The following is a 144,179-nucleotide window of genomic DNA, read 5'->3' on the forward strand; positions in this document are numbered from 1 at the left end:
GTGTGGGGCTCATGCTGTATATAGGGATGCTGTGTAGGGGCTCATGCTGTATATAGGGAGGCTGTGTGGCGCTCATGCTGTATATAGGGATGCTGTGTAGGGGCTCATGCAGTATATAGGGAGGCTGTGTGGCGCTCATGCTGTAGATAGGGAGGCTGTGTGGGGCTCATGCTGTAGATAGGGAGGCTGTGTGGGGCTCATGCTGTAGATAGGGAGGCCGTGTGGTTCTCATGCTGTAGATAGGGAGGCCGTGTGGGGCTCACGTTGTATATAGGGAGGCCGTGTGGGGCTGATGCTGTATATAGGGAGGCCGTGTGGGGCTCATGCTGCATATAGGGAGGCCGTGTGGGGCTCATGCTGCATATAGGGAGGCCGTGTGGGGCTCATGCTGCATATAGGGAGGCCGTGTGGGGCTCATGCTGCATATAGGGAGGCCGTGTGGGGCTCATGCTGCATATAGGGAGGCCGTGTGGGGCTCATGCTGTATATAGGGAGGCCGTGTGGGGCTCATGCTTTATATAGGGAGGCTGTGTGGGGCTCATGCTTTATATAGGGAGGCCGTGTGGGGCTCATGCTGTATATAGGGAGGTTGTGTGGGGCTCATGCCGTATATAGGGAGGCTGTGTGGGGCTCATGCCGTATATAGGGAGGCGGTGTGGGGCTCATGCTGTATATAGGGAGGCTGTGTAGGGGCTCTTACAGTATATAAGGGGCTGTGTGGGGGCTCATATGATGCATAGAAGGGGCTGTAATCTGGTTCAAAAGATATATAGGGAGATGTCAGCAAAATTAATTCTGATCAATACGAAGTGATACAATTAATATCACTAATATATTTAGAATATATTGACATTAATATTGAGCAGAATTTATTTCAGCCTATTGGTTCGGCCCTCCACAACAGTCATGGTCTCTCACGTGGCTCCTCTGGAAAATGTGCCCACCCCTGCCTTAGAACATTAAGCTGGATGTACACTGGCCGATGACTGAATGATAGTAGCGCCGTGTAGACAGGCTGCCAAACACCCTAAAGGCTTGTTCACATGAATGTATTTTCAATACGAGTGATGTCCATTAAAAAAAAAAAAAAAAAAAAACAGGCAGCACCAATGTTATTCAATGGGACAGTGCAGATGAGCGATTTTTTCATTAACTAAGTTTGCACATGAAATAATCGTAGCATGCACTGGTTTTCGTCCGTAAATCATGAAACTCACCCATTTACGTCCTGGGTGCTCATAAAAAGTCGGATACCATATAGAGTCACAGTACTGGCATCCGATAATTACAGATAGATTGCAGTTCTGTAACATAGGAAGCGGTGGAGCAGGATCGCCGCTGTAGGAAGCCGGTGGCGTTGGGAGAGGGGCGATGCTGAATGCCCTGGTCTAGGAGGAGGGGTGTCCCAGCGGTGCGAGGCAGGAGCAGAGTTCCCACTGCGCACATTGAGTTTGGGTGGGCTTCAACAAAATCGTGAAGTTTGTCTGCGCATGCACAGATTTATCTCTCGACTGACGAGCCGAGATCTCAATTGGCACATGTGCCGCCTCCGGCAGCATTTTACTGAGGAACGATGGGGGATCAACGAGTGCAGGGGAGACTCTGCTCCTGCCTCACGCTGCCGAGACACCCCCCTCCGCCTAGCCCCAAGGCTCGCAGCATCGCCCCTCTCCCACCGCCGACTGCTTCCTACAGTGGCGACCCTGTTTTTTCTCTCCTAACCTTGGGGTGCACCTTATGGCCCGATGCGTCATAGTCCGAAAACCGATCGTATACAGATGACAAGCGAGGAGAAAAAAATCCCACTTTTTTGGATGAAACTCTGAACTTGCCCTGAGGATACCTCGGCCTGCCTCAGCATGTCAAACTGACCAATGAGCAAATATGCATCAGTTCATTTAGCAACACAGGTCACTCATGTATGGTACACACGCAGCCCCTTATACATTATTATATACCAACAGAGTTGGTGCTACTCAATTGCACATCCCATTCTATCGGCCACAACAGCAGTCCGTGTCCGCTGCACCGGGGAGGAAGTACGGCTTCTTACCTGTTGACATCCGCCACTCTTCTTCTGATCCGCTGGCCTTGCACGATGTCATGCCAGAATGATGACATCTGACCAGGACGGTTAATGAAAAGAAGAGCAGCAGCCAAGTGGTGGCGTTCCCACTCCCGTACAACAAAATGGTGTGTGAATCAACCAACCCTACATACCAGTCATTGCCAGAAAGTGAACGTCCTTCCAGAAGTCAAATAAATTAGTTTATTGGAAAATTGTACATTTTGAAATGTAACAGATCTAGTGATTAAGATTTGACCAGGCAAAAAAAACAAAACAAAACAAAAACAAGAGAAAAATATGTCGAAGTATTGGCAAAAGGGGAGTAAGACATACATATCTGTAGTAGCAAAAGTATTATTAGTTTAAAAGTGGCATCGTGTATGTTACAACATGTACAAATCTCTTGTAGCAGAGAAACGAAAAAAATAAAATATGCGAGATAAGAGCGATACAGGCCCCCACTGGGGATATTAGTCGTCTGGGCAGTGTGAGAGGTTTATGGCGTACAGGACATTTTAGCAATACCCATGGTGTCAGTTCGGAGCTATGAAAATGCATGTGAGTCTGTAACACTCGGACAACAGGGACCATAAACGTTACTTGTTGTTGGCACATCTGCATGCTAATGTAGTCAGTGGGTCAGCCCGAGATACAGTAATTACCGCCAACATAGTAGAAAGTATAGAAATCCAGTCACCCTTTGCCTGTAAACAATCCTCGGCTTATGGGTTAATAGCACTTAAAGCACCAATCTAAGTGCATTAACCCCTGTAACGATCCACAATCATCGCTTGCATAAAAGATCAAGAGAGCGCCCTCTTGTTATATAATATCTACATGTATCCTACAGCTCGCAGCTCTGTGAAATCACAGTGAAAGCCCTGGAAAAAGAAAGAAAATGTAAGAAAAAAAAAAAAGAAAAATAACAATAAAAACACTCTTTACAGCAGGATGTCAATCTGTAACAGTAAGGATAGGTGAATGTAAGCCTCCCCATACAAAAATGTATGAGTGTCTTCTTCCGGAAACCGTGTCGATTAGAAACTCTAGGCTCTACTTAAAAACCCACTTGAATAAAAGTGAAAACGGACCCTCTTATCTGTCATTTTACAAATCTAACTATTTCACTTGCAAATTTCATTAGTTTTTTTATTCTTTTTTTTTCTTCCTCTAGTCTTGGGAGGAAGAAAAAAAAACCTCAAAACTGTAGTGCAATTAGTTACTTAGTCTTCAAATGTAAAATGTCCTAGCGGTGTGGAAAGATAAGAAGATGCTCCAGTAAACAAGAGAATGGGCGAACCCCAACGTAGGCTGAAGTAGTCTTGTTTAGCGCTGGGAAGTCCAAAGTGGCTTCTTCACAAAAGAAAAAAAAATATGAAGAACTAAAAACTTAAAAGCAGAAATAAATAGACAAAAGTGACTGTAAACAGATCCACTTTCCGTTCAACTTCAGTGATTGGCATTGACCTTCACAGTCGGTAAAATGGTAAGACTATCCTTGGAGCATCACACCCAGAACATCCAAGTCTTGAAAAACTCCACAAGGAGTTACATTCTTAAAACGTTAAGACGCTTCATCCATTGTCTTTAATCCCTTCAAGTCATTTACTTTGAGATTTTCTTCAGCAGGACTTTAATTTTCGATTGATTTTTTTCTCGCTTTCGGTCGATTTTTTTCTCACCGTTCTGAGAAGAAAGGTCATGTGGCGTGGTCTTTAGGACAGGAATACCATGAACTTCTTGAACTGGCTTGCTGTCATTTGAAGTAGGAAATGAAGGATGGGGTGGCTTGGAGATGGGTAAAACACTGGAGAGTTGGTGAAAGCTGCAGGATTTCTCCAAAATACCATTATATACTTTACTGGCTGGGCTAAAGACCATGCTTTGGCTTTCTGTCAACCCTGTGGTGTCAGGGGAGGAAGCTTTAGAAACATCTGGGGTGACAGGAGAGTCTGTAGAAAGAGACTCCTCACCCGAGGTTTCTTCTTTTGAGATCTTCCGTGTAGTTTGCTGCTGAACCTCCAGACTTGATGGAGGCGACTGTCTTCTTCCAATTGAAGAGTTTAATGAATCACACTCTGAGCTGGTATCTTGAGCTTCCCTGAAAATAGAGAAAAAAAAAAGCCTTAAAAAAATTTTCACCAACTTCACAAAAAGTTAACATTTTTAGAGAAAACTGTATAGATGATCCCAACACATCTGCAAACAAGATCTAAACTACAGATGTTAACCCCTAAGCTCTCTCATACTTAGACACCTTTCCATGTGCAGAGGTTCATTCCTGCTCCATGACGGATATATACATCATGCTGATACACGCAGTTGGGCTGCCATGTTTGCACTCCTAGAATATCCTAAGTATAGACCTGTCCTAATTAATGGGACCTGTGCACAATGCTCGCACTAGGCATCAGATGAATGCACGCCTCACACCTGAACTTTGGAATATGGGAGAGTATGGGTGGACACCCTTGTAACAGGAAGCAGCATAGCAAAGTACCACAATTGGATGGCTGGATAAGTTTCTGTAGGACATCAGCAAAGGCACTAATGGTTTCCACTGATCATGTCAAGCCTCTGCTTATTCCTGTAACAGGGAATGCTGCCAGCTTAGAATTATCTTTTTCTTCATATTGGGGGAGGAGGTGATAGAGACCAGGGGAGCATTTCCCACTAGGTGCTGCTTGTTCAGTGTATGTAGTGCATCCCACCTCCATCACCATGCTCACCCCAGCCCTAACAAATCTCTTCAACTCATCACTAAATTCTGGTACTTTCCCTTCTACTTTCAAACGTGCCACAATTACACCTATCCTGAAGAAACCATCCCTAAATCCGACCACTTCATCCAGTTATCGACCCATATCACTGTTCCCGTTCACTTCCAAACTCCTCGAAAAGCATGTCCACACCATACTTTCCTCCCACCTCTCATCTAACCTCCTCTTTGACAACCTTCAATCAGGCTTCCGCTCACACATACCAACGACTTACTGCCAAAGCCAACAGACATTTTTCCACACTATTACTTGTAGAGCTGTCCTCTGCCTTTGACACAGTCAACCACTACCTCCTACTACAGATCCTTTCTTCCCTCGGTATCAAAGACCTTGTCCTCTCCTGGATTTCCTCATACCTCTCTAACCGCACATTTAATGTCTCCCACACCCACACTACCTCTTCATCTTATCCTCTCTCTGTCCCTTAAAGGCTCTATCTTAGGACCCCCAGCTATATTAGTTGTCCCAGGCCAAAGGTAAAGTCCCATGGCTTCAAGTACCAGTTATATGCTGAGGACACTCAGATCAACCACATGGCAGTATTTATAGTGGGGGAATGTAGAGGGGTGTTTTGGCAGAATTACAGAAACACAGTAGGTATGGGCTATTTTAGGGGACCCTGGGTGTATTACAGCAGTATTTGGGGTACTATAGTTATTTGTTGTATAACTTGGCAAAGGTAAGTTGTAAATGGAAGAAGTTGTGGTGGCGTTCTGGGCCAAGATGAGGAAAGTGAATGACTCCAGTAAGAGAAAATATCAGCTGTAAGTTGGATCTAATTGTTCATTTGTAGTCTGGGGGTCCCATGTAAGAGTCGGTGCAGTGGATTTTGTAGGGGCAGGTTGGTCTTCGATCCTAGGGCAGCATAAGCTGTAAATATGGCTCTGATCCTGAAGAACAGATGCAGCAATGTAAGAGTATTGGACCTGATGGCTTCCTTTTCTAAATAGCCACTGCCAAAAACAGACAAATCTGATTTATAGCAGGATGTTGTGAAGCTGTTCTACACTATGCCCCAAATGTTGACCAATGTGTAGCAATATAAATGGTTGTTAGTAGACATATAAGTTAGAGGTTTCGCATTAGGGGTGGTTAGATAAAGAAGCTTGGATACAAATGATAGACCATCAGGAAATGGCGGAGAAGAGGCATGAACATTTGGCAGGACAGTATGATCAAGGAATAGAAAAGGATGTGCATGATCGCCGTTTGATATTGCAGCTCATCTCAATGCCAGAATATAGGACAACTCTGCAGTGCAAAACACAGGCGAAAACAGCAGAGTGTGCCTTTTCTAATGCTTGATGACACCCTTTATGCCTTGGCAAGCAGTTATGCCTGTTCTCTGCTCTCAGGCCGTTGACAATCCTGTCTTATAGGGGTATTCTCAAGTTGTCTCTTGAGCAGCCCAGAGCTATGCAGTCTCCTTACTTCCTTGGTTCTGGAGGGGCAAGCACTCCTAGTTGAAGGGGGCATCTGGGACTTTATAAAAAAATAAAAATGTACCTAAGCACTAACTGGCAGATATTTTCAGCTTACCTGCCTGCTGTGCACCGCGCTCTTCATCCCTGACATAGAGCAGTCACAGGCCACTCCTGACAGATTCAGAAGCCTCTGCGGAGGGTCAGAGCTACAGAGTGAGGCTTCTTTTCCACTCCACTGTGTCGACACGGTGGAGCTTCCAGCGTCATTCTAATTGATAGCTGGATCCCCACTACCTAACTGGGGCCCACTGGGGGAGCCAGCTGTCAGTCAGGACACCATCAGAAATCCCACCCCGTCGCACCAGCAGAGGCGGCCGAATCCCCGGAAGGAGCTGTCTGCAATCGTTCCGTGCCAGGGTAGAAAGGCGCTGGGCACAACAGGCAGGTAAATTGTATTTACCTGCCTGTTAGTGCTTATGTACATTTTGGCATAAAGTCCCAGATATACCCTTTAACTGACCGTTCTGGTGAGAAGCAGAGCTGTAGTATTCGTAGAACTATAAAGCTCAGCACAAGTTCTGCTGTAACACATTCAGCTATCAGTGATTTGGTATGGAATCTACACTGCCACCACTACATTTACACATAAAGAAACAGGACATTTCAAGAAGCACAAAGCTCCAGAAAGTGAGCCCGATTAGGCAACCTGCTCCAAACGCTGCGAGACTGGTGATTTTGCAAGATTTATACCAGCAGCTTGTCAGGAGCTGTGAGTGAGGGGGAGGAAAGTGAACAGCTAAACGCTGTATAGAATTTATTGGAGAAAAAAAAAAAATTGGAGAGAGGTGGATGGTGTATTAGAAGTTAACCGCTCTCCTGGAGTGTGCAGTGCCTTACAAAAGTATTCACCACATTTGGCTTTTTACCTATTTTATTACATTACAATCGGTGCTTAAATATTTTTGTAATCCTATTTGTGTATGATCAATCAGTACTAAATAGTTGGTTAAGTCAAGTAAAAAAAATATATGCAAAAATATAATTTATGGGATCAAATAACTAAAAATTGCCATGTGCATATGTATTCACCCCTTTTGCTGCTTTCTTCCCAAATGTACGGAGTAAGGTGCTGTGGTCAGATGAGACCAAAATTTAACTTTTTGGCCACCAAAGTAAACGCCTAGTCTGGCGCCAAACAAACACAGCTCATCACACCAAGAGCACCATTCCCACAGTGAAACATGTTGGTGGCAGCATCATCCTGTGGGGAGGTTTTTGAGCTGCAGCGACAGTGAAACTGGTCCGAGTCTAGGGAATGATGATTTGAGACTAGGACAGAGGTTCATCTTCCAAAAAGACAATGACCCAAAGCATACTGCTAAAGCAACACTAGGGAGATTTAATGGGAAAAGTGTAAATGTTTTGGAGTGGTCAAATCACAGCCCAGACCTTAATCCAACTGAGCATCTGTGGTCAAACTTGAAGATTGCAATTCACCAGAGGAAACCATATAACGAAGGAGCTGGAGCAGTTTTGCCTTGAGGAATGGGAAAATAATTCCAGTGACAAGATGTGGAAAGCTCATAGAGACTTATCTAAAGCGACTTGTAGCTGTAACTGCCGTAAAAGGAGGCTCTACAAAGTACTGACTTTAGGGGGGGGTGAATTGTTATGCACAATGAAGTTTACAGTTATTTTGTCCTACTTTTATTGTGAAACAAACAACCAAACCAGTTGTAGGCATGTTCTTTTTATGAACCGATGCAAACCCTGAAGAAAAAAAAAACTAAAAACACTGAAATTCCAGGCTGTGATGTAGCAACACACAAAAAATGCAAAAGGGTGAACACTTTCGCAAGCCACAGTAACTACTGTGCAGTTTCCTCCAGGGTCGGGGCAGGTTCTAGTGGCAGAGCGCCATGGAAACCATCTGTACACTATGTAAGACAAAAGCTCTCACTGGAAGAGAATGAGATAGAAAAAGCATGTCAACTGTAAACTTGTTTATTTTCATGCTGCCTAACTACAGTAATTTAATAACTTGAGAATACCCCTTTAAGTAAAAGGCCCATGTGTTCTGAAACTTAGAAACTTGTACGCACATGCTGCAAAAACTGTCCGTAGTAGATCTTGCTGCAATTCTGCATGTGTACATTTTGCTTCAGAATCACCAAAAAATGTTATCCTGCCAGACTGAAAAAAAATGAAATTTGTAGAGAAAAAAAATCCGCAACAGAATGTTACATGCTGCAAAATTGTAAAATGTTCAGGGCAGGTCTGCACCAAAAAGCAGGTTACAGTACAGACGGGTGATTGAGATTTTTCAGGCCTCATCCACAAGCGGTGGACTTTTCCTGTACATTTGGCTGTGGATTTGTACATAGAGTGGTGGCTGAAAACATGGCTAGATAGGTATCAGGAAAATGACAAAACTCGCGTAAATGTAGGAATTATTAGCAGTGAGTCCACACAAAAGCAAGCAACCCATCATAAAGAATCATTTTTAAAAAATTGCTGCATGTAAAGAAAAAAAACAATACAAAACATGCATGTAAGGTCCAAGTACTAAATGAATGGAGCACAATTTTTTCGGTTTCTGCTGGCGCTCGTAACCATTTAGCAGCCTGTGGATGTGTACTTGCTTCTGCGTCGCTGGCGTTCCCATGTAGAGGGTTACTACTCTAATCTAGGATTTCGGAATACAATCTACCTGTTCGGCACATTAGCGCGACTTAATTTCTCATACCACTGCTTCTCGGCAATGAAATAGATGGCGGCATCCTCCTCCTCCTCGGTGCGGTACAGAGCCGGGCAGCTCGATACGGACAGAATGTCTGGGTCAGGCGACTGCAGGACGTGCTGAGACTGGGGGGAAGGAGGAATTACACTGCGTCGAGGACGACACATGCTGCTGCTCCGTGCCAATGTTCCATGGGTTTTCAGAATGGAACCTACAGACAGGAAGGAGATTTTAATCAAACAAAAGAAAAAAAACAACTCTTCAATAAACATTAGATCATATGATGAAAACAACCAGGAAAGTAATACACCGGCGTCCATAAAAAGAATGACACAATGTAGATATTAACAAAAAAAACCACCTTAATTCTTTACTGGATAATCTCCATTACATGTCCAGTGCAGTTTGCTTATGTGGACACTAGAGGGCCCTCTAAGCAAGGTAAACTTAGCTTTGTTCTCACTATAAACCTGTGTCGGCATCATAGTGTAACAGGTGTCAGAGCAGAGCGGAAAACTGCAACTAAAAAGGAAGCTGCTCGCAAAACTTTTAGAAAATTAATTCCAAAACAAAAATAAATATTAAACATCTATAGTTGAAAAATGAAAATGAAATGATATTAAAGACCCAAACATCTACACAATGCCTGCAGCAAGGATCAGGAATGGGCGGAAAGATTATGAAAAATATTATAATAAAATATATATTTTTTAAATCACCAAATTATGTTACCGTACTTTCCCAGAGTCTTAGAATATTAGGAGACCCCCCCCAATGATGGCAAGAATGGAGCAGATATAAAACTTAGTAACGCGCCCCCTTATACTCCAGCCTTTTTACATTTAAAGGTTTCTGCGGTGAAAAATAAGTTAACAACTACCCATGGGAACGGTGATCCCTTACTGACCGGTGGGTGTCTGACCGCTGAGACAGTGATGGGCAGGAGGTTGGACACCAGAGCGCCGCTCTATTCCTTCTATATGGAAAGTGTCGAGTACAGCCCTTGGCCGCCCCATAGGGAATGTCTGGGATGCGTCACTCCATGCCAGCAAGGATAAAAGCTCCCGCTCTGTGTTATCAGCGGCCGGACCCCACTCATCATCAAGCACCTAGAAGGGGATTCCTGTTGAAAACCAGTTAAGTCTTAGCAAGTAGAGGTGTGCGAAGGGATAAGATGTGACCTTCTCATCACAAGCTCTGCTCAGGCTCCAACTGACCATATCTAAATGCCGGGATTTGGATGTTTCGCCCCCAGCAGTTCGCCCCCGTTTGTCCTTATGGTTCATGAATTCCCGTCTGTCATCAATCCACATGTCACAAAGTACTGTACAGAGTGCTGCACTTTTGTGACCTGTTAAATCAACTGGTTCCATCTGACGTCACGGGGAACCGCTAGACTGCACTCCGTGACACAAGGAGCTGCAGCTGGGACAGGAAAGTATCATCCCAGGGACGAAAAAAATACAGGGGTGAAATGTACCCGGGGCGAACTGCTGGGAGCGAAACATCCTATAACCCTAAATGCCAGACTGTACCAGCCTCCTATACCCATTCTGGGCATACAGTCTGTGCATGCAGCAGGTGCCAATCACTTGTTGTAATAGGGTTTTCATTAAATATATTGGACCATTTGGCTCATAAAGGTTCTATGTATTACAGTTCATAGCTGACAGCAGAATAAGTTACCAGTCCTCATAGTCCTCCATACAGTATTATAGGCACCACATAGTCCTCCATACAGTATTATGGGCTCCACAAAGTCCTCCATAGAGTATTATAGGCACCACATAGTCCTCCATACAGTATTATGGGCTCCACAAAGTCCTCCATAGAGTATTATAGGCACCACATAGTCCTCCATACAGTATTATGGGCTCCACAAAGTCCTCCATAGAGTATTATAGGCACCACATAGTCCTCCATACAGTATTATGGGCTCCACAAAGTCCTCCATAGAGTATTATAGGCACCACATAGTCCTCCATACAGTATTATGGGCTCCACAAAGTCCTCCATACAGTATTATAGGCACCACATAGTCCTCCATACAGTATTATGGGCTCCACAAAGTCCTCCATAGAGTATTATAGGCACCACATAGTCCTCCATACAGTATTATGGGCTCCACAAAGTCCTCCATAGAGTATTATAGGCACCACATAGTCCTCCATACAGTATTATGGGCTCCACAAAGTCCTCCATACAGTATTATAGGCACCACATAGTCCTCCATACAGTATTATGGGCTCCACAAAGTCCTCCATAGAGTATTATAGGCACCACATAGTCCTCTATACAGTATTATAGGCATCACATATTCCTCCATACAGTATTATAGGCACCACATAGTCCTCCATACAGTATTATGGGCACCACATAGTCCTCCATACATTATTATGGGCTCCACAAAGTCCTCCATAGAGTATTATAGGCACCACATAGTCCTCTATACAGTATTATAGGCACCACATATTCCTCCATACAGTATTATGGGCACCACATAGTCCTCCATACAGTATTATAGGCACCACATATTCCTTCATACAGTATTATGGGCTCTACATAGTCCTCCATACAGTATTATGGGCTCTACATAGTCCTCCATACAGTAATATAGGCACCACATAGTCCTCCATACAGTATTATGGGCTCCACAAAGTCCTCCATAGAGTATTATAGGCACCACATAGTGCTCCATACAGTATTATAGGCACCAGATAGTCCTCTATACAGTATTATAGGCACCACATATTCCTCCATACAGTATTATAGGCACCACATAGTCCTCTATACAGTATTATGGGCACCACATAGTCCTCCATACAGTATTATAGGCACCACATAATCCTCCATACAGTATTATGGGCTCTACATAGCCCTCCATACAGTATTATGGGCTCTACATAGTCCTCCATACAGTAATATAGGCATCACACAGTCCTTCATACAGTATTATAGGCACCACATGGTCCTCCATGCAGTATTATAGGCAACACATGGTCCTCCATACAGTATTATGGGCTCCACATAGTCCTCTATACAGTATAATGGGCACCACAGTCTTACATACAGTATTATAGGCACTACATAGTCATCCATACAGTATTATGGGCACCACATAGCCCTCCATACAGTATTATAGACACCACATAGTCCACAGTACATGAAAAATACTCATCTCTTCCTGTTCCCCCGCTGCTCTAGTCTCTGCAGCGTGTATACTGACCCTCTGCACAGAGGGCACGCTGTAGTGATGTAATTGTGCCCTTTGGCTGAGGTGTCACAAAGCTCAGATGCAGAGGGGGATGATGTAAGAGGGAGTGTCAGCTAACGGCTCCCTCTACCATCATTATTGTCAATTCTATGAGCATCCAGGATGCTGAAACAGTTGAAAATAGGATGCTGGGGGGGCCAGTGCTTGCACCGGGCCCCTTCTGACTCATGAGCCCTATAGCGGCTGGGTGGTCTGCCACTATTGGCGGTACGCCACAGCGTAGAGGATGAAGTAGATAAAAACTATACCCCTGGAAAAGCAACAATGATAGTGTTCTTTAGAGCTCTGTATTATGCCATGCCCCAGATATTCCTCTTGAAACTTATAACTTGACAAATGGGTGTATCCTATTCCTTGTCAATAAAACATGTCCTTACCCTACACACTGTCCCATCAGGGTAGACCAGATTGGTGTGGAAGAGCACCTTAATGACATGCTAAATGGTTATCCCTAGTGACGTGAAGGATCAGCACAATGCACAAGAAAGGATGCTCTAGAATTCTTACATTATGGCGCATATAACATATATATATATATACACATACATATATACACACACACACACACGTATATACCGGTATTATATATATATATATATATATATATATATATATATATATATATATATATATATATATATATATAGCTAAAAAGTTCTTTTTTAAATGACGTAGCCCCATTATAAAATAAAAACAAGATACTCCCGGCCCGTACCATGGCTGTTAAGCGTTGTAAGTGCAGGTCTCTCGAGGCTAGCGTAGCATTGTGTGCCAAGTGAGCGCTGCAGCTAATCAGTGACCATTATTGGGCTGCTGCGCTCTCACTTTCTTCAGGTGAACCTCAGACAAGAAAGACGTGAGACGCAGGAGCATCTGATGATTGTCTGCAGGGGTCACAGCGTTATGCCAGCCTCGGGAGACCAGGTGCAGACATCGATGGAACTACACTAGTATGGGAAGTAATCGGGGGGGATTTTTATTCTACAAGGGGCACTACTTCATTTAATAAAGGGCATTGCTCAGGTAATGGATAACCCCTTTCACATAGAACAAAAATGAAACCTTTCTGGAGCGCTGAGTAACTGGATACTTAAAGTCCCAAACACAACCTTAATATGTGATCTGGTCACAGCGAAATCTTGTGTGTGCAAGTCTGACGACAAGTAGGAAACTGTATTAATAATAATCCCTTTGTCTACAGATGACAGCGATCCATCTCCCCAGCCCTCCCAGTGTGTACGTGACTAACCAGCTTTTCTCAGGAGAATATTAGGATTGTTAATTCCCATTAACCCCTGCTGTAGGACCGCTGAGAAAAAAGAAAAACTTGGGTAAAAAGAAAATTTTTCTTAAACAAAAAAAAAAAAATGCTTTTATTGCACATTAAAAATGTGACTTGTCAGACGAAAAGCCTGAAGCTGCGGCGCTACAGAGATGCGGATGTCTGGTCTGTGTACGCAAACAGCCTGGGGAAATAATATCGCTCCGCACGCTGTCCGCGTGACGTCAGCTCTGTACACCGAAAATACTGAGGTGTGAACGCATCCCGACAAGGAGAATCTCTCATCTGCAGCCTCAGGCTTGGGCTGGTAATAGAAAATCATTATCTCTCTACACAGGAAGGAAAGAAAAAGATCACATTTCTAATATATACTAATTACAGGCTGTTTAATGACCAACTTATTGGAGTAAATGCTAGAAATGTGAGTAGAGCGAGACTGGACCTGTAGCAGATACAACATGCCCTGCCACAAATGACGTCACCGGGTTAAGTGGAATGACATCACTTCCTGTCTGTGATCGCGCTCCAATGTCACCTGACCTGTAGCGGGCCATATACACCAGATAGCACTAGTGACAAGCGAACGTGCACGGATAAGGAGTTATCTGAACATGCTCGGGTGCTAACAGGGTGTCTTCGTAATGCTCGAAAAACATGTTCGAGTCCCCGAGGCTATTCGACAGCCGCGAGACATGTAGGCGTTCGGCCTGCTCGAATACTTCGGCTTGGTTTGCACAGTCTGATAACGCCTTATCTGAGCACATCCGCTCAGTCCAGGGAATAAAGGATCTTCGTGTGCTCGTCTGCACTTTTGGACGCGTGCAGGAGCCGCTCTGCCATTTACTTCACCTAGTCTTGTCTGTAAATTGGACCAGACCAATACATGCTCTGAAGCTTTCTATGTGGAATTACTGTGAGCCACAAGACTAACTGCTAACCAGCTGGTAACTACCCGCCTGTTCTATCCATTGCTGACCCAGCCGCGCGCCTGTCCACGATTCAGCAGCCCCACGTCAGACTCAGAGCAGCTCTTCCTCTTCAGTCGACGGCATGTGACTGCCATCATGCTGATTGACAGATGGCTCCCGAATGCAAACTTCAGGTGAATGTACCCATAAGCTGCATTATTTGATAATTCTTGGCGCTAACATAAGGGTAACGCTATATACATCAATACAGTATACTGTAGAAGAGGAGTCTTAGAATCCCAGGGCAAGGCAAAGTATCTACAGTGCGTGACATCACCACTGGATAAAGGGGCTAACTGATCACATACAGAAAATAGAAGTAGATGATTAAATTAATAAAAAAATTAAAATTCTAAAATCCCTGGACTTTAAATTATCAGATATACAAAATATTTCTAAACATGTAAAACATCCCGTGAAAAAGTTGTAGGCAGGTGTGAAAAAAAACTCTGAGAAAGTAAGAATACTTTCAAAATTAGAAGTGTTCATCGTTTATTTTCAGCAACTGAAATGGAAAGCGAAAGAACAAAGAGAAACCTAAATCAAAGCCCAAAAGCTTCCATTCTTCAAGGTACACTAGTAAAGCGGAGCAAGGCAAGGAGGTTGCTCCAAACATCTCGGGGAACCAACCACACATCTTCTAAGGATGCCGCTTGTGCAAACCCTTCAAATCCAAACTGAAGAAAAGGACAGCGCCACACCGGATAGTGAAAAGCAGCTCACATATTTATTCTGCCTCCTGCGGCAACGTTTCGGTCCAAAGACCTTTGTCAAGCTTGACAAAGGTCTTTGGACCGAAACGTTGCCGCAGGAGGCAGAATAAATATGTGAGCTGCTTTTCACTATCCGGTGTGGCGCTGTCCTTTTCTTCAGTTTGGATTTGGATGTTCTATCTGGGATGGACCCCCTAGTGAGGACGTGCGCCCCGAGGTCCATAGAGACTATATAATTATAGGGTGCGGCTTTACTGCTTTTTTTGAAACTTGCACTGTGCAAACCCTTCTGTCTCTTGATTTAATCCCAGACAGACACTTTGCATTTTGTTAAAATAATTGATGAATGCTTTTTTTAAGCATTATTTATTTGTGGCATTTTTTCTACACCTGCTTAAAACTTATGCAGAACTTTGCATACACTGTCCTGATGGGTAGTGACTTTGCTGATGGATGGAGGGATCGTTTACTTACCGTGGAACTGGGAAATAATTGGAGGCGTATCTTCATCCAAATCATCCACCCCCCCAGCTATGGGGTAAGGAGGAATGGAGACTCTGGGCATGACCACCCAGCTGTGCTCAGAGTAGAGTGTAGATGTCAGGTTCGGCAAACCAGAATTGTGCACGATCTGAAAACCGCACATTTTCTCGATCTGTTGCCAACGATAAAGTCGCTCCCGCAGACACGTGGTTAACTCAGAAAGCGCTTTCCTGTGGGATGAAGATTACATTGTTATTGTAGCAGACGAATATTGAAATGTAGTAGAGCAGAGTTTGTGATCTAGCCCAACTCATCAGGACAAGGCAGGGCTCCAGGTACACGGAAACATCTCGGCGGCGGGAATGACCAGGAACAAAAAGGAAACATGATGGATACAGCGTTTAGCAGAGGATGGAATTCATTCATGGACACTCATGGGATTGGTCATACATGTCTAATAAATGGGGGGCTACCACGGTCTCCACTATTCACAGAATAGGAACCCATGTCTGTTCCTTAGAACAAGTCTGCAGAAGGTAAGAGAAAAGGGGCGAGTCAGGTGCAATAAGACCCCCAAACTTATTCTACAGAACATTAAATAGAGAGATATGAAGAAAGTGAGGCAGCAGTCCTCAAATCAATATGGACGGTCATTGTCAGAATGACCAGCACTGTAGTAGTTGGTGCAATCATCAGCTGGAACATGGATGGTCAGCAGCTTTCTAGTGATGGTGGCCACATTCCGCTGTCAACAGAAAGAAAAGCTAAGGATGCCATAACAATGAAGGCTTTCCACTACACACAATTTAAAGGGGCTGTCCACTACTAGGACAAAACCTTCTCGATCTAAGTGTTTGGCCCCAATACAAATAAAAGAGCATATCCTCCCCCTCTCTTGTGCCGGCGGTGAAAATGCAGTGTCAGCACTCGCGGTCCTGGGGCTCTCGTGCGGTTGCATGACAAGTAGTGCATGGCACCCCGATCAGCACCGGCATCCCCGTCTCCACAATGCTCTGCTGAATCCACTGTAATAGCGAATGTCAGCCAATAAACTTCATTAACATATAATGATAGAGGGGATCGAGCAGTTTCGTTCCTTAGAGTCACAGGAGCAGAGTGCCATCAGATCTTGGTCACAAACAGCATAGCCAGCTGTTTAAAGGGGTTACACAGACTTTACAGCAACAAAAAGGTAGGAAATGTTGAATTTTTCCCCTAGCTATGTTTGCTTTGGATAGCCCATGAATATTACATCAGTGACTGTTCAGAATCTTAGTCAGGCAACCAGATGTATGAAGGGGTCAGTCCCTTTCATTGTTAACCAGGCAAAATAGAATACTTTTAATAGCAGTATTACTGCTTCATGCCATGTAAATGACTGGGACTGCAAATACCGCTATGAAGCAGTTTATACAATCCAACACCAACCTAATATTAAATCCCCATCCTAATGACAGGCTGGAAACTGAATTAAAGTGAACCTGTCAGCAGGATTGTGCTCAGTAACCTACAGACACTGTCATGTTGGCACAGTTATACTGATTATAATGACACCTGCGGTGAATAAATCCGTCTTGTGGTTGTTGTTTAATCTTTATTTGTAGTTTCCAGTTAATGATATGCTCGTGCTCCGGGGCGGCCTGTGGGGGTCTTAATGTGGGGCTCTGGCGTCACCATCATCATTGTGGCCTAAATGACTGGTCTCACTGAACCTTCAGCTACCTGCCTCCTATTGTAAATACTGCACTTGCGCAGTTAATAGTGGTTTTTTTTTTTTTTTTTAAATTAACTACAGCAAAATGGCGCCTGCGCAGTAGCATCTATCGCTTGCCAACAGATATTACGCCATTTTTTTTTTGCTCCAACAAAATGGCGCAGGCATGTGCAGTAGCATCAATCAGCAAGCGATAGATGTTACTGCGCCGGCACTGACGCTATTTTGCTGTAGTTACTTTTTTTTGTAAAGACCACAATTTTAACTGCACAAGCACAGTATTTAACTATTTAACCCCTTTACCCCCAAGGGTGGTTTGCACGTTAATGACCGGGCCAATTTTTACAATCCTGACCACTTGTCCCTTTATGAGGTTATAACTCTGGAACGCTTCAGCGGATCCTGATGATTCTGACAATGTTTTCTCATGACATATTGTACTTCATGATAGTGGTAAAATTTCTTTCATATTACCTGCGTTTATTTGTGAAAAAAAAAACAATTTTGGCGAAAATTTTGAAAATTTTGCAATTTTCCAACTTTGAATTTTTATGCCCTTAAATCACAGAGATATGTCACACAAACTACTTAATAAGTAACATTTGTAACATTTCCCACATGTCTACTTTACATCAGCACAATTTTGGAACCAAATTTTTTTTTTTGTTAGTGAGTTAAGGGTTAAAAGTTGACCAGCAATTTCTCATTTTTACAACACCATTTTTTTAGGGACCACATCTCATTTGAAGTTATTTTGAGGGGTCTATATGATAGAAAATAACCAAGTGTGACACCATTCTAAAAACTGCACCCTTCAAGGTGCTCAAAACCACATTCAAGAAGTTTATTAACCCTTCAGGTGTTTCACAGGAATTTTTGGAATGTTTAAAAAAAACCTAACATTTAACTTTTTTTTTTATAAAAAATTTACTTCAGCTCCAATTTGTTTTATTCTACCAAGGGTAACAGGAGAAAATTAACCCCAAAAGTTGTTGTACAATTTGTCCTGAGTACGCTGATACCCCACATGTGGGGGTAAACCACTGTTTGGGCGCATGGCAGAGCTTGGAAGGGAAGGAGCGCCATTTGACTTTTCAATGAAAAATTGACTGGAATTGAGATGGGACGCCATATTGCGTTTGGAGAGCCCCTGATGTGCCTAAACATTGAAACCCCCCACAAGTGACACCATTTTGGAAAGCAAAGCCCCTAAGGAACTTATCTAGATGTGTGGTGAGCACTTTGACCCACCAAGTGCTTCACAGAAGTTTATAATGCAGAGAAGTAAAAATAAAAAATCATATTTTTCACAAAAATGATCTTTTAGCCCCCAATTTTTTATTTTCCCAAGGGTAAGAGAAGAAATTGGACCCCAAAAGTTGTTTTGCAAATTGTCCCAAGTACGCTGATACCCCATATGTGGGTGTAAACCACTGTTTGGGCGCATGGCAGAGCTCGGAAGGGAAGGAGCGCAGTTTGGAATGCAGACTTAGATGGATTGGTCTGCAGGCGCCACATTGCATTTGCAGAGCCCTTGATGTACCTAAACAGTAGAAACCCCCCACAAGTGACACCATATTGGAAACTAGACACCCCAAGGATCTTATCTAGATGTGTTGTGAGAACTTTGAACCCCCAAGTGTTTCACTACAGTTTATAACGCAGAGCCGTGAAAATAAAAAATCATTTTTTTCCCACAAAAAGGGTTTTTTAGCCCCCCAAATTTTTATTTTCCCAAGGGTAACAAGAGAAATTGGACGCCAAAAGTTGTTGTCCAATTTGTCCTGAGTACGCCGATACCCCATATGTTGGGGTAAACCCCTGTTTGGGCGCACGGGAGAGTTCGGAAGGGAAGGAGCACTGTTTTACTTTTTCAACGCAGAATTGGCTGGAATTGAGATCGGACGCCATGTCGCATTTGGAGAGCCCTTGATGTGCCTAAACAGTGGAGACCCCCAATTCTAACTGAAACCCAAACCCAAACACACCGCTAAACCTAATCCCAACTCTAACTATAACCCTAACCACACCCCTAACCCGAACATGCCCCCAACCCTAATCCCAACTACACCCCTTAACCCAACACACCCCTAACCCTAATCCCAACCCTAACCACACCCCTAAATCCAACACACCAACACTAATCCCAACCATAACCCTAACCACACCCCTTGCGCTGACACACCCCTAACCCTAATCCCAACCGTAAATGTAATCCAAACCCCAACTTTAGCCCCAACCCTAGCCCTAAATTTAGCCCAAACCCTATCCCTAACTTTAGCCCCAACCCTAACTGTAGCCCTAACCCTAACCCTAGCCCAACCCTAACCCTAACCCTAGCCCCAACCCTAACCCTAACCCCAGCCCTAACCCCAGCCCTAGCCCTAACCCTAATGGGAAAATGGAAATATATACATTTTTTAAATTTTATTATTTTTCCCTAACTAAGGGGGTGATGAAAGGGGGTTTGATTTACTTTTATAGCGGGTTTTTTAGCGGATTTTTATGATTGGCAGCCGTCACACATCAAGAGACGCTTTTTAATGAAAAAAATAGTTTTTGCGTCTCCATATTTTGAGAGCAATATTTTTCCCATAATTTGGTCCAGAGTCATATGAGGTCTTTTATGCGAGACGAGTTGACATTTTTATTGGCAGCATTTTTGGGCACTTGACATTTTTTGATCGCTTTTTCTTCCGATTTTTGTGAGGCAGAATGACCAAAGACCAGCTATTCAAGAATTTTTTTTTTTTTTTTGGGGGGGTGTTATACCATTCTGCGTTTCTTAAAATTGATAAAACAGTTTTATTCTCCGGGTCAGTACGATTACAGCGATAGCTCATTTATATCATTTTTTTATGTTTTCGCGCTTTTATACGATAAAGACTATTTTATAGAAAAAATAATTATTTTTGCATCGCTTTATTCTGAGGACTATGACTTTTTCGCTGATGCTGTGTGGTGGCTCGTTTTTTTGCGGGACAAGATGACGTTTTCAGCGGTACCATGGTTATTTATATCCGTCTTTTTGATCGTGTGTTATTCCACTTTTTGTTTGGCGGTATGATAAAGCGTTGTTTTCTGCCTCTTTTTTTTTTACGGTGTTCACTGAAGGGGTTAACTAGCGGGAGTTTTATAGGTCGGGTCGTTACGGACGCGGCGATACTAAATATGTGTACTTTTATTGTTTTTTTTTTTTTAGATAAAGAAATGTATTTATGGGAACAATTTTTTTTTTCTTTATTTAAGTTTTTTTTCTTCTTTTTTTTACTGTATAACACTGCCCCAGGGGGAGACATCATGTTATAGGGTCAGATCGCTGTTCTGACACTTTGCACAGCACTGTGTCAGATCAGCGATCTGACAGGCGGTGCTCCTGGCTTACCAGCGCCTGCTTTGAGCAGGCGCCGGTAAGCCACCTCCCTGCAGGACCCGGATGTAACCCCGTGGCCATTTTGGAACAGGGCCTGCCGGAAGAAGGTAGGAGACCCTCGGATCACATCGCGTTGCTCTGAGGGTCTCAGGGAAGCACGCAGGGAGCCCCCTCCCTGCGCGATGCTTCCCTATACAGAAGGAACACCGCGATCATGTTTGATCGCGGTGTTCCGGGGGTTAATGTGCCAGGGGCGGTCCGTGATAGCTGCGATAGTCAGCTGACACCCGGCCGCAATCCCGTGAGCGTGGCCGATCGCATATGACGTACTATCCCGTCGGTGGTCATATGGGCCCACCCCACCTTGACGCGATAGTATGTCATGTCAGAAAGGGGTTAAGATAAGCGGCAGATCACTGACGGCTCAGTGACCGGTTATTTAAGCTAGAGTTATGACGATGAGGCTGGAGCACCAAAAAAAGGCCCTACACATAGGTCGTCCCGAAGCACCAGAATCTCATTAACTGTAAACTGCATTGTAATCAGTATAACGGCACCGACCTGACAAGGTCTGTAGTTTACTGAGCAAAATCCTGATGCCAGGTTCCCTATAAGAGAAAGCTACAATCAGCTAATGACCTATTGTTTAGATCAGATTTTTGTGTTAAATGTGTGTTTTCATTTTTGGAGGGCATTTTTTTTTCTCCATATCATAACCTGTATCAAAAACGTTATAATTTTTTTTTTGAGATACAGCAATTTTTACACTGGTCACATGTACATGTATTGTTTTCAAGAAACAGCATGTAACAAGGTGATTGTGAAGGGAGGGGAGCAGGAGAAGGGATGATTGCTGGATCCTGTGCTATCAGCTGTGTATAGAGGTGTTACCAGTCACCGTAATCCTGCATTGTCCTTGCTGAAAACTCTTCCTGAAAGGGCAAACAAAAATTGTCTCAGAAAAGCCCTGGGGCCACTGAAAATTGCAGAAATACCCGCTTATTTTCTCTAAAGATCGTGACATAGAAAAAAAATGTGAAAAAAAAAAAATTTGCAATAGGTCATTTTCTGATCATAGTTTCTTTTGCAAGACAGACAATTAGAAAGCTCTTTGAGTCCTGCACCGATCGGCAGAACAGGGATCTCTTATATGCTCAGATATGAGTGTTCTGCAATCTCTATAGGGCCGCACTCCGCTGTCCTTGACTTTTTCTGGCCGCCCCATAGTGAATGAATGGAGCAGAGGTCGGACGTCCAACCTGCTGCTCCATCTTATAACGAGGGTAAAAACTCCCTTGTCTGATCAATATTGACGCCAGCGATCAGGCCAACACTGATCAGCAAGGCATTACCTATTCTATGGATAAGTGGTAACTTGTGTTAACCGGACAACCCTTTTAATGGTTGAATATTAATTACTCTGGTAGAGGTTCGCATTAACCATCACCATGACTGAACTTACTTTGCCTCAAGAATTTTATGGTCCACCTCATCCAGCGACGAGCTGTGTGCAACATGTAATGTTCCAAAAACTGTGCTCCTCTTCTTCTTTATTTTCTCTGCCTAGAAAATAAACAAAAGGGTTGGAGTATTCAGGAGCTGCCAAGAAACAGAGCACTTTATATAAAAGCCTAAAACCATTGGGGTCGATTCATCAAGACTGGCATGGTGAAAGCTGGCACGACACGTATTCTTATCAGCGTACAAGGCGTCAAGAGGGGCACACCACTTCATGAATTCAGCGCCTCTAGTAAGTGGCATGTACCTGTATGCGCTGCGCCAGAAATGCTACTCCTGTCAGGGACGGGAGTAGTATTTCTGGGGGAAAAAAACGCCAGATGACAAATCAAAAGGCAGAAGCAGTGCTAAGCCACGTCTGTCTTTTCACTGTCCCCCTGCCTGTCTTCAACCGTCCGACTCGCTCCTACTCCAATGATGCTCTGCTAAAAATCTAATGCCTCCTGATGATGATGCATGTAGCCCCCATTACAACTAGTGTCATGGGACAAAGGCAGAAGAACTCAATGTGCCAGTTATTATGACAAGTCCTCCTAGAGACACATATGCAGAATATGTGATAACAGGTCCACCCTCCGAGCCCTTACCTCATCTTTAGCTATCGCCAGCTGCATCTCCGCATTCTGCTTCTTAATGTTGTAGTACTGCACTTCCACCTCATGCGTTAACTGCAGCCATTTCTGGAGCGTGTCGGGCACAGACCAATTACTCCTCAGCTCAAACTCCTTTTCAGCCTTCTTTAGGGCCATGCGAACCTGCAAATACCAAGTATTTATCTCCATTATACAGTGAACCTCAGCAGTGATCTCATCCCGTCCTACCCAGAAGAAGCTCGTTTATTATGCATTTAGGCTCACTAGAGATACCAGCTCCTAGAAGGGTCAAGTTCCACCAACGTCATACTCAAATGTCAGAAAGTATTTTTCCCACTGATGTAGGGCTCTGGTCTACAGTAAATTACCTTTAGAAAGGTTTTACTGGAGTCAAACTCTGCAAAAACCGAACTAGTTGCTATGGTGTATGTAGCCATAAGTAGTCCTCATGGCCATAGGCTTACAGATGGGTGAAGCCCTGCAAATGGAGAGCTACTCTGTAGAGATCCTCTGCTCAGAAGGGCACATAGGGAAAACCTCTTCTAGTACCAGTTGGGATATATAGATAGGTGTCTATATTTTAAAAAAGATATTGAAAAACTGGAGCAAGTTCAGAGAGAAGAGCTACCAGGATGGCGAGCGGACTGCAAAGTATGTCCTATGAGGAAGGATCTGGGAATGTTCAGCTTGCAAAAAAGAAGGCTGAGGGGAGACTTTATAGCTGTCTACAAATATCTGAAGAGTTGTCACAGTGTAGAGGAATAATCATTATTCTCATTTGCACATGGAAACACGAAAAGCAATGGAAAGAAACTGAAATGGAGAAGATACAGATAGGATTTTAGAAAAATCCTTTTGACAGTGAGGGTGATCAATGAGTGGAACAGGCTGCCACGAGAGGTGGCGAGTTCAATGGAAGTCTTCAAACAAAGGCTGGACAGAATCTGTCTCAGATGGTTTAGTGAATCCTGAGATGTACTGAGCAGGGGGGTTGGACATAACGACCCTTGAGGTCCCTAACATGCTATGATATGTGGCAACTCCTTTTTAAGAAGCTTTCCAGTATCAATACGATATCCCAACACTGGGTTTCCCACTGATCCCAAGAACAAGGGAGCCCAGTGCTCCCCTGCCATGGATTAGGGGACTACGTGTGTGTAGCCGTTCTGTATATTACGGACTTATCCCGATGTGGAAGCGTATATACCTGAACCAGCTCCTCTTCTGCATACTTCAGTCTGCTGAGCTCACATTCTGCTCCTTCCCTCAGTTCTCGGAGACGCTGAGCTTCTCGCTTTGCATCACTGATCTCGTCCATTAACTTGCGCTCCAGATTTTGTTTTTCTACAGCTACGGTCCGGTTCTCCTCCTGAGCTTTGTCTAACCTTATAGAGAATGAACAAATGTGAAATAATAATTACACTTTCCGATGCTCTTAGTATGAATATAGTCAGCACCACAAAAAACCCCTCTAAGACCTGCAGAAATCTGTACCGCCAACGATCACAGAAGGCAAAAGTAATGGGCTATGTATGTTACTAAGCGGAAAATTCTTGGAATTAGGACAACTCCTGAGTACATGACACAGGCGTAGGCGAGTCCCTACAAGAGCCCAATAGTGTACATGGCGTACTGCAGTGTCCCAAAGCGGAATGCTGCAAACCTACACCTGCCTCCAGGCTGTGCAGCCGCAAAGTGTGTCACCAGGTACATGAATAGCCAGCACTTTAATAGATTTAGCTACCTATAGAAGATAAATTACCAAAATGTGTAACCCTAGCAAATAAATAATGAGTCCCCAAAAGGCAATCAATATAAAACAACCAAAGAAAAACTATGTCAGGCCAGAAAGAACCAAATCAACATATGAAAATAGCAGAAGATAATCAAATATAACATTAAGAACAATAGGTACGGAAAGTCCCAGAAATACAGACAAAAATGAAAATGAATGGGTGAGCTGGTGTGGGAAACCTCCACAAATACATGTATGTATACACAGGGCAGGGTCAGTGCATAAAAAGTTATAAATCATACAGACAAATGAGAAAAACATATATACATATATGTCAATTTCCACAGTGATAATGATATTGGGATTAGACACTTATACAGACACAAAGGACAGTAAATATACACTCACTGGCCACTTTATTAGGTACACCTGTCCAACTTCTTGTTAACACTTAATTTCTAATCAGCCAATCACATGGCGGCAACTCAGTGCATTTAGGCATGTAGACATGGTCAAGACAATCTCCTGCAGTTCAAACCGAGCATCAGTATGGGGAAGAAAGGTGATTTGAGTGCCTTTGAACGTGGCATGGTTGTTGGTGCCAGAAGGGCTGGTCTGAGTATTTCAGAAACTGCTGATCTACTGGGATTTTCATGCACAACCATCTCTAGGGTTTACAGAGAATGGCCCGAAAAAGAAAAAAAATCCAGTGAGCGGCAGTTCTGTGGGCGGAAATGCCTTGTTGATGCCAGAGGTCAGAGGAGAATGGGCAGACTGGTTCGAGCTGATAGAAAGGCAACAGTGACTCAAATCGCCACCCGTTACAACCAAGGTAGGCCTAAGAGCATCTCTGAACGCACAGTGCGTCGAACTTTGAGGCAGATGGGCTACAGCAGCAGAAGACCACACCGGGTACCACTCCTTTCAGCTAAGAACAGGAAACTGAGGCTACAATTTGCACAAGCTCATCGAAATTGGACAGTAGAAGATTGGAAAAACGTTGCTTGGTCTGATGAGTCTCGATTTCTGCTGCGACATTCGGATGGTAGGGTCAGAATTTGGCGTAAACAACATGAAAGCATGGATCCATCCTGCCTTGTATGGAGCATCTTTGGGATGTGCAGCCGACAAATCTGCGGCAACTGTGTGATGCCATCATGTCAATATGGACCAAAATCTCTGAGGAATGCTTCCAGCACCTTGTTGAATCTATGCCACGAAGAATTGAGGCAGTTCTGAAGGCAAAAGGGGTCCAACCCGTTACTAGCATGGTGTACCTAATAAAGTGGCCGGTGAGTGTAAGTTCTTCTCACAAAAAATAAATATAATAAGGGTTAAATACCATCATGAATAATAAGCTCGCCAAAATATCCGACGTGTGTTTCGCCAATGCTTCATCAGGGGGTCCATTTATATGCGATATCATATTATATAATCTGAGTAATGTTTTCCATCTATCAATACTAATGGCAACAAGAAGAATTAGCTACCCTAAAAAACAAACAGTCCAGTACCAAGGTAGACGCAAAAAACATTCAAACTTACCAAAGAAAATGGAAACATATGTGCAATCACATGGTCACAATGAACATTATCATGAAAAAGTTAAAGGGGATGGGGCAGGTATACGCTCCTGCTTCATCCAAAATCAGGCGTGGAGAGAGGCTGCTGTATACAGGGGAGACATGTGAAGTGGAAAGCAGCGGAGCCTTGGCAAGTACTGTATAATACTGGCTGGGTGTCAGACTATCCTGCCCCTCGTGCAGTGGCCTCTCCTCGCTTTATGCCAGATAGTGCAGGACACTATACACACCACCGTCCGCAGCACATGTGCTGAATTTGCATGTGAATGTAGAGCGGCAGATGATGGACTGATGATTTGCAATAGGATGGATTTGTTTCTTTTAGCCCAATTTCACTTCATGTGCCATTCATGTGTGCTACAGATGGCACACTGATCAATGCTAGTCAACGACAAAGTGCAAAGAGAAAAAATCCTGCCGGTTTTACACATAAAATGGCAGCCTGCTCCGGCGCGCGCAGGACATTTGCCTGAGGACATCTGCCCTTACCTTTCCTGTAGCTCGAGCAGGCTCAGCTCCGCTTTCTGCAGCCCTTCCAAATCTTTCATCATCTGTGCTATATGCTCCTTGGAGGTTTTGTTCTGCGTATAGGCAAACCAGCAGCCGCCAACGCCAATCACTATCGAAATGGTCAGGACAAAATCCTTCACCCAGTTATGAGGGGGGCCTGAAAAAACGAGGATCTCCATAAGCCACGACGATAAAACGCTCACTGCCCAGTCGTTAGCAGCGGAGCCTCAACACTCACGTGTTAACGGTCCGAACAGGACCACATCCAACGCTTTCAGGTGAAGCTTCTGTCTGTGGCTTCGATCGATGACCTTCAGCTGCGAGATCATAAACAGCGGCTCGTTCACAGCTATTCTGTTGGCAAAACAGAGTTAACTTTTCATTTACATTAGAATTTATCAGAAGAACAAGCTAAGTTGTAGTAATCCTGCCCAGCACACCACTATTACACGGGATGGAAATAAAAAGCAACATACACTGCAATTGTGGTACTGAGCGAAAATGCCAGCTCCATCTCTCCCTGCAGACGTGACGCAAGGCTACGTAAAGCAGCACCCACCTGGTCAGTAGAGGGGGCGAGCACATGGAGAAGTTGTACTGTACATCCGGGTGAAGGGGTGGGTAGTCCTGTTGTGACGACACTGCTGGACAGGAGATGACTCAAGATATGCTCAAATAGAGCACAAAATGACTGTTTTCAAACAAAGCAAAGAAGCCTAGTGCTCCCGCAGAGTGGTCAACCAGATGATCGCACCTTCTCGTTTTGAACAACATTCTAGCCACTTCCAGCATCGAGGAACTACAGAGGTCATCAATGGAAAATCCCCAGACAACCTCTTTATAATAGAAAGCCTTTCAGAAAATGTCCCAGAATATTAGTCCACAATGCAAGCGCATGTTCATGGCATCAGGGAACAATGAGGCCACTCAACCATGGTCCAACCAATGTGTTTACCTCCCAAGTGACTACACAGAGCATGATGGCCCTGAGGGCTCACAGTCTCCTCTTCGTGAAGGACAGTCACCTTCACGGCCAGTTGGTCACCTTGAACGTTTTGTTTGCCACCAGCCAGACAGCTACATTAAGGAGGACAAGATTGGTGAATCTGAAGAGAACACTCCCTCCTCCTAAATGTGGCAGGGGGTCAAGTCCACATTTGGTGGATGAGGGAGAAAATGGTTTGAGGTCACTTTCTAAGGTTTGGGATGAAGCCTATTAGTCCCAGCGAATGGAACAGAATGTCATGCAGTTATAGATAATTGCTTTCACCATAATGTGCTTCACCGTAAAGTCAACTTCAATTTCGGAAAGGCAGAGGGTCAGGCGGATCAACTCCACATCATTCACGAAATATAGAGGTGTCCATGTACTTTAGACCAGGATGTGTGGGCCCTTCAGTCCAGTAATTATGTTACTTGGTTGCACTGCATGACATTTACCACCATCCCTAACTAGTAAAGGCTAAGAAACAGACGATAACATATTAGCTAGTGATGAGCGAACGTGCTGGGATAACATGTTATCCGGGCATGCGAGTGTCTCCGGCGTGCTCGAATATGTTTTGAGTCCCCGCAGCTGCATGTATCGCGGCTGTTAGGCAATTCTTGCATGTTTTACAGCTGCCAAAAAGCCGCAAGACATGCAGCCGTGGGGACTCCAACATATTATCCAAGCACACCGAAGACACTCAGTTAGCACCTGACCATGCTCTGATAATACCTTATCCAAGCATGTTCGATCATCACTAATGTTAAATCTCAATTTTTGCAAATATCTCAAGACTTTTCCAATAGATGTTAAATATAAAAAAAAAAAGGTGTAGTAACCAACGATTTTACAGCGACACTCGCAAAAGTCAGTAATTGCCATGGAGCACTATCTGCAGGCACAGTGAAGAAAGTGGGAACAGATGACAGAAAGGATAAAAATTCCCTGGAAAAAAAAAAGAGAACCATTAGTGAGTTGATGCCATAGGCCTCAACTGTATTGTATGTGGTAGTGCATTCCAGAGAACAGGTGCAGCACAAGAAAAGCCTTGGAGACAGGAATCGGAGAGTTGAATTATAAAGGATGTCAGTCTTAGATCATTAAACGCACAGAACTTACAGGTAGGTTGATAGAAATGAAGGAGGAGACGCAAGAGTAGCTCAGAACTATGGAAAACTTTGAGGTTGAGTATGAGAAGTTTATGCTGTATTTTGTAGCGAATGGGCAACCAGAGAAATGACTGGAACAGGGTGCAGGCATCGGTGTTGCAGCTGGACAGAAATCTGAGCTTAGCTGCTGCATTCGTGATGCACTGGTGAGTAGTGATTTTAGTAAATGGGAGACGGACTTGTAGCAATTTGCAGCAGTCCAGACAAGAATGAATGAATCACAGATTCAAAGTGATGATAAATGGTTATACAGCTTAAAAAAAAAAAAAAAAAATTACGGTAAAGAAATAAAAAAAAGGTTGAATTCTGGAGGCGAATGCTTTTGAGGTGCAGATGACATGTGTGATTGATGGGGTACAGGGAGTGAAGAAAAAAAATCTGAGTCAAATATAATCCCAAAAGAGTGAGAGTGGCTCTCTGGAAGCTGTGGTAGATGCTAATAACACACGTAGAAGGAAATATCAAGTGAACGTAGGGTAGTAAGGGGAAGTAACACAAAGCTTAATTTTGGAAAAGTTAAATTTCAGATAAAGGGACAGCAGATCGAATCATTGGTATTTTGTATTTATGGTGAGAACACAGATCAAGTCTTCTGTAAATTATTGATATGCACCAAGTTAGAAGAATATAAAAATATCAAGAAATCAATAAGTAACTGGTACTTATAAAAGGCCTTTAATATACCCAAACACCATTTTACCTTGGTACTGAACAGAAATGTATGTATATTCACACACAAAACAAAAACATAATAATTAGCGTCACAACGAAGACGAAGGACAGGACCTCATGGCCTCATCGAGATCTGGTGGTGGCATATTTTAGGACAGTGTTCCCCAACTCCGGTCCCCAAAAGCCACCAGCAGGTCATGTTTTCAGGATTCCCTTATAATTGGCCCAGATGGTGGAATTGTTGCCTGTGCAGGTGATGCAATTATCACATGAGCCATACTAAAGAAATCCGGAAAACATGACCGGTTGTGGCTCTTGAGGACCGGAGTTGGGGAGCATTGCTTTAGGGTCACCAAAATCAGCATGCACAACTCACAGCCCTGGAGTAGCCAAGTCTAACATGGTAACAAACACTGGAAGTGCTGCCCCCAAACGCATACAGTGGGGCAAAAAAGTATTTAGTCAGTCAGCAATAGTGCAAGTTCCACCACTTAAAAAGATGAGAGGCGTCTGTAATTTACATCATATGTAGACCTCAACTATGGGAGACAAACTGAGACAAAAAAAATCCAGAAAATCACATTGTCTGTTTTTTTATCATTTTATTTGCATATTATGGTGGAAAATAAGTATTTGGTCAGAAACAAACAATCAAGATTTCTGGTTCTCACAGACCTGTAACTTCTTCTTTAAGAGTCTCCTCTTTCCTCCCCTCATTACCTGTAGTAATGGCACCTGTTTAAACTTGTTATCAGTATAAAAAGACACCTGTGCACACCCTCAAAAAGTCTGACTCCAAACTCCACTATGGTGAAGACCAAAGAGCTGTCAAAGGACACCAGAAACAAAATTGTAGCCCTGCACCAGGCTGGGAAGACTGAATCTGCAATAGCCAACCAGCTTGGAGTGAAGAAATCAACAGTGGGAGCAATAATTAGAAAATGGAAGACATTCAAGACCACTGATAATCTCCCTCGATCTGGGGCTCCACGCAAAATCCCACCCCGTGGGGTCAGAATGATCACAAGAACGGTGAGCAAAAATCCCAGAACCACGCAGGGGGACCTAGTGAATGAACTGCAGAGAGCTGGGACCAATGTAACAAGGCCTACCTTAAGTAACACACTACGCCACCATGGACTCAGATCCTGCAGTGCCAGACGTGTCCCACTGCTTAAGCCAGTACATGTCCGGGCCCGTCTGAAGTTTGCTAGAGAGCATTTGGATGATCCAGAGGAGTTTTGGGAGAATGTCCTATGGTCTGATGAAACCAAACTGGAACTGTTTGGTAGAAACACAACTTGTCGTGTTTGGAGGAAAAAGAATACTGAGTTGCATCCATCAAACACCATACCTACTGTAAAGCATGGTGGTGGAAACATCATGCTTTGGGGCGGTTTCTCTGCAAAGGGGCCAGGACGACTGATCCGGGTACATGAAAGAATGAATGGGGCCATGTATCGTGAGATTTTGAGTGCAAACCTCCTTCCATCAGCAAGGGCATTGAAGATGAAACGTGGCTGGGTCTTTCAACATGACAATGATCCAAAGCACACCGCCAGGGCAACGAAGGAGTGGCTTCGTAAGAAGCATTTCAAGGTCCTGGAGTGGCCTAGCCAGTCTCCAGATCTCAACCCTATAGAAAACCTTTGGAGGGAGTTGAAAGTACGTGTTGCCAAGCGAAAAGCCAAAAACATCACTGCTCTAGAGGAGATCTGCATGGAGGAATGGGCCAACATACCAACAACAGTGTGTGGCAACCTTGTGAAGACTTACAGAAAACGTTTGACCTCTGTCATTGCCAACAAAGGATATATTACAAAGTATTGAGATGAAATTTTGTTTCTGACCAAATACTTATTTTCCACCATAATATGCAAATAAAATGATAAAAAAACAGACAATGTGATTTTCTGGATTTTTTTGTCTCAGTTTGTCTCCCATAGTTGAGGTCTACCTATGATGTAAATTACAGACGCCTCTCATCTTTTTAAGTGGTGGAACTTGCACTATTGCTGACTTACTAAATACTTTTTTGCCCCACTGTACATTGAGGGTATGTGCACACGTCAGGATTTCTTGCAGAAATTTCCTGAAGAAAAACGGACATTTTCTGCAAGAAATCCGCATGGTTTTTTTTGCGTTTTTTCCCGTTTTTTTCACGTTTTTTTTTTTTTAGCATTTTGCAAGCGTAATTAGCTTGCAGAATGCTAAAGTTTTCCAAGCGATCTGTAGCATCGCTTGGAAAACTGATTGACAGGTTGGTCACACTTGTCAAACAGTGTTTGACAAGTGTGACCAACTTTTTACTATAGATGCAGCCTATGCAGCATCAATAGTAAAAGATAGAATGTTAAAAATAATAAAAAAAAATGGTTATACTCACCTTCTGCAGACAGCCGATCTCCTCAGCGGCGTCCGTTCCTATAGATGGTGTGTGTGTGCAGGACCTTCGATGACCGTGACGTCATCGCAGGTCCTTCACACACACCAGCTATAGGAACCGAAGCGGCAGCATAGCCACATGCGGAAAGTAAGCAAATCAATGCATTCCTAGTTGTGCGGAATTCCCGCAATTCCGTAAATTTAATGAACATGTTGCTTTTTTTTCCGCGATGTGATTTTTTCGCGGAAAAAAATGCAACATTTGCACAAGATATGCGGAATACATTGAAAATAATGGGAGGCATATGTAAGCGGGTTTTTTTGCGTTTTTTTTTGCGTTTTTATAGCGAAAAAACGCGAAAAAAAACGTGAAAAATACTCAACGTGTGCACATGGCCTGACACTCGGCTCACCTAACCACTTGTTGTCTCCTACGACGATTATGATGACTCCTACCTTGGTAGAGTTGTTCCTTTGACTGAGTTTTCCCGGAAGGTCTTCTCATACTGCGGGAGCTCCACAAACTCAAATAACCACTGCAGAGTCTCTTCTTCTGTCCAGTTGTGAACTGCGTGAAAAAAATAGAGTCAATGTTATAACTAATCCATCTACGGTACTTTTATTGAACTTTTTCATTAGTTACACACATACATTTGTGTCCTCCTACTCCCTTTTCCAAATGGCACAATACAGATATTTGCTTAGTGACAGGGGTGTAGATCCCACCACCCACAAGTTAAATCAACACACAGAAAAGTTAAGGCTGACAAAGGTTACATTTAGAGTTCAGACTTCTGCACGCCTGGGAGACTTTACATATTCTCATATTTCACTACAAGGGGTAGAATACTACTGTCAGCTCCCGTGTTCATTTTACCGTGAAATTCATCTGCACGCTTACGCTCACACAAAAATGAACGGTCGTCTTTAGCTCTTCCATGGTTTTAGAGATCTACTGTGATAAATCGTAAGTGATCATTACTGGTAAGATTTTTTTTCTTGGGGCCAAGTCCTCTTCACAAACCAAATCCAACCATGTCCTTGGCTCGGACAGCACAATAATTCCCCAAAATGTCACGGCCCAGATGACTAGGATTAGTAGCAGGTCATTTGCGCATACAACATAGATATATTTTTTAGGTGTATTCGTAAACTTTCTGCGATTTGTAAGAAAACCCTAACAATTTAAATAACTCGGCACAACTAATATAACAGGTGGTTTCTCCAAACTCCATTTCAGTTTCAGAATTATTCAACTCCTTCCCGAGAAGCGCAATCAGTCCTTCGTAGAGCTGCCTTGGCTGTTATGGCCTGCTGTAGACATGATGCATGGCCGGACACCAGCTACTGAAGGCGTTCGAGGAATCTGGCCCTAAGTTTGTAAATTCTGCTTATATACCTAATTTGCAATGGGGTTGCAAAAAAGTTCATTGCATTTGCATATACGCAAACATACAGTATACATATAAACACCCAAATTCATTACATTTTAGAAAAATAGGGGGGGTGGGGGGGACTTTCAAGAATCTACGGCTTAGCGCATATTCCAGTTTGTTTCACAAGTGTTTCTTTACTCCTTGTTCCTATTTATGTTCCTCTGTGGTTTTGCCGCCTTTAGTCTGAATCTATAACGTGCACATTCCAATAAGAACAAAAGAAAACAGTGAAAATGAACAGGGATGTCCAAACTTTTCACAGATACCTTGTATACAATTCATTTTATTTACTTTTGTTTGTTTGTTTTTTTTACAATGTGAAGTTTATAAAAGTTTTGGAGGTTTATGGGATGTATAGCATCTGACAATTTCTATTTAAAAAGGTACAATCTAAAAAGTCAACATTTACTCCTGATCCTCTAGGAGTTAAAAATCCATATCACCTCGTCCATCAGGAATGTGAGAAGTATAAAGTGAGGCTGGAGCCCTGGCATGGGGACCATATAAGGTAGAAGAGTTTCTCCTCTTATTCAATTAAATGGTCTACATGGGAGATTAGAGCTGGAGCCGTACTGCACGTGGATTAGGATTTTTTAACCTTTTCCCTTTTCCAAACAGTTTTAAAAATATCCATGGATTCCAAAATTGAAGACGATTATATCTATGAGCGAACATTCCATTAGGTCAAAGAAGGGAGACCACAATTTTAGGATAGGTCATAAAGACAATTAAAGAGGAAACCAGAAGATGAAGTCCAAAACACCCGACATCTGTTATTGAGGCGAGCCATGACACCCGAGAACATATTAGGCTGGTTCTTGGCCATGACATACAAACCAGTAGAGATAAAGGCTATTGGGGTGAGTCATGGCACCAGTGAACACATTAAGGTGGTTCTTGGCCGTGACCTACAAACCAGTAGAGATAAAGCCATTGGGACGAGTTGTGGCACCAGTAAACACATTAAGGTGGTTCTTGGCCAGGCAAACAAACCAGTAGAGATAAAGGCCATTGGGGCAAGTCATGGCACCAGTGAACACATTAGGGTGGTTCTTGGCCGTGACGTACAAACCAGTAGAGATAAAGACACCTACCAAATCTAAGCAGAAATACAAACTTGGATACAGTACTGTACCTCTATACAATTAAACTATGGTCACAAACCTAAAAAAAAAGGGGTGGTCAAGAAAATATAAATTATTGAACCTGTCACTAGATTAATGCTGCCCCTACCTCGGGCAATATGAATCAGAGCTCAGTTACATGACAAACAGATTATAAGAACTGAAAAGCCGGACGGGGACTATAGGGAGAGACTTCACTATTGTGGTGTGGTCCCAGCTGACATCTTCCAGCCCAGACTCCAGCTGATTGTCTCTTCCAAGGGTGTACATTGAGAGAGACCTGTCAATGGCCTATTGAGAGGGGAAGAAGCAAGTCAGGGGTCGCATCGGACTAGAGAATGCTATACCTGGCTGCAATCGATCAGCCAGGCTCTAATTAATACCGACTGATATGGGCAGCCCAAATCTAGTGACATGTTCCCTTTAAAAGCAATATAAGACACTCATACACGACAGTTTTCTCCAAACCCAAGAAATATTGCCCGATGAGTTTGCCCATAGTTTGATAACAGTTTGTCTCTGACTGCACTCCGATTCCAATTTTTTTCATGGACCCAGACTTGCATTGCCGATTCTGATCCGAATGTCAGATCAAAATTGGAGATGTCTCCGATTTTTTTTTTTCCACGGACTACTTAGTCCAAGGAAAAAAAACAAACAAAAAAAACAAACATGTGGACAGCCCAATAGAATATCCTTGGTACGAGTTCTATCTATTAAAAACTCGAATAGCACTTGGCTGACAAAATCGGTCATGTGCACCAGCCCTTACCCTCATCTTTCCTCCACAAGAACCATTTCAGCTCTGCACATTCCTAGCTGCTCTGCTTTCTGGTCCCACTCAACCAGTGCCACCAGTGATGACCAACCTCAGGCAGTGATTAGCGAAGTGGGCATTTCTGGCAGTTTAGGCTGTGCACACACAGTGCATTTTTTATGCATTTTCATGGTGTTTTTTCCACGGGTCAAAAACGCTATGGAATCTAGGCTAATTCAATGACAATCCTGAAGTGTTGTGCACATACATGATCGGTAAATTTCCTTTGAGTATTTGCAGTGCGTTTTTTCTGCAGCATGTCAATTCTTTGCCTGTCTCTGCAGCGTTTTTCACCCATTGACTTAAAAACTCGGATTTGCCGAGTTTTTGTTTGCATTTTTACTGGCTTCCTATGGTGTTTCCCACGCTGTCATCTGTGTGACAGCACGGGAAACACCAGCACGGAGGTTCTTATTGGCAGTAACGCTACCGCCAGTAAGACCGTCTGTCAGAGCTCTGCGGGGTCATGCTGTCAGATGTCAGGGTGACCCCGCAGCTGTGACTGTGCCCTGCGGTTAAAATCTTACCACAGGTCAGCAGACATGGTCTGACGAGACTACTGCTCCCATCGGGCTACGTCTGCTGTCACTGATAGCAGTGATGGCAAGAGCCGCTGATGGCAGACGTAGTCTTACCAGCCGGCACCTGTGCTCACAGTTAAAAATAAAAAATAAATAAAATAATTACATACATATTCAAATAAAAAAAAAACATTATACTCACCTAACACCAAATCCCGGACACCGTCGTCTCCTAGAAAAAAAAAAAAAAGGAAAATAATAAACTAAAATATACTCACCTTAACACCAAATCCCCGATACCCATGTCAACTACAAATACCGTAATCAAAAATATTAAGCCACCATATACTCACCTGTCCGCCGTAGTCCACGTAATCCCAAGTGTCCCTTGGCGATCTCACAATCGGGAGATGTGACCACTCTACCCGGCCACTGGCGAAACACTGAAAGGAGGTAATTGATCCCGCAGTGTATTACTGAGCTGTTCTTGCTGCAGGAGACGGTGGCTTTGGTGGATTAGGCGTTCTGTGAATATGGTTTAAATTAAGATTCATTAAAGGAATCTGTGATTATTTCAAATAAAGGACTTTATTCTGGGCGTGTGTTTTTTTTTATACAATATCACTATGGGGTTACTAATGGATGTGTCTTATAGATGCTTCTCTATTACTAACCTGTGGGCTTGATGTCACTTGACAATACAAAGGTGACATCAGCCACAAATATGAACCCCACTTGCCACCGTGGGAAGAGCGAGGCTAAGCGCCAGATTTTGCACATCTCATAGACGCGCCTTTTCTAGGATGGCTGAGAGCTGATATTTTTTGTCTGCGAGGAGGCTAATTTCCATGGTCTCTTCCTAGGCCATTCATATCAGCCCGCAGCTTTCTGCCTAGCCTTTGCTGGTTAGATTTTATAGTGGAACCCCATGTCAATTTTTTTCTGGGGTTCCCTTGTAAACTAGCCAGTAAAGCCTAAGCAAACAGCTGTGAGCTGATATTAACGCTCTGGAAACCTTTATGGCTATTGGCTCCTTCCCAGAATATTAGCATCAGCCGTCAGCTTTCCCTCTGCTGGTTATTAAAATTATGCGGGAGCCCACACAATTTTTTTTCATTTTTTTTTCTTTAAAATTAAGAGTTGCTATTTGGTTAAAGCCTATGTACGTTCGTTCTGCTAAGGCTTCTACATAGGCTTGTGACAATGTGTGTGTGTGTTTACTTATTGGCTTAGTAATGAGGGTGTTGGGATGACACCTTTTCATTACTAAGGGTACCGTCACACTCAGCGACGCTGCAGCGATATAGACAACGAGCCGATCGCTGCAGCGTCGCTGTTTAGGTCGCTGGGGAGCTGTCACACAGACAGCTCTCTCCAGCGACCAACGATCAGGGGAACGACTTCGGCATCGTTGAAACTGTCTTCAACTATGCCGAAGTCCCCCTGCAGCACCCGGGTAACCAGGGTAAACATCGGGTTACTAAGTGCAGGGCCGAACTTAGTAACCCGATATTTACCCTGGTTACCATTGTAAAAGTAAAAAAAAAAAAAAAACACTACATACTCACCTTCTGATGTCTGTCACGTCCCCCGCCGGCGGCTTCCCTGCACTGAATGTGTCAGCGGTGCCGGCAGTAACAGCGGTGATATAATATATATATATATATATATATATATATATATATATATATATATATATATATATATATATATATATATATTAATATAATCCCAGTGTAACGGGCATAGGCGCAAATTGCATGCACTCAGTAAGTTAGAGCATGCATATTAGTGTGGCAGTATTAGCAGCAACCAAAAAATGGACAGAAGGGTAAACCCCCCAGGAAGAAGCCGAACGCGAAACACGCGTCGGGGACACACGCTGCTAAACTAGGTTGTATACCCCTTTATCCTCATGTTTATTTAGATTGATCTCCTTCTGTCCATTTTTTGGTTGCTGCTAATACTGCCACACTATATATGCATGCTGTAACTTACTGAGTGCTTGCAATTTGCGCCTATGCCTGTTACACTGGGATTACCGTATATACTCGAGTATAAGCCGACCCGAGTATAAGCCGACCCCCCTAATTTTGCCACAAAAAACTGGGAAAACTTATTGACTCAAGTATAAGCCTAGGGTGGAAAATGCAGCAGCTACCGGTGAATTTCAAAATTAAAAATAGATGCTCCATACCGTTCATTATGGCCCCATAGATGCTCGACATAAAGCTGTGCCACATATAATGCTCTGCACCGTTCATTATGGCCCCATAGATGCTCCATAGAAAGCTGTGCCATATACAATGCTCTGCACCTTTGATTATGGCCCCATGGATAGCTGTGCTATATATTACCTCTGCACCTTTGATTATGGCCCCATAGATAGCTGTGCCATATATAATGCTCTGCACCTTTGATTATGGCCCCATAGATAGCTGTGCCATATATAATGCTCTGCACCTTTGACCTTTGATTATGGCCCCATAGATGCTCCACATAAAGCTGTGCCTTATATATAGTGCTCTGCACTGTTGCCCCATAGATGCTCCACATAAAGCTGTGCCTTATATATAGTGCTCTGCACTGTTGCCCCATAGATGCTCCACATAAAGCTGTGCCTTATATACAGTGCTCTGCACTGTTGCCCCATAGATGCTCCACATAAAACTGTGCCTTATATATAGTGCTCTGCACCGTTGCCCCATAGATGCTCCACATAAAGCTGTGCCTTATATATAGTGCTCTGCACCGTTGCCCCATAGATGCTCCACATAAAGCTGTGCCTTATATATAGTGCTCTGCACTGTTGCCCCATAGATGCTCCACATAAAACTGTGCCTTATATATAGTGCTCTGCACCGTTGCCCCATAGATACTCCACATAAAGCTGTGCCTTATATATAGTGCTCTGCACCGTTGCCCCATAGATGCTCCACATAAAGCTGTGCCTTATATATAGTGCTCTGCACTGTTGCCCCATAGATGCTCCACATAAAACTGTGCCTTATATATAGTGCTCTGCACCGTTGCCCCAGATGCTCCACATAAAGCTGTGCCTTATATATAGTGCTCTGCACCGTTGCCCCATAGATGCTCCACATAAAGCTGTGCCTTATATATAGTGCTCTGCACTGTTGCCCCATAGATGCTCCACATAAAACTGTGCCTTATATATAGTGCTCTGCACCGTTGCCCCATAGATACTCCACATAAAGCTGTGCCTTATATATAGTGCTCTGCACCGTTGCCCCATAGATGCTCCACATAAAGCTGTGCCTTATATATAGTGCTCTGCACTGTTGCCCCATAGATGCTCCACATAAAACTGTGCCTTATATATAGTGCTCTGCACCGTTGCCCCATAGATACTCCACATAAAGCTGTGCCTTATATATAGTGCTCTGCACCGTTGCCCCATAGATGCTCCACATAAAGCTGTGCCTTATATATAGTGCTCTGCACTGTTGCCCCATAGATGCTCCACATAAATCTGTGCCATTGCTGCTGCTGCTGCTGCAATAAAAAAAAAAAAAAAACACATACTCACCTCTCTTGCTTGCAGCTCCTCAGCGTCCCGTCCCGGCGTCTCTCTGCACTGACTGATCAGGCAGAGGGCGGCGCGCACACTATATGCGTCATCGCGCCCTCTGACCTGAACAGTCAGAACAAGAGGACGTGAAGACAGAGCGGCGCCCGGCGTGTGGAACGAGGGAAGGTAAATATGTAATACTTACCTGCTCCCGGCGTCCCGCTCCTTCCCCCGGACAGCTGGTCTCCGGGTGCCGCAGCCTCTTCCTCTATCAGCGGTCACCGGCACCGCTGATTAGAGAAATGAATTATGCGGCTCCGTCCCTATGGGAGGTGGAGTCCATATTCATTTCTCTAATGAGCGGTCCCATGTGACCGCTGAACAGGGGAAGAGCTGCGGCACCGAAGACCGTGGGACGGGCAGGGGGAGCGCCAGGAGCCCCGGAAGCAGGTAAGTATGCCTCAGCGCCCTCTCCCCCTCACCCGCCGACCGTGACTCGAGTATAAGCCGAGAGGGGCACTTTCAGCCCAAAAATTTGGGCTGAAAATCTCGGCTTATACTCGAGTATATACGGTATATTAATCTTTATATAAAAAAGACTTTATAGATTTGCTTGTGTCTGTCGCACTTAAAACCATATTGAGGTATATTTTTTTGCCCTATTAATCATATATGACTCATGACGGACCATTTATCAGCACTAAGCACCTTTCTATGTGGTATTAGTTTATTAGCAATTATGTATATATATATATATATATTATTGGCGTCATTTATAACGTTTCCCATGGCCTTCTTATTAATATGTAGGCTTGGATAAGCCACTTTGAATAGAAGCAATTTATAGATCGGGGAAACATAATATATAACAGCCCTCAGGATATATGTGATGCTTAGCCAAGTGGGCGTTAACTAATAGGGATATTTAGGATAAATCAGGGGTGCATTACCCAGTTGGGCAGTTATATTGTGCACTAGTATCTTCATTTTTTAACTTTTGTATTTGTATTAAAATTGTTTAACAATAAAGTGTTTACATTTTAGATTGGCGTTGGCTTCCATTTTTTCTCTCATTGTAAAACAGTGCTGGCATCGTTGCTTTTGCTGTCAAACACAACGATACACACCGACCTAACGACGAAATAAGGTGCTGGCCTTCTAGCTTCGACCAACGATATCACAGCGGGATCCAGATCGCTGCTGCGTGTCAAACACAACGATATCGCTATCCAGGACGCTGCAACGTCACGGATCGTTGTCGTTCTCGTTGGAAAGTTGATCAGTGTGAAGGTACCTTAAGCCTAGGGCTAGGTGTCAATGACAGCTGCTGACAACCAAGCCCTAATCCCATTACCCTGATGCCATTGCATCAGCATGAAAAAGGTGGTGTTAAACCAAGAAACCACCTCACAAGACGGTTTTAAAAAAATATCTTCATTTAGCACAAAAAAGCCTTAATTGCTGTAGAAATACGCATGCAAAAAAAAAAAAGGCAAAAACAAAAGTTTTTCCTGCCAAGAGATGCAGAAACCTTGTAGAAATTTCTGCAAGCAAATACTCAACGTGCACACATAGCCTTACAGTATGTCAAGGACAGGAAGTAGAATCCATTAGGGACTAAGCAAGCACCGGCGATAGATAAAAGGCGACCGGGTGGCTTCTTCATTTATAATGTGAGTCTGATCCTTTTTGTGGACCATTTATATTCCCCACACATCGCTCTCACATCAGTAGCAGCTTGGATGCTAGAGAAAGTCAGTGTTTCTCCAGACTGCAGATTTGGAAAAGAGAAGCCCTTTGTAGTGCTCTAGTCTGAAAACACTTGTCTTTCCTGTTTTTGGTGAGGAATTAATCCCACAAGAACACAAGCCACAGCTTGCCCAGATTTAGTCACTGGATAATGACTACAATCATTCATTGTACGCCATTTATCCAGATTAATATTCCGAACATTTTTGTGGATCACACTTACATGCTGTACTTCAGTGCGGGTATGTTTTGCCAGCGTGGATTTCCTTTCATCTTGGACTCCATAGTCTGATTCTTTACTAGAGAAGTGTAATCCCTTGTTTATTTGACCCTACGCTAGGAGGAGCAGAGAGTTAGGAAGTGAGATATCCACTCACGTTTTATGGTGACATTGTGGAATAATATTTTCTGGGGAACTAAACAAACCCTCAGCTCTCGTGGAACATGAGTAAAACGCAAAATAAACCATTAATGGGCTTCTCCCGCTTATAACAATAAGCTTCAAGATCCAGCAAAGCTTACAAATCACAGTACCCGCAAGCTGCAATCAGCGGGGTCCAGTCCCTGCAGATGCACATACCTACAATTAGGGGTGCTGGAGACCTTTTCTTAGGGTATGTGGACATAATGTATTTTAGACACTGAATTTTTCCTGCAAAAAAATTTTCAGAAAAATGTTGGTAGTGTTTTTCCTTTTTACATCATTCAGGCTTTTGAGTCGGCTTTGCTGTGCTAGTTTTTTTTTCTTCTATGTATTTTCGATTGTATGTAGTAGTAGTGAGCGTCAAGTGGACACTGCCAAAAGTGCTCAGGTCAAAGCTTTGAAGAAACTAAAAACAGACAAAGCAAGTTGTTTTTACATCGCAGCGAATTTGTTCATATTCCAAGACACTACAGGAGGGATTTATAAAAGCTTTTATGCCACAAAAAGTTGAAAAGGCGCAAAATTTTTGCGTAACGCAAAGTTGGCAAAAAAAAAATAAAAAAATGAAACATTTGCCATTTCAATCAGCACTGCTGAAATGGGCAGAATTGGGAAGGAGCTAGGACAGTGGCCATGCCCGCTAATCCAGTTCATGAAAACTTTTGGCGTTTTGTAAGGCACAAATGCTACTCCAGTCCCGGAAACGCACGTCGCTCAGAAGCCTCGCCGAACTGAATGAATTTGGAACCGCTCATACTCCATGAACATTTGCGTAGCAAGATTACGACCTACACCAGTCTTACTGAATCAGACTGTATGTTGTAAGAACACCATGGGGAGAGCAGAGACTTCTTATACAAAAAGAAACTAATCAAACATTGCGGCCACACCTGCGATAACACCAAAAATCACACTGACATGCTGACTGACAAGGATTTAATATGGACTGCAACCAAAAGATGGCTTCTACGTGCAATCAATTTTGGCCAAATCATGGGCACATCTTGACCGTAGTGCACCCACAATACATCGCCCAAGTCTTAAAGGGCTGTTCTCATGATTGATCTTCAAAAGCACACCATTCCTTTGCCTCCTGGATTCCTGCTTGCTGAGGATGGTGGGATCTTCATAGTGGCATTATCGTGCAGCGAGCCCAAGACTGTGCACTCTCCGATGCTGCCAGAGGACGCAGATTTGTTTCTGCAGCATTTGAGGATTATGGGGACTCTGAACCTGGCTGGATCCAACAATCTGGACAGATTCAAAGTAGCATTTGCAAGATCCATAACAAAAAGCTTGTAAGTGCTGCACTCTATGCCTAGGAAACCAGCCAACTCTGTTACACTGCAGAAGCGGCCGGTAACCCAGCTGACAAACAAATACAACTGCAAACCCTTCGTTCTTGAGAATGGAGAAGATTTTAATAGGAAAATTACAAAGTTGCTTGTTTAACAAGCATTTCAAAATGTTACCCATGTATTATGCGAAAACCCCTTTTAAGGTTCATTTAGTCAAGATATTCAGGATTGCAGTATTAAAAAGACAGATCTCAGGAGTTTGGAGTGCCAAAATACACAAACATTATTTTAATCAGCTCCTAGGATGATATGTGCATTGGATTAGCATTAAGCAGGAAGATTACATATCTTCATATTTGGAAATTATTTTTAGCTTGTATGCACAAACATAATATGATAAAAGTAATTGCTATTTCTAATGCATCAGGCAGTACGGCCAATAGCCATGATGATAATCATCAACACCAATTATGTAAAGGGGGGGGGGGATCTGGGATTTAACAAAAAATAAAAAAGGACCTAAGCACTACCAGGCAGGTAATTGCCGTTGACCTGCTTGTTGTGCATGGCGCCATTCTTCCCTGGCAGAGAGCAGTCACAGGCCACTCCTGCCGGGGATTCAGAGGTCTCTGCTGATGTCACGTCTACAGAGAGGTTTCTTTTCTGCTCCACTTCGGGACGTCCGGCGTCGCTCTGATTGAAAGACGGATCCCCGCTACCTATCTGGTACTAAGAACCAGGAAATGGGCTCAGCATGTGCTGCTGCTGGATGAGGACAGTGTGTGGGAGCTGGCGAGTGACCAGTCTAGATGTGAGCTGTAGCTGGGAGAGAGACAACTGAGGGGCTTTCTGAATGGAGGAGTGACCGGGGAGTCAGCAGAGGAGCTGAGCAGTCTTTGGGCCTAGAGTGCAATGAACAATTTAATAACGGACACTACCAGAGTGTGGGAGCTGGCGAGATCTCATACAGATCTGTGTGACATGAGTACTGACCTGCCGGATGAACTGTCCTTTTCTGCTGTGTTTTCTTTTGTACTGGAGCATGGCTGTTTGTCTATAGAGCGAATACACCTCGCCTTGCTGGCCAACGTTCACACAAGCAATGTCTTATTCCAACGTCCACCTCAAACACTACCCAAGTGAAACACTACAATATAATATGCACGTTGTGTATATATATATATATATATATATATATATATATATATATATATATATATATATATATATATATATATATATATATATATATATATATATATAACTTGAAAAAAAGTGTATATTACTTTTCAAAAGTGTGAGTGCGGGTAATGTAGGCCTTGTTCAATCACACCATAAATGCACCCTTGTTAGCGAAGTCTTCCCCCGGACAGCACCGCCATCGCTGATGGAGGGGGAGCATGCAACGGGACGCAAACCATCGCCCACTTCCCACTAAATGCACGGTGCCGATTATACCAGACTTTCATTACTTTAATAACTAGGAAACCGGCACAGGTGCAGCAAGTTTCACTAAGACGGCGCTTTATGTCAGAGAGCCATTACACGTCCCTCCATCATTGGCCATTGTTAGGATGGGATCAGTGGTGCTGTCCGGGGAAACAGAAGTTAATAAGCAAGAACATGTATTAGGTTGCCTTTATTCTTTTGTATGTAGAAAGCGGCCAACCCCTTTAACCTAATGTAGGTGCACAAAGCACACTAGGCATCATGTTGCACATTGCTCATCACCTTCAGATGTTTTCCAGCTCTTCCACAGGTCCTCCACGGTGATGTGTTTGTCCTCTCTGTGCAAGTGGTTGTGCTTGTGAGAAGCGTCCTTGTAATTCATGTCTTCACGTAAGAACTAGAAAAAAAGGTAATATACGTTAGACAAAATGGTCATGTAGCGTGATAGCCAAGACAATGTAAGATCAGGAAGCACAGCTACACAGCATAGTGCACTTACAGATGCAATTTTACAATTTACACCACACTGTTCTCAAAGGGAATCTGTCAGTAGACCAACATCCTAAGCAGTCTATGTGGGTATGTAGGTCATATGGAGGCGAATACAGTGATACCTTTGGTATCTGCGATCTGATTCCTTATTCCACAGACATCTACGTGTTTGTGAATATGCAAACGAGCTGCTATGATCTATGGGTCGGACATAGATCTCCACGAGAATCTGCCTCTGGAGGTTATTTTACGTGAACGTGGGAGTTACCAGTGTGCTGTGTAATGGCTGACAGTCTGCTCTACTTATTGATATGTCGCACACTGGTAACGCCTGCTTTCATGTAAAGTAACCTCTGGAGGCAGATTCCCGGGGAGATCTATGTCCAGCCCATAGATCTTTACAGCTCATTTAATAATTAAGAAAAATGTGGATTTCTCCGGTGTAAGACATTGGATTGCAGATATCAAGGTATCATTTTATTCAGCTTCTTATGACCTGCATGCCCATATAGACGGCTTAGGAGGCTTTATCCTACTGATAAGATTCCCTTTAAACTGTAAAGTTATAATAGATCACTCAGTTAAAAAAAAAATAATACTATATATATATATATATAATGTGTATATATATATATATATATATATATATATATATATATATATATATATATATATATATATATATATATATATACATATACACACATATATATACATATATATACATACATACATACATACATACATACATACATACATACATATATATATATATATGTACACACACACACAGACACACACACATCTTTCTCACTGGCCACTAGGCATTATGCTAGAGATCACACTTCATATTCTGTACAGAGGACTTTTCAGCAGTTTCATCAACATCACAGTCCGGATTACAATGACATACAACGCTATTCATAGATAAAAGAGGATCCACCATTCACAATAAGCGATGGTCACAGCTTACTTGTTCCTGCTCCCTTCACAATGAACTTTCCCTGAATTAAAGCATGTCTAGAAAGCTCCAATGAGTCAGTGCCAGTCTATTGCTGCCTGTGTGCATGTGGCTGCTGTAGGTCTCCAAATAATGTTAAAAGGCTCAGGCAGGAAGGCTGGTCCCAGAGTGATGTTCAGAAAAGAAACGAAAATTAATATAGAATGTAATAGTATCTGGCTTAAAAAAAAAATAAAAATACAAATAAATTGTGTGTATAAATATGTATATATATGTATATATATATATATATATATATATATATATATATATATACATATATACATACATATACACATACACACATACATATACACACACACACACATATATAGATAGCTAGATAGACACACACACACTAGATGGTGGCCCGATTCTAACGCATAATGGTATTCTAGAATGTGTACTTTATTTATGAAGTTTTCAGAATAATGCAATTTATACACAGGATTCGGCCGGCCGTGACCAATTAGCGAAGCGTGGTTCAAATTCTGCGCCAATTCATGGGCGGACTGCGCCTGTCGCTGATTGTTCGGGGCCGGGCGTGACCAATCAGTGAAGCCAGGGCTGGCTCCAAGCTTTTGGGGGCCCCGGGCGAAAGAGTCTCAGTGGGCCCCCTCTAACACATACCACGATTCATGATGCACAGATACAGCAGAGAAATATACCGTCCACAGCCAAATAGCATACAGCCCACGTAGTATACAAAACAGCCCACGTAGTATATAACACAGCCCACGTAGTATATAACACAGCCCACGTAGTATATAAGTCACGTAGTATATAGCACAGCCACGTAGTATATAACACAGCCCATGTAGTATATAACAGCCCATGTAGTATATTGCCTAGCCACATAGTATATAGTACAGCCCATGTAGTAAATAGCACAGCCACGTAGTATATTGCACAGCCACGTAGTATATAACACAGTCACGTAATATATAGCACAGCCACGCAGCATATAGCACAGGCCACGCACAGGCCACATAGTATATAGCACAGCCCATGTAGTATATAACAGCCACATAGTATATAACACAGCCACGTAGTATATAACAGCCCACGTAGTATATTGCCTACCCACGTAGTATACAGTACAGCCCATGTAGTAAATAGCCCAGCTACGTAGTATATTGTACAGCCACGTAATATACTGCCCAGCCACGTAATATATTGCACAGCCACGTAATATATTGCACAGCCACGTAATATATTGCACAGCCACGTAGTATATAGCACAGATGTAGTATATAACAGCCCACGTAGTATATAACACAGCCCACGTAGTATATAGGAATGTGGGCACCATATCCCTGTTAAAAAAAAAAATTTAAAATAAAAAAATTGTTATATACTCACCTTCCATCGACCCCAGATCCAGCCCAGGCGTTTACCGATGCTCCTCGCGACGCTCCGGTCCCAAGAGTGCATTGCGGTCTCGCGAGACTGCTACGTCAACATCTCGCGAGACCGCAATGCATGGACCGGACCATCGCGAGGAGCGGGAAAGGCCTGTTCCTGATCAGGGGGCCGAAGGACAGTGAGTATATAACTATTTTTTTTTTTTTAATTATTTTTTTTAACATTAGATCTTTTTACTATTGATGCTGCATAGGCAGCATCAATAGTAAAAAGTTGGTCACACAGGGTTAATAGCAGTGTTAACGGAGTGCGTTACACCGCGGCATAACGCGGGTTAACGCAGCCATTAACCCTGTGTGCCATTTCGCGGCCACACTGTGCCCGTCGCTGATTGGTCGGGGCCATTTGACCGCGATCAATCAGCGACTTGGGATTTCCGTGACAGACAGACGGACGGAAGTGACCCTTAGACAATTATATAGTAGATATTTTTTTTTATTATATACATTTCCCTTTAATTCATCAAAATGCGGCATCTGCTTCAGCTGCTGAAGAAACAGTTAGAAAGTCACAGTGATTCAGATTGGGGGCGAGCACTTTTTAATGCACCCAGTGTTTCGATTTGGTAGGGTGCAGAGGGATACATCTCTTTGCAATGGTGTGAATACCCTGACGCTCCGTCCAGACACAAGCAATAAGCAGCCGCTGTCGGATGTGAAAGTCCGCATCCTGAGAGTTAGCAGGATCGCATTGACATGTTACTGGCATCTGGAGGCAGACTGGGAAGATTTCATTACAAAATTAAGAATTTTAAAACATGCGAGTAATGCACAAATCTGACAACAGGGTAAAAATGTACAAGCAAATTCACCCTGCTGTCGGGTGCAAGAGAGTCAATAGGAATGACTATGGTGGGAGCCGTGTAATCTCCCACAACGCTGACAGAGGCTCGTGAATGGAAATGTTACCTACAACTAGGCACGGCCTCAAAACACCAGTGTACATCGCACGGTCACATACACACTGAATGGCGGAGGAAGAAAATCCCCCCAAAAATATCACTGATAACTGCAAGGTGCATATTAGTTATCTGTCAGGGAATAACCAGTCTTGCATGGGACTGCTGCTGTGGCTAACATGTAGTTTCAACCTTTGGAGGGACTGAATACAGATCAAATAAAAATGCCCATCATTATGTTGTCATCTTTTATTATGTTAATTTTATCAACAAGTGGGAAAGCTTTAAGCCACATTACCCAGTGGTTTTGGCATGTATTTTCACAGTAAGTTTACCTGCCTCATCAGGTCTGAGATGTTTATTTAGCACATCATTTGTATTGTGAAATCTGCTGACACATTGAATATCTGCACACAACCTCTTTCAGGCAGGCCAACCCACCTAATATTTCCCCCTGAACCGTCATTTTTATTTTTTGTTTCCAGAGAGCTTTTTTCGAATTTTTAATCATCGGCGTTTCCCCCCAGCATTCCTGTGGCATCTTTTTTACAGCAATTTTTTTTTTTGTAACTCCAGTCAACAACAAAAATAGGATTTTTTTCAAGCGAAAAAAGTCCTTCCGCCTGACATGTATTATAAAAGTGTAGAGGATCTTCGGAGGAAAAAAAAAAAAAAAATACACCTGAAGAATTGTCGGCTCACGTCTTTTACGCCTCTTTCACACTTCCGTCTGCTGGCGGCCGTCGTAATGCGTTGTTGTGACGTATCGACGGACGTCGTGAAAATAGTGAAAAACGTGTGTAACGCATCCAGTGTTTTGATGGATGCGTGGTTTGTGTTGTTGTCTGAATTTGAATGGAGAAAGAGAGTGTGAGTGAGTTTTTTCCCGGGTTGGAAAATGCTTCCAGGCATGCTCAAATGTAAAAACAGGATCCATCACTGGATTCCTGCGTTTCACACTGACCGCAGGATCCTGCGTCCATAGGCTCCCATTCTGTGGAACGACGTAGGAGACAAAAAAAAAAAAGTTTCTTTGAACGTTTTTTCCAAACGACAGGCCGTCAAATTCTGCAGGATCCAGTGCACGACGGACGAAACGTGTGGCCATACATCGCTAAAACAAGTCTATGAGAAAATGCAGGATCCTGTTTTCTCAAAAAAACAACGTATTTCGACAGGACTACGAAGACGGAAGTGTGAAAGAGGCCTTATTTAATCTTGGAAACCTGAAGCGGTAGAGTGCCTGGGGGAGCAATTAAACTTCCCAAGGGGCCACATGAGACCGTGATTGTTGTGGAGGGCCGAACCGATACACTGAAATTAATTTTGCACAATATTAACCCCTTAACCCTCGGATGTATTCTCGGTTTTGAGTTTTCGTTTTTTGCTCCTTCTTCCCAGAGCCATAACTTGTTATTTTTCCATCAATTTGGCCGGGTGAGGGCTTATTTTTTGTGGGACGAGTTGAACTTTTGAACGACACCATTGGTTTTACTACGTCGTGTACTCAAAATCGTGAAAAAAATTCCAAGTGCGGTGAAACTGCAAAAAAAGTGCAATCTCACAGGGGTTTTTTGTTTGGCTTTTTTAGCTAGATTCACTACATGCTAAAACTGACCTGCCATTATGATTCTCCAGGTCAGTACGAGTTCATAGACACCAAACATGTCTAGGTTACTTTTTATCTAAGTGGTGAAAAAAATAAATAAAAAATTGTGCCTTTTTCCAATACCCGTATCATCTCCATTTTTCATGATCTGGGGTCGGTTGAGGGCTTATTTTTTGAGGGCCGAGCTGACATTTTTAATGACACCATTTCGGTGCAGATACGATCTTTTGATCGCTCGTTATTGCATTTTGATGCAATGTCGTAGCGACCTAATAAACGTAATTCCAGCGTTTTGAGTTATTCTCTCACTATGCAGTTTAGCGATCAGGTTAATTTTTTTATTGATAGATCAGGTGATTCTGAACGCGGCGATACCAAATGTGTAGGATTAATTTTTTTTTATTATTATTGTTTTATTTTGAATGGGGCGAAAGGGGGTGATTTGAACTTTTTTTTTTCTTTACTCTTTGCATGCTGCAATAGCCTCCATGGGATACTAGAAGCTGCCACCACCCGATCGGCTCTGCTACATACAGGTGATGTCGGCTCTGCTACATACAGGCGATGATCAGATCGCTTGCATGTAGCAGAATACCTCACTTGCTATGAGCGCCAACTACCAGGTGGTGCTCACAGCTATCCAGCAGTGACAACCATAGAGGTCCAGGAGACTGCTGGTTGTCATGCCAATGAACCAGTGTCACGCGATCACGTGACAGGGGTCACCGGTGGGCGGGTTTAGCATTGGTGGAAGAAGGGGCCAGCGGCTCAGTCCTCCACCAATGTATTCACCGCTGCCTGCGTCCAGAGCATGCGGAGGGCAGGTGAGGACACTGTGGCGGGCAGGTGAGGACACTGTGGCGGGCAGGTGAGGACACTGTGGCGGGCAGGTGAGGACACTGTGGCGGGCAGGTGAGGACACTGTGGCAGCATCTGTGCGACAGCGTCTTTTTCTGGCATATCTGCCTGTCAAAAGAATGTAACAACGACTTTTTGTTCATGTGTTCAGCCTTCCGATCGTCTACACCAGACCTGGGCGAAGTGAGGCCTGTGGGACCCATCCGATCTTCTGGCTGTCCCAGTCCTGTCCGCAGGCCACACTTTGCCCAGGTCTGGGTCTGACGATCAGAAGGCTGAAAATACGAACAGCGAGTCGTCGTTACATTCCTTTGATTGTTTCTGGACATGTTTCGGAGCAGACATTACTGAAAAGGATGCTGTGTGCACGTGCCCTATATACAGAGAATAGAGAAACTGTAACCCAGCACCAAGGAGCATATTAAAAACTCAAAATTTTTAAAAAATCCATGAAAAAAGTACATAAACAGGAAATCCAGAACAGTGAAAACCTGCGTGTTTCGGTCCATATTCGGTTTTCGAAACCTGGTAATTTCACTAGAACCTGCAAACTATTAAAGAGGTTTTAAACTATTAAAGAGGTTTGTTCACACTACAACCTCAGCATCCACCAAGAAAGCTATGATTGAAAACCATCAAAAAAAAAAAAAAAAGACAAAACACCCAAGATAAGCAAACCTGAGAGAAATAGAAAAAGACAACTAATAAACGTATAGACTATGGCACAAATGCACAAGCCACTAAAAAAGGAGAAAAATAGCAATGAAGAATCAGTACCGTACAGTGCATGTGTATATCATAATGGCACCGGACATTACATCTGCTGATCGCACCTTCCCTCTTATGTTCATGAAAATTACTTAGTAAAACTTATTAAATTCTAATCAAGTGTCCGGCAGCCCATGATGACAGAAGATAAACATTAACAATGAAGGGAGCTCTAATGAAGTCTTCTGAAGGCCATCAGAAGTCTCCCGGTATTCACAAGTCTCCCGGGAATCTGTAGATGTAGTATTCTTGTATGGGATCATAACTACTAGTTGGTTAAAGAAAATTTATTTTAAAAAACTTTGGGGGGGGGGGGGGGGGGGGGGGAATGACATCCTCAGTACTCATTGGTGTGATGTATAGACATCATAGACAAGTGGGCCGGTCTGATGTTTGAGAACCAGTATGAGAAGAACAACGAGAAGGTATCCAAGATCAGCTTCCACGATCTGTATAGAACTTTACATTTCCCTGTGATAAGATGAATGTAAGGCAAGTCTTCCAGCAATTACTGGCCGCTAATTATAAAGGGGTAGCCTTTATCAGGGGTGGACATACTGAACATGAAGCCAGTCCAGCCCTTGAGGGAGTGTGGTCCAGTGAAGAAGACCTGTCACACACAGAAGATATAGTCGTGTTCATTCTGTTGCCACCCTGGTAGATTCTCTTCCATCTCAGGATGTTGAGGAAGAGGCCTCCGGCTTCTGTCTGTGCCCACTACATGCCTTTTCACAGAAAATAAGGTGGTTTTCCACAGGATTCAAACTCACAACTTCTATCACGGCAGACAAACATTAGCAGTGAGCCACAAAGCTGCACTGCTAAGTTTAGGAGAATTTTTTTTCTACCCAAATATTTCTTCTTTACAGGCATATTGTACTGGTACATAGTGATACATCTCTTTATATCAGTACCTCTAAATACATAGCTCTAGGAAAAACAATTATAATAATCACATTTTAAATGCACTTTTAAAAAAAATAAACATCACAAACAAATAATGGGGGCACAATTGTATCACTGATCATAACAAGCTGTACAGCACAATGCACAGTTTATTTACAGTAAGGGGGGAAATGAATAGAATAGAATAGAAGACATTTTCAGTTTCACACTTTTTTGTTAAGTATATAATTCCACATGTGTCAATTCATAGTTTTGATGCCTTCAGTGTGAATGAACAATTTTCATAGTCATGAAAATACAGAAAAATCTTTAAATAATCTTTAATATATATATATATATATATATATATATATATATATATATATATATATATATATATATATAGCGCTAACATATTCCGCAGTGCTTTACAGTTTTGCACACTAAATGAGGTGTGTCTAAACTTTTGGTCTGTACTGTATGTGTGTGTACTATATGTATGAGTGTGTACTATGTGTGTGTGTGTGTACACACTATGTGTGTGTGTACACTATGTGTGTGTGTGTGTACACTATGTGTGTGTGTGTACACTATGTGTGTGTGTGTGTACACTATGTGTGTGTGTGTGTACACTATGTGTGTGTGTGTACACTATGTGTGTGTGTGTACACTATGTGTGTGTGTGTACACTATGTGTGTGTGTGTACACTATGTGTGTGTGTGTACACTATGTGTGTGTGTGTACACTATGTGTGTGTGTGTACACTATGTGTGTGTGTGTACACTATGTGTGTGTGTGTGTACACTGTGTGTGTGTACACTGTGTGTGTGTACACTGTGTGTGTGTACACTGTGTGTGTGTACACTATGTGTGTGTGTGTACACTATGTGTGTGTGTGTACACTATGTGTGTGTGTGTGTACACTATGTGTGTGTACACTATATGTATGAGTGTGTACTATATGTATGTGTGTGTACTATATGTATGTGTGTACTATGTGTGTGTACTATGTGTGTACTGTGTGTACACTGTGTGTACTGTGTGTACTATATGTGTGTGTACTATGTGTGTGTGTGTGTACACTATGTGTGTGTGTGTACACTGTGTGTGTACACTATGTGTGTGTGTGTGTACACTATGTGTGTGTACACTATATGTATGAGTGTGTACTATATGTATGTGTGTGTACTATGTGTGTGTACTATGTGTGTGTACTATGTGTGTGTGTACTGTGTGTACACTGTGTGTACTGTGTGTGTACTGTGTGTACTATATGTGTGTGTACTATGTGTGTGTGTACACTCTATGTGTGTGTACACTATGTGTGTGTGTACACTGTGTGTGTACACTATGTGTGTGTGTACACTATGTGTGTGTGTACACTATGTGTGTGTACGTGTACTATGTGTGTGTGTACGTGTACTATGTGTGTACTATGTGTGTGTACTATGTGTGTGTGTACTGTGTGTACACTGTGTGTACTGTGTGTGTACTGTGTGTACTATATGTGTGTGTACTATGTGTGTGTGTACACTCTATGTGTGTGTACACTATGTGTGTGTGTACACTATGTGTGTGTGTACGTGTACTATGTGTGTGTGTACGTGTACTATGTGTGTGTACTATGTGTGTGTACTATGTGTGTGTGTACTATATGTGTGTGAACTATATGTGTGTGTACTATGTGTGTGAACTATGTGTGTGAACTATGTGTGTGTACGTTGTACTATATGTGTGTGTACTATATGTGTGTGTACACTCTATGTGTGTGAACACTATGTGTGTGAACACTATGTGTGTGTACACTGTGTGTGTGTACACTATGTGTGTGTGTGTACACTATGTGTGTGTGTGTACACTATGTGTGTGTGTGTACACTATGTGTGTGTGTGTACACTATGTGTGTGTGTGTACACTATGTGTGTGTGTGTACACTGTGTGTGTGTGTACACTATGTGTGTGTGTACACTATGTGTGTGTGTACACACTATGTGTGTGTGTGTACACTATGTGTGTGTGTGTACTATGTGTGTGTGTACTATGTGTGTGTGTGTACTATGTGTGTGTACTGTGTGTGTGTGTGTACACTATGTGTGTGTACACTGTGTGTACTATATGTGTGTGTGATGTGTAAATACAGATGTGCATATTTTGTGTGTGTCTCTAATGTGAATATGGGGCCTGATGGAGGGTGGGAGCCCCGACAAGTCCTGCACTGGGGCCCTTCACTGTCACTATCCCTGGTCTTGATGAAACAACTGTATATGTACCCACAGTAAGCATAATTCCTTTAATCAGGTGTAATTATGGAAGAACCATAAACGAATTAGTGAAAAATAGTCAAGGATACAAAAACTAATAACGTGATATTACACATGTCTATTTTTTCTATAGCTAGGACTTTAGGCGCAGTAACACATGGTGCATTATATCTACCATATGTAATACAGGCCCTAAACCTGGAAAATTAAATGAGCTGTATAGTATTAGCTTAGTAAATCAAAACGCTATTAATGAGCATGAAATACGGCAAAGAGCCACGATAACTATTATTAATGGATTCTTGCGGCCACATAAAAATCAATAGCACTTATGGAAGCTACGTATGAAACTAATGAAGAGCCATTCGGCAGTAACAACAGGAAAGCCTGTGACATCTGCGGGCTGCTCGGAATCATGTCACCACCACCATGACGGAAACATTAACAACCACGCGCTTCCTCCTACTGTGTACTATGAATGTGCACCGATACATTTTCCAGGAGCCGATAGATAAGAGAAAAATCTAAAAAAAAAAAAAATCTAAATATGGTGGTATACATTCTCACCGGATATACTGTACATGTAATGTTCGGACACATAGCGGAAATCTATCACATACAGTATTATTATTCCAACTGTAAAGTGGTAATCAGGAGGCATCATCCATACTGCGGTATTATATCTATGCACAAGATGGGGGGTTTATGAGATCACAAGCCTACAGGCAAACAGGGCAACGGAGAACGAAACAAGTTACATCCCAGATTTCAGAAATATTCCCCCTACAAGTACTGATTCTAGCAAGACGGGGAAAATAATCACAGTGGCCTAGAGTTCTCCTGACACCCAGCCACACACCGTTACCATCGGGCCTGCGGCACGCCACACCAGAGCATGCATTACATGGACGCCGTCCCAAAAAACAGCCGTTGCGGATTAGCCTTAGGAATTTCTGGTGCGGATTTTGCCTCTCCTGGCAGAAAACGCAGCTGCGGATTTGTTGCGTTTTTTTGCGGGTCCGCAGCGTTTTTTTGTGAGTTTTTGCTGCGTTTTTTTTTTGCGGATTTGCTGCGTTTTTTACCCCTGCGGATTTTTATAATGGAGTGGGTACAAAAACGCTGCAGATTTGCAAAAAAGAAGTGACATGCTACTTCTTTTAAACCGCAGCATTTCCGCAGCAGATTTTCCGCAACGTGTCCACAGCTTTTTTTTTCTCATTGATTTACATTGTACTGTAAATCAATTGCGGATCTGCAGTGTTTCTTCACCTCAGAAAACGCTGCGGATCCGCAGAGAATCCGCAACGCGTGCACATAGCCTAAATCAAAAGCAGCTTTACATCTGAAAACAAATAGGATTATTAATGAAAGGTCTTGTTCACACAGCAGAGTTTCCGCAGGTAGTCTGCTGTCTGCTCTCCTAATAGGTCTGTTTTACTTCATACTAGTATTCCTTATAATATAATAAGTTTTTACTATTTATTTTTTATTTGATGCGTGTTGTTCCTCTGTTATTCCACCTGGAAAAAATACAAATAAAATTGACACGGGAGAGTTTAAACTCCCCTTGTTGCTACAGTCATAATTACTAACAGATTCATGCGGTGTACAGAAAAACACGACACACGGTACAGACACACGGTACAGACACACGGTACAGACACACGGTACAGACACACGGTACAGACACACGGTACAGACACGATACAGAGACACGGTACACACGCACACACGATACAGAGACACGGTACACACGCACACACACGATACAGACACACGATACACACATGCACACACACGATACAGACACACGGTACAGACACGATACACACGGCACAGACACACGGTACAGACACGATACACACGGCACAGACACACGGCACAGACACACGGCACAGACACACGGCACAGACACACGGCACAGACACACGGCACAGACACACGGCACAGACACGATAAAGGCACATGGTACAGATGCGCACAGACAGTACAGACAGGCACACGCGGTACAGATACAGACGCGCACGGTACAGATACAGACGCACGGTACAGATACAGACGCACGGTACAGATACAGACGCACGGTACAGATACACACGCACGGTAGAGATACACACGCACGGTAGAGATACAGACGCGCACGGTACAGATACAGACGCGCACGGTACAGATACAGACGCGCATGGTACAGATACAGACGCGCACGGTACAGATACAGATGCGCACGGTACAGATACAGATGCGCACGGTACAGATACAGACGCGCACGGTACAGATACAGACGCGCACGGTACAGATACAGACGCGCACGGTACAGATACAGACGCGCACGGTACAGATACAGACGCGCACGGTACAGATACACACGCACGATACAGATACACACGCACGATACAGATACACACGCACGATACAGATACACACGCACGATACAGATACACACGCACGGTTGTGTCATCAGTTAGAACACATATGGAAAATTGTGTATGGCAACTATACCAGGATATGAAAATCTTAACTAAGCTACATGGGGAGATTACATGATTCAGTACAATGGAATCAGATCATATAAAAAAAATGTACATAAGAACCACATGGTGAAAAAAAATCAATAATCTTTATTAAACAAAAGTCCCATTGTGCTCCAAACACAACAATTAGTCACTTGAATATACCCTGACATTAGTGTCCCAAGTCTCAGTGAGCCGGGTAATAAGGAAACACAGATAAAGAAGCAGATACGGTACATATTCTTACCTCCTGTGGGTGGTGGTGCAGATAGACATACAGTACAGACATACAAACATACATGCAAACATTTCCAGAAATTATAACAGAGGAACTATGCAACATAGTATTTAAAAAGGAGCAGTCATGTTGAAAATGGTATCTGATCTGCAGGCAGGATGTTATAGAAAAGGAGGATTACCGTATATAAGAAACATCCAAACTTTTGCGGGAAATGTTTCAGGAAACTTTGCATTTTATTCATGGACATCCTTGGGAGTTTGTTTGCATATGAGTCCAGTGGGCGGTCCTACTCCGTGACTGGCAGTCTTCCTGCTCACTCAAAGGTCCAGTGGGTGGTCTTATCAGTGACTGACATCCTTCCTTGCAGGAGTGAGATACATGGACCGCTGTCAATCACGGGTAAGACCGCCCACTAGACCTTTGAGTCCCACAAAACTACACTTCATCCTGATCAGCACCTCCCGCTCTATAGCATCTAGTCCATAGATTACACAGAATTTTGACATTGGCATTTCCCCTCTGATAGATGAATGGGCACCATTGTAATAACACTGCCTCTGGCTACTAGAAGTACTATAAAAGGTGTTTTGGGTGGAGGAACCCCCTGTATGACATCCAGATACTATGAGCAAATGAGCAGAGGTGCTGATATTAAGACAAGCCCTTTATTTATCCTGGCCATAAACATTGGGTACATTCAATGATTTGGGCATGATCTGCTGACCATCTCAGGTCTTCTGGGGAGTCCTCATTAGAGTTGAGCAAACATTTCAAAATTTGGTTCCGATTACGATCGGCCGAACGTCATTGGAGTCAATGGGAGTAGATATGTCCAAATATGTTCGGAATTGATCGTCAAACAAATTCGGCACGAATAGGGTACCAATATGGCACGAAATTCGGATTCGGCAACCGATTACGAACATATTCACTGAACTCTAGTCCTGACTCTCCTGGACAGTAGATAATTCTGAAAAGAAGGGCCATGTATGTTTCATTTCAACAAGCCCGATAACTGTTTTCAGGGGCGATAAAGCGACACTGGAGATGTCTCACATGGACCTATGCCTCTTTCCCTACTGGAGAACACATGCACACTCATCTGGACTGAGCATGCATGTGTATACTGGAGGGGACATCTGCACAGCTGTTGGCAAGTGGAAAATAATTTTTTTTCCCTTTACATCCCACATCCAGAACATGGAAGACACAAGATTGTACTACAAAGGGAAGACGCGTGTTTTCCATATCGATTGTAATGGTGGGGTGATTATTCTCCGGTAACTCGTCTCCTGTCTTGTCCAATATTTTCTCCGGTAACACTAGAGATCCCTCCTCCTCTGGAACATCCGTTGCCCCGATTACAAACTGCTCCAATAAGCGGAGCAGACAGAATGAAATCAATAATATACACGAGACGTCGGCACAAACCTGCGCCATCATCAGATAATAAATCACATCATAAACATCATACTAGAGGTACACAGAAGGCTGGGTGAGCATGGACATGGGAGCACAGACACAACACAATGACAACTTACTTTGTAGCTAGCTGGGAAGCATGAAAGGGAAATCAAAATCATAGTTTAATATCAGAAAATGCATTCACATGTCATGCAAGAGCGGCCCGAGATGGGAGCGGGGGCGGACCACCACCGGTTCCGCTGTACTGGGGCCCACCGCCATCCTTACAGTGCCATCGTACTACCAATTAGATAGCGGAGGGTATAATATAAACATCGCAGTTCACAATGGCTGGTCAATTATTATTTATAGAAAGAAATAATTAGGGGCTCAGTAATGATCCATGAGATAAGAGGGGCCCATATACAGTCCCTTGCACATGGGTCCTCTATTGCTGGTGCCCACCCCTGGATCAGCAGCTCTAATGGGCAATAAGATGGCTTTATGGAGGGATTTATATCGGCAAATGCTCCGCAAAGATACTGAACATAGGGAAGGAATATTCAGCGGTGACCCAGATAAGACCGTGCAGGCGACTGCGGGTCTCAATATCTGTCCAGAACCATGAAATGGCAGCATACAGCATGGAGCAGAGATGAAGCTGCTCTGGGATGTTCTTGGCTTTGAAATGTATTTTGGTGAGAAGCAGCACAAAAAATAACCAAAAATTACTGATCCCGCAAAAATCATCAAAAATCTGCAGAAAATTGGGAACTGAAAACTTAACATTTAATAATAACATTAACATAACACAACAACACATATAGAAATCAGAACTCACAGCAGGGCTAAACAACCATATATGCCACCAAAGCTGGGGACCGATTATGATCAAAAAATAAAAATAAATAAATAAAAATCTACCAGTACTACTGGAATTGCAATGCAAAAAACAATCAGACATGGGGGACCCTGCAAACCCATCAGTGCAACTGGTACATTTACCCCCCTATGTCTCAAAATGCATTAAGGAGATCCATATAACAGAATTGGGAACAATCTCACCAGATCCGTAGAGAATGGATTCTCCAATGTTGCAGAGAGCACCTACCTCCTATAGTGCAATGAACAGGAATATGGGAGGCTCTTGAGTAATCCCAGTGATGGTGGACTCCTGCCCTGCCTGCTATATCCCCTGAGGAGTCCTTCAAGGATGAAACTCGTTGGGAGGAGGCCCTTTCTTGGATTGGCGTAGCGAACTCTATCCTGGCATGGATTATTGCCCTTATGGGTTCCTGTTCAATTTTCTGCTGATTTTTTATGTACGGTATTTTGGTGACAATAAATATAACAGTCTCGCCACATCAAACAGACAGCCCCCCTCCGACTGGGCAGATCTGGTAGCTGCACAGGTAACATTCACCACTGGGCCAACACATCGCAAAGTGTATGATGGGGGCCCTAATAATCAATTGCCCATCATGTGTATCACAGAGTCCCAAAGGGCGGTCTCATGACTACAACCATGTCACTGTGCCCTCCAAAGGCAAATAAATGACAGGATGTCCCCCGCTCCATCAGCCAGGACGGAGAGTGTATCCAAGCGTTTCATGGCGGCCATTCGTGCAATGCTACATGATCGGTGCAGCGCAAACAGGCACAGACCGGCCATGTAATGGTATTGTTGGATGTGTCTTTGAAAGAACTACATAGACAGTTTGAGTGAGAAATGCTGCGCATAAAGCATAGTGTCTAAGGCTATCTGCACACGTTTTGGATTTTTCGGCGGTATTCCACTGCAAAAAAGCTTCTAAACGCTTACATTAAGCATCCCATCAATTTTAATGCACTCCGCAAATTTTGCGCCCATGTTGCGTTTTTTCCATGAAAAAACGCAGCATGTTCATTAATTTTGCAAAACAACAAAGAAACAACAGCCATAAAGATCCTATATAAAATACTTTTATTTAAATATCATTAAAAGTACCAAAAATGAACAGGTAGAAAGCACAAGGGAGGGGGGCACCCATTAAACCATGACTAGGTCAGAATATACAGGACCAGGTGTCCATTCATGAACCAGGTCGGCAGCAAAGGTGCAACATTATACCGGATTATGTACTGCACAAACCAATATAAAATTAGAGACCATGCCTATAAATCAATATCTGAATCATGGGCAGTACAGTGCTGCACAACAGTCACCATATCACGATGTACATACCTAAGCTGCAAGACCGGTGCACGAACAGGACAGCTGGGCCGAACCCCTTCGGCCCAGCTGTCCTGTTCGTGCACCGGTCTTGCAGCTTAGGTATGTACATCGTGATATGGTGACTGTTGTGCAGCACTGTACTGCCCATGATTCAGATATTGATTTATAGGCATGGTCTCTAATTTTATATGGGTTTGTGCAGTACATAATCCGGTATAATGTTGCACCTTTGCTGCCGACCTGGTTCATGAATGGACACCTGGTCCTGTATATTCTGACCTAGTCATGGTTTAATGGGTGCCCCCCTCCCTTGTGCTTTCTATCTGTTCATTTTTGGTACTTTTAATGATATTTAAATAAAAGTATTTTATATAGGATCTTTATGGCTGTTGTTTCTTTGTTGTTTTGCGTTATATATTTTTCAGCTGATCCTTATTAGTCCCTATTGCATATTGGATTTTGTTCCTGATATGACATACGCTACGTATTTGGTATTGTAATATGCTTGCCCCAATATTTTTGTGTCATTAATTTTGCGCAGATTTGCCGCGATATTATTGCATTGGGAACCTCTGGAAAAATCTGCAAAAAAATCCGCGAAAAAAACGAGAGCGGATTTCCTGCGAAAGGAGTCCAGATTTGCTGAGGAAAATTCTGCAAACTTTCCTGAACGTGGGCACATAGACTTACAGTGGATTGGATGGGATTTATAGAAATTGCGCACAGAGTAAACTGGCAGTGTGACTATCTGAACGCCGCAACACATCAATTTCTCTGAGATTTGTGTGCACACATTTTCCCCAGAGGTGGAAAAGAGACTCATCTGGAACATCAAAAACTCAACAGATACTCATCGTGGGACCACAGCCTAAAGCGTCACTCCAACTTCAGGCCTCCACTGGACGTCCGACAGGTGAGGTCCCCTCTCTTTTAGAAGTGACAGTAGAGACAACCTCTCCGCTCGCTGTGGATGCAAAATGGGGGGAGTCATCGGTCTGAGATCACGTGGTTCTGAGAGCCGGGATCCACATCTAACAGATCAATGATGTCCTGCGGACACGAGAAATGCCCGAGATGGGAACAGTGTCTGACACAGGCAATCACTTTGTTACTATATGGTTAGGAAACCTTATTGGGGGTTGTCCAGTGAAAACAAGTTATCATGCTTCCCGGGAGATGTGATAACTTATTTATTGGCGGGGGTCCGACAACTTGGACCACAACAGAGCAGCAGAATGGGGCGGCAGAACACATGCTTGATCACCGCTCAATTCATTCTCTACAGAGCTGCCAAGTGCTGCACTCGGCTTTTTCCAGCACAGCCCCTAAAGAATGTATGGAGAGGTGGTCTGGCACTCGGCCTTTTCCAGCAGCCCCTAGACTAGAGAATGTATGGAGAGGTGGTCTGGCACTTGGCTTTTTCCAGCAGCCTCTAGAGAATGTATGGAGAGGTGGTCTGGTAATCGGCTTTTTCCAGCAGTCCCTAAAGAATGTATGGAGAGGTGGTCTGGTACTCGGCCTTTTCCAGCAGCCCCTAGAGAATGTATGGAGAGGTGGTCTGGCACTTGGCTTTTTCCAGCAGCCTCTAGAGAATGTATCGAGAGGTGGTCTGGCACTCGGCCTTTTCCAGCAGCCCCTAGAGACTGTATGGAGAGGTGGTCTGGCACTCGGCCTTTTCCAGCAGCCCCTATAGAATGTATGGAGAGGTGGTCTGGCACTCGGCCTTTTCCAGCAGTCCCTAGAGAATGTATGGAGAGGTGGTCTGGTACTCGGCTTTTTCCAGCAGCCCCTATAGAATTTATGGAGAGGTGGTCTGGCACTCGGCTTTTTCCATCAGCCCCTAGAGAATGTATGGAGAGGTGGTCTGGTACTCGGCTTTTTCCAGCAGCCCCTATAGAATTTATGGAGCGGTGGTCTGGCACTCGGCCTTTTCCAGCAGCCCCTATAGAATTTATGGAGAGGTGGTCTGGCACTCGGCTTTTTCCAGCAGCCCCTAGAGAATGTATGGAGAGGTGGTCTGGCACTCGGCCTTTTCCAGCAGCCCCTATAGAATGTATGGAGAGGTGGTCTGGCACTCGGCCTTTTCCAGCAGCCCCTATAGAATTTATGGAGAGGTGGTCTGGTACTCGGCTTTTTCCAGCAGCCCCTAGAGAATGTATGGAGAGGTGGTCTGGTACTCGGCCTTTTCCAGCAGCCCCTATAGAATTTATGGAGAGGTGGTCTGGTACTCGGCTTTTTCCAGCAGCCCCTAGAGAATGTATGGAGAGGTGGTCTGGCACTCGGCTTTTTCCAGCAGCCCCTAGAGAATGTATGGAGAGGTGGTCTGGCACTCGGCTTTTTCCAGCAGCCCCTAGAGAATGTATGGAGAGGTGGTCTGGCACTCGGCCTTTTCCAGCAGCCCCTAGAGAATGTATGGAGAGGTGGTCTGGCACTCGGCCTTTTCCAGCAGCCCCTAGAGAATGTATGGAGAGGTGGTCTGGTACTCGGCCTTTTCCAGCAGCCCCTATAGAATTTATGGAGAGGTGGTCTGGTACTCGGCTTTTTCCAGCAGCCCCTAGAGAATGTATGGAGAGGTGGTCTGGCACTCGGCCTTTTCCAGCAGCCCCTATAGAATGTATGGAGAGGTGGTCTGGCACTCGGCCTTTTCTAGCAGCCCCTAGAGAATGTATGGAGAGGTGGTCTGGCACTCGGCTTTTTCCAGCAGCCCCTAGAGAATGTATGGAGAGGTGGTCTGGCACTCGGCTTTTTCCAGCAGCCCCTAGACTAGAGAATGTATGGAGAGGTGGTCTGGCACTCGGCTTTTTCCAGCAGCCCCTAGAGAATGTATGGAGAGGTGGTCTGGCACTCGGCCTTTTCCAGCAGCCCCTATAGAATGTATGGAGAGGTGGTCTGGCACTCGGCCTTTTCTAGCAGCCCCTAGAGAATGTATGGAGAGGTGGTCTGGCACTCGGCTTTTTCCAGCAGCCCCTAGAGAATGTATGGAGAGGTGGTCTGGCACTCGGCTTTTTCCAGCAGCCCCTAGACTAGAGAATGTATGGAGAGGTGGTCTGGCACTCGGCTTTTTCCAGCAGCCCCTAGAGAATGTATGGAGAGGTGGCCTGGTACTCGGCTTTTTCCAGCAGCCCCTAGAGAATGTATGGAGAGGTGGTCTGGCACTCGGCTTTTTCCAGCAGCCCCTAGACTAGAGAATGTATGGAGAGGTGGTCTGGCACTCGGCTTTTTCCAGCAGCCCCTAGAGAATGTATGGAGAGGTGGTCTGGTACTCGGCTTTTTCCAGCAGCCCCTAGAGAATGTATGGAGAGGTGGTCTGGCACTCGGCTTTTTCCAGCAGCCCCTAGAGAATGTATGGAGAGGTGGTCTGGCACTCGGCTTTTTCCAGCAGCCCCTAGAGAATGTATGGAGAGGTGGTCTGGTACTTGGCTTTTTCCAGCAGCCCCTAGAGAATGTATGGAGAGGTGGTCTGGCACTCGGCTTTTTCCAGCAGCCCCTATAGAATGTATGGAGAGGTGGTCTGGCACTCGGCTTTTTCCAGCAGCCCCTAGAGAATGTATGGAGAGGTGGTCTGGTACTCGGCTTTTTCCAGCAGCCCCTAGAGAATGTATGGAGAGGTGGTCTGGCACTTGGCTTTTTCCAGCAGCCCCTAGAGAATGTATGGAGAGGTGGTCTGGTACTCGGCCTTTTCCAGCAGCCCCTAGAGAATGTATGGAGAGGTGGTCTGGTACTCGGCTTTTTCCAGCAGCCCCTAGAGAATGTATGGAGAGGTGGTCTGGTACTCGGCCTTTTCCAGCAGCCCCTAGAGAATGTATGGAGAGGTGGTCTGGCACTCGGCTTTTTCCAGCAGCCCCTAGAGAATGTATGGAGAGGTGGTCTGGCACTCGGCTTTTTCCAGCAGCCCCTAGAGAATGTATGGAGAGGTGGTCTGGCATTTGAAATGCTATTTTGTAAATTTGCAACAAACCTAAAAAGTACCTAGTTGTGGATAAAAACCTCCCCATTCTGCTGATCGGTGCAGGTCCCAGCAGTCGGACCCCCCTATGGACAAGCCCTTTACCACCTCAATCATTCTGTACATCCTATAATCGGTGGCTATGATCTTTGCATTTACCAGTCTGCCCGGGGCCAAGTAGTACTTTATATTCAGAATAGGCGGCTGTAATGAATGAGTCAGTGTTCGCTCTCCCCACAAGTCACCTCCATGAGCACATTACATCACCGCCTATGATTCACATGTCATGTACGGCAGCAGGAACGTGGAGCCAAACAAGTGATCAGAAGAATCAGTGTAGAAGTCTGTGACCGAGAAATGAACAATGTCAACCACAGACCTGAGCAGAAAGTGATCCAAGCTGTGCCCGATACACATGCCCTGCTCTACACAGAATGCCAAAAATCCTGTCAGCCATTAGCAACGCTGCCGAGACTCCCAGAGAAGAGGATGAATCACAGATACGGCAAAATCCGCAGTCTCCTGTCACACATTACTCAGAGCTCTGAAGAGGCGACTGACAGTCGCAGGACAAGAAGCCTCCATATAAGAGGATATGCTGCCTCCCGCTTATACCACCACACAAGTACCTGTCCAGCATACAACATGGGCAGCTTCTGCCCCCAACTTTCCCAAACACTAGGTGCAAATACATCCCCCCACTTATGTTGGGATACAACCCCCTGATCCTCCCATGGGACAGAATTACGTTAAATCTCCTTTTACATAATGAAACAAATCGCACTCAGCTTACCCATCTGTACAGGAATCCTGTACGGACAGGCGGATAATATACTGCCAAGGCTTTTACAACTGCGACCACACTGATTAGTAATAATGATGATCCGATGGCTGGGCAGGTTGGGCTATAAGCCTCTGGCAAACTAACCACTGTCAACATGGTAAATATGACACCGTAACAAAAAAAAAAATCATTAAAGTCCCATATATTACACCATAAGACTTTGCGGTGTGTCACTAATCTGGATGGCACATCTATAAAAAAACAAACAAAAACACACAGTGATCACAGCTGTAATCCTTCCCCTTGCATCTTGATTGACAGCCTGCTCCACACACACACAAACACAGGCAGATTTTAGTTTACACACCTCCAGTGCCCATGTTATCCACAACCTGTGGGTCCAGAAAGTGTGGCTGTTATCCTACTGAACGATAAACCCCAGGTTCATGGGATCACTGCTCAGATATTTGGTCAGGTCTGCTATGGCCACCACCATGAAGGGCAAGTCGTCAATGTAGCGGCCGTACCTGACCACAGACATCATGGAGGGATTCGCACATCACAGTATGAATAATGCCTTCCCCAGTATGTCACGTGGATATTTTATTCCCACTTAAGGCTCCAGAAATTTGAAGGGAAAATCCCCAATTAAACTGGAAAAAAATGTTTTTATCAGTACAAAATGGAAAAAATAAAATCTAATGTCCATAGAAAGAAAAACTGCTCTGTGTAGCAAGGAATTACGGTGATGCTTAAATGGCAGCATCGTGTGGGATGACTGTGCACATCGAGAATACCGTAATCCGTATAAAATGTTACACTTATATTCAGGGCTGTGGAGTCAGAATCCATTATGGTGGAGTCGGTGTAATGGAAATTGTGGAGTCTGAGTCGGAGGTTTGGCTTACCGACTCCACAGCCCGGAGTATATCATCCATAGCATTGAGCACATATGCAGTGTCCTGAATATACCCCGGAATAAAAGCACCACTCGAGCATGATCAGATAACACCTTCTCCGAGCAGGATCGCTCATCACTGATTGGCATGAAACTAGAAACTAGGTATTTCACAATAACAGGTTACTCAAGTACAGCTGATCTCTATTAAAAAAAAAGACCAAATTGCATTTTCAGAAACAGCCCAGATCTATCACTATTAGGCCACGTTCACACTAGCAGTATTTGGACAGTAATTTACATCTGTATTTTTAAGCTGAAACCAGGAGTGGGTGATAAATACAGAAGTGGTGACGTGTTTCTATTATACTTTTCCTCTGATTCTTCCACTCCAGGTTTTGGCTACAAATACTCATGCTAAATACTGATCAAAATAAGGCGGTGTGAACGTGGCCCAAGGTCTCTTAAGGGTAATGTCGAATCCTACTAGGGCTCGTCTGCTTTGCAAAGCGAAGGTTATAACCTACGGAAATTCTGCAGCTTCATAGCCATATCCTGGATTATGCACCGGTTTTTGCCCAGTGTCCTGTACTGTAGTAGATTGCAGATTTCTGGTGCAGAATACACAAAGTCAGACCATGGCCGTGGGGTATCTGGGCTATGACAGAGGTTGGGTCACGTAGCAAGAAAATTACCCTAAACACTAGTCCATCTACTAAAAACAAAATAAATGGCTGCAGCGAATAAGCAAGATTATTAGTCAGAGTCCGGACCTTTCCGGAACATACACATGTGGTGGACTCGTGGCAGATTCTCCACACAGATGTGCTGACAGTACCAACCTTGTATCCTTCATTTTACACCAGTTCTCCAATCCGCAGGCTCTCACTTCAATTTTCAGCCGTCTCTAAGCTAGCGGGACGAGACTAGTTACTATGAGGTCTCATATACAGCACAGACATGAGGGATTCCGGCTTTCCTGTCAATTCAGCAGATGTATATAAGCAGCAGCATGAACAATATTATAAGGCATCACCGAGCAGTGTAGCTGTGAATCCAGCTATGGAATTAAACTAAATATTAACTAGAAAGCCAAAGCTAATCTGTGTGCCGCTGTGCCTTTCTTCGCTCATTCCTCCATTCTTCAAAGACTACAATAAGAATCTGTAATCTGATCCCTCAGTTTTCATCAAGTTGGATTTGAACTCCCCCTCTGTAGAGTGAATGGCAAGTTCAGAAGACATGGAAAAGGGGAAAAGTGGCTCATAAGTGGAGGAAAAAACATATTTTTCTTATAAACTTGATTACAAAGTTTCTTCTGCTCGCTTGTGCTAATGATGTAAAATAAAAAAAATAAAAAATCTTGAAAAGATACCGGCCATTTAACAGCAAGGAATAATGTTTGCTTTATTTTCTCACATTTTAAGTTGCTAGTTTTTTTTTTTACGGAAACGTTACCTTTTCCTTAAAACTCTCACACATTTGCAGACCAGGTTATTTTAGCCAGAGAACTTTTACATATAGGTAAATATTTGCCCAGGTAAGTTTTATTATGCTCTTTTATTTGTTCTTTATTTGCATAAGCAAAAATATGACGTGTCCTAAATAGATCAATGGGGCACATGACGTGAGCCAGCAAGCAAGCATGAATCCACACTTGGAGAACACTTCCGATATGACGCGGGAGACATACAACACCCTGCACGCACCAGATGTCTTCCCAGGTGCCTCTCCCACGTGTATCTATAGCAAGATGGTTAGGGGCAAAAGTGAAGGTATTGCGGAGCATTGCCTATGGGTCAGTCCGAGGAATACTAAAAAAATATCCCGGGTGTCGTTCTTCCAGAAGTAAGTGAAAGTAATTATCAGAACAAGCCTCCAAGGGCTGATACACATTAGACCCAAGTGGTCAAACCTGCCTATTTCAGTGGGACGGGCCAACCATGAGGTCCTCCTGACTCTTGACAATAGATTATGCAAGGAAAACAAGGGATCAGACAAGGTAAATTTCAAGGCACGTGCTTATGTTCTCTAGGTAGAAAACCCCGACATGTCTGACTGCAGTTTACACCACATACACACTCCGCAGAATCGAGAGTGCATGTGTATGCTGGGGATTCATTAGGAATAGCTGGTAGCCAAATCCTCACTGTCAACTTTACTTACCAGTAAGGGGGGTGCAAGGCTGGCCCAGAGTCTCCTGATATAGGAAAAAAATAACACCCCACTATGAGAAGAAAAAAAAAGACGTTAAAACGCCCTATTTAGGCTAGTTTCACACTAGCGTTGGGCAGGGCTGCGGAGGACTGCGGACTTCCTACGTGATGCTCCGCCCACTGCCGCGCCTCTTCATTCAGCTCCGCCTACATCTGCATGCGTCCTGCGTACCCCATCTTTAACATTGGGTACACAAGCCATGCGGATGTATGCGGATGCCTTCGCATGTGTCGTTTTCATGCAGCCCCGACCGCAACAAAATGCAACATGTTGCGTTTGGCGCAGCGTGAAAACGACGCATGCGGAGGCATCCGCATGGCCTGTGTACCGGTTCCTCGCTGCAGGCACAGCGGTTCCTCGCTGCAGGCACAGCGGTTCCTCGCTGCAGGCACAGCGGTTCCTCGCTGCAGGCACAGCGGTTCCTCGCTGCAGGCACAGCGGTTCCTCGCTGCAGGCACAGCGGTTCCTCGCTGCAGGCACAGCGGTTCCTCGCTGCAGGCACAGCGGTTCCTCGCTGCAGGCACAGCGGTTCCTCGCTGCAGGCACAGCGGTTCCTCGCTGCAGGCACAGCGGTTCCTCGCTGCAGGCACAGCGGTTCCTCGCTGCAGGCACAGCGGTTCCTCGCTGCAGGCACAGCGGTTCCTCGCTGCAGGCACAGCGGTTCCTCGCTGCAGGCACAGCGGTTCCTCGCTGCAGGCACAGCGGTTCCTCGCTGCAGGCACAGCGGTTCCTCGCTGCAGGCACAGCGGTTCCTCGCTGCAGGCACAGCGGTTCCTCGCTGCAGGCACAGCGGTTCCTCGCTGCAGGCACAGCGGTTCCTCGCTGCAGGCACAGCGGTTCCTCGCTGCAGGCACAGCGGTTCCTCGCTGCAGGCACAGCGGTTCCTCGCTGCAGGCACAGCGGTTCCTCGCTGCAGGCACAGCGGTTCCTCGCTGCAGGCACAGCGGTTCCTCGCTGCAGGCACAGCGGTTCCTCGCTGCAGGCACAGCGGTTCCTCGCTGCAGGCACAGCGGTTCCTCGCTGCAGGCACAGCGTTACTCGCTGAGACTTGTCCAGGGAGGACCAAAAAAAGCAGATGATTTACTAATTAAAATTAACTCCGTTCACCCCAACACAACCTTGGGCTAGAATTTAATTTGATAAAATTCAGCAGTAATTAAAGGGATTGTCTCTAGGGCTACACAGCTGCATGATCTGCCAACAAACATGTAGAAGCAACGGACACCCAATGAGTTTTAGGCATTATTAAGAATAAGATCAATGATACTCGTTGAGAGTTGGGCAGTTATCTCAACGAGGAACCTGATATGAAGAGTTCAAATCACCTGCAGCACTGCTATAGGAGAAGTAAGGTATTACTCGGTGTCAAATTAAATCTACTGACTATGTATGGAATGCCTTAATGCACAGCATCTCCATGACAAAGAAACTAAAACTAAAATGCACCAGGTCCCTACTATGGCTTATTAATATAGACGTAATCTATGCCCTAATAGGATATTAGAAAATAAGGTTAAAACCTGACAATCAGTTTCATCTTTTGTTGTTTTTTAGGGTATGTGCCAACAAGCCGGAACTGGCGGCAGTTTAGACACTGTGCATGTTCGCTGCGTCCAAAGCACTGCTGCCTATGGAATACCAGTGAATCTGAATGTGATCACTGAACCGTGTGGATTCACAGCGTCCAATACATTGTACGGGTGAAATTGGCATGCTGCAGTCTGGAGAGTCGCGCTACATGTCCGTCTCCGCAGGTGAGCCACGGGCGTCTCTTGACGCATATTGGGCTTGGGATTTCTTGAAATCCCACCCACTATGCTGTAACATCTGGATGCTGCAAGCTTTACTATAAATTTTATATATATTTTTTTCTACATTTTCCTCAGGACCACTGCTAATCTGATGTTGTGACGTCTACTGGGTAGGGTCATGTGGTCGTCTCTTGGATTTCCACCTACAGCTTCTGGAACCTCTTTCATACATTCAAGATGTAAATGTCGTCTTAAGAAAATTTCCAGCTAGGTTTCTTCCCCCTCTGGCAGCCATATTTCTCCAAAAATAAATAAAGGTATATAAACATAGTCCCAAAAATACATTTTTTGTATATGTCTAAACAATAATATATTATATACATACACAGACGCGAGCCCATTAGCCACACATCCTTTTGTGCGCCTGCACTGATCCGACAGATATTCCGTCAAGTTGCCAAACTAAATAGAATTCTTCATGGGAAAGTTTATCATCGGGATTAATGACACGATACACTGCGCATTGGTACAATTTATGCTCTGTACTGTCGATATAGAGGACGCTCAAGGTCACTATTTTTCTATTTCGGCACCGGGGATGGAAGTTAGTCTCCCATATTAAGAAATCGTTCATGCACCTTCAATATTAAACTCCATGACCAGAGGATTTAGACCCATAAGCTCATTTGCGAGGCTTAAGCACAAACATATTGTAGACTTGGCGACCCACACGGCAGTAATCTGAAAAGAATTCTCATTTCACCTGTCGCTGCCTGCAGAGCTGCTGACACCAACACCTTCTGGAAGCCCCCACGAGTCAGGGAGCCCCCGATCGCTCGCCCGCTTGCTATACATTGAGGGGATTGCCCTTTAGAAGCGCTTGTGTAATAGACTAGAGCCACATAATATCATACAACAGTGGAAAAATTCTAATATTTTAGGGGAGAGAAGAAAAACGGAACTCAGAAAAGGGGCAAAAACAAATACTTACAGGGACACTTCACATTCAGTCAGTTCTATTGACCACTTCTATGAAAACGTATATCATGACCCATATATTAGGAGGGGGTTCCAAATAACTCCACCTAACCTCCAATTTCCTGTTGGAGGATGATATTAAATAAACTAACAGGGGTTACTTTTTGGGTAACTGCTTTTGTTAGAAGTTTCTAGGTTTTCCAGGTGCTGGAATCCTCAGCAATCAGTTGTGATCGGCTGCAGAACCCAGAAATAACTGTTATTATTCTGCAGTGCCCCCACTGGAGAAATGAAGTATTACACAGTTCTCCATTTAAATGAATGGACTTGCTGTTGTAACATGGACATGCCAAGTCCTCCAGCAGGGTCTATACCACGATCCTTCATCTGCATTGAATCAGCATTATTTTACTAAGGTGTGAGAAGAGGAGCTTTATAAGGCAGACAACCCATTAAACTACGGGTCACCATCTATATTTTCCTATTGCATATAATGTGTGAATCAGCCCAGCATCACACTCCACCGGACAAGCTGTCTGACATCTCCCATTTCCAGCCAACAGCCAGACACCATTAAAATTGGATTGTGGCCAACTGACCAGCAAACACGAAGTGAATGCAACCGGAGACGTGTTCCTACGTCACAAATTAAAGAGCCAAGTTCCTGAATGATAAGAGTTAAATCCAGTCAAGTAGCCGGGCAGTGAAAACACCGACGCTCACCTCATCACTTTCCTCAACTTCTATGCCGCCGTCGTTATCATCGTCCATTTGTTTATGAATTGTCCTGATGGCCTCTAAGCTAGAGCGGTCCTCTTCTGTAAGACAGGGTGGACTCAGGGAAATCAATGGATCTGTGTGGGGGAAAAAAAAAACGGAAATATGAAGACTGTAGTAATTCTCTTGCTCCTAAGCAGTAATCAGATTGAAAAATAAAAAAACAACGCTTCACACTTCAATTATTACAAAGAACTGGCATGGGCACATTATTCCTCAGGGTCCCAGAGGTCTGACCCCATAAATCAAAACATTAAGTAGTATTGCCCTAATCTGCCGGCACTTGAGCTAGCCTGGATACTCCATTACATCTGTTCTTCATGATGTTCATTGGTGGCTCCGTGAGGTCCTCAGTAGATAGCAGCAGAAAGGAAGGGGTTGTCCACAACACCTTCTCAATCCCTATATTTCCCGCTTGTATAAAAGCGCTTATACTCAAACTTCGGTGTCGGCGCTGTTCCGCGGAGTTGGCACTGGCTCTCCCGGGGTTTGCGTTACATTATGTAATGGGATCCCTGCAGCTAATCAGTTCTGGCTTCACTCGCCCTGCCTTCAAACACATCACATACATTCACGGGATGGGGAGGATGCAGGAGAACTGTTTCAAGTCGCGGATAGTAAAGCCAGAGCTGATTGGCTGCAGGGATCACATGACATTATGTAACACAATCCCTGGGACAGCCAGTGCCGACACAGCTGGAACAGCGCCAGCACCAGTAGCGAGTAGAAGTGTTAGTGCTCTGCAAGGGGAAACATAGGGATTGAGAAGGGGATGTCCAAGTAGTGAGAAACCTCTTTAAGTCCCCTATACACAGACTAAGACTAATGACAGTCACACCCGCCAATAACTACAGGTTCAGCCAACATACTAAGGTGTATGGGGCAGCCGGACCACTGATCATAATAGAGAACACAAGAGAGCTCAGTCACACAAGAGCTCCTGTGTATGGGAAAGACCAACAGCCATCTAATATATATGAGGGCCTTTAAGAGTCTTTTCCATAACTCAGGTTCACATAAAGGCTATAAAACTTCTGTATGTTATTTCTACCCAAAAATAAACCATTCACATTTTTTTCCTATTCTGCACCTTCCTTGAAACCAATGCTAATTTGTGATAATGTTGTGGCTGCCAGGTAGTGTCAAACTGCCCATTTCTTGCTTTGCTACCTAAAATTTCAAGAACCCCTTTCATACATTCAACATGTAAATGTAGTCTCCAGTAAGCTCCCAGTTAATCTCCTTCCCCTCTGGCAGCCATAAATATAGTCCCTGACATACACTGCTCAAAAAAAAAAAGGGAACACTAAAATCCCACATCCTACATATCACTGAATGAAATATTACAGTTGTAAATCTTTAATCATTACATAGTGGATTGTGTTGAGAACAATAAGGCTGTGTGCACAAGTTGGGTTTTTTCCACGTTTTTTCGCTATAAAAACGCATGAAAAACGCATACACATGCATCCTATCATTTAGAACGCATTCCGCAATTTTTGTGCACATGATGCGTTTTTTTCAGCGAAAGAACGCATCGCGGTAAAAAACGCAGCATGTTCATTAATTTTGAGGGTTTTTTCCCCCCTATATAATGCATTGGGAAAGCTCCGGAAAAAAACGAGCAAAAAACTCGCAAAAAAACGCGGTAAGAACGCATGCGGATTTCTTGCAGATAATGTCCGGTTTTCTTCAGGAAATTTCTGCAAGAAATCCTGACGTGTGCACATAGCCTTAAACCTAAAAATGATCAACGTAAATCACAACTAATATCCCACGGAAGTCTGGAGTTGGAATGATGCTCAAAATCAAAGTGGAAAATGAAGTTACAGGCTGATCCAACTTCAGTGGAAATGCCTCAAGGCAAGGAAATGATGCTCAATAGTGATGAGCGAGTATACTTGCTTATTTGTAACTCCTCGGAGATTTAGTTTTCATTGCCTCAGCTGCATGATTTATGGCTGATAGACAGCGTGAATACATGTGGGGATTCCCTAGCAACCAGGCAACCCCCACATGTACTCAGGCTGGCTAGCAGCTGTAAATCATGCAGCTGCGTCAACAAAAACGAAATCTCAGAGCAGTTACAAAGACTCTTGAGACCACCCGAGTGTGCTTGGGAAAACCCGAGCAACAAGTACACTCGCTCATCACTAAAGCACAGTAGTGTGTGTAGCCTCCACGTGCCTGTATGACCTCCCTACTGTACAACGCCTAGGCATGCTCCTGATGAGGCAACGGATGGTCTCCTGAGGGATCTCCTCCCAGACCTGGACTAAAGCATCCGCCAACTCCTGGACAGTCTGTGGTGCAGCGTGACATTGGTGGCTGGTGCAAGACATGATGTCCCAGATGTGCTCGATTGGATTCAGGTCTGGGGAAGGGGTGGGCCAGTCCATAGCTTCAATGCCTTCATCTTGCAGAAACTGCTGACACACTCCAGCCACATGAGGTCTTGTCCTGCATTAGGAGGAATCCAGGGCCAACCGTACCAGCATATGGTTTCACAAGGGGTCTGAGGATCTCATCTCGGTACCTAATGGCTGTCAAGCTACCTCTGGCGAGCACATGGAGGGCTGTGCGGCCCTCCAAAGAAATGCCATCCCACACCATTACTGACCCACTGCCAATCCGGTCATGCTGAAAGATGTTGCAGGCAGCAGATCGCTCTCCATGGCGTCTTCAGACTCTGTCACGTCTGTCACATGTGCTCAGTGTGAACCTGCTTTCATCTGTGAAGAGCACAGGGCGCCAGTGGCGAATTTGCCAATCCTGGTGTTCTGTGGCAAATGCCAAGCGTCCTGCATGGTGTTGGGCTGTGAGCACAACCCCCATCTGTGGACGTCGGGCACTCAGACCATCCTCATGGAGTCCGTTTCTAACAGTTTGTGCAGACACATGCACATTTGTGGCCTGCTGGAGGTCATTTTGCAGGACTCTGACAGTGCTCTTCCTGTTCCTCCTTGCACAAAGGCTGAGGTAGCAGTCCTGCTGCTGGGTTGTTGCCCTCCTATGGCCCCCTCCACATCTCCTGGTGTACTGGTCTGTCTCCTGGTAGCGCCTCCAGCCTCTGGACACTACGCTGACAGATACAGCAAACCTTCTTGCTACAGCTCGCATTGATGTGCCATCCTGGATGAGCTGCAGTACCTGAGCCACTTGTTTGGGTTGCAGAGTCCGTCTCATGCTACCACGAGTGTGAAAGCACAACGAACATTCAAAAGTGACCAAAACATCAGCCAGAAAGCATTGGTACTGAGATGTGGTCTGTGGTCCCCACCTGCAGAACCACTCCTTTATTGAGGGTGTCTTGATAATTGCCAATAATTTCCATCTGTTGTCTATTCCATTTGCACAACAGCATGTGAAATTGATTGTCAAACAATGTTGCTTCTTAAGTGGACAGTTTGATTTCACAGAAGTTTGATTTACTTAGAGTTATATTCTGTTAAAGTGTTCCCTTTATTTTTTTGAGCAGTGTAGTTCTCCTTTTGCTGTAGGACAAGCTTGTTTTTTTGTGTGGAAAGCTATTTTTGTTACATTTTGGGGTTGTTGTTTTTTGTTGGGGGGGTAGTTGTAAGGTGAGGCAATTGAAAAAGTACAATTTTCTTTGATTTTTCCTCTTATTACGGAATTTACCTTAAGTTAAATTCTTTAATATTTTGATAGATTATCTTATTTATCTATAAAAGTACAATATGATCTATTTAAAAAAAAAAACAACTATTTTTGGATGAGAAAATGGAAAAGATTTTTTTTTTAAATTATATATTTTTTTAAATTTGTTTTCATATTTTTAACATTTGAGCCTGTAATAATTTGATCTACTATACCAGTATCTACTGGTATATTAGTATATAACAAACTAGTATATATAGTGTGTGCTAATACTATATACTGCAGTATATTGCATCAACATTACAGTAGAAAGGAAAACTAGTATATATAGTGGGAAATCACAGTCTCCTATGATGACTAGCCAGCAGGATCATTCCACTTATCCTCTTAACCTACAACGAACATTTTCATTATAAGAAAATAAGGAATGTATGAAGCAGCGCTGATGTGTTACACAGCCGGCATCAGGCTGTACATGCAGCAACAAGAAATTACATAGATACCGTATATACTCGAGTATAAGCCGACCCGAGTATAAGCCGACCCCCCTAATTTTGCCACAAAAAACTGGGAAAACTTATTGACTCGAGTATAAGCCTAGGGTGGAAAATGCAACAGCTACCGGTGAATTTCAAAAATAAAAATAGATGCTCCATACTGTTCATTATGGCCCCATAGCTGTGCCATATAGTGCTCTGCACCATTATTGCCCCATAGCTGTGCCATATAGTGCTCTGCACCATTATTGCCCCATAGCTGTGCCATACAGTGCTCTGCACCATTACTGCCCCATAGCTGTGCCATATAGTGCTCTGCACCATTATTGCCCCATAGCTGTGCCATACAGTGCTCTGCACCATTACTGCCCCATAGCTGTGCCATATAGTGCTCTGCACCATTATTGCCCCATAGCTGTGCCATATAGTGCTCTGCACCATTATTGCCCCATAGCTGTGCCATACAGTGCTCTGCACCATTACTGCCCCATAGCTGTGCCATATAGTGCTCTGCACCATTATTGCCCCATAGCTGTGCCATACAGTGCTCTGCACCATTACTGCCCCATAGCTGTGCCATATAGTGCTCTGCACCATTATTGCCCCATAGCTGTGCCATACAGTGCTCTGCACCATTACTGCCCCATAGCTGTGCCATATAGTGCTCTGCACAATTACTGCCCCATAGCTGTGCCATATAGTGCTCTGCACCATTACTGCCCCATAGCTGTGCCATATAGTGCTCTGCACCATTACTGCCCCATAGCTGTGCCATACAGTGCTCTGCACCATTACTGCCCCATAGCTCTGCCATATAGTGCTCTGCACCGTCCATTATTGCCCCATAGCTGTGCTGCTGCTGCTGCAATAAAAATAATAAAACACATACTCACCTGTCTTGCTTGCAGCTTCTCGGCGCCATCTTCCCGGCGTCTCCCTGCACTGACTGATCAGGCAGAGGGCGGCGCGCACACTGTATGCGTCATCGCGCCCTCTGCCTGCAGTCAGTGAGGAGAGAGAGACGCCGGGAAGATGGAGACAGCGCCCGGCGTGTGGAACGAGGACAGGTGAATATGACATACTTACCTGCTCCCGGCGTCCCGCTCCTTCCCCCTGCCTGTGTTCGGTGCCGCAGCCTCTTCCTCTGTCAGCGGTCACCGGCACCGCTTCATTAGAGAAATGAATAGGCGGCTCCGCCCCTATGGGAGGTGGAGCAGCCTATTCATTTCTCTAATCAGCGGTCCCACGTGACCGCTCAGGGGAAGAGGCTGCTGCACCCGGAGACCGTGGGACGGGCAGGGGGAGTGACAGGATCGCCGGGACTAGGTAAGTATGCCTCAGCGCCCTCTCCCCCTCACCCGCCGACCCTGCCACAGACCGTGACTCGAGTATATAGTTACATAGTTATTAAGGTTGAAGGAAGACTTTAAGTCCATCTAGTTCAACCCATAGCCTAACCTAACATGCCCTAACATGTTGATCCAGAGGAAGGCCAAAAAAAAACCCATGTGGCAAAGAGTAAGCTCCACCATGGGGAAAAAATTCCTTCCCGACTCCACATACGGCAATCAGACTAGTTCCCTGGATCAACACCCTAACAAGGAATGTAGTGTATATACCCTGTAACATTATATGTTTCAAGAAAGGTATCCAGTCCCCTCTTAAATGTAAGCAATGAATCACTCATTACAACATCATACGGCAGAGAGTTCCATAGTCTCACTGCTCTTACAGTAAAGAACCCGTGTCTGTTATTATGCTTAAACCTTCTTTCCTCCAGACGTAGAGGATGCCCCCTTGTCCCTGTCTCAGGTCTATGATTAAAAAGATCATCAGAAAGGTCTTTGTACTGTCCCCTCATATTTATACATTAAAATAAGATCACCCCTTAGTCTTCGTTTTTCCAAAATAAACAGCCCCAAGTGTAATAACCTATCTTGGTATTGCAGACCCCCCAGTCCTCTAATAACCTTGGTCGCTCTTCTCTGCACCCGCTCCAGTTCAGCTATGTCTTTCTTATACACCGGAGACCAGAACTGTGCACAGTATTCTAAGTGTGGTCGCACTAGTGACTTGTATAGAAGTAAAATTATGTTCTTCCCATGAGCATCTATGCCTCTTTTAATGCATCCCATTATTTTATTTGCCTTTGTAGCAGCTGCCTGACACTGGCCACTGAATATGAGTGTCATCCACCCATACACCCAGGTCTTTTTCATTGACTGTTTTGCCCAGAGTTTTAGAATTAAGCACATAGTTATACATCTTATTACTTCTACCCAAGTGCATGACCTTACATTTAACCCCATTAAAGCTCATTTGCCATTCATCAGCCCAAGCTCCTAGTTTACATAAATCATCCTGTAATATAAAATTGTCCTCCCCTATATTGATTACCCTGCAGAGTTTAGTGTCATCTGCAAATATTGAAATTCTACTTTGAATGCCCCTTAAAAGGTCATTAATAAATATGTTAAAAATAAGAGGGCCCAATACTGACCCCTGTGGTACCCCACTGCTAACCGCGACCCAGTCCGAGTGTGCTCCATTAATAAATCACCCTTTGTTTCCTATCCCTGAGCCAGCTCTCAACCCACTTACACATATTTTCCCCTATCCCCATTATTCTCATTTTATGTATCAACCTTTTGTGTGGCACCGTATCAAAAGCTTTTTGAAAAGTCCATATACACTACATCTACTGGGTTCCCTTGGTCCAGTCTGGAACTTACCTCTTCATAGAAGCTGATCAAATTAGTCTGACATGAACGGTCCCTAGTTAACCCGTGCTGATACTGGGTCATGAGGTTATTCCTCTTCAGATACTCCAGTATAGCATCCCTTAGAATGCCCTCCAGGATTTTACCCACAGTAGAGGTTAAGCTTACTGGCCTATAATTACCGAGTTCAGTTTTTGTCCCCTTTATGAATATTGGCACCACATTTGCTATACGCCAGTCCTGTGATACAGACCCTGTTATTATGGAGTCTTTAAAGATTAAAAATAATGGTCTATCAATGACTGTACTTAATTCCTGCAGTACTCGGGGGTGTATCCTATCCGGGCCCGGAGATTTGTCAATTTTAGTGATTTTTAGACGCCGCTGTACTTCCTGCTGGGTTAAGCAGGTGACATTTAATGGGGAATTTTTGTTATCGCTGATCATATTGTCTGCCATGGGATTTTCCTGTGTAAATACTGATGAAAAAAAGTCATTTAGCATATTGTCTATTTCCTCATCCTCATCCACCATTTCACCCAGACTATTTTTAAGGGGGCCAACACTTTCATTTTTTAGTTTCTTACTATTTATATAGTTAAAGAATATTTTGGGATTATTTTTACTCTCTCTGGCAATGAGTCTCTCTGTCTCAATTTTTGCTGCCTTGATTTGCTTTTTACAGAATTTATTTAATTTTCTGTATTTATTTAATGCCTCATCACTACCTACTTCCTTTAATTCTCTAAATGCTTTCTTTTTGTCACTTATTGCGCCCCTTACAGCTCCATTTAGCCATATTGGTTTCCTCCTATTTCTAGTATGTTTATTCCCATACGGTATATACTGTGCACAGGTCCTATCCAAGATGCTATTAAACGTTTCCCATTTTCTTTGTGTATTTTTATGTCTCAGGATATCGTCCCAGTTAATTGCACCAAGATCATCTCTCATCCGTTGGAAATTTGCCCTCCTGAAGTTTAGTGTCCTTGTCACCCCTCTACTACACATCTTATTAAAGGTTACATGAAAACTTATTATTTTATGATCACTATTCCCCAAGTGACCCCCAACCCTTATATTTGATATGCGGTCTGGCCTGTTGGTTAATATTAGGTCTAGCAGTGCCCCCCTCCTTGTTGGGTCCTGAACCAGTTGTGAAAGGTAATTGTCTCTCATAGTTGTCAAAAACCGATTACCTTTGCTGGAACTGCAGGTTTCTGTTCCCCAATCTATTTCAGGGTAGTTGAAGTCCCCCATAATAATGACTTTTCCTTGAGTTGCAGCTTCATCTATTTGCTTTACGAGGATATTCTCCATTGCTTCCATTATTTTGGGAGATTTATAACAAACCCCTATAAGTAATTTATTATTTTTCCCCCTCCCCTTATCTCCACCCACAGGGACTCTACATTTTCATTAGATTCACCTATATTATCACGTTGGATGGGTTTTAAGGAAGATTTTACATATAGACACACCCCTCCCCCTCGCTTACCTGTTCGGTCATTTCTGAACAAGCTATAACCCTGCAAGTTAACAGCCCAGTCATGGCTCTCATCCAGCCATGTTTCAGATATCCCCACCGTGTCATAATTATGCTCCAACATTAGTTCTAATTCGTCCATTTTGTTGGCGAGGCTTCTGGCATTAGTATACATGCACTTGATGTTCCTCTCTGTACCTCTATTCTTTCTTAAATTATTAACTGTTCTAACCCCACCCCCCATGCCTCCGCCACCCCCAACTTCCTTATTTGTGCCCAGGTCTCTATCTGCACTATCATCCCCTCCTATATATTGAATACCCTCCCCCCCAATCCCTAGTTTAAACACTCCTCCAACCTTCTAGCCATTTTCTCCCCCAGCACAGCTGCACCTTCCCCATTGAGGTGCAGCCCGTCCCTAGCGTAGAGCCTGTAGCCAACTGACAAGTTGGCCCAGTTCTGCAGGAACCCAAACCCCTCCTTCCTACACCAATTCTTGAGCCACTTATTAACCTCCCTAATCTCCCGTTGCCTTTCTGGCGTGGCACGTGGTACAGGCAGTATTTCGGAAAATACCACGTTGGAGGTCCTTGCTTTCAGCTTGCAGCCTAATTCCCTGAAATCATCTTTAAGGACCTTCCACCTACCTCTAACTTTGTCATTTGTGCCAATGTGCACCATGACCGCTGGGTCCTCACCAGCCCCTCCCAGTAATCTGTCCACCTGATCAGCGATATGTCGGACTCAAGCACCAGGTAGGCAGCACACCGTCCGACGATCCCTGTCTTTGTGACAGATTGCCCTATCTGTTCCCCTAATAATTGAATCCCCCACTACCAGCACCTGTCTGGCCTGCCCTGCTCTCCTATTTCCCTCCTTACTGGAGCAGTCACTCCTCCGGCTTTCAGAGGACATGCCTGGCTGCAGCAGTGCTACCCCTGTACTGGCACCCCCCTCATCTGCCAACTTAGCAAACTTGGTAGGGTGTGCCAGATCAGGACTAGCCTCCCTGGCATTCTTCCCTCTACCCCGCTTTCTGAATGTCACCCAGCTAGCTAATTCACTGTCCTGCAGCTCCATCCTACCATCTTCCCCCTCATCTATCCCATTGAGCGTCTGCTCAGTGAGCAGAAGACTCCTCTCCATATTGTCTATGGATCTCAGTGTTGCCAGCTGCACATTTAGATCCAGAATCTGGGCTTCCAAATGCTCAACGTGCTCACATCTCGCACAGCAGTATGCACCCTCGACCAGCTGGTCAAGGACTGCATACATGTGGCAAGATGTGCACTGGATGGCATTAACAATGGTGGAGCACATTTCCTAATGGGGATTGCACCACACAAACTATAAATAAAAATAAATACAAAGTATTAATAAAAAACAGACAGCAATTCAGCAATTCCTCCCTTGGAAACTTCCTGAATCCAAAGTCACTGAATCACAAGTCACACTTACCGCCGTTCACACTTACGCTCAGGTCACACCCAGCTCGCTCACACTCGCTAAGGCTACGTTCACATTTGCGGTCGGCGCCGCGTCGGGCGCCGCATGCGTCATGCGCCCCTATATTTAACATGGGGGCGCATAGACATGCGTTGCACTTGCGATTTGCGCCGCATGCGTCCCTGCGGCGCCCGCGTCCGGGCGCATTGGACGCAGCAAGTTGCATTTTTGCTGCGTCCAAAATCAATCAAAAAAAGGACGCATGCGGCGCAAAACGCAGCGTTGTGCATGCGTTTTGCTGTGTTTTTGTTTGCGTTGTGCGTTGCGGCGCCGACGCTGCGGCGCACAACGCAAATGTGAACGTAGCCTAAGCTGAAGATTTAAAGATTTTTTTTTTTCCCCTCAGCAACAATCCACCTTGCTGTTCAATGCTCTACCAAAAAAATTTATCAGATCGTTCTAGTTTAACCACTTAAAGATACTTGATAAGCACAGAATGATTGTTCAAACCAAGAAAAAAAAAATGTTTAAAAAATAAAAACATTTTGTATCATTGCAACCTAAAAAGTCAATATATAAAAAAATTAGATTACCACTTTTCAGTTATCAAAGAAGTCAGCCCAGCACACAAAAAGACAAGCCTTTATCCAGCTCCATGGACCAAAAGATAAAGATATGGGTCTCAAATTGGAATTTTTTTTTTTTTTTTAAACCAAAACAGAAAAAAAACCTATTTCAAAGCACTTGGAACTCTTTTTTCCCCCTCTTTTTCAGTACATTATATAGTAAAATTCAAAGCTGCAACTCTTCCTGCAAAACAATAATACAAGTCCTCATGTAAGAATGCCAATGAGAAAATTTATGAAAAAAAAAAAAAATAGATAGATAGTTAAGGTAAGGAAAGCGCCAAAGTGTATAGCCCATGTTTGGCTATAGTGAGCCTCTTACTTCTCCCTCCTCTTCCCCTCCATTCTCCATAGAACTTTATAAGCACCAACTGCCATCTCCTATCTCAGTAATGGGAAAGTCTGTGTTCACTGAAGAAATTTTACCAATGAATTGAGAATTTTGCGGATGAATGAAAGATCAGGTCAGGAGGAGAACGAAACAGAACCCTCTAATATTGTAGGAGTACAAGTGAAGGTAAGCAGCCGTGTAAGTCTGATAACATCATGATTACTCTTTAATTGTCGGTGTCAGAGACTGAGAGCAGCAATCACGTGGTTAAAAAGCAGTGTCTGGAGCTAGCTCCGGTCTCTGCTGTTAGGGTATGTGTCCACGTTCAGGAAACGCTGCGTTTTTGACGCAGCGCTGAGCCACAGCGTCAAAAACGCAGCGTCCAGATGTTACAGCATAGTGGAGGGGATTTAATGAAATCCCGTCTCCACTGTGCAGTAAAAAACGCATGCATTTTTCCCGCGAAAACGCACATGCGGTGCGTTTTTTCAGAACGCAGCATGTTGCTACAATGAGCAAAACACGCAGGAACACCGCAGGTGACCTGCCAGTGACCTCAGGTGCATTTTATGCAGGTAAAATCCTGACCAAAGCCTGAAGCAAACCTGAACGTGGACACATACCCTGAGAGGCATAACGCACTGTATAAAAGAGTCAGCATCTGCCCTGTGATCAGCGGGCTCACGTCCTGCTCCCGCAGCATACACCCACACCCCTCTCCACAATGATTACATAAGGAGGGGAATATGATCAATGATTTGTGGAAAATGTATATATGTATGTATGTATGTATGTATGTATGTATGTATGTATGTATGTATGTATGTATGTATGTATGTATGTATATGTTAATGTATAGATTAAATAGATTCAGGTAACAAACAGCTGCAGTACAGCAGCCTGTACCCGGCACCGAGGCCTGTACCCAGCAGGATATGAACTTCAAGATAAACGTAAAAAAATCAATCACTGAGCTTGGACCTTACAGGTTATTACTAAATATCTTGTTACGTTACAATAACAAAATCAGTCAAAGTCACTTCCATGCTGGGAAATATACGGGGACCTGGACACGCAACAAAGAACCAACTGATCCAGAAACTTCTCCTGTTACTGCCAGCCAGCAAAACGTTAATGGAGACACATGGGGGCGAAGGGACGAGGCAACCTCAGCTCACCTTCCCTGACAGAGGATGGCATTAATTAATACACAAGTGGAAGATTCAACTCACGATGCGAGAAACCTGCAGACAGGGTACTTTTTAATTTAGAGGAGAATCTGGGTTGGCTAAATATCCCCCCAGTCCTGTTTCTGGGATTGTTATCCGGTCACGCAGACTTGGCGTAGATACCTCCCAATGGGTGGTAATAGAGAGAACACACTTTCAGGTTGGAGAGAGTTAAATTGAATCTGTCAGCAGGCTTTGCTCTGTAATCTGAGAGAAGCACGATGTAGAGGCAGCGACCCAGATTCCAGGGATGTGTTGCTTACTAAGCTGTGTTTTGCGGTTTCGATAAAACCAGTTTTATCAGCAGGAGATTATCACTAGAGGACTAGATGCCTTTTGCCTTTTAGTCCAGCACTGATTGGCAGCTTTTTGTGTACACTATATATTAACAGAATGCTGCTAATCAGAGATGTGGCGGGGCTACACAGGGCTCAACGTTCAGAGATCTGCAGCAAAGAAAACTGTGATTCTATTCAAGTGCCGCATCCAGTAAACTAAGTGATATCATGGAAATCAGCATCTCTGTCCCTGTATCAGGCTGGTGTCAGGTTACATAGTAAAAAGCTGCTGACATTCTCTGTAAGTGGCATACTTATTCCCCCCAGGGAGCATTGTTTGGCCTATGAGACGCCTTACAGGTCATCAGGAGAAGAAACCTTACCCTCACTCACCTCATGGGCTTCACACCAGGACTCTGCTCTGCACTGATGAGGGGCAAGAACCCCCAAAACAAAATGTGTTCATTTTTTATTTTATCCCTAATTGACATCTTTGCTTTTCTAATCTGCCAATGATCAACCCTGACGGTCACTGAGGGGTTTTCAACACATGGCTCATACTTCTAAAACCCGGGAGCCTGCACGAAGCTCCATCATGGACTACAGAAGGTCAAGAAATGGAAACCTGTGAGATGCGGCAGGAGCTTGTACACCAAGGGTGCACATCGCCCCAATAGTGCACACCATAGATGACGCCACCGGTGTTATACAAGATATTTGTCTCGGACGACCTTTAGACTGATGTATAGAACATTTCCACACTTTCCACAGGTTTCCAGGTGTTCGCTTTCCCAGCCCATTAGCCGCTAGGTACACTAGAAAACATGGAGTACAAACGCTCATTATCTTATCGGGGGCTGCCAAGATTCTTTGAAACTGTTTCTCGGGGCGAGTTCTCAGGATTATTTGTCACAAGAAACCAAAGGGATTTGTCAGAGTGACACAGTATAACGAGCGCGCATTCATCGACACCAGCGAGGAGCGCGGGGCTTCTATCAGATCTCAGCAAATTGCAATATTGATCATCTGGAAGGAAACTGGGGATAATAACGAGCCGCCATCGCACGGCCCCTTCATAGAGACCTGCTCTGCACTCCTAAAGAATTACTCAATATTTACTTTTGTTTAGCTTGTTAGTTAGTGTAATTTTACACAACATTCACATGTACAAATTGTCAAAACAAGAAATCTGTAAGTGCTACTTAATTTGTCGCAGATTTTTTGCCTTAAAGGGAACCTGTCACCCCCCCCCCCCCCCCCCCAGGCGTTTTTAACTAAAAGAGCCGCCTTGTGCAGCAGTAATGCTGCATTCTGACAAGGTGGCTCTTTTAGTTCTGGGTGCTGTAACTAGAGAAATAATCCGTTTTATAATTTGTCCGAAATACCGGGTCCTCAGTCAAGAAGGCCGGCATTTCCCCCCTGCTTCAGACGCCACACAGCCGTCACTCACATCTTCTTGGAGCCGCCTCCTCCTTGCCGCTGTTTTCAAAAGTAGCCGGCACCTGCGCTCTTCTTTCCTGCCTGGTGCAGGCGCAGTGAGCGCTGGCCGTCTGTCCTCATATGCAGTCCAGCTGACTGCGCCTGCGCGGCCGCCCTGCCTGTGAATCCCAGCCCCGCAGTGACTTATGATTTATTCACATTGCGGGGCTGGGATTCACAGGCAGGGCGGCCGCGCAGGCGCAGTCAGCTGGGCTGCATATGAGGAAAGACGGGCAGCGCTCACTGCGCCTGCACCAGGCAGGGGAAAAGAGCGCAGGCGCCGGCTACTTTTGAAAACAGCGGCGAGGAGGAGGAGGTGCCCGGCGCCAAGAAGATGTGAGTGACGGCTGTGTGGCGTCTAAAGCAGGGGGGAAACGCCGGCCTACTTGTCTGAGGACCAGGTATTTCTGACAAATTATAAAACTGATTATTTCTCTAGTTACAGCACCCAGAACTAAAAGAGCCACCTTGTCAGAATGCAGCATTACTGCTACACAAGGCGGCTCTTTTAGTTTGAAACGACTGGGGGGGTGACAGGTTCCCTTTAAGCAAAAGGGGGTAAAATCCGCAGTAAATAGCCACAGCATAAGACCTCACCTCGCGCAAGCCCTCTTCCTCACGCAAGCCCTCTTCCTCTCACAATTCTCATCAGCGTCTCTGTTTTTACCAACCGTGTTTAATCAGTCACTGATGAGAACAAATATAGTTTCTCCTATTGATTACAACGTTAAGGCTCATTCAAACATCCGTGCAAATCGGTCCGAGATTGACGTGTCTCCCAACCCCAACATGGCGGTCACACAGAAATATATGGGGCTGTCACACTCTGATCGGGGGGGAGACTCGGCAAGTTTGCACATTACTGGTCAGTTCTCGGACTGATTTACATGAACTTATATATAAACCATTAATGATAACGCTGTGGTCTGCTGTCCGTGATTTTCACAGACCCATAGAGATATGAGAGCAATTTCGATCCGTGACTCAGATCAAAAATGGACTTTTTGTGGACTACTATGTCTTGGGGTAAAAAAAAAATGTGGACATGTGAACAGTCCCATAGAGTGGTCCTGGATTCGTGTGCTTTGTGGAAACCACGTACATGGCTCATGGACGTCTGAATGAGGCCTGCCTCGCCATGTTGAGGTTCTAGGTCAATTTCAGCTGCGTTTTTCCTTTTTTAATCTCACTAATTTTTCTGCTACTTTAAGACAAAGCAGATTTTCTAACTGCAAGTCTAGATGTAAAATCCAGAGCACCCCGCCCGTGTAGCTAGACCTTTACCGTAACTTCTACCAGCTTCGCCACACATGAATATATTCACAGAAAGCCATGTCGATTCTCCCCACCATGGAGGCATTTATAGCCGGTCCACTAAATATTTTTCCTATAATGCGAGAGGGCAAAAAAGATAAAAATAAAGGGTCACCATTAAATACTTGAAGTAAGACATCTAGTTCAGGACAGGCAAGTCCCTGAAAGATAGTTGGAGCAATGCATGCTAGTACATAAAGGAAAAGAAGCTCCAGCACCTATAGTTCTGGCAGAATTCTGATGAACAGTAACCAATCACTTAAAAAAAAAGTGACAGCAAGAAAATCAGAACAGATCCTGAACATATTAAACTGGTATGAGCAGAAAAGAAGCAGTTTAATTTGTTGTAGTGAATAGAGGCGGCTTTTCTAAAGGTCTTATGTTAAAGAAAACCTTGGCACTACATGGCCGTAATGGCACCGTGATGCTGATTAATCTAACAGCTGATGTAAGGGTATGTGCACACGTTGCGGATTTCTTGCAGAAATTTCCTGAAGAAAACCGGAAATTTTCTGCAAGAAATCCGCATTTTTTTTTTTTTTGCGTTTTTTTTCCATTTTTTTCGCGGTTTTTTAGCATTCTGCAAGCGTAATTAGCTTGCAGAATGCTAAAGTTTTCCAAGCGATCTGTAGCATCGCTTGGAAAACTGACTGACAGGTTGGTCACACTTGTCAAACATAGCGTTTGACAAGTGTGACCAACTTTTTACTATAGATGCAGCTTATGCAGCATCTATAGTAAAAGAGAGAATGTTTAAAAATAATAAAAAAAATAAAAAAATGCTTATACTCACCCAGACATCTCATCAGCGGCGTCCGTTCGTCTTCCTATAGCTGGTGTGTGCGCGCAGGACCTTCCGTGACGTCACGGTCACGTGAGCGGTCACATGACCGCTCACGACCAATCACAGGACAGTGACGTCATCGGCGAGGTCCTTCGCCGCACATCAGCTACAGGAACCGAACGGCAGCTTGCAGTGGAGGCGGGAAGACATCGAGGGTGAGTATAGGACTATTTTTTATTTTAATTCTTATTTTTTGACCACTTATATGGTGCCCAGTGCGTGGAGGAGAGTCTCCTCTCCTCCACCCTGGGTACCAACCGCACATAATCTGCTTACTTCCCGCATGGTGTGCACAGCCCCGTGCGGGAAGTAAGCAGATCAATGGACCCCTAGGTGTGCGGAATCCCCTGCAATTCCGCATTTTAATGAACATGTTGCTTTTTCTTCCGCGATGCGATTTTTTCGCAGAAAAAAGGCTACATTTGCACAAAAAATGCGGAATACACTTAAAATAATAGGAGGCATATGTAAGCGTTTTTTTCGCGTTTTTATCACGTTTTTATAGCGAAAAAACGCGAAAAAAACGCGAAAAATACTGAACGTGTGCACATGGCCTAAGGGTATGTGCACACGTTCAGGATTTCTTGCAGAAATTTCCTGAAGAAAACCGGAAATTTTCTGCAAGAAATTCGCATTTTTTTTTTTGCGTTTTTTTTCCGTTTTTTTAGCATTCTGCAAGCGTAATTAGCTTGCAGAATGCTAAAGTTTTCCAAGCGATCTGTAGCATCGCTTGGAAAACTGACTGACAGGTTGGTCACACTTGTCAAACATAGCGTTTGACAAGTGTGACCAACTTTTTACTATAGATGCAGCTTATGCCGCATCTATAGTAAAAGATAGAATGTTTAAAAATAATAAAAAAAAAAAAAAAATGCTTATACTCACCCAGACATCTCCTCACCGGCGTCCGGCTCCTCTTCCTATAGCTGGTCTGTGCGCACAGGACCTTCCGTGACGTCACGGTCACGTGAGCGGTCACATGACCGCTCACGACCAATCACAGGACAGTGACGTCATCGGCAGGTCTTTCGCCGCACATCAGCTACAGGAACCGAACGGCAGCGTGCAGTGGAGGCGGGAAGACATCGAGGGTGAGTATAGGACTGTTTTTTATTTTAATTCTTATTTTTTGACCACTTATATGGTGCCCAGTGCGTGGAGGAGAGTCTCCTCTCCTCCACCCTGGGTACCAACCGCACATAATCTGCTTACTTCCCGCATCGTGGGCACAGCCCCGTGCGGGAAGTAAGCAGATCAATGGACCCCTAGGTGTGCGGAATCCCCTGCAATTCCGCATTTTAATGAACATGTTGCTTTTTTTTCCGCGATGCGATTTTTTCGCGGAAAAAAAGGCTACATTTGCACAAAAAATGCGGAATACACTTAAAATAATAGGAGGCATATGTAAGCGTTTTTTTTCGCGTTTTTATCACGTTTTTATAGCGAAAAAAACGCGAAAAAAACGCTAAAAATCCTGAACGTGTGCACATGGCCTAAAGGAATCCCATCAGAGGTTGTTGAACAATCCTCTAATAAAGTTTTAGTTCTATTGACGTCTTCTGTGCATCGTGGCGGGCCTAGGGGGCAGGGTGGTCTTCTCCACCCCCCCATCAAGTACAGTCAATCGGTTGACCATGTTGCAACAAAGCTTGGAGGAGACACTTAGTTCAGGACAGGCAAGTCACTAGAAGATAGTTGGAGCAATGCATGCTAGGAAATGAAGAAAGACGTTCTAGCACCTATAATTCTGGCAGAATTCTGATGAACAATAAGGATTGCTAAAGTTTTGTTCTAATGATGTCTTCTGTTCATTGGGGTCGGCCTAGGGGGCAGGATGGTCTTCTGCTTCTCCACCCCTTTACCAGCCTCCTCTGTTTCTTTTACAGGTCACTAATTATTCAGCAGAAGACCACCCTGCTCCCTAGGCCCACCATGATGCACAGAAGACGTCAATAGAATAAAAACTTTAGCGGACGATTGTTCAACAACCACTGGGATTCCTGCACAGCAGCTGTCAGATTAATCGCCATCACCGTGCCATCATGGCCACGGCTTTACCTTATAGTGCCAAGTCCGGATGACGGGTTAAAGGACAATTATGCTTTGACATAAAAGATCTAGATATCAATAAATCTTACTAATCTCTACAGATGCGCAAAAGAAGAAGTGAAGATGAACAAGACACAAAACAGTGACCTACATAATGACAGCTACAGTATATTGCATTAGTGATAATCCGCTTGGGGTCGGGGGGTCTCCCCGATATATGGACAGACGGCGGGAGCACAGAATCTGCAGAACTCCACCTTTACAAGACAAATGTGACCAGTTTATATAATAAGCAGTACACTGGTTATTTACACTACAATTTGGGCCCTTTTTAGGGTGTTGTGGGCGATGAGTATTTCCAGCTTACGTTGCCAGTCTCCGGCACAGTTTCTACCCATGGATGACTCCGGCAGTGCAGACGACACATTAACCACAACAATTAGATATGAAGGAATTCACTCTCGCAGAATCACCCTGTACATAATAAACACATTATTCTGCAGAACCAAAACATGGTGCTGAAGCAACACGCGGCCCCCGGAGCCAAGCAGCACAGGTCTCCAAAACCATGAAAGGAAATGCAGCGATACAAAACGGAGGAGCCTTGTTCAGATCATGCAGCCGGGAAGCCACGCAAGGAAGAAGGTCATCTTTACCCAATGTTCAATGAGATTTCCATCCAAAAAAAAAAGTAATGTTATCTGACTATATCCTGCTGGCACTTTATCTGGGTGTAACAGGTTCACAAATGGGCATCTGTTGCGGAGAAGTCACCTGGAACTATTAGTCTGGGGCCACACAACGGTTTTGCATGCAACATAGGTCACTCAAAAGATCGCTCTACATCACAGCATAAAGAATCAGAACCAGTTGGAATATTTGAGACTTGCAAGATTGCTATGTAGCCCCTAGGGTTGTGGCGTTGGTAAGCCAAACCACCATCTCTGACCCCACACCCTGGTCACTACTGAGCATGTACATAAAGTGCTGCACAGATTCATCTCAACTATGACTCCACAGCACTGGTCACTACTGAGCATGTACATAACGTTCAGCATAGATTCATCTCCTCTCCGACCCCACAGCACTGGTCACTACTGAGCATGTGCATAAAGTGCAGCACAGATTCATCTCCTCTCCGACCCCACAGCACTGCCTCGCTACTGAGCATGTGCATAAAGTGCAGCACAGAATTCTCACTAAAAACTCCACAGCCCTGCCTCACTACTGAGCATGTGCATAAAGTGCAGCACAGATTCATCTCCTCTCCGACCCCACAGCACTGCCTCACTACTGAGCATGTGCATAAAGTGCAGCACAGAATTCTCTCACCTAAGACTCCACAGCCCTGCCTCACTACTGAGCATGTGCATAAAGTGCAGCACAGATTCATCTCCTCTCCGACCCCACAGCACTGCCTCACTACTGAGCATGTGCATAAAGTGCAGCACAGAATTATCTCAGCTAAAAGCAGAGATCCTTAGATCAGGAACAGAACTGACATTTATAGGTCATTTCATAACTTTCCCAAATTAGGAAAACATTTACAGCACATCATGCATTGTACTACTGAACCTAATGTATTATATATTTTAGGAGTCAGAGTCTATCCATTTTATACAGACTTCATCAAAATGGGCACTAACTCCACAGCCCTGGTAGCCCCTTCCTTAGAGTAGATCCATGTTGCACGGAGTTGCCAAGAATTTTCACCAGATTTCAACATGATAATCGAAAGAAAAATCCAGTTGTAATGCAAATTAGAGTGTTACACATTGTTCACAGTGTACTTCACTGTTTATGTGAACAGTGACCGCTTCACCTGTATGAAGACAGACATCATATCCCAACAAGGATAACATCTGCAAGGAGTTTGTATGTGCTCTCCGTGTTTGCGTGGGTTTCCTCCGGGTTCTCCGGTTTCCTCCCACACTCCAAAGACATACTGATAGGGAACTTAGATTGTGGGCCCCATGAGAGACAGCGATGATAATGTCTGCAATCTGTAAAGGCTGCGGAATATCTTAGCGCTATATAAAAATATAGATTATTATTATTATAAGTAAAGACAGGACCTCTCTACTATAATGAAGGACAACAGCCTGGCTGGTGTTCCCATGTGCTGATCTGATGGTACATTACCTTGTCAACAAATAGAGATCTGAAAGAACTTTCCATAAAACTGAAGGACACGCTGCTACCTAAAATAAGTTTAAAGGGAACCTGGCAGCACAGAATAGCCAATCAAACCAAATACAGGCGCTCGGGGCACCCTTGGTGTGACAACGCATCTCAGTGCTCCTTCTCACCTACTTGTTTTCCCAATCTCCACCCTCCTTTGGCTCTATAAAGGCAGAGCTGTAAAAGGGAAGGTACTGCGTTTCTAGATCATTAATAAATCTATGTAATTTAGCATAACATGCTGTTATGACCAAGTTTTGATTGCATTTGAAACATATTTTGTGTGTGTGTGTGTGTGGGGGGGGGGAAGAGGTGGATGGAAAAAAAAAGTAGGTGGGAAGGTGCACTGAACATTTTGGCCACACAGAGAGTGCACTGTGCTTGGTTTAAACAGTCATTCTGTGCTTACTGACCCCTTTTAAAAGTTTCCAAGTTGTAAAAATTGCTGCAAATTTTGTAAGATGAAAATTTACAGGCAATCAGTGCCATTATTGTTTCCATAGCTGAGCAGAAACATTAACATATGAAAAAGGGGGAACTTTCATAGTTACATAGGTTGAAAAGAGACCTAGGACCATCAAGTTCAATCTTTCTCCACCATTGGGAAAAGAGTAAGTAGTGCGCACTTAGCTTTGCACAAAAGTATAGTAATGCACCATGCACATCTATGGGAAATATACAGCTCATCCCACCAGATGGACCTTGGTGGTCCATGGATCCTGCCCTAGCCCAGTATGTGCTACCACTTTGTCTTGGAAACTGCTAAAGCTGATGGTATTTGATTTTTCTATATGGATTATTTTGGTGGTTATGCTCTCACCAGTGACTAGTAGCTCCAGCCCAGACACTTCTGATGGGATCACTCTTCCTGCTACCTATGATGGTATGAGAAAAGTCACATTGGCAGCAGAGTGTACAGATTGGGAGGACAGTCAGAGCCGGTTAAGCATATAGATGTATATTGTGCAGTGCCTATAAGCCTCTAGGGCAGAGAAACAATTCTGAGTGCGTCATCAATGTTACAAAATGGTGCAAACTGTTTAGTACATGCACATGTTCACGATCTGCAGCAGAAAAATATCCTGCAAATACTGATATATTAGCGGGAAAAATCCACCATAACATAAGTGCATTTCTGATGCGTATTCCCTATTAGTATTGGTGAAATCTGCAGCAAATACGAGGAAAGAATGAACATGCTGCTGACTTATGGTAAATGTGCAAGGAAAAAATAAGCAAAGATTTCAGGAATGTCATTCACTTTGTTGGTATTCGGAAATCCTTCAGGTTTTGTGATCAAACTGCAGAGAAAGAAAAAAACGCAACGAGAGCACAAATCGTGCATTTAGATGTGCCAATCTTGGCCCGTCAATGCGCCAGAAACAGATCAATCATTAATATGATCATCCTCCCTCCATACAGCGTCATGGTCTAGACAGCCCACCCCCTATTTAAACGGGATGATGGGCTGCTGAGAATGATTTATCGGCCAGCATAAACAACCTACCGTAGTCACCAAAAGAACAAGTGTTCTGCTGGCTCGCAGGGTGATCGCCGGCAGACGGATAATCGGGAACGAGCGGTGCTATATCCATGAGGCCATTATCTACTGGTTTAAACGCATCATAAACATATGACTTGTGTATGTGTAGTTATGGGTGAGACTTAGCTGGAAAGGGGCATAGCCCACCGGAAGGTGCACCAAGATGAAGGCCAAAAAAAAAAGAGCTAGACAGCCCCAAAGCAAAATCTACACCAGTACCAGCAACCATCAGTACTGGTCTTAAACTGGGGTCTCCTGGGTGGACGGCAATGAACTGGAAGTTGTAAAAGACTTCAACCCTACTTGGATGGACGATGACTCAAGATGCAGCAATGATACCGGAAGAATAAAACAGCTATGGGTAAATCAACAATGAAGTCACTGGACAAGGTCTTCAAAATTGAGGAAATTTCACTTGCGACGAAGACACAGCTTGTTCATAGTTTAGCTTCATTTGTTTCAAAATCGATGCCACAGAAAACACCAGACATGTCACTTGGAGCAACGATCACCAAGCTATGACTTTCCTATTTTGGACACTTCATACGAAGAGAGCAATCGCTGTAGAAGGACATCATGGTCTGAAGAATAAAAGAATAAGGCAAAATGGAAGACCAGCAGCCCGATGGCTTGATAATATCAAGATAACGACGGAGAAGACCCATCTTGGTTTCCACAAGATCAATCTTCCTACAGATCGTTCATTTGTCAAACCATCATGACTCAAGATTGAGCTGAAGGCCTAATAATAACAACATGGTCTAAGTCAGGGACCTACAGTGGGGCAAAAAAGTATTTAGTCAGTCAGCAATAGTGCAATTTCCACCACTTAAAAAGATGAGAGGCGTCTGTAATTTACATCATAGGTAGACCTCAACTATGGGAGACAAACTGAGAAAAAAAAATCCAGAAAATCACATTGTCTGTTTTTTTATCATTTTATTTGCATATTATGGTGGAAAATAAGTATTTGGTCAGAAACAAAATTTCATCTCAATACTTTGTAATACAGGTCCTTCTCAAAAAATTAGCATATAGTGTTAAATTTCATTATTTACCATAATGTAATGATTACAATTAAACTTTCATATATTATAGATTCATTATCCACCAACTGAAATTTGTCAGGTCTTTTATTGTTTTAATACTGATGATTTTGGCATACAACTCCTGATAACCCAAAAAACCTGTCTCAATAAATTAGCATATTTCACCCGTCCAATCAAATAAAAGTGTTTTTTAATAACAAACAAAAAAACCATCAAATAATAATGTTCAGTTATGCACTCAATACTTGGTCGGGAATCCTTTGGCAGAAATGACTGCTTCAATGCGGCGTGGCATGGAGGCAATCAGCCTGTGACACTGCTGAGATGTTATGGAGGCCCAGGATGCTTCAATAGCGGCCTTAAGCTCATCCAGAGTGTTGGGTCTTGCGTCTCTCAACTTTCTCTTCACAATATCCCACAGATTCTCTATGGGGTTCAGGTCAGGAGAGTTGGCAGGCCAATTGAGCACAGTAATACCATGGTCAGTAAACCATTTACCAGTGGTTTTGGCAAAGCATTTCAGCCGATGGAAGCATGAAGTGCTCCAAAATCTCCTGATAGCTAGCTGCTATCGTGCCCTTGATGAAACACAGTGGACCAACACCAGCAGCTGACATGGCACCCCACACCATCACTGACTGTGTACTTGACACTGGACTTCAGGCATTTTGGCATTTCCTTCTCCCCAGTCTTCCTCCAGACTCTGGCACCTTGATTTCCGAATGACATGCAAAATTTGCTTTCATCAGAAAAAAGTACTTGGGACCACTTAGCAACAGTCCAGTGCTGCTTCTCTGTAGCCCAGGTCAGGCGCTTCTGCCGCTGTTTATGGTTCAAAAGTGGCTTTACCTGGGGAATGCGGCACCTGTAGCCCATTTCCTGCACACGCCTGTGCACGGTGGCTCTGGATGTTTCCACACCAGACTCAGTCCACTGCTTCCTCAGGTTCCCCAAGGTCTGGAATCGGTCCTTCTCCACAATCTTCCTCAGGGTCCGGTCACCTCTTCTCGTTGTACAGCGTTTTCTGCCACATTGTTTCCTTCCAACAGACTTACCATTGAGGTGCCTTGATACAGCACTCTGGGAACAGCCTATTTGTTGAGAAATTTCTTTCTGGGTCTTACCCTCTTGCTTGAGGGTGTCAATGATGGCCTTCTTGACATCTGTCAGGTCGCTAGTCTTACCCATGATGGGGGTTTTGAGTAATGAACCAGGCAGGGAGTTTTTAAAAGCCTCAGGTATCTTTTGCATGTGTTTAGAGTTAATTAGTTGATTCAGAAGATTAGGGTAATAGGTCGTTTAGAGAACCTTTTCTTGATATGCTAATTTATTGAGACAGGTTTTTTGGGTTATCAGGAGTTGTATGCCAAAATCATCAGTATTAAAACAATAAAAGACCTGACAAATTTCAGTTGGTGGATAATGAATCTATAATATATGAAAGTTTAATTGTAATCATTACATTATGGTAAATAATGAAATTTAACACTATATGCTAATTTTTTGAGAAGGACCTGTATATCCTTTGTTGGCAATGACAGAGGTCAAACGTTTTCTGTAAGGGTACCGTCACACATTGAAATTTCCATCGCTACGACATTACGATTCGTGACGTTCTAGCGATATCGTTACGATATCGCAGTGTCTGACACGCAGCAGCGATCAGGGATCCTGCTGAGAATCGTACGTCGTAGCAGATCGTATGGAACTTTCTTTCGTCGCTTGATCACCCGCTGACATCGCTGGATCGTTGTGTGTGACAGCGATCCAGCGATGTCTTCGCTTGTAACCAGGGTAAACATCGGGTAACTAAGCGCAGGGCCGCGCTTAGTAACCCGATGTTTACCCTGGTTACAAGCGTAAACGTAAAAAAACAAACCGTACATACTCACCCGTCGGTGTCCTTCAGGTCCCTTGCCGTCTGCTTCCCGCTCTGAGTGCCGGCCGGAAAGTGAGAGCAGATCACAGCGGTGCTGCGATCTGCTCTCACTGTACGGCTGCACTCAGAGCAGGAAGCAGACGGCAAGGGACCTGAAGGACACCGACGGGTGAGTATGTACGGTTTGTTTTTTTAAGTTTACGCTGGTAACCAGGGTAAACATCGGGTTACTAAGCGCGGCCCTGCGCTTAGTTACCCGATGTTTACCCTGGTTACCCGGGGACTTCGGCATCGCTCCAGCGCCGTGATTGCAACGTGTGACCGCAGTCTACGACGCTGGAGCGATATTCATACGATCGCTGCGACGTCACGGATCGTGCCGTCGCAGCGATGAAAATTTCAATGTGTGACGGTACCCTAAGTCTTCACAAGGTTGCCACACACTGTTGTTGGTATGTTGGCCCATTCCTCCATGCAGATCTCCTCTAGAGCAGTGATGTTTTTGGCTTTTCGCTTGACAACACGGACTTTCAACTCCCTCCAAAGGTTTTCTATAGGGTTGAGATCTGGAGACTGGCTAGGCCACTCCAGGACCTTGAAATGCTTCTTACGAAGCCACTCCTTCGTTGCCCTGTCGGTGTGCTTTGGATCATTGTCATGTTGAAAGACCCAGCCACGTTTCATCTTTAATGCCCTTGCTGATGGAAGGAGGTTTGCACTCAAAATCTCACGATACATGGCCCCATTCATTCTTTCATGTACCCGGATGAGTCGTCCTGGCCCCTTTGCAGAGAAACAGCCCCAGAGCATGATGTTTCCACCACCATGCTTTACAGTAGGTATGGTGTTGGATGGATGCAACTCAGTATTCTTTTTCCTCCAAACACGACAAGTTGTGTTTCTACCAAACAGTTCCAGTTTGGTTTCATCAGACCATAGGACATTCTCCCAAAACTCCTCTGGATCATCCAAATGCTCTCTAGCAAACTTCATACGGGCCCGGACATGTACTGGCTTAAGTAGTGGGACACGTCTGGCACTGCAGGATCTGAGTCCATGGTGGCGTAGTGTTACTTATGGTAGGCCTTGTTACATTGGTCCCAGCTCTCTGCAGTTCATTCACTAGGTCCCCCCGCGTAGTTCTGGGATTTTTGCTCACCGTTCTTGTGATCATTCTGACCCCACGGGGTGGGATTTTGCGTGGAGCCCCAGATCGAGGGAGATTATCAGTGCTCTTGAATGTCTTCCATTTTCTAATTATTGCTCCCACTGTTGATTTCTTCACTCCAAACTGGTTGGCTATTGCAGATTCAGTCTTCCCAGCCTGGTGCAGGGCTACAATTTTGTTTCTGGTGTCCTTTGACAGCTCTTTGGTCTTCACCATAGTGGAGTTTGGAGTCAGACTGTTTGAGGGTGTGCACAGGTGTCTTTTTATACTGATAACAAGTTTAAACAGGTGCCATTACTACAGGTAATGAGTGGAGGAAAGAGGAGACTCTTAAAGAAGAAGTTACAGGTCTGTGAGAGCCAGAAATCTTGATTGTTTGTTTCTGACCAAATACTTATTTTCCACCATAATATGCAAATAAAATGATAAAAAAACAGACAATGTGATTTTCTGGATTTTTTTGTCTCAGTTTGTCTCCCATAGTTGAGGTCTACCTATGATGTAAATTACAGACGCCTCTCATCTTTTTAAGTGGTGGAACTTGCACTATTGCTGACTGACTAAATACTTTTTTGCCCCACTGTATGTACAGAGCCAATTTCCCCATGAAACAATGATTCTAAGGATATTAGCAAGCCTTTCTCCCAGAAGCAGAAAGCTTCACTAATGCCACCTACAGGAGGTAACTACCCGATTAGTCAATGTCCAACCCTTTAAATGACCATGATTTCCAACATTTGCCAAACCAAAATCTTCTCTAAAAGAGAAAGACCGTCATCTGCCAACAGCTGTCTCAGGGTTCTTACCAATCATCAGAGTAAGGGTACCGTCACACATTGAAATTTCCATCGCTACGACGTTACGATTCGTGACGTTCTAGCGATATCTTTACGATATCGCTGTGTCTGACACGCTACTGCGATCAGACACCCTGCTGAGAATCGTACGTCGTAGCAGATCGTTTGGAACTTTCTTTCGTCGCTTGATCACCCGCTGACATCGCTGGATCGTTGTGTGTGACAGCGATCCAGCGATGTCTTCGCTTGTAACCAGGGTAAACATCGGGTAACTAAGCGCAGGGCCGCGCTTAGTAACCCGATGTTTACCGTGGTTACCAGCGTAAACGTAAAAAAACAAACAGTACATACTCACCCGTCGTTGTCCTTCAGGTCCCTTGCCGTCTGCTTCCTGCTCTGAGTGCAGCCGTACAGTGAGAGCAGAGCGCAGCACCAACGACGGGTGAGTATGTACTGTTTGTTTTTTTACGTTTACGCTGGTAACCAGGGTAAACATCGGGTTACCAAGCGCGGCCCTGCGCTTAGTTACCCGATGTTTACCCTGGTTACCCGGGGACTTCGGCATCGCTCCAGCGCCGTGATTGCAACGTGTGACCGCAGTCTACGACGCTGGAGCGATGATTATACGACGCTGCGACGTCACGAATCGTGCCGTCGCAGCGATGAAAATTTCAATGTGTGACGGTACCCTAAGGTATTGGTTGGAAGGGTGAAAGGTCTAGTGAGCACCGTTTCACCTTGAGAAGACCATCTTGCTCGCATCTAGAGATTTATAGGAATGGAGGAGATTAGGTCTACACTTATAATCCTGGGGGGGGGGCGAATGCAGTTTATTTAGAGCAGTTTTATGGCACAGTTTTCCAGGATCATAGGAAAAGAAAAGCCAAATTCAGGAACAGAACTAGAGACCCAGAAAAGGGTTCATTACGTACCCAAACTCTAGATCATCATTATCAAACTAAAGTGTCAGAATCAGGAGCCGGCGTAAGGTCCTGGCTGGTCAGATTACTCCGATACTAATAATGTGTAGTCCACAGTGACAATGTGTGGCCAAAGACATTAGTAGCGGTCCACATTACCACCTAAAGCCTGCTAATGGACCAAAATTATAACTTATGATTGGTAGTGAGACGTTTCTGTAGAAGAATAAGTGGCTACAAAATTCCCCAAAAATTCACACAACTTTTAAATGGGAGATGATACCCATGTTCTAGTTTCAAGCTGAGCACTCAAGCTTTAAAGCCACATGCAAATTAGCCAGGTTGTGCACTGGAGGCGCGTAACTGCATCAACACGCCCCAATACACATCCAGACTATTTTGCATGTAGCTTTAAAGGTCTATTTCAGTAGTAATATCATCCTGACAGGTTCCCTTTAATAACTTTCAATATGCAAGTTAAAAAAAAAAAACACAATATGAGGAGCAGCTTTAGCTTTTACCAACTGTTATAGGATATGAAACATTGTGAAACGTGCTGTGCCAATAGTCAGTCTTAATGGGACAAGCAGATGGCACGCATTCCCTGACAGAGCTTACTCATCACAAGTCATCTCGCTGCAGAACACAAGCAAACACTTGGCCTGTATCTAGTGCTGCTCGCCAAGCCACAACGCCACAACAGAAAATCTGAAGGTTTTTACTCAAAATGTTTAGTTGAAGAGTAACTCTGGTAAGACTAAATCATTCCATATCTTTGCAGCCATTTTTCCCAATGTTGTACCTTCATCAATGAACTTAGAACGGGTGCACCAGCGGACACGATAGGTGAGAAATATCAGTGGGGTCTGACTGCTGGGACCCTGTCGATCACAAGAACAGGGGAGCCCGATCTCTGGCCTCCAACTGTTCATAATAATCAATTATCCTGATGGTTAGTCGCTGGATAACGCGGAGTTACTGGCATTTCATTCTGGTGAGGCTTTTATCCGAATTCATATGGCAAGGCTCGTTAATGAGTCGATATTGACTTTTAGGGTAGCTGATTCCAATAAGTGGTGCCAGAGTTCAATTTCTCTTGAAAATGAGATATGCAAATTGCCTCTTCAGAGAGGAAGAGAAGTATGCATGGCCTATAAGTCTCCTCACTCTGACATGCCATTACTGGCTTGTCACTCTCCACAAGGAGAAACATTACACGATAATTTTAACACATCATAGTCACATGTCACAAGGAGTTGGTGCCAAGACTTCGTTTGACAAAACTAAAACGTAGAAGCACACAACTGGGCAATATGCCCCTTCCACGGTGCTCAGCATCGGGTAGACGAGTTCACGAAGTAAGGGTTAAAAAAAAGTTGCACTCAGCTGTTTTTAAAACTCCCATAAAATAGAAGAGAAAAAGCTGCACACACAATTGACTTTTTGTTCCTTACTGCTTCATTTATGGGAGCCCCCCCCGTTCTGGAGACACTTCAGGTTGGAAACAAAAAATGTAGATGAAAAAAAAAAAACAAGATAGAAAAAAAGCCCAACTGCGTAACATACAATCATCTGAAATATTGTAATGTTATGTAAGCGATCACACCATGACGGCCATGTCAGACACGGAGCAGCACTAGAGAATGAGACATCTACATTTATCACTTTAAAAAGCAGAAGAGGAGGGTTATCCCGAGGACAGCGGGAGACCAGGCAAAAAGGCTTTCATCTGTGCCGCATACACTGGCAGAAAGTAACATTTATTCATCTGCTCTGCTTGATATGTCATACACCGGCCTCTGCGCTTTGTGTGGGTGCACCGCAGTATACAGAATATTACTGCCACTTGTTATATGTGAGGAGGACGCAAGTACCGTACATTCCTTTTCTGGGGCAGTGAAAAGAATGACATTTAGCGTAAAGGCTTTATGCATCAGGTGCAAGACACTTTTCCTAATAAGTAAAATTATTTGGGTACCACCAGGAGTACCACTGATTGGTGTAAACATCCTTACACTCTATGCAAATGCTACTGCCATCCCTAATTTAACGGGTGTAAATCACTCTGCTAACGCTTTCGGCTTGGCAACCCTTCCACCCCACCAAGGATTTCAATTTGGCATCTGATCCTTAACCCAGTAGATAATGGGAGCTACTAGACTCTACACGGTTATGCTGGACCGTTCCCCATGATACTGTAGAGAACTGGAGCTACTAGCCTCTTCCCAGTTATGCTGGATAGTTCCTCATGATACCGTAGAGAACTGGAGCTACTAGCCTCTTCCCGATTATGCTGGATTGTTCCCCATGATACCGTAGAGAACTGGAGATACTAGACTCTTCCTGGTTATGCTGGATCTTTCCCCATGATACCGTAGAGAACTGGAGCTACTAGCCTCTTCCTGGTTATGCTGGATTGTTCCCCATGATACCGTAGAGGACTGGAGCTACTAGCCTCTTCCCGATTATGCTGGTTCGTTCCCCATGATACCGTAGAGGACTGGAGCTACTAGCCTCTTCCTGGTTATGCTGGATTGTTCCCCATGATACCGTAGAGGACTGGAGCTACTAGCCTCTTCCCGGTTATGCTGGATTGTTCCCCATGATACCGTAGAGAACTGGAGCTACTAGCCTCTTCCCGGTTATGCTGGATTGTTCCCCATGATACCGTAGAGAACTGGAGCTACTAGCCTCTTCCCGGTTATGCTGGATTGTTCCCCATGATACCGTAGAGAACTGGAGATACTAGACTCTTCCCGGTTATGCTGGATTGTTCCCCATGATACCATAGAGAACGGGAGCTACTAGACACTTTCCGGTTATGCTGGATTGTTCCCCATGATACTGTAGAGAACTGGAGGTACTAGCCTCTTCCCGATTATGCTGGATTGTTCCCCATGATATCGTAGAGAACTGGACCTACTAGACTCTTCCCGGTTATGCTGGATTGTTCCCCATGATACCGTAGAGAACTGGAATTACTATCCTCTTCCCGATTATGCTGGATTGTTCCCCATGATACCGTAGAGGACTGGAGCTACTAGCCTCTTCCCGGTTATGCTGGATTGTTCCCCATGATACCGTAGAGAACTGGATCTACTAGCCTCTTCCCGATTATGCTGGATCGTTCCCCATGATACCGTAGAGAACTGGAGCTACTAGCCTCTTCTCGGTTATGCTGGATTGTTCCCCATGATACCGTAGAGAACTGGAGGCACTAGCCTCTTCCCGATTATGCTGGATTGTTCCCCATGATATCGTAGAGAACTGGACCTACTAGACTCTTCCCGGTTATGCTGGATCGTCCCCTGTACCATAGAAAACTGGAGCTACTGGACTCTTCCTAGTTATGCTGGATTGTTCCTCATGATACCGCAGAGAATTGAAGCTACTAGGACTTTTCCCGGTTATGCTGGATTGTTCCCCATGATACCGTAGAGAACTGGAGCTACTAGCCTCTTCCCAGTTATGCTGGATTGTTCCCCTTGATACCGTAGAGAACTGGAGTTACTATCCTCTTCCCGATTATGCTGGATTGTTCCCCATGATGTCGTAGAGAACTGGAGCTACTAGACTCTTCCCGGTTATGCTGGATCGTCCCCCGTACCACAGAAAACTGGAGCTACTAGACTCTTCCCAGTTATGCTGGATAGTTCCTCATGATACCGCAGAGAATTGGAGCTACTAGACTCTTCCCGGTTATGCAGGATCTTTCCCCATGATACCATAGAGAACTGGATCTACTAGACTCTTCCCAGTTATGATGGATCGTCCCTCGTACTATAGAAAACTGGAGCTACTGGACTCTTCCCAGTTATGCTGGATAGTTCCTCATGATACCATAGAGAACTTGAGCTATGAGACTTCTCGGTTATGCTGGATCGTTCCCTATGATACCAGGCTACCAACAAAATAAGGACACCATTCCAAGGCTCTTAGCCTGCCATAGACCTCAGTTAGGTCAAGAAATGGCATCCCAGAAACAGGGACCAGGACTTCACTGGAGGCAAACCTGGCACTATTCTTTACAACAAATTACCCAAAAAGGAAAATAGGCCCCATATTAAGGGATGTAATAAAACAGGACTTAATGAATCTCAGTTTAAAAAATTGGTCAATAAAATTAAAATTTGCTAACATGAGCCTGTATTATGCATTTAGCTTGCAATCAGACTCCTAAATTGAAGACTCCTACCTCTTATATTGGCTATCCTAATCAATTATTAAGAACACTGACAGGTAAGTATCAATGTTCTTGCTGCACATCAGAATTACTAAAAAAAAAACAAAAAAAAACAACAATAGCCTCCCCAATACGTTTCGCTTCACATGCTTCCTCAGGGGGCTGGGGCTATAATAATGGAGTTAGGTTTCAATCTCCAATTTTGGAGTTTGATTGCAAACAAAATAAATAATACAGGATCACTTTGGCAAATTTTATTTTTATTTACCACTTTTTTTAATTCAGATTCAATAAAAGTCATGTTTTATTACATCCCTTAACATAGGGTCTATTTTTCCGTTTGGGTAACTTGCTGTAAATAATTTTCCATCTCTAAAGAAGAGTTTACCCTTCTTTCTTTCTTTAAAACCTGGCACCAGGCTCTTTATTATTAGAGGGAGAGTCCTTATGGTAAGCACTGTCCATCCTTTTTCGTGGAAGAAGTCAGCAAGCATGGGAAGTGATAAAAATATTATAGTCACTTTCATCAAGTTACATAAGTCTCTTCCTACTTTATATCTGGTTTCCATTGAATTCTTACTCCCACTGCTCTAAGTGCACAGTTTGCGGGGTCATGGCATCCCCGATAATCTTTCTGAATGTTTTGAGCTTTATCTGGAACAGAAACTGTAAGAACGTCCTGGCTACTAAGTGAAAGTCAGCTGTCAAGTGCAACAAATGTTGGGGTCTAAGGAAGAGGCTGTGCCGAGACATTCTTTTAAGGAAGGGAGGGCGATTGTAAATATTCAACTTTAACTCTTCAACGTAGCCACCCGCTCCAGCACAGGGTTAATGCCACCAGGCTTATATGGCACTGACAGCGCCCTGTGCCCTCAGATGCCATTCTCACCATTCTTGCTAAAAGTCAGGTAACAGAGATCCGGAGGAAAACACTGCGTCGTGAATGAAGCCTCAGTTTGTTTCTTGCACACTGGCCAGGACAGAGGAAACGCAGGACGAGGACCCTCAAAGACGATGTGCAGACCGGCATACAAACAGCAGCTTGGAAAGCCTTTCCTGATCTCATTTCCACCTCATTCCGGTCTGTTTTCCCCCATAGCCGCACATTGCCCCCATCCCCAGGTTGGACGCTCCCTTCTTTACATAAACACTTATTTTTAGTAAAAGTAACTACAGGAAACCCAAGAAATGGAAGCTCAGAGGGAAACAGCCAGCAATCTCAACATGTTTCTCCTTATAAAATAATTGTGCTCCCCCTGGAAATAGTGAAATAAAATGGTTATGCCAACCCCAGAGACACCCCCGGGGACTAAAATATGCAAGAAGCGGAGCAGCCAAGATGCCGAAGTTCTATATCAAACATCAAAGGAGATGGATGTTATAGGATATATAAAAAATATATATATATATATATATATATATATATATATATATATATATATATATATATATATATATATATATATATATCTATATACGGTATATATATACACATACAATACAAACCAAAAGTTTGGACACACCTTATTTGAAGATTTTTCTGTGTTTTCATTACTATGAAAATTGTATATTCACACTGAAGGCATCAAAACTATGAATTAACACATGTGGAATTATATACTTAACAAAAAAGTGTGAAACAACTGAAATTATGTCTTATATTCTAGGTTCTTCAAAGTAGCCACCTTTTGCTTTGATGACTGCTTTGCACACTCTTGGCATTCTCTTGATGAGCTTCAAGAGGTAATCACCGGGAATGGTTTTCACTTCACAGGTGTGCCCTATCAGGTTTAATAAGTGGGATTTCTTGCCTTATAAATGGGGTTGGGACCATCAGTTGTGTTGAGCAGAAGTCTGGTGGATACACAGCTGATAGTCCTACTGAATAGACTGTTAGAATTTGTATTATGGCAAGAAAAAAGCAGCTAAGTAAAGAAAAACGAGTGGCCATCATTACTTTAAGAAATGAAGGTCAGTCAGTCTGAAAAATTGGGAAAACTATGAAAGTGTCCCCAAGTGCAGTGGCAAAAACCATCAAGCGCAACAAAGAAACTGGCTCACATGAGGACCGGCCCAGGAAAGGAAGACCAAGAGTCACCTCTGCTTCTGAGGATAAGTTTATCCGAGTCACCAGCCTCAGAGATCGCAGGTTAACAGCAGCTCAGATTAGAAACCAGGTCAATGCACACAGGGTTCTAGCAGCAGACACATCTCTACAACAACTGTTAGGGCTCATTTCCACTGGCGAGGAAAACGGACGAGTGCAATCCGATAAAAAATCGGATTGCACTCGGACCAATGTTATTCAATAGGTGTCTTTTCATTTGCGATTTTTTTCTCAGCCGAAATCGGACTGAGAAAAAAATCGCAGCATGCTGCGATTTGCTGCGAGTCTCGGACGAGACTCGCCAATGCAAGTCAATGGGTGCGAGAAAAAAAATCACACAGCACTCGCACCATGCGAGTTCTGTCTGATTTTTACGCACTGGTGTCCTTTGAAAAGCCGGTAATTCAGCGCGGTGTACAGTAAAATCACACTGACAGGTTAGAATAGAGTAGATATATACACATAGAATAGGTATATATACATATATATATGTCAGTGAGACACCTATATATGTATATTTATATTTAATGCAGCGCAAGATAGCACTAAAGCCGCTAATTCAATTACCGGCTTTTCATTTCTCCTTCCCAAACCCGACAGGATATGAGACATGGTTTACATACAGTAAACCATGTCATATCCCCCTTTTTTTGCATATTCCACACTACTAATGTTAGTAGTGTGTATGTGCAAAATTTCGGCGCTGTAGCTATTAAATTTAAGGGTTAAATCACGGAAAAAATTGGCGTGGGCTCCCGCGCAATTTTCTCCGCCAGAGTAGTAAAGCCAGTGACTGAGGGCAGATATTAATAGCCTGGAGAGGGTCCATGGTTATTGGCCCCCCCGTGGCTAAAAACATCTGCCCCCAGCCACCCCAGAAAAGGCACATCTGGAAGATGCGCCTATTCTGGCACTTGGCCACTCTCTTCCCACTCCCGTGTAGTGGTGGGATATGGGGTAATGAAGGGTTAATGCCACCTTGCTATTGTAAGGTGACATTAAGCCAGATTAATAATGGAGAGGCGTCAATTATGACACCTATCCATTATTAATCCAATTGTATGAAAGGGTTAAAAAACACACATGATTAAAAAGTATTTTAATGAAATAAACACACAGGTTGTTTTAATATTTTATTGCTCTCTCAATCCATGTGATGACCCTCGCTTGGAAAAATAATAAACCAACAATATACATACCTTCAGATGACCTGTCACGTCCCACGAGGTAATCCATCTGAAGGGGTTAAAATATTTTACAAGCAGGAGCCCTGCTAATGCAGCTGTGCTCGTGCTTGTAAGCCCCGGGGAATGAAGGAAATGTAGGTCAATGACCTATAGTTACCTTCAGTCGCGGTGATGCGCCCCCTGGTGGATGTCCTCATGAACAGCAGCCTGGGAACTTTTTCCCACGCTCGGGGTCATATGAGGACAACCAGCAGGGGGCGCATCACCGCGACTGAAGGTAACTATAGGTCATTGACCTACATTTCCTTCATTCCCCGGGGCTTACAAGCACGAGCACAGCTGCATTAGCAGGGCTCCTGCTTGTAAAATATTTTAACCCCTTCAGATGGATTACCTCGTGGGACGTGACAAGTCATCTGAAGGTATGTATATTGTTGGTTTATTATTTTTCCAAGCGAGGGTCATCACATGGATTGAGAGAGCAATAAAATATTAAAACAACCTGTGTGTTTATTTCATTAAAATACTTTTTAATCGTGTGTGTGTGTTTTTAACCCTCTCATACAATTGGATTAATAATGGATAGGTGTCATAATTGACGCCTCTCCATTATTAATCTGGCTTAATGTCACCTTACAATAGCAAGGTGGCATTAACCCTTCATTACCCCATATCCCACCGCTACACGGGAGTGGGAAGAGAGTGGCCAAGTGCCAGAATAGGCGCATCTTCCAGATGTGCCTTTTCTGGGGTGGCTGGGGGCAGATGTTTGTAGCCAGGGGGGGCAATAACCATGGACCCTCTCCTGGCTATTAATATCTGCCCTCAGTCACTGGCTTTACTACTCTGGCGGAGAAAATTGCGCGGGAGCCCACGCCAATTTTTTCCGCGATTTAACCCTTAAATTTAATAGCTACAGCGCCGAAATTTTGCACATACACACTACTAACATTAGTAGTATGGAATATGCAAAAAAAAGGGGGATATGAGATGGTTTACTGTATGTAAACCATGTCTCATATCCTGTCGGGTATGGGAAGGAGAAATGAAAAGCCGGCAATTGAATTAGCGGCTTTAATGCTATCTTGCGCTGCATTAAATATAAATATACATATATAGGTGTCTCACTGACATATATATATGTATATATACCTATTCTATGTGTATATATCTACTCTATTCTAACCTGTCAGTGTGATTTTACTGTACACAGCACTGATTTGCCGGCTTTTCAAAGGACACCGGTGCGTACAAATCGGACAGTAATACGGATGTCATACGGATGATGCGATTAAAAATCGCATTGCACTCACATGACAATCGCATACGTTACATCCGTTTTTTCGGTCCAGATTACGGACCGTTTTTTCTCTCGCATGTGGAAATGAGCCCTTAAGAGAAGACTTTGTGCAGCAGGCCTTCATGGTAAAATAGCTGCTAGGAAACCACTGCTAAGGACAGGCAACAAGCAGAAGAGACTTGTTTGGGCTAAAGAACACAAGGAATGGACTTTAGACCAGTGGAAATCTGTGCTTTGGTCTGATGAGTCCACATTTGAGACCTTTGGTTCCAACCACCGTGTCTTTGTGTGACGCAGAAAAGGTGAACGGATGGACGTAGAGTGGTTCCTGGTTCCCACAGTGAAGCATGGAGGAGGTGTGATGGTGTGGAGGTGCTTTGCTGGTGACATTGTTGGGGATTTATTCAAAATTGAAGGCATACTGAACCAGCATGGCTACCACAGCATCTTACAGTGGCATGCTATTCCATCTGCTTTGTGTTTAGTAATATATATATATATATATACACACACTTTTTTTTTTTAAATGAACACACCCCCTTTAACCTATTCTCAGTCAGCGGTGACCTTCCCTACCCAATCTGACACTCGGTCATCATTCATATATTGTACTGGGTGTATTCCTCCAGTACTAAGAAGTACAATTGTTCTTATGTAGTCACTAAATCAGGCCCTTTTAATCCCTTAAAGGGCCAAGCCAATTTAAACCCTCATCAGCTACAAATGTTGGCGATGTTTCTTCTTATTGGGAAGCAGTAAGCCCTTCTTACAGTGGATGTAGCGGTATGGCTGCATAGGCGCTCGTCCTCCATTCTAAAAAATATGTTTCTTAGAGTGATCCGATGTACCAGCCAATAGAAATCTAGTGTAGAAGCAAAATGCAAACCAGGCTGCCAGTGCACTGGGGGCGTGTAACGTGGAGGAAGACACCCAAGTGCAATGGCACGCCCCCAGTGCACCAGTCAGCCTGATTTGCACATGACTTCTATGCCACATTTTCCATGATTTGCACTTTGGACCTCTGCAAAAGGAAAAAAAAAATATCCATTCCAAAAATTTAAGTCAACCAATGAGAGTTTGGGGGACACATTTCTGCCATCCAACCTTATTGTCTGTGTTTTCCAGTCTTTCTGGAGAGTGTTAATTACATACTTTCTAACTTTCCCATGACTTTTCACAAATATTCTCCCGAAGGCAGATGTTCTTTTGGCGACCGCTATGACTTTAATCCTTCCTCCAGTCTGTAATTCTTGGATGCGAACCAAGAGATCAATTAGGAAAATCGCTATGGATTATTGCAGCACCATTATATAATAGAGGGTGGCCCCTGATATAACACTGCCGGCACAGTCACCCGGCCGTTACAGTGGAGAATATACTGCACTTCGTCCTTACAGGAAGGAGATCCACAACTTTCCAATATACAGTTTCACCATCTGCTTACTGTCAATGAATGAACATGGTGTATATCCGGAGGACCTGATCACAGCTGATCGCATCCATCTAATCCCGAGCCCCGTCTCCTGGTAGTCACCAGGATCCGTTTACGAAAAGAGAGAAAAATGGACGGACACTTAATGGATCCATTTTTGTTAGTTAAAAAAAAAATTTAAAAACAGATCCAGTTGAAATCAGTATTTTTTTTTAATTTATTTATTTTATTTTTTTAAAAGGCTGACAAAAGAGTTGTGTCTGCACCATGTTTTTGATTTCTGGTGGATCCGTTCTAATGGATGATTACCGGGCATGTGAACAGAGACTTAGCCTAACAGAAGGCGAGAGACAATGAAATGAGATTACGACTTACAGGCAGAACAGGGATGATGGTTTCAGTTCATAGTGGGCAAAACATTGGCAGGCGCCATGTATGCTGAGAAGTGAGGAAAAGGAAGTTCTAGCTAACATAGTACTGGTAGAATACCAAAGGAAAAAAAAAAGGAAATTTAAAGAGAGTTCATTGTAAGCTACAGAGCATGAGAATTGGCACTAAATTTATAGTAGTGGTGGCCAACCATGACCTTTAAAGGAAAACGATCATACAATCCATGCTGTCCAAACTAAGATCACAGGCACGTATTGTTTTAGGTAAAACTATGAGAAGCTGAGGACTATAGGAAGAGACGAGGCTAGTCAGGCACCGATGCCAGCAGGCTTCTCCACGCTCCGCTGCAGGTGACTGACAGGTCTCTCCCTATGAGCACATGAGAGGGCAGTCAGCGCAGTGCGGTGAGGAGCTGGGGCAGCACCGGACTCGTCTCCGATCTCCCTATAGTCCCCGGGCCGCTTTTCCACTACATTTTTTTCTTAACCGCTTGGGCATTTCAGAGAAAACCATCTCTACCTGCAATAATGCCGCCAGACTGTGCAGTGTGCTGCCCTTACTTTGGCTCGCACAGGTTCCGTTCAAAGCTTAGTAAATCAGCGGTATACACACTACAGAGACAGAATATTCATTAAAAATGGACCACACACCAGAAGGAAAACGTATGAAGTCATTTTTAAGATTTTTTTTGCTCCTCGTTCCCATCATACTGACAAAGGAATGAGATCTTCACTCACACAACAAACATTAGCTCCAGACTGAAGGTTTGGGGTCTTTGGAGCCATTTATTACAGCAGCATAGACAAGTGATGCCATCACAAATGCCCACTTTCTTGTCACAGGTCCAACCTTGGAAATACTGAGAGAAAAGCAGGACGTCGCCTTCTCTTCCTGCGGCCTTCAGCCCACACAAAGGAGAAGCCCTGAGAACAAGGAGACGTTTCCATATCTACTTTAGTCTCTCTTTTTCCGTCACAATGCGTCGTTTTGTGAAAAAAATCCAGGGGCGGACATATCATTGGTGCAACCTGTGCGGCCGCACAGGGGCCCAAGAGGTAAGGTGCAATTTCGCATTTTTAGTAGCTCTTGAGCTGTAAAGGGTCCAAATATTTTTCTTGCACAGGGGCCCTTTTCTGTCTGTGTCCGCCAGTGAAAAAACGGATCCAGCAAGTGTTTCTGCTGGATCCGTTTTTTAGTCAGTGTCGGAGGTGCAGATGTCACCGCTGCCCAGGACTTAGAGCCAAGAAAGCCCAAGTGCACAATCTATTCTATAGCTATAGTAATGGGGCAGATTAGTGACCAGTATAGTGGTCCCCAGGACCCCCCTCCAGCCTCCTCCAGTGGGGAGCACTTCATCCGTTGGGACCCCCTATCAGAACTGGAAGAAATATTCATTTTGCATTTACGCTGTTGTTAATATTTTACAAAAAGGGATAATTGCACTCTACTATAATTACACCTACCTAGTGAGGCCACGTTACATCAACGGGTAAAATAAGGGAGCACCGGAAATGTTACACCGTCACTTACCCCTGTCCATTCTCAGAGGAGACAATAAAGGACTGGTCTGCTCCACATTGCTTTATTTTGGTCCAATTTCAACCAGAACTTGAGCATTTTGCTTAAACAGAAAGCTCCATATACTAAATATGAGGGTCGAATAAGATCCAAAAATCCTGTACAGGAATGTGTGCTATATGGGGGGAGGGGAAAAGATTTTAGCTGCAACTTCCTGTGCAGCTGAGGCTGTGAAGGCCACTTCTCTTTCCATCAGTGATGTGTAACCCCCCCACCCCTGGGGCACAGATGGGCAGCAGAGACCACCCCCCGGGGCACAGATGGGGCGGCAGAGCTTACACCTTACTGCCAAGCGATCACCCCATGATTTCCTACACGTGACACCCTACAGCCAAGCGATCGCCCTATGATTTCCCACACGTGACACCCTACAGCCAAGCGATCGCCCCATGATTTCCCACACGTGACACCCTACAGCCAAGCGATCGCCCCATGATTTCCCACACGTGACACCCTACAGCCAAGCGATCGCCCTATGATTTCCCACACGTGACACCCTACAGCCAAGCGATCGCCCTATGATTTCCCACACGTGACACCCTACAGCCAAGCAATCGCCCTATGATTTCCCACACGTGACACCCTACAGCCAAGCAATCGCCCTATGATTTCCCACACGTGACGCCCTACAGCCAAGTGATCGCCCCATGATTTCCCACACGTGACACCCTACAGCCAAGCAATCGCCCCATGATTTCCCACACGTGACACCCTACAGCCAAGCAATCGCCCTATGATTTCCCACACGTGACACCCTACAGCCAAGCGATCGCCCCATGATTTCCCACACGTGACACCCTACAGCCAAGCGATCGCCCTATGATTTCCCACACGTGACACCCTACAGCCAAGCGATCGCCCTATGATTTCCCACACGTGACACCCTACAGCCAAGCGATCGCCCCATGATTTCCCACACGTGACACCCTACAGCCAAGCGATCACCCCATGATTTCCCACACGTGACACCCTACAGCCAAGCGATCGCCCCATGATTTCCCACACGTAACACCCTACAGCCAAGCGATCGCCCCATGATTTCCCACACGTGACACCCTACAGCCAAGCGATCGCCCCATGATTTCCCACACGTGACACCCTACAGCCAAGCGATCGCCCCATGTTTTCCCACACGTGACACCCTACAGCCAAGCGATCGCCCCATGTTTTCCCACACGTGACACCCTACAGCCAAGCGATCGCCCTATGATTTCCCACACGTGACACCCTACAGCCAAGCGATCGCCCTATGATTTCCCACACGTGACACCCTACAGCCAAGCGATCGCCCCATGATTTCCCACACGTGACACCCTACAGCCAAGCGATCGCCCCATGATTTCCCACACGTGACACCCTACAGCCAAGCGATCGCCCCATGATTTCCCACACGTGACACCCTACAGCCAAGCGATCGCCCCATGATTTCCCACACGTGACACCCTACAGCCAAGCGATCGCCCCATGATTTCCCACACGTGACACCCTACAGCCAAGCGATCGCCCCATGTTTTCCCACACGTGACACCCTACAGCCAAGCGATCGCCCCATGTTTTCCCACACGTGACACCCTACAGCCAAGCGATCGCCCTATGATTTCCCACACGTGACACCCTACAGGCAAGCGATCGCCCTATGATTTCCCACGCGTGACGCCCTACAGCCAAGCGATCACCCTATGACATCCCACGCATGATGCCCTACAGATATTTTTATATGATATACATAAACTTGTGCAACGTTGTAAAAAGATTACATCTCTTCTAACTGATCTAGCTACAGTACATATGGTAGCCCAGAGCCGCAATCACAATTCTGCTGGTTGGAACTGAAAACAGGAGCAGAAAATATACTCAGACAAGTCGCAAAAGATGCACATACACCTTTAATCAGTGGCGGCTGAACCAGGCGATCTGAGGGGCACCAGCGAACCGCCTAAAGGTAGCTTCATACATACACAGTGCTCAGCTCTTGGGGTTTATACTGCAATCATGGAAAAAACAGGATTTTGATGAAAATCCCGGCACAGCCATTTACTATGTACTCCATACGGCCTCCGTCCTGGTACAATGGCCATACAGTCACTTTGGACTCCATCGGCCTAAAAACACTGAATGGCTCAGTTTTTGGGAAACCCAATGGCAACACTGATGCAGTGCTCAGCAGAGACCACCGTGTATTGTGTGAACCCCACCATAGTGTACAGGGGGCTTTACTTTTCTCCCATAGCAGATTTTTGGGAAAGAAGGATTGGGCATTTCCATTTCAAGAGACCCAACGTTTTTGTTCTTGGGAAGAAAAGCTGCTGCAGGTGTCTGACACTGACTGACCTCCCTCTCCCCATGCAGAACAGCTGCGCGCTAGTGATGAGCGAACGTGCTCGGATATGGGATTATCTGAGCATCGGGAGCTAACAGACTATCTCGGGAGTGCTTGAGTACTATGTCCGAGCCCTCACGGCTGTTCGACCGCCACAACACAAGCAGGTGTGGGGACTCACACATAGTATTCGAGCACACTGAAGACACTCGGTCAGCACCTGAGCATGCTTAGATAACACCTCATCTGAGGACGTTCGCTCATCACTAATGCACGATCGACCACAATGAAAATCCATGTATATGTGGGGAATGGGCAACCATGAGGGATTGTTTATTTGGCACATGGGGTAATCAGTGGCACACAGGAGGCAAGAGGGGTCTGTAGATGTGATGGCACAGGCAGCTGAAGATTAGGCCACGTGTACAATACCTGAAACTCAGGAAAGTGAGGCTGGACACGTGACGACCCCACCCAGCAGAGCTGGATTACCCCACAAGACAATGAAACTTTCCAAACCTGCACTGGGACACAGCTTCACATTATTTTCCTCCCGTCTACCTTTGGCTGCACTTTGTGAACTGTGCCTGATCCATTGTTCCCTGTAGACGTTTAACCAGGAGAGAACTCCTGGGTCATTTCTAGGCGAATTCCGGCAGAATTGAGACCGCAGCTCTGGATTAGAATACAGGCTGTAAGGTAGTGCAATATATTTACATAGCGGCTCAGATATGTATGTACATGGCTTCTATATGTAAACGGCCAGAAGCTGGGAGCAAATCCCCTGCGCAGAATCCCACTTTCCCATGGAGGATGGCAGCGCCGTGTCCAGACGCTCAGCACTGTCCCTGGGAAACCTAATCATCCGCTTCCTCATTCCACTAGGAGGATGCTGACAATTACAGCACCGATGACAAAGGGATTGCCTGAGAAGGAGGAATCCTGCACACAGGGAGCCCGGGAAGCCCCCAATATCAATCCCCTCCAGCACTCCGGATGGGCAGCAGATTGCTGAATACCGCAGTGCCGCTGCGTCCCCCTATGCAGTGCTGCGTCCCCCGCAGACGCTCCGCCACCGAGACGCAGACTAATAATAAAGGCGCTGCATCGCTCAGTCATCAAGGAAAACACGGGAAAAGCCATTACTACAGCAGGAAGAGCCGGAGACAGGGAGAGCCATGCTGCACTCACAGGAGACCCCCGAATGCAGCGTTATTAGGAGGGAGAGCATTAAAATCTGATCTGCACAGGAGATTCCATTACACCGGCCCAAACATAGCAGCCGCCTCCTATTAGTGGCGCATTAGTAAAAATAAAGACGGAGCATCAGGGGGGATCATTAGGATGGGGGGGGGGGGGATTAATGATTTTACCGGAGAGGCACAGACCGCCACATGGACGGGGAAAGGTCAGTCACCAACAAGGGTGCGGGGTACATGGGGGGGGGGGGGGGGCACATTCATTCCAGAAGTTTCCCATGTGCATTGGGGTCAGGTGCCCGAACTAGGCTATGAGCACATTGGAGTTGTAGCCCCCCTATGATTATATAGGGGTCAAATACTTGCAGATGTCATCAATACTCTTGTGGTCTCCATGAGGTCAGATAATGTGAGCGGCCCATTTTGAGTTACCATCAGGGGTGGAGGACACTGGGGTTAGCCCCCCGAGCCCCCGGCCATGAACACTCCTCAGATGCCATCATGTCCACCTCTGCCCATGTGCCGCGTTACACACACAGATATCTGACCAATTTCTCACCAATCTGTTCCAGGACGAGATCCGCCAGGAAGAATCCGTCCAATCACAATGGCTGTATCAGAAGGGTGGGTGACGTCGGCCCGTTATAGGGCGGCCAGAAGACTAGCACAGCCTCCGACCTCAGGGAAATCTGCGGCCATCAGTCACCAATCTGATTGGACAGATCCGGTCATCATTCAGGACTTAAAAACTGCAGATACTTTTCTCCACCACAGAAACATTCGGATCCAGGGGTGAAGACCCCATATTGGTGGAACCATAGAAGGGGGCGCACAACTGTACGGATCCAATGGCCCCAGTGACTGCGGCAGACCAGCAGCACCTCTATGAGTCCAGACCCTGCACACAGGACCAGTACAGGGGTCCCCACTGGGATGGGGCAATGTTTACAAACTGGCAGCAGGAAGACTCCACTGACCAGGACCCCGACAAGACCTGACGTCTACACCCAGCCTGTGAACACGGGGACCCCCCACCACACAGGCCCAGGAGGACCCCCCACCACACAGGCCCAAGAGGACCCCCCCACCACACAGGCCCAGGAGGACCCCCCCACCACACAGGCCCAGGAGGACCCCCCCACCACACAGGCCCAGGAGGACCCCCCCACCACACAGGCCCAGGAGGACCCCCCCACCACACAGGCCCAGGAGGACCCCCCCACCACACAGGCCCAGGAGGACCCCCCCACCACACAGGCCCAGGAGGACCCCCCCACCACACAGGCCCAGGAGGACCCCCCCACCACACAGGCCCAGGAGGACCCCCCACCACACAGGCCCAGGAGGACCCCCCACCACACAGGCCCAGGAGGACCCCCCCACCACACAGGCCCAGGAGGACCCCCCCACCACACAGGCCCAGGAGGACCCCCCCACCACACAGGCCCAGGAGGACCCCCCCACCACACAGGCCCAGGAGGACCCCCCCACCACACAGGCCCAGGAGGACCCCCCCACCACACAGGCCCAGGAGGACCCCCCCACCACACAGGCCCAGGAGGACCCCCCCACCACACAGGCCCAGGAGGACCCCCCCACCACACAGGCCCAGGAGGACCCCCCCACCACACAGGCCCAGGAGGACCCCCCCACCACACAGGCCCAGGAGGACCCCCCCACCACACAGGCCCAGGAGGACCCCCCCACCACACAGGCCCAGGAGGACCCCCCACCACACAGGCCCAGGAGGACCCCCCACCACACAGGCCCAGGAGGACCCCCCACCACACAGGCCCAGGAGGACCCCCCACCACACAGGCCCAGGAGGACCCCCCACCACACAAGCCCAGGAGGACCCCCCACCACACAAGCCCAGGACCCCACACCACAGGGGTCCGAACCAGCTCCCTCAGTCCCCGACTACAGAGGACCTCACCTGCCAGCAGCTCCGGGGTATCCCGCCTCCTCCGCGCACCGTCCGCCTCACACAGCGTGCACACCGAGACTGGGGGCAGCAGCAGCAGGACAGCGCCGAGCAGCGCCAGGCACACACCGGGAACCTGCCTCCAAGCCCCGGGAGCCCCATGCTGCTTCCTTCCGCCTGCCGCATCCCAGCTCCTCATGACTGCAGCCCGTGTAGCCGCCGCTTCGGTCATCACATCTCGGGCGCCGGGAACAACTCCGCTCTCACCCGTCACTCACACCCGCCGCCACCACCGCGCGCGTACTCCCGGCTTTCGCACACGAACGCGCCCCCACCCACGTCAGCAGTAGGGGCGGGGACACCGCAGTATATGGGCGTGGCATAGGAGCGTAAAATGCAAATACCCGAGAGGGGAGATCGTATGGAGTGGGCGGGGCTTAGTAGAGTTACTGACTGCTTGGCTGAAGGGAGTTGGAGGAGCTAGAGGAAAAAGGCGGGGCTGCAAAGGCTCCTGGGCGGGGCTCTAGAGGCTGCTGGGCGGGGCTCTAGAGGCTGCTGGGCGGGTCTTTGGAGGCTGCTGGGCGGGGCTCTGGAGGCTGCTAGCCGGAGAGCTCCGTCATTGCCTCAGTTGGATGAAGAGCGGGACGGCTGAGGTGACGCTGCTGCTGCGGTTGAGTAATGGCAGCGGGAGGAGGTGAGGAAACAGGGGCGGCTCCAAGATGAAACTACACCCTGATGACTGAGAAGTTCTGGGACTTTACACAAACCGCAAGCGCTGGGGGTCACGGAGAAGCGCATGGAGCAGCGCAGTGCCCTCATACCACTGCCAGTCAGTGCCTTGCTATGGAAACCAGTCACAGTGCCCCTCATTCCGGGACAGTCACAGAGCCCCTCATTATGGGACAGTCACAGGTCCACCACATCAGTGCCAGTCAGTGCCCCTCGTGGGACAGTCACAGGTCCCCCACATCAGTGCCAGTCACAGTGCCCCTCATTATGGGACAGTCACAGGTCCCCCACATCAGTGCCAGTCACAGTGCCCCTCATTATGGGACAGTCACAGGTCCCCCACATCAGTGCCAGTCACAGTGCCCCTCATTATGGGACAGTCACAGGTCCCCCACATCAGTGCCAGTCAGTGCCCCTCATGGGACAGTCACAGGTCCCCCACATCAGGGACAGTCACAGGTCCACCACATCAGTGCCAGTCAGTGCCCCTCGTGGGACAGTCACAGGTCCCCCACATCAGTGCCAGTCACAGTGCCCCTCATTATGGGACAGTCACAGGTCCCCCACATCAGTGCCAGTCACAGTGCCCCTCATTATGGGACAGTCACAGGTCCACCACATCAGTGCCAGTCAGTGCCCCTCGTGGGACAGTCACAGGTCCCCCACATCAGTGCCAGTCACAGTGCCCCTCATTATGGGACAGTCACAGGTCCCCCACATCAGTGCCAGTCACAGTGCCCCTCATTATGGGACAGTCACAGGTCCCCCACATCAGTGCCAGTCAGTGCCCCTCATGGGACAGTCACAGGTCCCCCACATCAGGGACAGTCACAGGTCCACCACATCAGTGCCAGTCAGTGCCCCTCATGGGACAGTCACAGGTCCCCCACATCAGTGCCAGTCACAGTGCCCCTCATTATGGGACAGTCACAGGTCCACCACATCAGTGCCAGTCAGTGCCCCTCATGGGACAGTCACAGGTCCCCCACATCAGTGCCAGTCACAGTGCCCCTCATTATGGGACAGTCACAGGTCCCCCACATCAGTGCCAGTCACAGTGCCCCTCATTATGGGACAGTCACAGGTCCCCCACATCAGTGCCAGTTACAGTGCCCCTCATTATGGGACAGTCACAGGTCCCCCACATCAGTGCCAGTCAGTGCCCCTCATGGGACAGTCACAGGTCCCCCACATCAGTGCCAGTCACAGTGCCCCTCATTATGGGACAGTCACAGGTCCACCACATCAGTGCCAGTCAGTGCCCCTCATGGGACAGTCACAGGTCCCCCACATCAGTGCCAGTCACAGTGCCCCTCATTATGGGACAGTCACAGGTCCACCACATCAGTGCCAGTCAGTGCCCCTCATGGGACAGTCACAGGTCCCCCACATCAGTGCCAGTCACAGTGCCCCTCATTATGGGACAGTCACAGGTCCCCCACATCAGTGCCAGTCAGTGCCCCTCATGGGACAGTCACAGGTCCCCCACATCAGTGCCAGTCACAGTGCCCCTCATTATGGGACAGTCACAGGTCCCCCACATCAGTGCCAGTCAGTGCCCCTCATGGGACAGTCACAGGTCCCCCACATCAGTGCCAGTCACAGTGCCCCTCATTATGGGACAGTCACAGGTCCACCACATCAGTGCCAGTCAGTGCCCCTCATGGGACAGTCACAGGTCCCCCACATCAGTGCCAGTCACAGTGCCCCTCATTATGGGACAGTCACAGGTCCCCCACATCAGTGCCAGTCACAGTGCCCCTCATTATGGGACAGTCACAGGTCCACCACATCAGTGCCAGTCAGTGCCCCTCATGGGACAGTCACAGGTCCCCCACATCAGTGCCAGTCACAGTGCCCCTCATTATGGGACAGTCACAGGTCCCCCACATCAGTGCCAGTCAGTGCCCCTCATGGGACAGTCACAGGTCCCCCACATCAGTGCCAGTCACAGTGCCCCTCATTATGGGACAGTCACAGGTCCCCCACATCAGTGCCAGTCAGTGCCCCTCATGGGACAGTCACAGGTCCCCCACATCAGTGCCAGTCACAGTGCCCCTCATTATGGGACAGTCACAGGTCCACCACATCAGTGCCAGTCAATGCCCCTCATTTCAGTACCGGCACAGGACCCCGACATCAGTGCCAGTCACAGAGCCCCTCATTACGGGACAGTCACAGGACCCCCACATCAGTGCCAGTCACAGAGCCCCTCATTACGGGACAGTCACAGGTCCACCACATCAGTGCCAGTCAATGCCCCTCATTTCAGTACAGGCACAGGACCCCCACATCAGTGCCAGTCAGTGCCCCTCATTTCAGTACTGGCACAGGACCCCCACATCAGTGCCCCTCATTTCAGGACAGGCACAGTATCTTCACAAGATCACTGTTACAGCTCGCTCCCACTTGCAATTAAATCGGACGAATGCAATCCGATTAAAAATCAGGTTGTCTTCGTACCAATTACTCCTATGCATCTGTTGTCAGTGGCGTTTTTTTCATGCTTTGATCGGATCATACGCACCCATACAATTCTATGGGTGTGTGTGAATCATCGCACTGCACTCAGATATCAACAAGTGCAGTGCGAGTCCTGCTGATGCCGGTAACAGAGGAGATGGAGAAATGTATTTCTCCGTCTCCTCCACAGCTTTGCCGTGTTCCTCTTATGTGAGAGGATCGGAGCACTGACACTCGGGTCACACTCACAGAAGGGCAGGTGCCGAGTGTCATTAGCATCGGAGGATGTGATACACCAGTGTGGCTCCGGCCTTAGTCTAAGCCCCAAACCTAGGACGGCAAAGGTAGGAAATACTACTGCACTGAGCAAGATTGGGCAAAGGAAGCTCCAACATAACAAAAAGAATGTGAAACCTCTGGGCTAATGCAAGAATGTGACCTCTGGTGACCTAATTGAATGGAATCTACTAATTGATATCCAGAGTGACTTAATTAGTTCATATCTAGTCTGGAGTTACTGCTGAATGAACATTCTAAGAAATAATTGGGATAAACGAACGGTGGTAAATATATGATGTGATAGGCCTGTATATAAAGCTGTGTTTTTTAGGCCACTTTCACACTTGCGTCGGTACGGGGCCGTCGCAATGCGTCGTACCGACGCACGTTGTGAAAATTGTGCACAACGTGGGCAGCGGATGCAGTTTTTCAACGCATCCGCTGCCCAGTCTATGTCCTGGGGAGGAGGGGGCGGAGTTCCGGCCGCGCATGCGCGGTCAGAAATGGCAGACGCAACGTACAAAAAACCATGTTTTTTGTTTTACACCAAGTGTAATACCTTTCAGTAAAGTTGTGTATGTTTTTTTGTAAAACAACCTTTTTTTACCTTTACAATTTGTGTTTTATGTTTTGTACCTTTTATAACTAATATAAATACAATTGACAATAAATGCTTTTTCAAATCAAAATTTTTTTTTATTAACTATTTTACAGATCAGTAAACTGTTGGGTGGAGATGGTATTGGAGGGGCTGGGAGGGTGTACCACGTCGATAGTGGGGGAAAGGCGACCGGGTTGAGGTTGATCAGAAGTGGAAGGGGGGAGAAAACATGAGGTTGAGCAGGGAGGACAGGTTGGGCGGGGGGTTGGGTTGTTGTAGGTGGGAAATTATAAGGTACAGGAAGCTGGGCCGGGAAAGGGATATGTAACGGGGAAGAAAACTGTGGGGAAGGCATTTGGAACTGGGACGGATTTTGGAAACGGCAAGGGTTTGTGTACTGGGAACGATTTTGGTACTGGAAAGAATTGGTAGGGAAGACAGTGGCTGGGGGGGGAGGTGTGGGAGCAACTACCGGGGTAGGTGGAGGGGCTTTGGAGGTGGCCTGCACTAGAGCAGCATGGAAGCCTTGCATTACATGCACCTGCTGGTCAGGAGTTAGATTTTCCATGCGCGCGAGTACTGACTGAAAAAAACATTATTAGGTGACCTACTTGCATCTGAATGCATCCTATCCAGACGACTGCTGAGTTCAAGGATGCTTTTATTCAACATGTTGAACCTAGCAGTCATTTGCTTGGCCAAAAGCTTGATCGAGCTCTGGAAGGCTGCATTCAGATGCAAGAACTCGGGCGCATAGCTCCTTTCCTGACCCCTCTGGCGCTGTCGCCCAGAACCTAAAGGTGTTCTAGAGGTGGCAGCATCAGAGGGGTGGGGTAAAGGGAACGCTAACTCGTCACCAGCAGCTTCATGTGATGAAGTCTGCGATGATGCTCCAGCGCTGATGGATGGGGCTGAGGGACCAGAAGTGAGGGAAGGGTCAGAGGGGTGGGGTCTATCGACGTGGTCCCCGGTGGCGGACTCCTATGGGATCGCTCCAGGGGGGTCCAAGGCAGCAGCAGGCTCCCGAGTGCTGCAGATGGTGCTGTGAAAGAAAAGAAAAAATAACAATCAATATATTGATATTACATAGCCCTGGCTGAAAGAAAAAATAAGGTTAGACAGGTAAACATTGTGACTTCATAAATGGGCTGTGGAATATTTACCTTCTGCTCACCATCGTCGACCGGAGGAACGACAGGGCCCTGCCGTACTTGTATTGGCTCCTGCATCCTCCTGATTCACTCGGGGCCTGCATCTCCTTGCTGAACTCCCACTTGAAGCGATTCCTGAGTGACCGCCACCGCTTCATCACCCTTTCACCTGTAAAGTGAAAAAAATGTTTTTGTTTACAACACATTCCGTCCTGCAACCTAAATTACTGAAATGTGAATACTTACGCGCTTGAGTCTGCTGCTGAGGTTCTAGGTTCTCCCAGTTGTCCAGAAGCATACTTGCTCCCAGAGCCGACGGGTGATAAACTGATCAGCATGACTGCGGTCAGCCATGTTCCACAGCGGCTCCCGCTCGCGTACCTCTTTGATGAGGCGGTCCACATCTAATAAAAAAAAATTGTACTTACTGGAGGCTGACCGCAGCGCCGATCACGACGTCGACCCTGGGAGCTGCTGGGAGGACCTTGACGGCGTTGGCCAGGAAGTGCAGCAGACTAGAAAAAAAAATTATGTTGGATGTAGGCATATATTTTGTGTGTACTGTGATGTATGATGATCTGTTTTTTATGTGTTGGGTGCACTGTAATGTCTGTAGGAACTGTTTCTGCACAACTTACACTCTGCGCGCCCGCTCCAGGCATTTCTCCACCCACCCGGTCTCCTTCTGGGAGGCCCTCTGCTGCTTCAGCTTCCTGTGAAAACATAATTAATGCATATAATGTTAACCCAAAATTTTAACAAGATCAAAAAGAAAAAAATAAATTTCTAAATTACCTCAATACGCCGACGCTGTGAAGGAGGGCTCCCAGAAGAAGACATGTTTTTTTTGGGATCTGCAATTATAAAGACACTTGTTAGCTACTATACAAATTATATTGAAAACTTTGTGTTCTTTAATACTTACATCAAGAAATCTGCTTGCTGGCCTGGTTGGTCCCTGCTGGCTTGTTGGCCCCTGATTTTTGGTATGGCCTGGTACTGCAAGTATAAAGACAATTATAAAATTATGTGTAGGCCGCTGAATTAGAACATAAAAAGTTGCTCCACAGCTAGTAGGATCTAAAAACCTCCCCCCTAAAATAATCCCCATAGGACACACAACCAAAAAAATGCTAAGTAATTTAATAGGTTTATAAACTATAAACCACCCCGCTCAAATTTTATATCTGAGCAATGTGCAAGCAGGCAAAAAAAATCACCTTTCTGTAACCCCCAAAAATATAACAAAGGCACACAAGTCTGAGCTTCATATCCTCCTTCCATGATATGCGCAAGCTGGCAAACCCTTACGCCCCCCAAAAAACAAACCTAAACCTTGCAAACAATACCCTCCTTCAAAGTTTAAATGCCTAAACCCCAGTTGAAAATCTATTGACCACATATGCTATTTTTAAAAATCCATTAAAAAAATTAAAAAAATCAATTTCTGCTATCCAAATTTTCTTACACCTTTTATTTAAACAAATATACCCTCAACCAACTCTGTATTGCATGTTGTGTGTTCCAGTTTTACATAAACCACACTGTAATATTTACCTTTGTGAAATGATACGAAGTACAATTTTAGGACAAATTTTTATTTGCTTTTTTTTTGGTTTTATTTTTATTTTTTTAACATCACAAGTAGGAGCTACAATGCTCTTTATTTTAAATCCAAGTACATTAAATGCAAATTTTGTAACAAAAAAAAGAAACACACTCTACGCACACACACACACACACACCACAGAACTTTGTTTAAAATACATGTAAAGTTGTAAAAAAAAAAAAAAGGATGGACATACAGACAACAAACACCGCCATTACATGCACATGGCACTCACGCCGCACTCACACACACACGCCGCACACGCCACGCCACACTACTTTGGAAATTCATGACAGTAATAAAAAAACTAAACAACCACGGCTGGACACACACACACACAAACACACCACAGAACTTTGTTTAAAATACATGTAAAGTTGTAAAAAAAAAAAAAAAAAAAGCATGGACACACAGACACGCAGCACACACACACACACACTGCCATTACACACACATGGCGCACACACACACACACACACACCGCATTTTACACACACATGCCACGCCACACTACACTACTTTGGAAATACATTACAGTAATAAAAAAAACTAAACAACCACGGCTGGACACACACACACAAAAGACAATGGCAGGACTCACGCTGGCTGGCAGGACGCTGGCTGGCTGACAGGCCTCTGGCTGGCTGGTAGTCTTCTTGCTGGCTGGCTGGCTGGTAGTCCTCTGGCTGGCAGGCTTCTTGCTGGCTGGCTGGCTGATAGTCCTCTGGCTGGCTGGCTGGCAGGAGTCTGGATGGCTGGCTGGCAGTCTTCTTGCTGGCATCTAGGCTTCTTGCTGGCACATTGAGGAATTAAGCCACATAGCAGGTTTATATAGATTTAGGGCTGTCTGGACAATTAACTACTAAATATAGATTTTGAGCATGTTCAGTGTAAAAAAATGGAATCCAGTGCTGGATTCCATCATTTGACAGACAGCGACGGATCCTGCGTCCATAGGCTTCCATTCTAGCCAACGGCGTATATCCCAGGATCCGTCATTGTATGTTTTTCCGACGCAGACAAAAAACATTTCTTTGTACGGATCCTGCGCACGATGGACAAAACGTGTGGCCATGCGTCGCAATCCATCACTAATACAAGTCTATGAGAAAAAGACGGATCCAGCGGGCAAATTCACAGGATCCGTTTTTTTCACAAGTGACGCATTTTGACTGAAATAAGAAGATGGAAGTGTGAAAGAGGTCTTAGGGTACACATAAAACTGGTTGTTGGAAAGCAATCTGATTATCCATAGTAGTGTACTCCAAAGAACTGGTGCAGCCTGAGACAAGTCTTGGAGACATGCTATGTGCAAACACCCTGAATGGTTCCTTTCCCTCCCTCTGACAGGGATGCCAACATGCTCATCGCCATGGCAGCTCAGCGACGTCTCCGGTTTCGGTTCCCGTGATGACCTCCGGGTTCCAGGAGGCACTTGAGGCACTTCTCCCTGTTTCTTAGAGGGGCAGCACCAGCAATCCGGAAAATTCCCCAGCCTATAGCTGGGAGGAATGAGCTACTTAAGGCATCCTCCGCTGTAGGGAGGTGCCTGAACAACTTCAGTTGTTAGGCTAAGTGCACAGGCTGCGGATTCCATTGCGGAATTTTCTGCAGCGGATTTGAGAAATCCGCAGTGAAAAACCGCTGCGGTTTTCACTGCGGATTTATTGCGGTCTCTTTTGCAGTTTCCTCTGCGGGTTTTCACCTGCAGATTTCTATTGGAGCAGGTGGAAACCCGCAGCGGAATCCGCACAAAGAATTGACATGCTGCGGAAAATAAACTGCTGCGTTTCCGCGCTGCTTTTTCCGCAGCATGTGCACTGCGGATTTTGTTTCCCATAGGTTTACATTGTACTGTAAACTCATGGGAAACTGCTGCGGATCCGCAGCTGCAGAAACGCTGCGGATCCGCAGCATGTGCACATACACTATGTGTGCCTACAACCTACCAGTCCATTGTTAAGTCCCTGTTCCTGAACCTGTTCTGTGTTTCTGTATCAGTGCCTGTCCATTGATCCTGAACCTGTTTTGTTTGAGCCTGTCATTCCATCCGAACCTAAACCTAGTCTGTCTAAACCAGTCATTGTGTCCGAACTGAAACCCAGTCTGTCTGAACCAGCAGATCTGTCCGAACCTGAACCTGATCTATCTGAACCTGCACCAATAATAATAATAATAATTTTTATTTAGCGCTAACATTTTCCGCAGCGCTTTACAGTTTTGAACACATTATCATCTCTGTCCCCAATGGGGCTCACAATCTAAATTCCCTATCAGTATGTCTTTGGAATGTGGGAGGAAACCGGAGTGCCCAGAGGAAACCCACACAAACTCTTTGCAGATGTTGTCCTTGGTGGGGTTTGAACCCAGGACTCCAGCGCTGCAAGGCTGCAGTGCTATCCACTGAGCCACCGTGCTGCCCATAGTCCATACTACCTGTGATCCTGTCCTGCCTGACACTCCAAGTCCGTACCTGCATCCCTGAGGTCAGCTGCTGCAGTATCGGGGACTGAACTGGAGTGGTACCTGATAGCTACCTGCAGCTCAAGCCTAAACTCACCATCAGAGACTCTGGTGAAGACCAGGTTGCCGCTTAGTTAACGTCCTCCCAAGGTAAGCCTGGTCCGTGGTACAGTGGGTCCACACCTACCAGAGTTACATTTTGTTCTGGCCATGAACCCCGCTAGCCCTTTTCTGTCTGCTCCGCCATGTTTCGACTGAGATCCCAAGCAGTGCCATGGATTTATTAAATCAGTGCATGCTACACTATGAACTGTTGGTCCACAAGTTCTGATCGGGCTAAACTGGCATTCTTTTTGTCCCACCTTGGAGAACAGGCCCTAACATACCTCAATCCCTAATAGGAGAGAAGGGATTCTGTGACCCCTGATCTAAAAGTCTTCCTGAGAGAGTCCCGCAAGGTCTTCGATGAGCCAAGTCGTGTCACCTAAGCCGCATCCTCTCTTATCAGATTGCGTTAGGGAGGTCAAACTGTAGGTCAATATGCCATCTGGTTCTGCACCCTGTCTTCCGAACTTGGTTAGGACCACAAGGCGCCGGTAGCCACATTCTGGGAGGGATTACTCGCAAGAATTAAGGATGAATTGGCAGGTTGAGACAATCCCGGTTCTCTAGACGACCTAATTTTCCTGGCTATCTGGACCAACCTCAGGTTCCAAAAACATAACAGAGAGGAAACACGTGAGAGGAAACTGATGCATCTGGCTCTGTCATTCCAGAGGCCACTCATTCCCCAGCTTTCTTCAGCAGCTATCTCTTCTAATCCTATGCAGGTCCGCCATGTAGGCTGGCTGAGCAATGGCAAGAACATTGTTGTGCTAAGGGGGTTGTGCTACCACTTTGGTAGTAGAGAACACCTTATCAGCTCTTGTGCCAAGAAGTTGGGAAACTTCCAAGCCTAGGGTCTGTAGGAGAGGCTACAATGGGCAAGAGTACTTTCTACCATTGACCCTGACCGTGTCCGTGTCATTTGGAGTTGCCCGGTTTATTGAGATGTTCTACCTAGATTCCGGTTCAGCTAGAAACTTCATGCAGCAAACTGTAGTAGGTCGATACCAGATTCTCGTCCGACGTCTTCAGATTCCTTTAATGGTGTCATCTGTCAATAGAGTGCCCCATCTGAAGTTATTCATTTTGTTACTGAGCAGGTGGAACTTGGGGTAGGAATTTTGCATACGGAGAAGATCGCCTTATATGTGCTGCCTGACCTGTCACATCCCCTTCTCATGGGCCTGCCGTGGCTACGTATTCACAAGCCTGTCCTTGACTGGAGATGTGGTGAGGTGCTTAGTTGGAGACTTGCCATGAAAGGTGCCTTGTCCCTAAATATCCAGTTCAGCTGCCGGTGACACCATCTACTCTGCTGTGTCTGCCACCTGCTTACTGGTCTTACGCTGACGTCTTCGATAATGAGGCCGTACGATTCTCCCATTGACCTACTTCTGGGATCCTCACATCCTCAAGGCTGTATCTACCCTCTGTCTCAAGTGCAGACCCTATCCATGTCAGATTACATTATTTGGCAAGGGGATTCATCCAGAAGTCTTTCTCAGAAGCAAGAGCTGGTTTCTTGTTTGTCAAGAAGAAGGATGGTACTCTCCGGCCTTGTATAGATTAGAGATATCAACCAGATTATGATTATAAACACATTTCCATGTCCACTAATTCCGGAATTATTTAATTGTCTTAGAGGTGCTAGGTGCTTCTCTTCTGCTTACCATCCTCAATAGTGATGAGCGAATATACTCGTTACTCGAGATTTCCCGAGCATGCTCGGGTGTCCTCTGAGTATTTTTAAGTGCTCAGAGATTTAGTTTTCATCGCCGCAGCTGAATGATTTACAGCTACTAGCCAGCATAAGTACATGTGGGGGTTGCCTGGTTGCTAGGGAATCCCCACATGTAATCAAGCTGGCTAACATATGTAAATCATTCAGCTGCTGCAAGGAAAACTAAATCTCTGCTGCGCTGTGTTACGGAGGCCTCCACTTCACCCACACTCCTCGACCCGGCAACAAACATGGTGGAGGAGTGGGTCTTCTCCTTTCTTCAAACTGCACCTTTAACCCAATCCCGCCTCTTCCCTCCCTTATTCTCTCCTCTTTTGAAGTCCATTCTGTCCGCATCTACTCTCCCTCCAACCTCCAAGTGGCCATCATATACCGACCTCCAGGCCCGGCCACTGCCTTTATTGACCAATTCTCCACCTGGCTTCTTCACTTTCTCTCTGCTGACATTCCCACCATCATCATGGGTGACTTCAACATCCCCATTGATACCCTTCAGTCAACAGCCTCCAAACTTCTGTCCCTTACCTCATCCTTTGGACTCTCTCAACGGTCCTCCGCAGCCACCCACACAGACGGGCATACACTAGACCTGGTATTCACCCGTCTCTGCTCTCTATCGAACTTCACCACCTCCCCTCTCCCTCTATCCGACCACCATCTGCTCACCTTCTCATCCCTGTCCTCCTCACCGGTCATCCATGTCAGGCAACATGCGCACCCCCGCAGAAACCTTGCACACCTAGACACCCACACACTCTCTGACTCCATCCTACCACTGGCATCCATATCCTCACTCTACGACACGGACACTGCCACTGCTTTCTACAATACCACTCTCGCATCAGCTATTGACACGGTTGCCCCTCTCGTCCATGGCAGAGTGCGATGTATCAACAGACAACCTTGGCACAATAATACCACTAAAAAGCTCCGGCAAGAGTCCAGGGTTGTGGAGCGGCGTTGGAAGAAAACACACTCGCAAGATGACTTCACTGTATTCAAACAAGCAACACTCGCATTCAAATCTGCTCTCACCTCTGCTAAACAGGCCTACTTCACAACCCTCGAATCTTCCCTATCCTACAACCCCAAACAGTTATTCAAAATCTTTAACTCCCTCCTCTGCCCCCCACTGCCCCCTCCAACCTCCCTCATCTCTGCTGAGGACGTTGCCACACACTTTAAAAATAAAATCGACCAGACAAGGCAAGTCTTCATTGTTCAACCACCACAACCCCTTTGTATACCAGACCAATGCCCAAACCCCATAACATCCCTATCCAACATCACTGAAGGGGGGCTTAACTGTCTCCTCTCCAAATCGCACCTCACCACCTGTGCGCTCGACCCCATCCCATCCCACCTCCTCCCGAACCTCACCACCACACTGATCCCATCCCTAACCCACCTGTTCAACCTATCACTAACTTCTGGCACCTTCCCTTCTGCGTTCAAACATGCCACAATCACACCTATCCTTAAAAAGCCAACCCTCGATCCAACTGCTATGTCCAGCTATCGCCCAATATCGCTGCTCCCATTCGCTTCCAAACTCCTGGAGCAGCACGTCCATGCTGAACTTTCCTCCCACCTCTCATCTAACTTGTTGTTCGACAATCTACAATCTGGTTTCCGCCCCCATCACTCAACCGAGACTGCCCTGACCAAAATCACTAACGACCTACTTACCGCCAAAGCTACTGGACAATACTCTGTACTCCTCCTTCTAGACCTGTCCTCTGCTTTTGACACAGTTGACCACTGCCTCCTACTACAGATCCTCTCCTCCTTTGGCATCAAAGACCTCGCCCTATCCTGGATCGCCTCGTACCTTTCCAACCGCACTTTCAGCGTCTCCCACTCCCACACTACCTCCTCATCCCACCCTCTCTCTGTTGGAGTCCCCCAAGGCTCTGTTCTAGGACCCCTACTCTTCTCAATCTATACACTATGCTTGGGACAACTCATAAAGTCCCATGGATTCCAGTACCACCTCTATGCTGATGACACTCAGATCTACCTCTCTGGCCCAGACGTCACCGCTCTGCTGTCCAGAATCCCAGAGTGCCTATCAGCCATATCCTCCTTCTGTCACAGGGAGACTAGGTGAGCAAGAGCTAATAACCCGGGCCCCTGCAGTTTCCTTCAGACTAGGGAAATCCTGACTGACCCTCTACCTGGAGTTTACACTGATGGTGTGCATGTCCAGGCCTCGAACCTCACCCTGACTCCTGTTTTAACCCTAGGCTGATACCTCCGCCCTCCACCCAGTGAAGAGGTAATATTCCAATACCCACAGTTAGCACAGACAAGGATAAAGGAAAATATACACCACGCCGCAGTCACTCAGGAATACACTATAAATGTGCAGGGCAAAATAAATACAAATATAGGAAGGAGTAAATAAGACAGAGGAAAATACACCACCAGCAACGAATCTCCAACAACCAGCTCTCCACTCCAGACCGAGATAACAACGCACAAGACAGAAGCTATAATCGGCGACGCCCAATGAACAGGAGAACTATTTAAAGGCCATGGGAATGGCCCAGCTTCCAATCCGAGGATTAGGTTAATTAACCCCGGAACAGCTAGATAAAATCTAGCAGACGCCAATGAGCAAATAGTGGTCAAAAGCGGAATTACCGCTGTCTGTCGGATGACCTGGTCTGAACAGCGTCCGACATGACAGTATCCCGCCTTCTACGAGGGACCCCAGGGCCCTCACAGCTTATAGGACCCGGCTTGTCTGGATGGCGACGATGAAAAAACCTGACAAGCCGATCCGCATGAATGTCCGAGGCTGGTACCCAGGACCTCTCCTCAGGCCCATAACCACGCCAGTGTACCAAGTACTGTAAAGTGCGACGCACTACCCGAGAGTCAACCACCTTGGAGACTTCAAATTCCAAATTACCATCCACCAAGACTGGAGGTGGCATAGGCGCTGCGTCCACAGAACCCACCACCTTCTTTAGAAGAGACCTGTGGAACACGTTGTGTATCTTATACACCGTAGGGAGCTCCAATCGATACGCTACTGGGTTAATGACAGTGGTGACCCTAAATGGACCAATAAACCGTGGACCCAATTTAAGGGACGGTATTTTGAGTCTTATGTTTTTTGTCGATAACCACACCCAGTCATCCACACTCAGGACCGGACCTGGCACACGCCTACTGTCAGCCACACGCTTGTACCTAGCACCCACACTCAACAGGTGCTGCTTAACTCTCCTCCAGACTGATGACAATTGTGTCCCCAACTGATCCTCCTCCGGAACGCCGGAAGAGCCCCTCTGACTCAAGGTACAAAATTGAGGATGTAGCCCGTAAACACAAAAAAACGGAGACTCCCCAGACGACTCCTGGTGGTGATTATTGATGGCAAACTCAGCCAAAGGAAGAAAGGTAGACCACTCCTCCTGGTTATCAGAGACAAAGCAGCGTAAGTACTGTTCCAAATTTTGGTTCATACGCTCAGTCTGACCATTTGACTGAGGATGAAACGCCGAAGAATGAGATAACTTGATCCCCAGCCGTGAGCAAAATGCTCTCCAAAATTTTGCCACAAACTGAGACCCCCTCTCAGACACGATGTCAGATGGAACCCCATGAAGTCTGACCACCTCCTGCACAAATATCTGAGCCAGAGTCTTAGCGTTAGGCAACGAAGGCAAAGACACAAAGTGCGACATTTTAGAAAACCGATCAACAATCACCAAGATGACCGTGTTCCCAGCTGATGAGGGCAAATCAGTGATGAAATCAATGGAGATTTCCATCCAAGGCTTACTAGGTACCTCAAGAGGAAGTAGTGTGCCAACAGGACGGGAGCGGGGAGTCTTAGCCCTAGCGCATGTGGTACAAGCTGACACGTATGAGACCACGTCCTGTCGGATCTTGGGCCACCAAAACCGACGTGACACCAACTCCAAGGTACCTCTAACCCCTGGGTGGCCAGCCAGGACAGCATCATGATGCTCCGCCAAAACCTTTAGGCGGAGATGAAGCAGTACAAAAGATTTGTTGACGGGAAGCTCAGATGGTACCTCTTCCTGAGCCTCGGCAATCTCAGCCTCAACCTCAGTAGTGAGAGCCGAAACCACAACACCCTTTTGGAGGATGGGTACTGGATTCTCCCGAGGTTCTCCCCTCGGAAAACACCTGGACAGAGCATCCGCCTTAGTGTTTTTAGACCCCGGTCTGTAAGTGACCACAAAATTGAACCGCGTGAAAAACAATGCCCAGCGAGCCTGCCTGGGGGACAGACGCTTGGCCGACTCCAAATACAGCAGATTCTTATGATCGGTAATAACAGTAACCTGATGTACCGACCCCTCCAAGAAGTGTCGCCATTCCTCAAAGGCCAATTTGATTGCCAACAACTCCCTGTTGCCGATATCGTAGTTATGTTCGGCGGACGACAGTTTCTTGGAGAAATAGGCGCACGGACGTAAACCACTCAAAGATGAGCCTTGAGATAGTACCGCCCCCACACCAACCTCAGACGCATCGACTTCCACAACAAAGGGTTTAGATACGTCTGGCTGCACAAGAATGGGGGCTGAAACAAAACTGTTCTTAAGAAATTCAAATGCGCGCACAGCAGCCTCAGGCCAAACGGAGAAATTGGTACCCTTTTTAGTCATGTCAGTTAGCGGTTTAGCAATGATGGAAAAATCCTTGATAAATTTCCTATAGTAGTTAGAGAACCCAAGGAACCGCTGAAGTGCTTTCAGGTTATCAGGACGTTCCCAATGCAGCACCGCTTGCACCTTAGCGGCGTCCATTTTAAACCCAGAAGCAGACACAATATAACCCAAGAAAGGCAACTCTTGAACAGAAAATACACATTTCTCAAGTTTAGCATACAGCTTATTCTCTCTGAGACGCTGTAACACCTGCCTGACATGATCTAAATGAGCATCACGGTCGCAAGAATATATGAGAATGTCATCTAGATACACGATAACGAATTTCCCCAAAACATGCGAGAACACATCATTGATGAAATGTTGGAACACTGCAGGTGCGTTAGTCAACCCAAACGGCATCACCAAATTTTCAAAATGACCCTCAGGGGTATTAAAAGCCGTCTTCCACTCATCACCTTGACGGACTCTTATGAGGTTGTATGCCCCCCTGAGGTCAAGCTTGGTAAACCACTTAGCACCTGCCACCTGGTTGAACAAATCTGGTATCAGAGGCATAGGGTATGGATCACGAACCGTAATCTGGTTCAACTCCCTGAAATCCAAACACGGGCGTAATCCGCCATCTTTCTTCTTCACGAAGAAGAACCCTGCTGCCACCGGCGAGGATGACTGCCTGATGTGCCCTTTGCTCAAGCTTTCAGCAATGTAATCTTTTAACGCTTGTCTCTCCGGACCGGAGATGTTAAACATCCTAGCTTTAGGCAATTTGGCCCCTGGTTTAAACCTGATAGAACAGTCATAAGGACGATGTGGCGGCAACTCTGAACAACCCTTCTCCGAGAACACATCCACAAAATCCAGAAGTGACTCCGGAACGCTTGAAGTCACCGCAGCCACACATGTGGCCAGGCAATTCTCCTGGCAGAACTCGCTCCACCGAACTATGTCCTGAGTTTTCCAGTCAATTACCGGGTTGTGCACAGACAACCAAGGAAAACCCAAAACCACCTGAGCAGGAAGATTCCTGAGCACCTTACATGTAACCCGCTCGGAATGTAGAACTCCTATGTGGAGTTTCACCTCAGCCACAAATTCAGTTATCTCCCCTCTGAGAGAGAGGAGCAGCATTGATGGTGACCACGCGGATAGGATGAGACAGTTTTTCAATCCTAAAACCTGCTGTGCGTGCAAACTCCTCATCAATGAGATTTGTGGCTGAACCACTATCCACAAAAACAGTAATTGGCAGCTCACTGCCAGCAATAAAAACCTTAGCAGGGAGCATGCATTGAGAAACCACCATGGAGGATATGCATAAGCTCAGATTGGTCTCCTCCACACCCTCTGAGCTTAGAAGTTTTCCGCCGTTGCGTTTTTCTTAGACAGCAGAGGACAGATGTTAATAAAATGACCAGTTTTACCACAGTAAAAACAAGCTCCCTGCTTCCTGAGCTCAGGGGCTTGACGCTTGACATATGACACCCCTGCGATTTGCATAGGCTCCGTGGGCTCACCTGCGGCAACCTCACGTGAACCTAAGCCCTCTCCCATAGGCGGTGTTTCATGCTCCCCCTGACGCAAACGGCGATCTATGCGGACAACCAGACTCATGGCGGAATCTAGAGAAGCAGGAGTCTCGTACACCAGAAGGGCTTTTTTAACCCTTCCAGAAATCCCTTGTATAAACTGACTCCGCAATGCTGGATCATTCCATTGAGTATCAATCGCCCAGCGACGAAATTCAGAACAGTAATCCTCTGCAACTCGCTCCCCCTGGCGAATAGTGCATATCTTAGATTATGCTAGAGCCATTCTGTCAGGTTCATCGTAGATTTTCCCAAGAGAAGAAAAAAAACTCACCACAGAGTCAAATGCAACAGAATCAGATGGCAAAGAAAACGCCCATGCTTGGGGATCCCCACTTAACAATGACAACACCAGGCCCACACGCTGAGCCTCATTACCCAAGGAGATCGGGCGCATACGGAAATATAGTTTGCAAGCTTCACGAAAAGAAACAAATTTACTGCGTTCCCCAGTAAATCTTTCAGGCAAAGGAAATTTAGGCTCAGCAACTCCTCCTGTCGCTCCAGCCTGAACATTAGATACTGCTAGTCCCTGTTGCTGCACTGCCCCCCTCAACTCAGTGACCTGTAGGGACAGCGCCTCCAACTGGCGGGTTATGGAAGTCATGGGATCCATGACAAAACACAAAAAAAAGAAACCCCTTTTTTTTTTGTGTTGTTGGGCCGATTATAATGTCACGGGGAGACTAGGTGAGCAAGAGCTAATAACCCAGGCCCCTGCAGTTTCCCTCAGACTAGGGAAATCCTGACTGACCCTCTACCTGGAGTTTACACTGATGGTGTGCATGTCCAGGCCTCGAACCTCACCCTGCCTCCTGTTTTAACCCTAGGCTGATACCTCCGCACTCCACCCAGTGAAGAGGTAATATTCCAATACCCACAGTTAGCACAGACAAGGATAAAGGAAAATATACACCACGCCGCAGTCACTCAGGAATACACTATAAATGTGCAGGGCAAAATAAATACAAATATAGGAAGGAGTAAATAAGACAGAGGAAAATACACCACCAGCAACGAATCTCCAACAACCAGCTCTCCACTCCAGACCGAGATAACAACGCACAAGACAGAAGCTATAATCGGCGACGCCCAATGAACAGGAGAACTATATAAAGGCCATGGGAATGGCCCAGCTTCCAATCCGAGGATTAGGTAAATTAACCCCGGAACAGATAGATAAAATCTAGCAGACGCCAATGAGCAAATAGTGGTCAAAAGCAGAATTACCGCTGTCTGTCGGACGACCTGGTCTGAACAGCGTCCGACATGACACCTTCCTCTCCTCTCGCTTCCTCAGACTCAATGTGAACAAATCTGAACTCATCATCTTTCCTCCATCCCATAGATCTTCCTTACCTGACCTATCTATCGCAATCAATGACATCATGCTTTCCCCCGTACCGGAAGTCCGCTGCCTCGGAGTAACCTTCGACTCTGCCCTGTCCTTCAAACCGCACATCCAAGCTCTTTCCACCTCCTGTCGCCTCCAGCTCAAAAATATCTCCAGAATCCGTCCTTTCCTCAACCTTCAATCCACTAAAATGCTTGTGCATGCCCTCATCATCTCCCGCCTTGACTACCGCAACATCCTTTTCTGCGGCCTCCCTGCTAACACCCTTGCACCTCTCCAGTCCATCCTTTACTCTGCTGCCTGACTAATCTGTTGTGAAATTGGATTTTGGGCTCCCCCGGTGGCCACTGGTGGAATTGAACTGGTGTGCATCATCCTCTCTGTTCACCTGTTTCCATCAGGATGTGGGAGTCGCTATTTAGCCTTGCTCCTCTGTCACTTCCATGCCGGTCAACATTGTAATCAGAAGCCTTTCTGTGCATGTTCCTGCTGCTAGACAACTCCCAGCTAAGTTGGACTTTAGTCCTTGTTTGTTTTTGCATTTTGTTCCAGTTCACAGCTGTAGTTTCGTTTCTGTGTCTGGAAAGCTCTTGTGATCTGAAATTGCCACTCTGATGTTATGAGTTAATACTAGAGTCTTAAAGTAATTTCAGGATGGTTTTTTGATAGTGTTTTCAGCTGACCATGAAAGTGCCCTTTCTGTCTTCCTGCTATCTAGTAAGCGGACCTCAATTTTGCTAAACCTATTTTCATACTACGTTTGTCATTTCATCTAAAATCACCGCCAATATTTGTGGGGGCCTCTGTCTGCCTTTCGGGGAAATTTCTCTAGAGGTGAGCCAGGACTATATTTTCCTCTGCCAGGATTAGTTAGTCCTCCGGCCGGCGCTGGGCGTCTAGGGATAAAACGCAGGCTACGCTACCCGGCTACTGTTAGTTGTGCGGCAGGTTTAGTTCATGGTCAGTTTAGTTTCCATCCTTCCAAGAGCTAGTTCTTATGTTTGCTGGGCTATGTTCTCTTGCCATTGAGAACCATAACACTAATCCATCTCTCTCCTCGCTACTCCTCCGCTTCCCCCCTCTGCAAATCTCTTCACTGGCTCCCATTCCCTCAGCGTATCCAGTTCAAATTACTAATACTGACCTACAAGGCCATCCATAACCTGTCTCCTCAATATATCTCTGAACTAATCTGCATATATCTTCCCTCACGTAATCTCCGGTCCTCCCAAGACCTCCTTCTCTCCTCCACACTTATTCGCTCCTCATCCAATCGCCTCCAAGACTTCTCCCGAATATCCCCCATCCTCTGGAATTCTCTGCCCCAACACGTCCGGTTATCCACCACATTCTGGTCCTTCAGACGGAGCCTGAAAACACATCTCTTCAGGAAAGCCTACAGCCTGCACTGACCCCGCTGCCTCCTCATCACTACCGAAGCTACCGCCTCACCAACACCGGAGCTCCTGCAACCCCCAACCTACTGTCTCCTTCCCCATAATCCTGCAGAATGTAAGCCCGCAAGGGCAGGGTCCTCGCCCCTCTGTATCAGTCTGTCATTGTAAGTTTGTCTACTGTAAGTTAGGGTTGAGCGACTTTCATTTTTTTAAGATCGAGTCGGGTTTTGTGAAACCCGACTTTGTCCAGAGTCGAGTCGAGTGCAGTCGGCCGATTATCGCTAAAAGTCGGGGATCAACCGAAACACGAAACCCAATGCAAGTCAATGGGGAAGCATAGTCGGCAGTGAGTGGAGGCCAGGAAAACACCTACAGTGCCCATTTTAATGCCAAAAACATCCATTCTTGTTTCTGAAGCTTGTCAATCTTAATTAACTTTATAATAATAGTTGGGCATAGGAAATTGGGGGTCATTTGGCAAAAGTTGTGGGGGGAGTAGGGCTGGCTCAAGTTTTTCGTGGGCCCAGGAAATGCGGACTACGTCACGGCGGTGGAGCAGGGAGAGGTAAGTATTTCAACGTTGCAAGTGCTGTGATCCTGAGCAAGCAGGGGGGGCCCACTCGTTCGCATTGGCACTGGCACAGGGCCCCTCAAAGTACGGCGGTGTGTTTGTATGGCGGGGGCGCCTCCCACCAGCAGCGACACTTGCGTACTCTGAGGGGCCCTGTGCCAGTGACGTCGCCAACGAGTATGCCCCCCCCCCACCTGATGAAGGAACCTGCACTTTCATCTGCACCTTCCTCTTTGTCCCTGTGTAAGGTGGTATAACATGCAGGAAGGGGAACCTTACTTTCAGCAGGGTCAGATTCTGGCTGTGTAGAGTGCAAGGGGAATGTAGTGGTCTAGGTCAATGTACCAGCAGACTCATCTAGCAGTGGCTGGGCAATGGGCAGGATGAGGAGGAAGCAGATATAGGGCCAAAGAATAAAGTAGGCTAAATGCAGTTCAAAATTGGTAACAGGACTAAACAGGCGGCATTGCTTTGTTCAGTGGAGTAGCAAACCCAAGAGCAGCAGACACTGTTTCAAGGGCCTAACCACACTAGTAGGCCAAATGCAGTTTAATATCTGATAGTATAGGCCGAAAGCCAGAATGTGGAAGCTCAGCTTTGTTCAGTTGAGGACAACACCAGGGAGGGGCAGACACCGTTAGTAGGCCGGAACCACCAATTTTTTTAAAAAAGCAGTTAATCAGAGCCAGAAGGTAGAAGCTCAGCTTTATTCAGTTGAGGACAACACCAGGCAGGGGCAGACACCGTTAGTAGGCCGGAACCACCAATTTTTTAAAAAACAGCAGTTAATCAAAGCCAGAAGGTAGAAGCTCAGCTTTATTCAGTTGAGGACAACACCAGGCAGGGGCAGACACCGTTAGTAGGCCGGAACCACCAATTTTTTAAAAAACAGCAGTTAATCAAAGCCAGAAGGTAGAAGCTCAGCTTTATTCAGTTGAGGACAACACCAGGCAGGGGCAGACACCGTTAGTAGGCCAGAACCACCAATTTTTTTAAAAAAGCAGTTAATCAGAGCCAGAAGGTAGAAGCTCAGCTTTATTCAGTTGAGGACAACACCAGGCAGGGGCAGACACCGTTAGTAGGCCGGAACCACCAATTTTTTAAAAAACAGCAGTTAATCAAAGCCAGAAGGTAGAAGCTCAGCTTTATTCAGTTGAGGACAACACCAGGCAGGGGCAGACACCGTTAGTAGGCCGGAACCACCAATTTTTTAAAAAACAGCAGTTAATCAAAGCCAGAAGGTAGAAGCTCAGCTTTATTCAGTTGAGGACAACACCAGGCAGGGGCACACACCGTTAGTAGGCCGGAACCACCAATTTTTTAAAAAAAGCAGTTAATCAGAGCCAGAAGGTAGAAGCTCAGCTTTATTCAGTTGAGGACAACACCAGGCAGGGGCAGACACCGTTAGTAGGCCGGAACCACCAATTTTTTAAAAAACAGCAGTTAATCAAAGCCAGAAGGTAGAAGCTCAGCTTTATTCAGTTGAGGACAACACCAGGCAGGGGCAGACACCGTTAGTAGGCCGGAACCACCAATTTTTTAAAAAACAGCAGTTAATCAAAGCCAGAAGGTAGAAGCTCAGCTTTATTCAGTTGAGGACAACACCAGGCAGGGGCAGACACCGTTAGTAGGCCGGAACCACCAATTTTTAAAAAAAAGCAGTTAATCAGAGCCAGAAGGTAGAAGCTCAGCTTTATTCAGTTGAGGACAACACCAGGCAGGGGCAGACACCGTTAGTAGGCCGGAACCACCAATTTTTTAAAAAACAGCAGTTAATCAAAGCCAGAAGGTAGAAGCTCAGCTTTATTCAGTTGAGGACAACACCAGGCAGGGGCAGACACCGTTAGTAGGCCGGAACCACCAATTTTTTAAAAACAGCAGTTAATCAAAGCCAGAAGGTAGAAGCTCAGCTTTATTCAGTTGAGGACAACACCAGGCAGGGGCAGACACCGTTAGTAGGCCGGAACCACCAATTTTTTAAAAAACAGCAGTTAATCAAAGCCAGAAGGTAGAAGCTCAGCTTTATTCAGTTGAGGACAACACCAGGCAGGGGCAGACACCGTTAGTAGGCCGGAACCACCAATTTTTTAAAAAAAGCAGTTAATCAGAGCCAGAAGGTAGAAGCTCAGCTTTATTCAGTTGAGGACAACACCAGGCAGGGGCAGACACCGTTAGTAGGCCGGAACCACCAATTTTTAAAAAAAAGCAGTTAATCAGAGCCAGAAGGTAGAAGCTCAGCTTTATTCAGTTGAGGACAACACCAGGCAGGGGCAGACACCGTTAGTAGGCCGGAACCACCAATTTTTTAAAAAACAGCAGTTAATCAAAGCCAGAAGGTAGAAGCTCAGCTTTATTCAGTTGAGGACAACACCAGGCAGGGGCAGACACCGTTAGTAGGCCGGAACCACCAATTTTTTAAAAAAAGCAGTTAATCAGAGCCAGAAGGTAGAAGCTCCGCTTTATTCAGTTGAGGACAACACCAGGCAGGGGCAGACACCGTTAGTAGGCCGGAACCACCAATTTTTTAAAAAACAGCAGTTAATCAAAGCCAGAAGGTGGAAGCTCAGATTTATTCATTTGAGGACAACTTGAATTAGGGACTGCAGACAGACTTACCAGGCTGTCCCCTGTGTGGACCATGCATCCAATACATTAACCCATTGCGCCACAAAGGACACGTAACCTTCCGTGGCCATGCCTACCGCTCCATGTGTCTGTTGTCAGGTGTACCTTTGGACTCACAGATTGACAGAATGAAAGGACAATGTGGTCTTTAACATGCTGGTGGAGGGGTGGGATGGCTTTTCTCGCAAAAGAATTGTCAACTGGGTAGCTCATAGCGTGGTACAGCGTAGTCCATCATGGCTTTATTAATATTAAATAAAATTAAAAAATAGGCTCTATGCACTGTAAAATAGGTTCCAGGGGTACACGGGCAGCAGTGGTCAGGTCAGTGGAGGCCTAGTGGAAGGAGGGACCGCAGACAGGCTTCGAAGGCCTAACATTATAAAATGGGCTGGCTGTAGGCACTTTATAATTGGTTCCAGGGGTACACGGGCAGCAGTGGTCTGGTCAGTGGAGGCCTAGTGAAAGGAGGGACCGCAGACAGGCTTCGAAGGCCTAACATTATAAAATGGGCTGGCTGTAGGCACTGTAAAATAGGTTCCAAGGGTACACGGGCAGCAGTGGTCTGGTCAGTGGAGGCCTAGTGGAAGGAGGGACCGCAGACAGGCTTCGAAGGCCTAACATTATAAAATGGGCTGGCTGTAGGCACTTTATAATTGGTTCCAGGGGTACACGGGCAGCAGTGGTCTGGTCAGTGGAGGCCTAGTGGAAGAGGGACCGCAGACAGGCTTCGAAGGCCTAACATTATAAAATGGGCTGGCTGTAGGCACTGTAAAATTGGTTCCAAGGGTACACGGGCAGCAGTGGTCTGGTCAGTGGAGGCCTAGTGGAAGGAGGGACCGCAGACAGGCTTCGAAGGCCTAACATTATAAAATGGGCTGGCTGTAGGCACTGTAAAATAGGTTCCAAGGGTACACGGGCAGCAGTGGTCTGGTCAGTGGAGGCCTAGTGGAAGGAGGGACCGCAGACAGGCTTCGAAGGCCTAACATTATAAAATGGGCTGGCTGTAGGCACTTTATAATTGGTTCCAGGGGTACACGGGCAGCAGTGGTCAGGTCAGTGGAGGCCTAGTGGAAGGAGGGACCGCAGACAGGCTTCGAATGCCTAACATTATAAAATGGGCTGGCTGTAGGCACTGTAAAATTGGTTCCAGGGGTACACGGGCAGCAGTGGTCAGGTCAGTGGAGGCCTAGTGGAAGGAGGGACCGCAGACAGGCTTCGAAGGCCTAACATTATAAAATGGGCTGGCTGTAGGCACTTTATAATTGGTTCCAGGGGTACACAGGCAGCAGTGGTCTGGTCAGTGGAGGCCTAGTGGAAGAGGGACCGCAGACAGGCTTCGAAGGCCTAACATTATAAAATGGGCTGGCTGTAGGCACTTTATAATTGGTTCCAGGGGTACACGGGCAGCAGTGGTCAGGTCAGTGGAGGCCTAGTGGAAGGAGGGACCGCAGACAGGCTTCGAAGGCCTAACATTATAAAATGGGCTGGCTGTAGGCACTGGAAAATAGGTTCCAAGGGTACACGGGCAGCAGTGGTCTGGTCAGTGGAGGCCTAGTGGAAGGAGGGACCGCAGACAGGCTTCGAAGGCCTAACATTATAAAATGGGCTGGCTGTAGGCACTTTATAATTGGTTCCAGGGGTACACGGGCAGCAGTGGTCTGGTCAACGGAGGCCGATTGTAATATGAGTGTCTGCCAGTAGTCAAAAAACAACAAATAAATGTGAATGTCTCACATTAAAACAAAACAAAAACACTAAAGGGTGCAATCATTAGGTTCAGGGGTGGGATCCTCTGCGTTGTTTCAGACCTACTAATTTAGCGCAAAGTATTTACTGTGGTAAATAGAGGACACTGCCCCTGACTATGTTAAGTACCATCATACATGTCAACACAATGGTATTGTCAGTGGCAGGTATGGAAGGATGTCAGCGCATAGACTAAACATTGGTGGAAGTGTGAGAGATAACTGTGGAAGTGGTAGAGCAATGTTTGACCTGGGGGTGGGTGAACTCTCTTGCCGGCGGTACAGGCCCAGGGCCCCTCATGTTACAACAGTGTGTCTGACGTTGGGTGCGCACCACCACCGCCAGAGACACTTTATTGTACTATGAGGGACCCAGTAGCAATGCCGTCAACCAAAAGCGAGCACACCCACCTCTTCAGACAAACAGCAGTCTCACGGGTGCTTGCGCCAAGTCGCGATACCACGGCCCCGTGTGGTGAGTTTGGCCATTTAGGGAGGTGTAAACATGTCGTATGCTGGACAATCAGCTGCAGCAAATTAGACATTAGAAAAGTAATTCACAGTAGTCCACAGGCAAGAGCTTTTCATCGGAAAGCTAGGTGTCGGCCGGGCAAGGTGGGGCAAAAGATTTAGAAATCCAGTTGTGGTTCATTTTAATGAATGTTAGATCATCAACATTTTGGGTAGCCAGACAAGTCCTTTTTTCGGTTAATATTGAACCTGCAGCACTGAATACTCTTTCTGATAGGACACTTGCTGCCGGGCAAGCAAGCTCCTGCAATGCATATTCTGCCAATTCTGGCCAGGTGTCTAATTTTGATGCCCAGTAATCAAATGGGAATGACGGTTGAGGGAGAACATCGATAAGGGATGAAAAATAGTTAGTAACCATACTGGACAAATGTTGTCTCCTGTCACTTTCAATTGATGCAGCAGTACCTGTCCGGTCTGCGGTCATAGCAAAATCACTCCACAACCTGGTCAGAAAACCCCTCTGTCCAACGCCACTTCTGATGTGTGCACCCCTAACACTCCTAGTCTGCTGCCCCCTGGAGCTCGTGTGAGAACGATCACGTGCGCTGTGTGCTGGGAATGCCTGAAGCAAACGGTCAACAAGAGTTGATTGTTTGGTTGCTAATATTAGTTCCAAGTTCTCATGTGGCATAATATTTTGCAATTTGCCTTTATAGCGTGGATCAAGGAGGCAGGCCAACCAGTAATCGTCATCGTTCATCATTTTCGTAATGCGTGTGTCCCTTTTTAGGATACGTAAGGCATAATCCGCCATGTGGGCCAAAGTTCCAGTTGTCAAATCTCCGGTTGTGATTGGTTGAGGGGCAGTTTCAGGCAAATCTACGTCACTTGTGTCCCTCAAAAAACCAGAACCCGGCCTTGCCACGCAACCAATTTCCAGTGCCCCCGGGAAAGCTTCCGCATTAAAAATATACTCATCCCCATCATCCTCCTTGTCCTCCACCTCCTCTTCGCCCGCTACCTCGTCCTGTACACTGCCCTGACCAGACAATGGCTGACTGTCATCAAGGCTTTCCTCTTCCTCTGGTGCAGACGCCTGATCCTTTATGTGCGTCAAACTTTGCATCAGCAGACACATTAGGGGGATGCTCATGCTTATTATGGCGTTGTCTGCACTAACCAGCCGTGTGCATTCCTCAAAACACTGAAGGACTTGACACATGTCTTGTATCTTCGACCACTGCACACCTGACAACTCCATGTCTGCCATCCTACTGCCTGCCTGTGTATGTGTATCCTCCCACAAAAACA

The 144,179-nt window shown here is 45.5% G+C and overlaps 1 protein-coding gene across 2 annotated transcripts; it reads right to left on the reverse strand.

Moving 5' to 3' along the window:
• Positions 1 to 2,255: 2,255 nt before the first annotated feature.
• Positions 2,256 to 117,654, reverse strand: STIM2 (stromal interaction molecule 2). Of its 2 annotated transcripts, none has more exons than XM_077279936.1 (12): positions 117,327 to 117,654; positions 72,187 to 72,317; positions 44,605 to 44,719; positions 32,429 to 32,540; positions 26,997 to 27,112; positions 26,738 to 26,915; positions 24,138 to 24,315; positions 22,925 to 23,092; positions 22,282 to 22,382; positions 15,724 to 15,962; positions 8,983 to 9,223; positions 2,256 to 4,169 (listed from the first exon to the last, which is right to left on the reverse strand). In XM_077279936.1, the coding sequence occupies exons 1-12, from the start codon at positions 117,544 to 117,546 to the stop codon at positions 3,674 to 3,676; spliced, it is 2,295 nt and encodes a 764-aa protein (XP_077136051.1). In that variant the 5' UTR covers positions 117,547 to 117,654; the 3' UTR covers positions 2,256 to 3,673. The 2 variants fall into 2 exon arrangements, with proteins under 2 accessions (XP_077136051.1, XP_077136052.1); XM_077279937.1 differs by having other exon boundaries at positions 9,019 to 9,223; positions 117,327 to 117,653.
• Between the last annotated feature and the right edge of the window lie 26,525 nt (positions 117,655 to 144,179).

This window comes from Ranitomeya variabilis, chromosome 1 (genome assembly GCF_051348905.1).
Source record: "Ranitomeya variabilis isolate aRanVar5 chromosome 1, aRanVar5.hap1, whole genome shotgun sequence".
Classification (NCBI taxonomy): domain Eukaryota; kingdom Metazoa; phylum Chordata; class Amphibia; order Anura; family Dendrobatidae; genus Ranitomeya; species Ranitomeya variabilis.

Coding starts and splice junctions, on each gene's coding strand:
- STIM2 (XM_077279936.1), bottom strand. CDS start 117,546: ATGACCGAAGCGGCGGCTACACGGGCTGCAGTCATGAGGAGCTGGGAT. Junction 72,318..117,326: donor TACCCCGGAGCTGCTGGCAG/GTGAGGTCCTCT, acceptor TCCCCCACACAG/ATCCATTGATTTCCCTGAGT. Junction 9,224..15,723: donor AATTATTTCCCAGTTCCACG/GTAAGTAAACGA, acceptor TCCTGTCTGTAG/GTTCCATTCTGAAAACCCAT.